General features: G+C 42.9%; 2 protein-coding genes across 2 annotated transcripts in view; one reads left to right on the forward strand and one right to left on the reverse strand.

Moving 5' to 3' along the window:
* Positions 1–15,207: 15,207 nt before the first annotated feature.
* Positions 15,208–104,242, forward strand: cttnbp2 (cortactin binding protein 2). Its single transcript, XM_084060934.1, has 23 exons — positions 15,208–15,494; positions 21,518–21,625; positions 56,577–56,807; positions 68,050–69,544; positions 72,203–72,493; positions 75,245–75,344; positions 78,471–78,621; positions 79,846–80,067; positions 80,415–80,532; positions 81,015–81,317; positions 86,306–86,401; positions 88,371–88,450; positions 89,878–89,964; positions 90,851–90,950; positions 91,153–91,320; positions 91,717–91,889; positions 93,336–93,514; positions 93,687–93,922; positions 94,923–95,123; positions 96,564–96,615; positions 97,759–97,870; positions 100,316–100,426; positions 102,850–104,242. Exons 1-23 carry the CDS (start codon positions 15,411–15,413, stop codon positions 103,219–103,221), a joined length of 5,070 nt encoding a protein of 1,689 aa, XP_083917060.1. The 5' UTR covers positions 15,208–15,410; the 3' UTR covers positions 103,222–104,242.
* A 21,490-nt stretch (positions 104,243–125,732) lies between these two features.
* Positions 125,733–128,071, reverse strand: part of cftr (CF transmembrane conductance regulator) — a 50,087-nt gene continuing 47,748 nt past the window's right edge. Inside the window, exon 27 of the mRNA XM_084059000.1 lies at positions 125,733–128,071. This exon is cut by the window's right edge and continues 1,212 nt beyond it. The gene's annotated coding sequence lies outside the window, so the exon portion shown is untranslated.

The following is a 128,071-nucleotide window of genomic DNA, read 5'->3' on the forward strand; positions in this document are numbered from 1 at the left end:
TAGTGGAGTAGAAGTAAAAGTGCTGAAATGTGGAAATACTCCAGTAGAGCTATTAATATAGCTTAGTTTTTTTGCCATAGGATGATCAGGAAAAAGCACTTCTTCAGTAGCCTCGCGTGGCCAGACAATATAAAGTGCAATGCAATTTTGCAAAGGCAGATTCGTCTGGAACCAGGCTACTTCTTCAGTGCTACTGCATACAAACTTGTTTTTTTCAGGAATGAGCTCTGTTTTTCCTCGACTAATTACCATTGACAATTATAAATTAAGGGCCAAAACCATGTCTTTGTTATGAATTATCCATCCAGATTAAAGCTGTGAAAAACAGTGACATGTTTAGTAGGCTATTGCCTATATTTGCCAGGCCTGCATAGCAACTTCAGGAGTTCATCAGCTCTAATTTATACAACTATGATGAAGTGCTATACTTCATAAAAACTCAAGTGTTTGCACTTGAGGCAACACTATAAAGTGTTATCCATATCAGAGCATTATAACTTGAAGACCACAATATAATACTGGCTGTATACATTTACAGCCTATCTAATTTGTCCATTCTGGCCAGGGCACAACCACACAATGGTGGTGACTGTGATTTTAGGAAGGAGACAACGTTTAATTAAAAGATATTTGGGGTTGAATGGCAAAAAAAATGTAATTAAACTGAGAACTTACCAACCATAGCATCGCCTGGTGTTCATTGCCACAGATATGGTCCAATGATTCTAAGGCAGTCTTTTGCTTTTTAAGATAGTCCATCATAGTAGGCCTATTCTGTGAAACCGTGAGATAGTTGAAAAGGGGATGGCACAGAGGGGGTAATAGAGGGGCCAATCATCCTATAAGTGTGGTAGCCTACATTTTCAATTTCACTTTAATTTCAGTAGTACATTTCATGCAAATACTTATTGACCCTAAAGTAATTTTAGTTGGTGCAATGGTGTCGTACAAAGATGCCTAATAGACAACACAGTGCAGTAGTACAGCAGCAGTAGGTATGTTAACTTTTTTGAAACTGCTTTTTTGCTACCTCAATAGAACAGGACATCACTCACCCACTCAATCACCACCATACCCTACTACAGTGGTTCTCAAAGTGGGGTCCAGGGACCCCCAGTGGTCCTTGAGGGGGTTCCAGGTGGTTCCCAGCAATTAGTAAATATAGCAACAAGATCAGTTTAACTACTTGAACCCTATTTTATACTTTGGCTATTCAAAATAGCTGATCTACAAGCTCACAATGCCTCATGAGCTTGTAGATCTGCTATTTTCGAAAAATCAATACATAATAATTTTTTTAATACTTTTGTACATCTTTAACAACACACATCTTCTCTTCTCAAATGGGGGTCCATTGAAGGGCTGCAGAAGGGCTCGCTTTGGGAAAAGCCTGATCCCCCCACCATGGCAGGCAGGCTAAGGCATAGCTGCCATAGGCATCCTCACTGAACAGGCCTGAGTGTGTACAGTACTGTTGTCTGCCACTGTATGTTGTTATTGTGTGCTGTTGTACAGTATGTACTGTTGTCTGATGTGTACAGTGTTGTGGAAAACAATTTCCCATTGGGGACAATAAAGTAAAAAGAATTAGTAGACAAAGTAAATTAAGGGGGCACCCCTATGGCATGTGGTCTAATGCTTCAGTGATCTCAGGTTTTTAAAGCCAGTGTGAAATTGAATAGCCTTACAGTAGGTAGTACAGTATACCCCACAAACACACTGCGTCTTTGTTGGAAGATTCCCTTTTGCTAAATCTTTCATGGATAAATCATGTCACTCACATAATGTGCTATAATCTATAATCTGATGATTGTGGGCTCAGTATGAGGGTAATTGTGTACTACTAAAGTTGTGGGATGAAAGTGTGGTGTAAGGTTTATTCTCCTTGCTTTCACTGAGGAGTGAAAGCTGGTTTGTTTGCCAGGAAAATACACCAGGCCTCACAGGAAATGACCTTACTTTCACCTGGCTCCCCGACATTACCTCACAGCCTCATGAATGAAAGCATCTCTCTCTCTCTCTCTCTCTCTCTCTCTCTCTCTCTCTCTCTCTCTCTCTCTCTCTCTCTCTCTCTCTCTCTCTCTCTCTCTCTCTCCTATTCTGTACCCCTGCTATACATCTTTATGTTTATGTTTTGCCTGCATCCTTCTCCCCTTGAACAGACGTGCGTGCAGACACAGTTTGACACTCACACACAAACATGTTTTTATGCATGATATGAAACCATGCACCACTCTAGCAGTTTGTCCTTGACAGACAGCATTTTGTCTCTGTGCACAGGGGGGAAATTGGGACTTCCGTCTCCAGAGAACATCAGCTGAGCCGAACAGGATCCCCTGCATTCTTTGATGGTGTGACTGGCAGGTGTATCTGTGAGGTGGGTGTCTGTGTGTCAGCCTTATCGCTAGGTCAGCTCTACCCTGAGGCGGGTTTCCTGTCAGGAGAGCTACAGTATCGTGAGATGAAGTACACACTTTTGGTGTACAGTGGAATACCATGCAATAGAATTATTGTGGTAACCAACTTCTTGTGTGATTGTATTGACAGTACACCTCCTGAATGCCACCAATTTTAGTAGTTTTTGGCAAACGACAGTCATGCAACAGTATAAATTTGGCTTCAATGGCCCTGGCCCTTATATAAACAAATATCATTTTGTGCAAGTAGAGGTGTACTTCAATAACTAATACTCAACATATAATAATAGAAAGTCAAAATAATTTATATTATTGGTAGAGGGCCAGAATTGCGGACTTTCACTACATTGGAAAAATCACTGACTTATTTTATACACAACCTTCAATGCAACAGTGAATAATATATAGTATGCACTCGAGCTAATGAGGTCTGTTGAGGGTCTCTCCGCCCTATTTACCCTATTTAACGTAAGAAAATAAAAACTTGTAATGGAGAGAGTGTTGCGCCTGTTCCCATCCATGGATTTCCATTACTTTTAAGGTCACACAGCATTCAAGACTTTTTATGTTTTATCACCGTAGAGCCAGACTAGCAGACTTTATTTCACTGCATTATAGGAATAATCACTGACATAAATTTTGTACACAACCTTCAATGCAACAGTGAATATTACCACAACGGATACACAATACAAGGTCCCACAATGCCACACATAACATGCACTCAAGCTCATGAGACAAGATACCTGACCTTGGGGGAAGTTTGAAAGAGGATGTTATAATTAAAGCGGTCTGTCTTCCCAAGGACCTGTTTTGCCTGCCAGAGGGTTGGTGTTAGAAGAAATAAATCTTTTCTACTTCTCCCCACAGCTCTTATTTCCTTTCCTAGCACTTCTCTATCACACATGATCCTACTAGGGTCACAGAAATATCTTGTTACATACAGTATAGGGCACTTGACTCTGGCTTGTGCTCTGCTTACGGTTGGTTGCCTGTCTGTGTTGCTGATAATCAAGAGCTTGATTCCTGGCTTAATCTACTATAATTCTTAACCACTAAAACCCAAAAGCCTATATTTGGTTGCCCGGGGTCCCCCAGAGGTCTTTAGCCTACTTGGCACCTCCTTTTTTCCCTCTTCACCAAACCGCTTGGCTGGAAGTAGGCGATCTACAAGATAACAACGCGTCACGTTGTTGGCTTGTAGGTTGACTATTTTCTCTGAATGTTCGCGGAATGATCACCTATTATTATGACATGCTCAGAATAGGGACACTAGGGTTCATGTGGTTAGTAAGCTCTGGATAAGAGCATCATTTTGTGAGTTTGTAATTCATTTCTAAGTTTGATTAATTTCCATTTTCTTTACTTTTTCTTGGTTGTCATAACCTCCAGTTATCTTTTCACTGGTACACATTTTTGAATACTTTCACTGCTGGTAAAATCTAAACAATAACAACACTGGCTCAATTGTTCAGTCATTCAAGTATCAACATATTCTTTATTTGGATAGCTAAGAAGCCAACTTCAAAGCTTGATTCAGATTGTAGTTGAAGAACATACTGTAACGTTATGTGCTTTAAGTGATGACAGCTCTGTGTGTTGCTGAAGACGTCAAGTTTCTAGTCAAGTTTCTAGATGACTCATCTTGGCACGTGGAGTTGAGGCAGGTTCCGAACAAGTGCGTCATTCTCCCTGCTGCTTGGTGCCAAGTATGAGGGTCATGACCCCAAGAGCTCGCAGCTCAGACTGGATGGGAGGGTCATGAACCCCAATCCAGCCTTTGTGCAGATGTAGCATTTCTCCACACTTCTACTCCAATACATACATGCTTCTTCTCTCTCCATCTCATGTACTTGTTTTTTCCTTCAGTCTACTTTTTTTTCTGTCTCTCCTGGGGCTCTTTCTGATTTTTGATTCAGTAAAATGTTAATACGTGTTAGAAAATGAGGGATTTGGGGTGAATGTGTGTGATAAATAAGATTACTATAAGGGACCAGATACAGTAACAGCCAGTGGTTTATTGCAATGTGGCCTTCACAGACAGATAAAGAACAAACATAAATTTTATTTATAATGCACTTTACATTTTTGAAAATCTCAAAGTGCTACAATAGGCAGTTGCATAAAAAGAATCATTCACATCACACCATTAAATACTTATATCTCAGAAACTGAAACAAAACATTTAAAACATGAGGGCATAAAGCCTAGGGGTAAAACCAGTGTAGCTAAATAAAAATCCTTGTTAAAAAGGTCTTAAAAGAGTCAACCGACTATGGTGCTCTCAGGTGGGCAGGGAGGGCATTCCACAGTTCGGGGGCGGCCAAGCAGAAAGCCCGGTCGCCCATGGTACGTAGGTTGGTCTTGGGGGTTTTGAGGAGGTTAGTGTTTGTCATTTAATTTGCCCCAGTAGCTCAAGGCCATAAGTATCTTAGACAACATACATTATTTGGACTATATTCAAAATACACCAGGGGCTTATAAAACATCTCTGTACTAGAGAACAAACAAACAAATTAAAATATGACAAAATTGCCGTGAAAATGCTGCAGCACCAATTTAAATAAATTCTGAAAATACACACTTTTAAGATGTTCAAGATGTTTATTGTCACATGCACGATTGCACGTACCATATAGCTGGTAGCAACGTTGCAGGCAGCAAAATACTCAACAGTGTGGACGTTTCTTTTTTTTAAATGTATGCAGTGGATCCTGTTCGGCTCAGCTGATGTTCTCTGGAGACAGAAGTCCCAATTTCCCCCCTGTGCACAGAGACAAAATGCTGTCTGTCAAGGTCAAGGACAAACTGCTAGAGTGGTGCATGGTTTCATATCATGCATAAAAACATGCTAATGTTAAAAATAGTTGATGAGGCCCGTTCAACTTTATTTTTTTTGTGTACCACCAGCCACGCAGCCACAAGTGCCGTCACTTTGTAGTAGCCGCTGGCTTCCATTGAAAATGACTTTGTCGCCACTAGTGTGAACGCAGTATAAGAATATAAAAGCCTTGCTAGCTACACCCAACCAGGCCAAAGTGGTTTGAATCAACTGCCATTACTGTCCTTAGAGACCCACACATTTAAGAATAAAGCGGGTTTTGCTGAAGGATTATAAACATTTAAACAACAGCAAAAGCTTTAAAGTGAAATAAAATAAAGTACAAAGAAAAAACGTCAAAGTGCCTTTTAGCCTAATGGTTGCACTAGACTCGATGAAAGGCTATGGTCACCAAAATCAGTAGGGTCCCGCGGTTCATCCTCCAGAGAGCATTATTGTACTCAGCAAGTTTCATGGCAATATGCACATTGAATTTTAAGATACCTTGTGTGTAAAGTGGAAACTTTGGCCTAATGGTGGCGCTAGATGAAAGGCAATGGTGTCACCAAAATCATTCTGGTTCCCATCTTGGCAATACAGCCCATAATTTTCAAGAGATATCTTTTTGCGGGACAAAAGTGGTGGACAGACGGATTGACAGATGGACATCGCCATCCTAAAAATTCATTAATAACATCAAAATAGTCAGATTAAAGTCCAAATACAAGTAGGAATACTAAGTGATTTGTTTAATGTGAACTTGCATACATTAGAGCACTTGTCATCTTTGGCTAAGTTCATTGAGTGGGAACTTGAAGTGTGGAGATACTGAATGAGGTTCTGCACTCACTGTGTTTTCAAGACAGCTGCTCAGTCCCCTCCATTGAGATGACTAGAAGCTCGCCCCCGCTACGCGGGGGCTCGCGTCTAGCCCGCGGCCACGCCCACGTAGCGCCCGCGGCCACTTGGCAACTCATATAAGTGGCGTAGCGTCATGAGGGTCAGTGGGGCCGTGGCTCGGTCAGTGAAGACCCTGTAGTGCGGATGATATGTGGCATAGAGGGGCAGATTGTAAATCCCCAGAGGAAACATCCGTGGGCTACCATTGGTTCAGCGATGTGTACGGTCGCGGCCCCTCCTCCTCCACCAATGTGCAGTATTGAGAGCCCTGACGTCACAACAATTGGAGCGATGGGCACTGCACTGTGGTTGGTTAGGGTACACCTAGGGCCCAGGTAGAACCCAGGTAAAGCCTGCATGGGCAAACCCAGGTAGGACCCGCCTTGGTCCCACATAAACATGGGTAGTTGGGGCCCACCTAAGGGCCAGGTAGAAGCTACTTATAGCCTGCATGGGCATCGCAGTTGGGACTGAAGTGGATGCCGCTGACATTGCTGACATGGGGTCCATATGGTTTAGCCCACCTTGAAACCATATGGGAACTACGCTGGCATGCTGGCTGTAATGCAAACGCTGCATCATACCTGCAGTGTGTAGTTTGATGTTGTGTGTGTAGCAGATATACCTGCAGTGTCAATGTCCATATGAAAGTCAATGCCCAGCAGTGTTTTTTTTCCCCAGCAGAGTTTCTAGTGTCTCTGTCTCTCTCTGGAAGAGGTTGCACATGAACTCTGCAGCCGCACTGAGGCGCTCCAACACAAACACTCTGACATTAAGCTGCTTCACACAACAAACATCAGCACGACGCTGCTGTTTGTCCAAAAGACACAATATCTCCTCTCCCACCGACGTCATGTGTTCATTTATCGACAGCCGTACAGACTCCTTTTGACACATTTTACCTCGTTTATCCAGCTCTCACTGACTCATCGGGCTGTTATGCTGCTGCGATCAAGTCAACGATGTGAGAGATTAGCTATCACAGACGGACGGACAGGGGGTGAAACATAGTCTTGCGCCATGCCTTTCGGCCTGGCGGAGACAATAAAAAAAGGAAAGGAAAGGAAATGAGCATTTCTGCAACAAAAGTAGTCAACAAACTATACTATGAAAACATGGGCCACATTGTCAAAGAATGTAAGAAAGAGGCAGTCATGTAGAAAATAGCCGATCTACAAGCTTACAAAGCCTCTCAACGTGAGGCGTTTTGAGCTTGTAGATCGGCTATTTTCACAATATGTACTTGTGGAACGGAGTCAAACAGAATGGGGGGGTCCCCAGATCAAGTACGTTTATTGGGGGGGGGGGGGGGGGGCGGCGTGAAAGGGTTGATAAGCACTGCTGTAATCGGAGCGAAATTATCTGAAATTACTACATGACCATAATGCAGCCTAACATGCGTTGCACGGGGCGGTCCTGCCATTACGTTAGTTACTGTAGTTGCTGTGGAGCTACATAGTTCTCCAGAAGACACACACAAACATACACCATCTACAATGGACTAACTGAGCAGCAATATTGACATTCACCACACGAACGTGCATTGTTGACAAAGTGATTGCACAGCCGCTGCAGGCATGACAACCACGTTAGCGTTAGCGACATGGCAGCTATCACAGCGCCCTGTCCGTCGTGCTGCAACTGCCTGTGATGGCTACAGCAGTAACAGCAAGCTGTCTGCGATGCCATTGTCTGGAGACTGCTCTTAGCGTGACACGACCAATGAGAGTGAGCGCTGTAGTTGTTGCTAAGATACGGTGGCGTCTCTGCCCCATAGCTTGTAGATCTCTCACACATGATTGGCGTAGGCTGCGTTGCCAGGTCTGACTGTTTGTATAAGCGATGTTGGGCTTATTTGGGTGCACTTTTGGGCTCGTTTCCATAGACCACGGCAGCGCTTATTTCTTTCCCGTGACCGATGTGGCAAAAAAAGTGCAAAGCGAACCATCCGGAAGTAAATTGCGAGATGAAATATATAGCACTTTTTGATTATTAGAGAAGGAGACACATGTGAAGGTTGAAAATGAAAGGTAGGAGATTATATAGTTTTTCATGAGGGATTTGTGTAGCAAGTTGTGAGAGAATTGGGCCACTCCTGTGGGCGGGGGGCTGATTAGAACCATTGGGGTTTGAAAGGAGACGCTCTCTGTTTGAGTGGAAAGATAGTGCTGTAAAGACGAGCAGAGTATGTGTGTGTGTGTGTGTGTGTGTGTGTGTGTGTGTGTGTGTGTGTGTGTGTGTGTGTGTGTGTGTGTGTGTGTGTGAGAGTGTGTTTTGGGGGGGGGGGGGTAGATAGAGAGATAGACAGGGAGAGAGAAAGGGGAGGAGATAATAACAGAAGTATAAAGAGACACAGTATTGACAAAATGGGTGCAAAATCAATGAGGACGAGGCACACTGCTCAGTGTTAAAATGGACTTGTCCATTTGGTTGCATTTTTACACTCAGTTAGATTAACATGGACCAAAAAGATCCTTAGGGGAGGTAAGATTTGACTGTGCAGTGTTGACTTGATGGCTGCAGAACTGAACAGAGGTCTGTTTCATCTACTGGCAGCCCCTCAGGCGCAAGCAGACAGCCCCCTCTCCTCTTCCTCTCTGTTCCCTCTTCCTCTGTCTGTGGAGTCGCTATTCCGGATCCTCTGCATGTCCATTTGAAACTCTGGCCAGGATATCAGATCCGGGCCTCTTTTATTTATTTATTTTCTCTCATCTGGCTGTGGAAGCCCACCAGCCTCTCCAGCAGCAACACACTGGACCCAGTGATGGTGGCCCGGCTGCCCCCTCAGTCCACCCTTCCCCTCGGCATCAAAAAAGGGAGGCTTTGTGCCCGTTGCGTGTTCCAACAATGAACGAGTCAATATGAGCCAAGTATTCTCCGGGGGCTGGGAAAGGGGGGGGGGGGGGGTGCAGGACTCCCCAACTCATACCAGCTCTGCCTCATCTGTCACTCTGTGTCCCCATGTCTCCGGTTACACAGATTTCTCTCAGTCCTTCACTGATAGTCATTGCTTCCTCTCTGGACTACTTCTGTACTGTACTGTCCTGCCCTGTCCTCACAGCTTCCATTTGCACCCTCCGTCCACTGTACGCTGTTAATTTGGTTTATGAGTTTTCCAGTGGACTGTTGTCACTCCCAACACATGCAGAATAAACATAGTGAGGGTGCCACCTGCATCCAGTGTAATTTATTGCTGACAGCAGTGGTTTTCAAACTTTTGGGCACACCAATGGGCAAGTCCAAATCTAAAGGCACACCTGTATTCATAGTGAAAATAGCAGATCTATAACCAGCAGTGGGTACAACTTCATTGGATGAGTTGCTATTTATAGTAGTAATCTGGTTGAAAATGTAGTTAGCCGCATGAACCTTAGCATCCCTATTCTGAGCATGGTGTAATAGGCTAACATTCGGCAGAAATAGATCTATAAACTGCTATTTTTGGTGAAGAGATAGGTGTAGAGGGAAAAAGGAGGGGGCCAAGTGTAGATTAACAGCTGCTGTACAGTTAACTTTATGCAGGCACACAGAAACGGTTAACACTTAAATGAAACACACCCTCAAGTTTGTTTCAGTGACATACTGAGATTTTTTAAACCCAGCTGTGTTTTTCCCATCAAAATGAAAAGGGTCTATTGTTTAATTCCAGTCAGGATTCCCCTCCTGTTTTATAATCATATTACGATTATAATAGACTGTGCAAAGGACTAACATGCAGAGCAAGTTAAAGTGTTTTTAAGATGGTTTAAGAGGAATGAATAACACCCGTCATTGGTTCTGGTGACTGATATTGTGTGAGGGGGCCGTGTTTTTTCAATGACTTTTTTCATTTATTTTTTATATATTTTTTGGAAAATTAAAAAAAAATAGATGAAAAAAGTAATTGAAAAAACAACCCCCTCACGTATCAGAAGGACAATATCAGTCACCAGAACCAAGAACGGGTGTTTTTGATGAATTTATCATGGTTAAAATGGAGTTTTAAGTTACACTGGGTTTATAGGAAGGGGGTGTGTATGATTAAATGAATATCAAATATCTAAATACTGAATCAAGCAACTTAAAAACTGTCTGGGGTGCTCACAGAAAGAAAGGTAGACGTGAAAATGTGAAATATCCCTTGTCCTAAGGGTGACATTAATGGACGACTTCACCCATTTTCAACCTATCTTTATATAATAGGGTGTTGAAAACTAATGCTCCTGAAAAAATGGTGCTATTTTTTTCTACTTGGTCTTTATCTCATAGGAGGGCTGTGGACACTTGGAAACCCACCAGTGACAAATGGAAACCCATCAGTGAAAATGGGTGAAGTCGTCCTTTAAGCTATACACCTTAAGATCTTTACTTACTGTACGATCATCCATCTTTTTCTAAGGTGAATTTCCATTTGTTTTCCCATATCACATTTTGGAATGAAACCCTGGTTTGGAGAAAACCTGCATTTGACTTCTTGTCACTACCCATCTGGTTGAAAATCTAATTAAATCATGAACCCTCTCTCAATCATATGCTTAAACTCGACCACAATTTGCATTGCGCAGGATCGCATGTTCATCATGTGGTGGATCTCTCATCATATTAGCATGCCATTCACATGCTCTTATGCATACATGTACGCCGTGCCCTAATACAATTTGAGAGCCTAAATGCAATGCAGGTTGACCCATAGAACCCCCACACATACGCATGCATGCACACATGCACACACACACGCTAGATCAGACCTGTTCTGTATCAGTAGATTCTCCTGTTCGAACATCCTCATACAATCAAGCTGGGCCAATTACGCCAAACATGATTAGCCAAATTTGGCACAGAGTCGGCGTTCAATTAGGCAGACTGAGCAAGCACAATAGTTCTCTTCAGCTTGTAATAACCAGTAGTGTGTGGACTGGCAAGGTCCTGGGGTTACTCACAGTGGCTGTCTGTAACAGACCAGACCAAGAGGTCATAAGGTCACTGTAACACAGACCTCATCTCACAATATAAGGCCTGAATTTACACTGAACATTTTGGAGTGTCTACTAAGGGATCATTTAGGCAAATTAGCATTGTTTTTGGTTTTACGGTTTAAGATTGGATCTAGAAAAGTGCTCCTCAGAGCACAGATTTCAGCCAGGCAGGGTTGCCCAACCAGGGCCTGCAAACTTTGGAAGGCAGCCGTAGCTAATTGGAATGGGATCTGAAAAATCTGACTCTTACATCTTGATCATATGACCCCAGAGATAATGTGTACCAATTTCTGTGAGTTTTGCCAAATGGCATTAATATATAGCTAGAAATTGCCTATTTGGGGAGTTGCCTAATAATCGAAGGAATCCAGGGGGAAAATAATTGTATGACCTAAAAGGTTAAAGGCCAAAACGTGAATTGGCCTATTATAGCACCACCATGTGGTCAATTTGAAAGATGTAGGGTGGTATTTCTTCCTTGGCCTACTGGGAATGTGCTTTCAAAGTTTCATGGCAATCGGACGCTGCGTTCATGATTCGAGGCATTTTGTTCAAAACAGGCCATTCCTGCAAACTTTGGAAGCCAATCTTAGCCAATCAGGATGGAATATATATTTTTTTACAGATCAAATCTTGATCACATGACTATAGAGATAATGTGTACAGATTTGCATGATGTTTGGACAAAATCTGTAGGACTAATATCAAAAGAATTGTTTAGCAAAAATTGGCCTCCTGGTGGTGCTACTGTATAACAGGCCAATGTGAAAACCTTGAGGTTTTTCCTTGGCCTCCAGAGAGTTTCACGCCGATCGGTCCAATGGTGCCGGAGATTTACTGCTCACGGACGGACGGACGGACGGACGGACGGACGGACGGATGGACGGGGGCGAAAACAACATTACAAAACAATATTTTGTGAAACGAGGCAGGAGAGCACATCCTGTATTTTCTTCTTTTAAAAGCTATTCTGCTGATGTTGCTAAATTCAGCATGCATGCCTTTTACAGCAGTGACCTGCTTCACAATCATACATTTCCATCTGGGAACTATAATACAACAAGAGCTCTCTGCTGTGGGCCCCTGCAGCTCCACTGGAGCAATTAGGGGTGTGATACCTTAGGCACCTTGCAAGTAGATACTAATGACAGAGCAAGCGCAACTTGCTCACTTTACTTGCCATCCAGATTGGTGAGCTTTCAGACCATTTATCCCACCTCAGACTTCTGACAACCACATCTCTGGAGGGGGGTCATAAATGATACAATGTACAGTAGCCTTAACTACTTGGTGTAAATTCCCTCTTAAATTAAAGTTAGGGTAAGTGATATTTTTGGGTGAAAATAAAAATATTTTTTGTTAAAAAGCACTATATTCTGATAGTTATCATTGCTCCCTGTCTCACCAGCTCTTTAATCAAAAATACATTTCCCGGTGGGTTGCAAACTTCCAATCTTCCAATCAGGAGAGAGGACCCATTTATCAGCTTAAATGTTGTAGTGTTACCGTTCCAATTTTGTCTGCTCATTTCTTTGTGTCATCACCTCCAATTTTCATCTTATCGTGTATCCTGTGTGAGTTCTCTCTCCTGATTGGATAGAATTGGTATCCTGACCTGAGCATTAGTTTTCTGTTTACCCAAGAGCAGGAGAGACAAGGAGACTTTTACTAAATGTAACAGTAGTGGCTCAGAGCCTCTGCCTGATGACCAAAAGCCTAATATCTCCCCCACCCAAGGGGGACTTCCTCTTTAGGCTAGTGGTTAAGATGTTGGTTTTCCACGCGGGTTAGAATCCCGAGCGTTACATAAACAAACACTCTATAGCAATGACTACAATCAGAATATAGAGCTATTTAAAAACATCACTTACTTTACCTTTTAAAGTACCATAGTATCATCTTCGCTTCATGAATTTAATCTTTTTCAGTGGGCATGTGGGATCAAATATTCAACTCTCATGATCACATGGTGATGTTGTCCAGTGGGCTTACAGTTATAGGGCAGGCCAAGGGCATGTGCTGAATACAATGTGTCTGCCGGTGGCCATTGACCACCAGTTAAACCATTACCTCATCCCAAGAGTCCTCCATTATCACTAGCTAATGACAGGCTTCCCGTCACCACGACAAAGGGGGAGCGATTATCTGTGCATGACAGCTCCAGCTGTCCTGACCTGCCTCAGAATGAGACATGAGTTGAGGATTTGACACATGACAAGACATTCGTAAATGGTTTCGCTAGGGTGGCCAACAGGAATTTGGAGTGGAAGTTCCCTTGAGAAAGAGCTCTCTGTGCACTGTCTTCTGACGTCAGGATTTGAATGTGACTTGTGGATTACAGCAGCGAGGCCTTAGGGTACACATGATGAGACCAGAAGAAGCTTCGGAGTGGACAGTAATTAGCAGTTTAAATGCAGTTCTTTTGAAAACTATGAAAACAAATCCTCAATCATCATTAATCCATGACCTCCCTTTCATCTTCATACAGCCTTCATTACTGATATGCATTTCAAAGGTTGTGCCTTGAGCCCTTTTGCTGGGATGTGCACACTCAAAAAGCTAATTTGTATTCTTCCATTTTCTGCACACCTTAGTGTGTAGTTTTTGCACTGCACTTTGTATTATGTTGTGTCGATGTGTTGTTATAGGCTTGTGTTGTTCCAAACTTAAAACGGGCAACTGTTGAAAATCCTTTTTTGAAAGTGGTCACGACAGAGCCTTGCAGAGGCGTCATTTTATATAAAAAGAACTGGGGTGGCAAAAAGGTGACCACGAAAATAGCGAAAATCTACAAGCTCACAATGCATTGCATCGCAATACGTTGTGAGCTTGTAGAAATAGGGAGGCCAGTCAGTTATTAATGATGGTTGCATAAAAAAAGAAGTGTCTTTAAGTGTCTATCTAAAATCAGATTAATCTGCAAAAAAACATTAAGAGGTGGAGGAAATATGAAAAAGGAAATAAAAATAATACCTGAATTGTGAGTTTAAATGCAAAAGCTATAGGGGTGGCATTTGGCAATTGCCATCCTCATGGAATCCAAAATGTTGGCCCTAGCTGCTGCCTTGCTATCCTTTCTGTTAGTACATCTATCTATCCTCAAATATCTGACCTAAATAGAGACTTAATAACCCCATTCTGCATGACCAAGCCAGGATCAGATTCCACTAATCCTAAATACCACATCTGGGGGGCAAGGATGCTGCAGCCTCGCTCTGCCTTTCTGGAATACACTGCCATGTTTAACCTATTATTAGATGGTTAGTGAGCAAGTTTTTGCTTTGAATTCAGATGTTTTTGCTTGAATTTATAGGTCAGGAAATAATGTCAATTTATTTTTACTTTGGCTATATTTTAAGACGATTTGGTGCGTTCTTACCACAGATGTCTATGAGTGGGTTTGTTTTACACTGACAGTCATTCGATAGGTGAATAGGTGGGTTATGTGTATAAGCAGAAATAGGGCATGGCCTGAGCTGCCCGTCCCCTGGCAGATGCTGTTGTCAGTCAGTCAGTCAGTCACCTCCAGGGGTCATCAATATGTCCGTACACAGACAAATGTGTCCATGGCTAGACTCAGCCTTGTCTGTGGCATTTTTGTTTTGTTTTTACATAACATCAGAACGTTCTTATTTTGATCATAAGACCCAATTACTGAATGTCAGTCTCCAGGTGTTCTTCAGAATGACACTGATTTATTTATGAAACTATGGCACATAGGAGTATAGTACAGTGGTTCTCACACTTTTTTATTTTCAAGGACCCCCATAATAACTCTGAGAGTGTACTAATGGAACCAAATGGACCCTGTTCCATTAGTACACACTCAGAGTTACAGACCTGTAATGGTCATTTAGGGCTAGCTCTTTATGTGTTTCTGGTAATATTATTGTCTGCTCATTTGCATGTCCATGGCAAAAAAAAATATGTTGACAAAGATGTCCACCACAAGCCATCAGACGATGACCCCTGGTCGCCTCCCTCCTCTCAGGTTGAGTCACACATCTGGAACAGTGGAACACCCCCTCGGTTTTAACTCAGCCAACCTGCCGCCGGTCAGCACTCTAGCGGATCACTCTGCTAGTTGTTTTCACATCCATCCAGAGATCCCAGACAGACATACGGACGGAGTCAGACGTTATTATCTTTGCCCCGTCGTCGTCGCGTATTCGTCGCTCGCGTCTAGAATGGACAGAGCTGCATAGTGTGCTCTTTGCCTTTCAGCAGCGCAGCAGTTAATGCTTTCTGAATGTGTTGTAGGTTGAGTAGAGTGTGGATCCCTCGCTCCAGCAGACAGACCGCTACAGTAGTAGGAAGATGGCGTCGGAAGGAGCAAGCGGGGAGCAGCCTCCTCCTCCGATACAAACCCTGGCGACCACGGTCCTCGGGAGTGTCGACGCGGTAAGAGAAAATAACAAAAGCTAACCTGACATGTTTATTATCGGTGTGTTTTTTTTTAGACACGCGGCGGAAAAAAGAGGACGAAAAGCAGTGTGCGCATCTATTACATCCAAAGCGCTGCTCATAAAGCAACGGCGAGGGCAGCGTTATTTTTGTGGTCGATAAATCGAGAGGAACGGTGATTTACGTTTGTTTACAACAAGGGAGTGTAGGGACACATTATGTTGTTATCCAGGCTGTATCCCGAGGGGCACAATAGCTGCTAAACGTTCTTCATTTAGTCTTTCTTTTGTCTCAACGAGGCTATTTTGAACACAGCCTTCAGTTGTAAAGGTTAGACCGTAGGATTGGTATATCGCCGTTGGCTGCATTGATTTGCTGATGATACATTGTTACTATAATAGACCAGTGGTTCTCAACCTTTTCAGGCCGTGACGCGTAAGCCCCCAAAATAATCATATTTGAACTGCGGAGCCCCCAGATAAATATTGTGAAAAATTTGCAACGCGTGGCGTTGTGAGCTTGCAAATCAGCTATTTTCGTTTTTTTGCCTCTTTTCTTATATTATTTGGCCAATGTTTGACCAGTTTTTGTTGTATAATTTCTCGATTACTTATTGATGCAGTGATGGTCTTTTTCATGTCTTTTTTTGTATTAAAAAGGTCTTAAAAGTCCTGAAATTGACACTTCACTGTCATCTGGGCCAGGAGACCCCCCCCCCCCCCAAAAAAAAAATCATGTGGGGATCCCCTGGGGGTCCCGACCCACAGGTTGAGAACCACTGGGTTAGCCCGTAGAATTCGCCGTTGGCTACATTGATTTGCTGATGATACATTGTTACTATTATAGAGCCACACTGACTCACACAGACGTTGTTACGCAGTAGTAGCCCTATATGAGGTTAGGCTACCTAGGCTGTGCACGCAGTTACGTGAGATGTTTTCCCCCCGTCAAGAAAGATAGCGTTATATTCACCTCCTCCAATCTCATTTCCAACTGAGGAAAAACCTCTTTTGGACCACCCCGTTTACAAATCACTATGATTGTTGTGGTTACTGTGGTTGTGAGAGCAAAGCAGCCAAGCAGCTTTCCTATCAAAATGGCCCTCTTTTGTGAGGAGGCCATCACAACAATTATTGTTGTGTGTATTCTCTCTCCTGTCTGGCCTATATCTCAGCTGGTCCTATGATGAAGGATGTCAGCATTTAGATTTTTAATAGGACTAAAGTGGTAGGGGATTTGAGAACCAGAATAGGGTGTTGCTGGAAGGCAGTGAAAGTATGTTTGTATGTTTGTTGTTACTAACTGCTTACTCTGCTAAACTTGTTTACACACAACTAGATGAGATTTCTCACGCTAGCCTTTCACAAGTTGCAACATATGTGCCAGGCCACTGGCCTGCCTTATTCCCTCTGCAAATCAGTATGTTTAGATGCCGAGGGTGGGGGTCCATGGAACATTTCCCTGGTTGGCCTGTGTATTCCTGGCTGGCTCCTGTGCACTGCTCGGCTGTCCATTGATATTATTGACTAGCCAATAATAATGGAAGGCTTGTGGCAGCCTTCCGTTCGCCACTTAACTTTTGTACTGCGTAGCTGAAAGGGTAGGAGGATGGCCCTAATACCGCCAGCGATTGGGGTTTGATTCCCTGTGTAGCTCAAAGGGAACAATACTATACTAATACTGCCAGGGTAAAGGCTTTGATTCCCTCTGGGGCCACCCATGTTAAACATGTAAACACTCGTGGCACTGTAAAGAGTGTTGGATAAAAGTGTCCACCAACTGGCATGTTAATGGAGTTTCTGAAGTCACTCACTTAACAAAAATAAACAAACCATTATGTTTGGGGTTGAAAGGGGTAGGCCAATGGAAATGTGTCTCTGGAATAGAAGATAGGTCCCAAGAGAATGGAGGGGTAGTGACTAGTGAGACTGGCTGTGAGCTGTTGAAATGGAAGGGAAATGTGTGGGAGGAGGGAGAGAGAGTGATAGATGGATGGATGGACAGGGGGAGGGTGGGGGGGGGCAGAGACGGTGAGGGAGGGGGTGCTGTACACCGGAGACCTTTCTAAATTGGTCTTAATTTCAGTGACTCAGCCAGCATAGCTGGGAGTACCGTGTCAGCCAGCCTTCTTCAGAGCGTGCTCAGTGCACTGCCTTGCAGTCTGGGGGGTAGTTTACATTTAGCGTCGAGCCGAACAGGTGCTCCCAAAGACATGGCGGCCAAACCGACCTCCTCAGCTCGCCCATATATCTCTGTCGCACCAGCCAATATGCCAGGACACCCTCTCCTCTCCATCTCTCTGAAAGGAGGGGTCGTGGGCTGTGCCCCCAATTCCTGCCTTGGTATAAATAAAGCACTTTGCTCTTTGCCCACGGCCGTAAGACATCTTTTGTTGGTCCACGGTGGGGCGGTTTCTCTTGTGCAGGGTTCTCAGAGGACCGTCCCACTTGGCTTTCCAGAGAGAGATCAGAGGTCGGCCAATGGTGGCTCATTGACCACTTCCTCCCCATTCAGCCCGAGCTAGTTAGCCTGAGTAGAGCAGGTTTACGACCTGCATTCAGTGCATTGTTTGACTTGGTTGTGTCCACCTACTCAAGTTATTCCTTAGAGTTGGAGTGCTCAACCTCGCTTGTTTAGAATGTGTGTTGATCCACTACAACTGTACAATTCTCTTTTTAGAACTAAGATACTTGCTGTTACATAATGATTCATCATTAGTTACATTTAATGTCATAATGCCATGTCATAATTATAAATTATAATTTAAAAACCTTTGCTTACAAAACACTTCTTCTGATGGTTGAGTCATCTGTTTGTTTTTTTGTTTGTTTTTTATTGATAAGGTACAAGAATTATTTACGTATAACTTTGGAGAAGATACTTGAATTGGGACCCTTGGACAGCAGGTTGGAAACTTTGAAAACTGATGTTTTCCAATCAAGTCTCTTGATGAAAACTGGAGCAGTTCCTCGTCCCCCTGTCGCTCAGCGTCAGTGTGAAGTGACAGTGACACGTCGCTGATTAGAGCAGTGGTTCTCAAAGTGGGGTCCTTGAGGGTGTTCCAGAGGGTCCCCGGCAAAATTAATTCATATGGTTTTACCAATTTAACCCTTTATACAGTACTATGTGAAAAGCTTGAACATTTTTGGAAAAGTTGGCATACTTCTGAAGCATTCTAACAACACAAATCTTGTATAGGGGTCCACTCCCTGGCTGGCACAAAATCTTTTCAGGTGGGGTCGATGGCCAAATACATATTCATTTGGGGGTGCTTGACATGAAAATGTTTGAGAACCACTGAACTAGAGAACGACTGCCCATGAGCCTCTGAATATTGGCCAAGCGGCTGCTGCTTCTGCCCTTTGCACATAGCACACACAGCTCATGGAACAAATTAGCATCAGCTTCCCTCACCTGCTCACTGTGCAGAAATGTGTGCGCGCGTGTGTGTGTGTGTGTGCTTCTATGCTCGCAATGCCAATTGACCAAGGCTGTAGGTCGCATGACATGACAAGCGAGACTCAGGGTGACTGTCCGACTGGCAAGGTTTCCGCAACATCCAATTCTCCAAATGCTTCTTTGCTGAGCAATGAAAAGTCAGCTGTGGGTAGGCTGGGGAAATCAAAATAATGGCTTGGAGGGAAAGGATCAATTGCTTGGAATTTCTTCTTCTTTTATGTGCAGCCATGCCTCGACAAAGTGTTGTTTACCTAAATTGAAATGCATGATTTATGCAAGAGTTTTGTTTTGCTTCTTGGATTAATTGGAGAGAGAGGAATTTGTGTGACAGCAGAATATTGCTTATGCTTTTGTCAGGGAAAAAAGCAAATAACTGACATTTTGTTTTCTTTTTGGTATTTGAATTACACATCGACATATAACCTTTGAAACTCCCCTGGAAAACTAGTGTGTCTGAAAATGGCAATAGGCTACAAGGGATTTAGAAGTTCCAAGATTTAAGATTCAAATATCAGTCCGTGAAAGCTTGTTAATGAAAAGAGCAGCTTGCTGAAATCTCAACCCATAAGTTATGGTTTGCCTGTGATTTAAGAGAGGCCTTTGAAGATGACGGTGCATCCATGATGAAATGGAATAATCTTGGATCCGTTTCAGATGTATGCTAGTAAATCAATAAATGAATGCTTCTTAGCGAGGTGATTGAATGTCGTAGAATATAAAGCAGGTAGCAATGTATCCAACATTCACAGAAGGGAAGGAAGCTCTTTATTTTAGACTTGTTTTAAACCCTTTTGTTTATTCATCATCATCATCATCATCACTCCTCGAGTGCCCTCGAGATCTCAGACACATGCTGCTTCCACTGGTTTCTGTTGCTCATTGACATTGATACAACAAGTTCATTCACAGTTGGTCCTGTATCCCTATTGCATTTTCTATTTGTCCATTTTCATCTTTACATTCCAAAAATGTAAAAAAAAAAAACAGTGCAAAAAAATCTGTTAAGATTGTAGATTGGCTATTTTCACGCAACACTGCCCGTACGGCAAAGTATAAAATAGAGCTTAAGTGGTTAACCTTCATAAAGAACTAATACGTATTAACAATGTCAGAACCTTTGTTCTGCATTTGTTTATTAAGTTGTTAGTTGTACAACGGATAGCCTGCTGAAAATCTCCCAGATATTGGAAATGCAGTTGCATATACGTAATATGTACAGTATATGCATTATGCCTATTCTTCCAGGAGTCAGCAGGTGGAGTGGAATGCCATGGTCACTGTCTCCAAATGTTATCTTTTGGCCTCTGTGCGAGATTGTATGCGTTTCTTCTTACAACCAGCCCGGAAAAAGTTTTTAATTGAGGCTATAGTCACAGCATGAAGTGGTCTGGTCACTCACAATTATAGTCATCGTTTGCACGTTAGTCCTGCAGTCACTACGGGCCAAATTAGGATCTAATGACCTAGCTTTAATGTAATTAGACCTTAATGGCCTCAAGGTAGGATGAGACTCATTTTAAAGCTAGACTTAATGAGACCAGTTTGTGAGTGGGAATAAATAAGTGCAACATCTGTCATACAAGCCCAACTTGTTTGTTTTTCACTGATGTGACTAACCTAGTGCCCTGTTGACTGCACGCTTGGTTCCTCTTTGCTTAATTATCCCCGCCAGGCCGGTATGGCCAAAGGAGAGGGATTATGCTTTCACTCCCGTGAGTCTGTCTGTCAGTATCTGTCTCGGACACCACTGGCATCGGCATAAAGGGTCAAAGAAGAACATGTGCCCCAAAGGTTTCAAATCGGCCTCATGATGGCGCTATAAAAGGCTGACTCACTTGGCCTATAACTCTTGAACTGTCGGTTGTACAGTAAAAAAAAGTTCCTTGGATCTGGATCATGACACAACTCCCCATATAGGCCATGCCCATTTCCTTCCGACAAGATTTTCAGCCATTTTGCGTTTGTTTGCTACTACTCGCACAAATTCTGTCCACAACTCTGCGCTCTGAGGAGTGCATCTTATCTTGTTAAATCCTAATTTATAAACCGTAGTACAATGGTGTCGCTTGCCAAAAGAACAGATTTGCAAGCTAACAATGTTTGCTCTGCAATTGTGTTAGCTTCTAGATCTCTTCTTTTTGGCAAGTGACACACTCATGCAATTAACTGAATGCCTGTGTGTGATCCGTAGCACATATCATATCAGCTTATTTTTCCTCATCAAATGTCTATTTTATGTCCTTGTCCAGGAACTACAGAATATAGACTACAGATGAAATTCAGCTCTGTGGCTACTTCTTCTGGGCCAGTTGTCCATTGTCTCTGCTAAATAAAAAAATAAAAATAAACGTTTCTTTCAGATGTTTTAGTCTTGGTATGTCTTTTAAAATGCATCTGTTCTCCTGAGAATCAAAGAGCCCAGGTACAGCAAAATGCCTGTTATCATTATACTCGTCCCATTTTGGAAATAAGGGGTTCCAACTGTTTGTGTAACATTTACGAATGGTAGAGAGTTAGTGTAAGAGTATATCCTTAATATATGTCTCAATTTTCTGTTGCAGAAATGTGAGTTCAACATGGATAATCTGAGCAAGCCTGAGCTGTTGACCCTCCTCAGTATTATGGAAGGAGAGCTGGAGGCCAGAGACCTGGTTATAGAGGCCCTCAGGGTGAGTCCCCTAACCACTGGCACTCACTCACTCACTCACTCACTCACTCACTCACACACTCACACACTCACACACTCACACACTCACACACTCACACACTCACACACTCACACACTCACACACTCACACACTCACACACACACTCACACACTCACACACTCACACACACACTCACACACTCACACACTCACACACTCACACACTCACACACACACACACACACACACACACACACACACACACACACACACACACACACACACACACACTTTTGCACTTTCTTTTTAAACAGGACTTCAACACACACAGTCCCCTTCCCCCATACTTATATCAGCCAATCAGTGTGCATTTGAGCCATTGTCAGGTTGAATTGAACACAGCCCATTTGAAGCAGATTAGCATCGGGAGATCTTCCGATGGGAAGATTAGCTTCAAATTCAAATCAGAAATGGGTCCTTGTTTTAACTGAATCCCAACTGTCATAAAATATGGATATTGCTTTATTCATTCGATGTGCAGAGTACTTATGTGATCATTTTAGTGATGAAAGATTCTGTACGCACACACACTCGCACACTCGCACACACAGTTTCTGTCTGTCATCTATAATTTCACACAGCTAAGCAACCTCTAAAGGACATTTTTGAAGCAGAGTTTTCTGAACGGGGCCTTAAGATGCTTGCACACTGCACAATTTTGTCTGTCTTACATGACCATTACATATCACACTGTGCAACATAAAAGCGGTAAAATCATGATTATCCACCTTTTCAGACTGTACAAGTTGAATTGAGTCTACCTGTCAGTGCGATGAAACAACAACCTACATATGCCTGGGTAAAAAGAAAAAGTAAAGGAGGATCATTTGACAGCATCGGTCTGCAAATGTCCAAAGGGAGTTAATAATTTCTCCCAACATTTTCCACAAAACTGTCTAGTAATTGTTCTAGCATAAGTAGCAGTTTATATTAACACAAACACTTAACTTCCTTGTATTCTTACGGTTTGGTATCTGTTATATACAGTCATAACACCAACCACACTGCACGAATTTTGGACGTAGCCTATGATGGTGTGGATTGGCCAAGATGCTTACGACGACAAACAATTTTGCCACATTCATGCTGTGGAAGTTTCATCTGGGACGGACGACTAAGATGGCTGTTATCATATAGTGGGTGGAGAAAATGTGACTTCAGACTTCTGTTCTCACATTCACATTCTTAAGCTACTGTAGAACCGTAAAACACTGATCGCGACCCTGATTGTTACTAAGCGACCCCTGAATACAATAATAAATCCCAATGTGCTTATGCTGAAAATCTAAAATATTTGAACTGCTGGCAGTGCTTTGAGCACTGAAAAACAAACGATGCTTCAGTATTGTTCAGAACAGGCAAACTCTCTCCCCTGTTTGTTCTATCAAAGGTGGAAAGGGTGCACACACTCTTTCCTGGGAGAGATTCCCAGGAGACTCACAGCTTTAGAAATGAGGGATACGCTTTAAAATGTAGATATAAAGTTAGAAACCAGCGCCATCCTCCTTCCATAAGGCCATATGCCCACAGCTGACTCTGCTGTTTGAACCTGACTATAAATGTTGTAATGACTGTTGAGCTAAGCAGCTTAAACCCTGCAGGTGGGCTACCTGTTAGTTTGTGCTTACACACAAACACACAGTCAGCATTGAGTTAATCTCCTTTGGAACAAAAGTTATCATTTATTGCAGTGATTTGGGAGCCAACCTTTGCGTTGATGACCCTCATGAACTCAAGACACAGCAAGTTGTTTCCCTGTGTATGACCCTGTCAGAACCTGATTAGAGTTGTGTGTGACATATATGGGTATAAAAGACAAGCAAGACCTGGGACCGTTAAAGTGACCAAAAGTTGTTGTGTTTTCGTAACATTAAACAAGACGACAACAACGCAGAAAGAATGAAATCTACAGCATAGTGTTTATTCTAATGCTCGACTGATCAGTTTGCTGTATGACTGTGCACCAAGACGAATCCCAGTGCATTTTTGGCAGTAAAATGCAGACAGTGTAACATTATGGCGGCAAGGATAAGACCGAGGTTAAACAGATAAACGTATCGATCACAAATTGAATTCACATGATATCCAGGTGACTGTGGCTGGCATGTGCATGGCCAAGGTGAGACTGTTGGTGTCTCACTGTCTGTCTCTCTCTGTGTGTGTCTCTCTGTCTTTCGTGTCCTTGCATTGGAGGTCGCTCGTCCTCCACAGGGGTAGGAATGGCAAGTTATTTCTGAACGAAGCCTTTAAGGACTCTCTCTCTCTCTGTCTCTCTCTCTCTCTCTCTCTCTTTCTCTCTCTCTCTCTCTCTCTCTCGCTCTCTCTCTCTCCCTGTTTCTCTCTAGTTCTGTATTTAGGTCAGGATTGGTGCCATGTTTGGCCCATGCTCCACTTTAGCACTGTCCTCTTAAACTCTTTCTTAAATAGGGTCTTAATATGAATCTACGCCCTGTTGGGATTGAGGGGGTGCAGGCTAGGTAGCAAAATAAGAGACACCCCCATTCACCCTATTTACACCTGGCATTAAAATAGAACCAAATACAGTACCTCGTCCTTTTATTCAAATGTGCCTGCTCAGTTCTCAGTTAGGGATCCCTCAGCCGTGCTGGGTTGGAGGGTTTGTAAGGTAAGGGGAGAAGGCATATTAGAGAGAAGAGATTCTGATAACGCTGCTAGAAAGTACCACTTGCAGACGTTTTCCCCCCCTTTCGGTTGCAGACGCTTTTAATGTGTCACCTTACTGTCTCCGACCTGCCTGGGACCGAACAATGCTTTGTGTTATTCTGTGTCTTGTGCCGTATCGCAGCATCTTTTCCAGACGTATAGGAATGAGTCTGTTTTCTGCTGCACCTCTTGCTGATGCACACCACCATCCTCTTTTTCCAGTCCACCTCTCCTTTCCTTCTATCCTCTCTCTCTTTTTCTCTCTTAACGTCCACTATATGACTTTCTTCTTCAGCTCTCTTGACACTCAATTCTCTCGCTTGTATTTGCCACTCTTGTTTCTTTTTGTTTTTTGTTCTTTCTCCTACACTGTCAAATCCTGAGTTTAAAAGATTGCACCATGCTTTATGTGCAATAGTTCTTTAATCAATTCCTCCCATTTTTCTCCCAACTGTAGTCGTTACGCTAATTTCCAATTGCCCCATGTAGCCCCCCTCCTTGTCTGTGTGTTTTCCCTTGGCTCCCGTCTCCCCTGTGGATGACATCCTATCCAGGCTTTAGCGAGATCAGCTCCCTTCCCTCCCTTGCTGCCGTGATGATGGCTGTCCAATCTACAAAGACACTGTTTGTTCTGTCACTGATAAGCCCATCAGAGAGCGGGGGGGGGGGGGGGGGGGGGGGGGGGGGGGGGGGGGGTAGATAGACAGAGAGAGAGAGAGAGAGAGAGAGTGAAATGGAGGTGAATTTAATAAAAGGAAAGCAAGAAGAATTATTGAGATTTACTGTATAGAATAGATAAATGGTGGTTTTCCACTGCATAGTGCTGGCTCGTGGCTCGGCTATGCTCGACAGTCGGCTCTACTGTCAAATTGATGATGTTTAGGCAACGGTTACATCACAGTACTACTGCCTGGATTATGCCTAAATGTGGATATAGGGCCTACCTCATCATATCTGACTGACATCATCCAATGTTGGGTGTACCAAAACCTGTAACATTCTGTAACAAGTGCAATAACCCTGGCAATGCAAGTAAGCTAATCACGTGGCGCAAAGCACCAAACATTTTCTCCTTTATTAGGCTATATATACTGTACATACTATATGCATTTATCAGACACACTTATCCAGCGATGCACAAGTTCCAGAACAGTATAAGCATGAGCCCTAGACAACAAACAAACATCCCTCAGAGAAACTAGGATATAGCACAAGGGCAGAAATCATACCATATGGCAATAAAAGGCAACACAGTCCAAATGGTTGTTTGCATTGGGACAGTGTAAGGGGGAATGGACTGAGTGTGCCAGACAGAAAGAGAAAGAGAGAGAAACAGGGAGAGCTGATATGATCCCTGGCAAAGCAGGACCGTGAGGATTAAGGCAACATCCCCGCCCCTGCTTTTCTCTGCTCCTCTCTCCCCAAAATGACAGAAAGACAAAGCATCATCTGGATACCAGCTGCACGGCATCTCAGTGTCATAGCACACAGCCTTTCTCCTCTTTCAAGTCAAACAGTGGAGATCATTACATGCAACCAATCAGCCGGCCGCTAAACCCCTCTTCCATCCCACCGTCCTCCACACAGTTCATGAAAAGAAAAGCCCAACCTGACCTAATATCACCGACTGGCACGACATCGCCGATTGTTTGCAGTGGGCATTATTAAGAGGCTTTGGTGGCAGCGATTAATTAGCGTTTGGCTAAAAGCCGGCTGAGCCACCGTATCAGGTTTCATTCTGACGAAAAGAAAGGCAAGGGTGTAGAGGGGGTGTAAGAAGATTAGCCAGACGATGGAGATCACATGATTATTGGAGTCGCCAGCTTTACAAGTCCCCCATTCTTCTGCACTGTGATTTTCACTGAACATTTTGGAACCGCCATCTTTTCACTGGACTATATACATGTAAATGTCATAAGTGAAATAATTAATTATTTGTTCACCATCCACATGCGATGACTGATACATCATTAATATTCAATGGCCAATTTGAACATTACCAGGTCTACATAGTTAGCATAGGGTTTAGGCTGTCTTCTGAAATGGTTGGCTAGCTTCTTGTAGAACAGAAGCAAGTTCTTCTCACTTGCCCAACTGCACTGTTTATGGACATGGAGTCGATAGTGCCAAAAGGTAGGGGTTACAATTCATACCCTGTGTCGCTCAGTGGGTAGAACTAGAACGTGGTACCAATGCTACCAGAGCTGGAGGTTTGATTCCTTGTGCTGATCAGTGGATAGAGTACAGCACTAGTATTCCCAGGGTTAGTTATTCCATTTCATTCCCTATGTACGTAGAATAATGAATATAGCATGACTCTGATTTCTCCCCGGGCGAATGCCTGATAAAAAATGTACACGCTTATGCAACTGTTGAAACACTTTAGATATTATAATAATACGTAATGTCAGCTACGCGCCTGTCTCCAGGAAGAGGAAAGGATGCATACTGACATGTTTGAGATGGCCCAGATGGGATAGAAGCATTTTCCGCCCACCACCGGCATCTGCCATCAGAGCATGCGGGCCTTGGCTGTCACGTGGGCTCGCTTAGTTGGGAGGTCACGTGTCCCTGCATATGACTAAGAGACTGCCATGTCACTGCACCCTGGGGGGGTCCAGAGAGTCAGCATTCAGCTCCCCTCCTACACGCACGCACCCCGAGCTATCAGGCTTTCATCAGCATCCCTCTATCTCCCAGGCATCTTGCTATTTAAGGCGTGCATCCCTCTGCTGGGTTTTTACCGCTTTCCTCTGCCTACATGTTGGTTTGTTGGTTCTCTGTCATCTTCTTGCTGTTTGTTTCTGTTTCACCACTCACCTGCCTCCCTGACTCTGTCTCACCTGTCTCTGTCTCCCTGACTCTGTCTTATGGTTCTCTCTGTTGCTGTCTTTGTCTCTTGACTCTTATTCTATATTATTCTCAGTACTTACTCTCTCTCTCTCTCTCTCTCTCTCTCTCTCAGTAATGAAGCCGTGCTTAAGAATCAATGTTTCATGTATATGAGACTAGTGTATCTATTCTAGAGCCATACAGACGAGGGACAAACACCGAGCAGAAACCTCTTTATAACTAAATAATGAAACCCAATGAGAGAAAAAGATGCGTGCATGGCAGGATGGTTACGGAAAGGATACAGATTCTCTCACTCTCTTTCCCTCTAGGCCTACATCAGGCAGAATCTTGTATCGCTTTTAACCCTGTTACCCTGTTTTAACCCTCCATTCTCTCTCACGTGTGCACGACTACACACACACACACACACACACACACACACACACACACACACACACACACACACACACACACACACACAAACACACACACGTACGTTAGTGAATTAGCATCCCACCCTCCTCTTCTGTCTGCATAGCAACCAGACCCCCCCCCCACCCCCCACCAGCTCTCATAGCAACCTAGCCTTCGTTTGCAGGGCTGTGGGTTCGTATTTCACCACCACCCACTGACAGTCAGCGCTCCAGAATGGTTAAAAAGCCAAGAGTCTTCACCCTTAACCCACTCCCCCTCCTCCTACAGTCCACACCTCCCTGACTGCCCACTCGCTGCCATGTTGGGGGAAAGTGGTACGACCCATCTCTGGCTGACTCTGGGGAAATGGCAGGGATTTGTGCCTTTTCTTTTTTTTTTTAAGTGCTGTCTGTCAAAAGTAAAGGCGAGTCCAGGGGGAAAACACTGTCAGAGAGAGAGAGAAAGGATTACTCACTTTGAAATGGTTGGGAAATGTATGTGAACTAGAGGTTCGGGCATCTAGTAGCCTGGCCCTCACATCTAGTAGCCTGGCCCTCACATCTAGTAGCCTACAACACAGGCTATATATAGCATTATTACAATTATTGTGGGTATGCACATGACTACATATTTAATGACAAACGTGATGCAACAACAGAGGCCGCACAACAGATGAGCGCAGAGTGCACTCACTCGAAATATTTGCGGACTTATAATTATGTGTGGGCAAGGCGAGTGTTCCTATGAGTCGATGCCTGCCTGGTGACAGTTACAACACACACACTCACACACACACACACACACACACACACACACACGGGTTGGCAGCTTCACACAATGTTTTTGTCCGCTGCCGTGAGGCAGGTTGGATACCCAGCGAATGGTTCGCGGGGTCCCGACGCTCTGCTCCATTGTGCTACCCGGGGATGTGCACGCTCTCCCACAGCCATGAGAAGTTGATGTTTAAGCTGTTTGAGCTAAGCTATGTGGGCTAATAACAACACAACCTGGATTCAAACATTGCACATGTGAATCTGCGTGCTAGTGATATGAAGACGATCTCCCTCTCTGTCTGTCTCCCTCTCTGTCTCTCTCTCCCTCTCTGTCTTTCTGGGGGTCTATCAGCCAGCTGATTGGATTGCATGGTTGCCGTTTGATGTGGGTTGAAAGCACTGTGGTGCTGTAACGTGGTGTGAAGACAACACATCTCATCACCGCACGCACGCACGCACACACAGACAGACGGCTGGACCATGAGAGGACGTTGCATGGTTGGGGATGGCTGCTGTGAAACAGGACACTGTGGGACATATACAACGTCTCACCGAAATAGTCCTCCTTCCTCTCCTCCTCTCTTCCTCATTTCCACCCTTTACTCCACTCTTCCTTTATCCACCTTTCCCTGCTCTTGCCTAACCCTATAGACCGACCCATGTGTGTTAGTGAAAGAGACAGAGACAGCGAGGAAGTGAGAGAGAGACAGATGCAGAAAGGTGAGAGAGAGAAACACACAGAGAGCAGCAGATCTCATCTCAGTTGTGCTTAATTTATAGCCGATCTACAAGCTCACACCTCGTCACAGTATGACACGTTGTGAGCTTGTAGATCAGCTATTAGCCACGAGCAACACCATCACACCACAAAGTATAAAGCAGGCTTAAGCATTCAAGTGTTTCATTGCCATTCTCATCTCATCTGAGAGTAAACTGGTTTGATCCTCCAACAACCACTCATGATGAGAGTGCCATAGAAATGTATACAGATGTTCAAAAACATCAAAAACCCACAGTGCCAGTGCTAGGCTAACTGGGCTAATTCTCATCTCCTATTTCCACAGTACAGTGTGAGTGGTTCACTCTCAGCTATGTGCTCATTGGGTCTATTTTTGCTAGAATGGCCCTTGTTGGGTAAAGTACCCAAATTTAGGACACACAATCTCTCTCTCTCTCTCCCCCCCCCTCTCTCTCACATCTTAATCTGTGTTGCTCGCTCAGTGTTGAACTGGATGTTGTGGGCTGTGTTGAGTGCAAGGTTTTCATGGCTCATCCTGCTTGAATAGAATGAGCGGAGCAGCTGTGAGTGCTTGGTCCTACGTCATCAAGAGCCTCTGTCACCATGGTTAACAGGAGAGAGAAAGGGAGAGAGAGAGAGAGAGAGAGAGAGAGAGAGAGAGAGAGAGAGAACAGATTGAGATCTTGTCACCCCCAGTCCCCCAGCCTATCATTATCATCAATGTGTAACCACTTAAGCCCTATTTTTACTTTAAAATAGCCTTTAAACAAATACAAGCTCACAGACTGGAAATACAAGCTCACAGACTGGCTGAGCTTGCTTTCGCTACTTAAAAAATGTGTGCATTTGTTTGGGGAAAGTTTTGAACATTATGGTCTACAATGACAAAATAGTTCCACACTGTTTAATCATTACCATGATTCCGTTATTCGCCCCCCTCTATTTCTCTACCTGTGTTTTTCTCTCCAGGATGTAGTGTAATAGTTGTTGATGATTCTGCCATTCTGTGACTGGTCTGAGATTCCTCTCACTATCCTGGTGTTCAGACAGTGACTCTCTGTTCTGTTTGTTCTCTCCGTCTGTCCATCTGTGTTGGCACGACTTCCCGGAGACGACCAGATCCGCCAGAGCACTGCCATGATGCTCACAAATCAATAACGCTACTGCATGCGCGCATGTGTGTGTGTGTGTGTGTGTGTGTGTGTGTGTGTGTGTGTGTGTGTGTGTGTGTACATGCATGTGTGGGCCACAATTCTGACTTGGTGGTAATTAATGTGTGTTCATGCTGTGTTGGTCTGTGTGTAATGTATGTAGCTGTACTGTACCAAGACCACTGCTTCTGACCAGCGTGTGTGTGTGTGTGTGTGTGTGTGTGTGTGTGTGTGTGTGTGTGTGTGTGTGTGTGTGTGTGTGTGTGTGTGTGTGTGTGTGTGTGTGTGTGTGTGTGTGTGTGTGTGTGTGTGTGTGTGTGTGTGTGTGTGTGTACGTACGTTCTCATTAGTACATGGGCTAGTTTAATTGTGTCTCATTATTACTGTATGTGTGCATATGCTGTGTGCATACACATGGACTCTGTGTGTCAGTATGTATGTGTGTGTGAGTATCATTAGCGACCTGTCATTGTCACCCTAATCGCATGTCCTTCCGTACCGTTAATTATTCTCCTGATCCCCCACCTTACCCTCTGGCACTTGGAGCCCACAGGCAGGAATGCACCGCTCTAACTACAACGACCAGTCTCTACGACAACCAGTCTCTATGACAACAGTCAATGAGGAGGCATCCATTATTTCGCCTCTAGTTAGAGCGATATGTTGATGAGAAAGAATCACTTCTTGATTGGCTTGTCTTTTTTTGTAAGCTCAGTCATTATAGAAATAAAGAGAAGAAATAAAGACACTCAAATGTTTGTGACAAATCAGACGGGACATACTGTAGGGAGCTCATTTATTGTATAGATTCAACAAGTGTTCTTTTTAACCACATGATCCCAGCATCCCTTTTCTGATCATGCCATAATAGGCGAACATTCTGTGAAAATAACAAGCTTTGAGAGGGCATTCATTCCTTGTGCGGATTGTGCAGTGAATGTTCCTTGGTATGCTGTCTCTGCTAACCTGTTCTTTTGGCTCCAGCTGATGAAGCCAGGGGCGGGGTGTTCGTGGGAGCGTGGGAGTTCTCTGACATTCAGCGAAGGGGACTTAGGGACATTTTCATTTGTTTAGTCACTTCAAAGCAGTCCGTTAACAGTCTTTTTTACAACAAACAATCAAATTGAGGCATTTATCTTATCCTTAGTCAGAGCTTTGTATATTACATGAAGCATAATAAACGTATTATACTCAATCAATGTATGTATTGATTCAAAATTGAATAGGGTTCAAGAGGGTTTTATTTGTATATATGTCACGCATACAGGTAGAACTAAGCAGTGACATGTTTTACAAATTGTATTGTGCAAATTCTTAGATCAATTCTTAGATTTACATTTAGCACAGTATGTTGTTGTATGTCTCAGAGGGCAATGTGTAAAAACCCCAAAATACAACCACAAATACTAGGGTTGTCCGATATTGGCTTTTTTACCGATAACCGATATACCGATATTGTCCAACTCTTAATTACCGATACCGATATCAACCGATACCGATATATGCGGGGATTATTGTGATTAGGGTAAGCTCAAATTTCATATCACACACACCATATACAGTAAGAACTCCTGTAACTTATTTATAAAGCAAAAAAAAAAAAAAAAAAAAAAAAATTTTTTTTTTTTTTCAAAAACCGATACCGATATTTTCCCGATATCAATTTTTATGCTAATATCGGCCGATAATATCGGGAGGCCGATAAAATCGGACATCCCTAACAAATACTTGTGTTTAATGTGGCGAGGTTGTCACAAACCTTTGGTCCTGTTGTGTGTGAAGAGCAGCACAGCCTCTAGGGGCGGCTGACTGGGCTTTTTAGACTCTGCCCTGACAGATAGAAAGCATGACACAAGTGGCCTCATCACATGAGGACACTCGTTCACCATAATTGCAAGACCGCAATCTAACTATTAATGCACAAAATCTCTGGGTGCGTATCTGTCTCTGTACGTATCTTTCCGTGTGTCCCTCACATTATCTCAAGAACCGCCCGACCAATTAACTTCAAACTTGCTGTGCGTATCGCTGAGTGGGAATTAGGTCAGATGGGCGGTTGTCCAGTAATCCTATATTAAAATTGCTTAATGGGTGTCTGGGTCAGTCAGGCGGTCGGTCGGTGGACCACGGTATTTGATTAGCCAGTTCACATTCAGTGGCATTGGCAAGTATTGTCAGGTGTAACTCTGGGCTAAATGAAGTTATCCAATGTGTTCAACGGCAGAACACCTGTTTTGACCATTTTTTGACTTTTTATTGCAGTGTATGTATGTTAATGCTTTTAGAAGTTTGACCTCTCTTTTGAGAAAAACAATTCACTATTGTCTTTTTAAATAATAGCTATGTACAGTAGTATGTATATTGTTTCTATATTGTGTCTATAGAAATAAAATGATGAAGGCTGTTTATTTTTCTAGGGCTGTCATCAATCCAAGTAGACCCACCTCAGACATATGGCTCTTGAGGCTAAAATCCCCATGTGAGAAAGGCCGTGTACATACAGGACACATGATGCGATGGGAGACGAGATTGGACAGGGGAATGTCATGTTTAAGTGCAGATAAAACCTCCTCTCTCCTAGCCAGACCCTGTCCTGGAACGCAGCCCCCCCGTCGCCCCCATGTACAGACTGGACATAAACACTTTGACACCAAAAGCCCTTTGGATGAACTGTTAGGGGTGTTTAAGGGATTATGTTAACATTAGGGATCAGCTGCAAGTTTCACATAGACACAAAGACTAAACAGTTTGAGAGATGGATATCAGATTTTGTATCTATCTAGATTGTATCTATCTGTCTGTGTTTCTCAATCCCATATTTATGCATCTATAGGCTAGCTATTTTGTTTGTATATCTTTTATTTAACCTTTATTTAACATGGCGATTTCTTTTCCTGTTAACCACTTAAGCCCTAGTGAAATTAGTTGTGAGCTTGTAGATTTGCTATTTTTCAACATTTTGAAATGTGTAATATTTTAATGGCATGCTCAAAATATGCCAGGATGCCAGGTTGAAAGTGGTTGAATAAAAAGCTAAAATAAAAAGATAAAACTGACTCAATCTGCACAAATATTATTACAGATTATTATTATAACCGATTATTCAATTCTCTGTTGCTGAGCTGGCACAGGTTGATGAGTCTACCTCTGGCCTGGGGGTTTCCGTTGACTCAGCGTGGGAATAGCGACTTCTTACGTCCTTTTCCGCTTCGCCCCATTAATCGATTAGCGCCCCTACTCGCCATACCGTCTTCCTATCGACTTCACAGTAGTGCATTGTAGAGGAGAGGCAATTACATTTCCAAGCATTCAGCAGTGAATACAGTATACTGACTGTGCTCTCTCCTTCTGTCTCTGCTCTCACATTCACCACCTCTTCCCCTCAGGGCGATAAATGTAACAAATGACCCCTCCCCTGATTTATGATGGCACTGACATGACCCAAGTACTCTTCTATTCAGAGTAAACCACATAATCCTGTCCTATGGGGGGAGGGGGTAGAGGGGTGGCGAGGAGATGGCAACTGGTGGTCATGATGAGCGATTTGGGGTGAAGAAAAGGCTGTCCGGGGAACTGTAGTGTTGGTCTGATTATACAACTCTGGCTTTGTCTAGACACTAAGTTACTGATCAACACTGGCTCCGTGGCTGGTCTGTCTGTCTGTCTGGACCCTGACCGAAATGCATGACCAGATTCGAAAGGCAGATCACTGGGTCTACAGGAAGTGATGGGGCACATTCATCTCAGGGTTATTTAAATTCCCTGTCATACTTATGCTGTCAGAGATGGGATACCTGGTGGGGACAGGTGGTCTATTCCTCATGCCAGTTAGGTGTTTTTTCTGTTACCTTTTATATGTTCTGTTTGAGTTTTTCTTTTTCTACTGTCTTGAGATGTTTTTTTTTTTTTTTTGCAATTGATTCACAAGTTTCACACAGCAGTGAGATGGGCATAGTTTAACTTTTGTATGGTACATTATGATGAAATCCACCTCCTATCTGTAGGGGCAGCTCACAAAACGTTTTGGAATCTCAGCACTATGGGGATATTTAGTTAGTGCCCCCGGAAGCAAGAAAAAGAAGTACACTGAGTAGTGATTGGCAGAGTGCGTCAGTTTACCGACCGCAAACTAGAACCCTTAGTCTTGTGCTAGCATAGGTTGTACTGCTCATTAAACAATGTAAGTGCTTTGAACCGATCATAGCTGATGAACAAACTCGAAATTGTGGCCTAAGGGTGGCACTAGAGGAAAGGCCATGGGGTCACCAAAGTGAATAGGGTTCATCCTCCGTGGAGTCTGAAGATACACAGAAAATACCATGCCAATCCAACCTGTAGTTATTGAGATACCTTGTTTAGGACTAAAGTGTTGGGTGAACAGATGGACAGACCAACAAACATTGCCATATACCTATAACACTGCCACTAGCATGGCTAAAGAAAACCGTTTCGACTCCTTATGTACGTTGTCTATTTTTCTTCGTCTATCAGTTTGACTGTAAACATAAGGTTTATGTTGTGGTGAAATAATTAGGCTGGAGGCTTGAAACACAAGGGGTAGATTAATACAGACAGAAGCTGGGTTCAAAGACACCTGTTGACTCTAGTCAACATAACTCTCTTTGGCTGAGTGCTGTATTCAATATTAAATGTGAGAGGTTACATCTAATACACAACACCATTCATCAGTCTGTTGCTGAAATTATTTTTTTAAATAAAAAAAAGAAAGCCTTGATTTGTTTTAGGAATGATTGCTTGCTCACAAAATAAAATGCCACTTTTGATACACATCATGTATTACACTATTACTGATATGACATGTGTATTCAAAAGCCACATGAAAATCCACCATGTATGTTGCATAACGCCTCATTTGATCTTGATGCCCTACTTAAAAGCAAAAATCATCCAGCAACAATACTTACAGTAGCATCTACTTCAAGGTGGCTGGACAAACACTGGAAAAGGCTTTTCAAAACACCTGCGGCAAACTCTCGAACCCTACTTATGTCCTTTATGGGAATGTGATCTCTTTCCTTCGGATAGGAGTTCCAGGACATTAACCATCTGAGCCCTGTTTTCAAAAATAAGCTTGTAGATCTGGCATTTTGACTTTTATTTTTTATAATTTGGTAATCTTCGCCTGCCCAAAATAGGGCATATAATAATTAAATTAAACCTAAGGATCAGATGAAACACTTATTCCATTCCACACTCAAGATGTGGAAAATGCAAAGTTTACCCTATGGGTGACATTTTGACATGGGACAATGTAGCACAGTTTTGTATGTAAACATGTTTAAGGTTTGAATTGTTTATGTCTTTTTATTTAATGATTTTAATTGTCAGTTGAATGCTGCTGTACGTATGGTCAACGTTTAGGTGTTGTGTGCGCATTTTGTTTGTCTTGTAAATTACTGGAGCATTGGTTGCAAAACAAATGTCCATGTATTTACACCAATAAAGTACAGTTGAGTTGAGTTGTGGAAGTTCTATCGCCTCAAAGAGAGCATGCCTGCTTCATCTGCCCTGCCAAAGTCTACCACTGACCCTCTGTTTCACACCAGTGCTGGCTCTCTCTGCTGCCCCATTAACCACACAGTGGGAGTGGGAGTGTGCCAGCACCGTTTTGGGCACCCAAGCACTGGCAATGAGGATGCAATGGAACGCGGCTGTGTGTTGGGCTTTGTCCCCTAGGAATGGTGGCCCTAATCCATTGAAGTAATTTTTTTTTGTGAAAAGGAGAGCAGGCGGTAAACTCTGGTAGAGTTGTTTTTTTTCTTTATTGTGGGAGGTAGGAAACAGTGGCAGGATGTAATCTTAGTGTATGATAAAAAATTAAAAATCGCCATTTCTTGTAAGGTATTTTCTGAAGAAAGCACTTTTACTTTCAACCCATTTGCAGGGTGAATGCCCTCCCCATCCTTACCCTAACCTTAACCACACCAAAACCATGCCCAACTAATTTAGACACCTATTCGTTGTCATACCTTTCAAGCTGGGAACACCTCTGTGTGTCGTTGTTGCATTATACAGTACAGTATATATATAGCAACAATTTGAAGTTTTTCAAAAAACCTGGGTCAGGATTTAGAAGGCGCTTTTAGAATCGGCCTCAGGTCTAAATGGGCTAATTGTTCCTAACATGAACTAAAAAAGATCATTTAGTAAACCCATGCCTAAACTTAACCCTACTGAGTGCCTAACAGAATGTTGGGCACAACTGTTACAATACTGTAACCAACAGAATGTTGGGCACAACTGTTACAATACTGTAACCAACAGAATGTTGGGCACAACTGTTACATACTGTAACCAACAGAATGTTCCCTTAAACAAGAGTTGAAACAAGAACTGTTTCAATACAAACCACTGACTGATACTACACCTCAAGTCCCAAAACTATGTTTGGCATTTAATGTCATATCTAAACAGAAACAGCTGGAATTTATAGCCATTTGATTTGAAAATGGAATGGGTCACCAAGGTGGCCTCAGAAGATAAAGTAAAAGTCCAGCAAACCCAGTTCTAGAAGTAATGCTCCGCACCACATGTTGAAACATACGCACGTGATTCTTAACACTTAGATTTACACTCATGATTTTACTTTGTACCCTGGCTCTGTCACGAATACCAATATTCCCCACATCTTCTACAGGCGTGTTGTTTTCCATTCTACCCACTATGTGAGAAGACATTACAACCAATTGAACCAGTTTATGGCCACGCCAACGGCAACTCCTTTTTATTGCGCTACCACAAGCATGCTCTCATTTAGTTTGGTTTTTGGTTTTTCTCTGGCTGCTTTTAATTCAGTCCCATTGAGATGTTGTTGTTTTTTACCAGAGGCACCGCGCCATTACTGAGAGGGTTCTTTATAGGAACCCCTGGTATGTACATTAGATGAGTGGTTTGGAGAAAGAGGGGGGCAAAGCACTGTGAGAGAGGAGGAAAAAAAAGAGAGCGTGGATGGATGGAGAGAGAGAGAAGAGAAAGAAGTGGCACTCTAGAGACAGAGTAGTATACAGGAAAAGAGAATTATTGCCATCCAGTACAAAGAAGGGAGAGAAAGAGGTGATTTGGGAGGCTGAGCCCTTTGATGGTTTTAGTGGGTCTGATGTTGAGTCACTTGGTAGTCAGCTCCCACTCTGTGTGTGTGTTTGTTCTCTGTGTGTGCGTGTGTGTGGGTGTGTGCGTGCGTGCGAGCGTGCATGACTGTATGTCCATGTGCATGTTTGTTCTTGCGTATTTATTTGGTGTGTGTGTGTGTGTGTGTGTGTGTGTGTGTGTGTGTGTGTGTGTGTGTGTGTGTGTGTGTGTGTGTGTGTGTGTGTGTGTGTGTGTGTGTGTGTGTCTGTGTGGAGGAGGAGGAGGTGATGGGTGCAGCAAGAGTGGTAGACTTGGAGGGTTAAATGTCTCTAGGTCTCTTTACTTATCGCTGCCAAACAAGAGTTTGATTGAGAGGCCAGGGACCACCGCCACAGTGTATCTGCCCACCCAGGACACACACACACACACACACACACACACACACACACACACACACACACACACACACACACACACACACACACACACTCAAACAGTGCAGTCAGAAGTACAACATCCAAATAAAGAAACACACACACACACACACACACACGCATGCATGCATGCATGCATGCACACACACACACACACACACACACACACACACACACACACACACACACACACACACACACACACACACACACACACACACACACACACACACACACACACACACACACACACACACACACACACACACACACACACACACACACACTTAACCATGCAGGGGGATTTATGGATGTTGTCTTAGACCTATGTGTGTATCATACAGTGAGTGAACACAGTGTCTCTGGCTGTCCCAGACATTACTGTAAACCATTTTACTGTCTGTAGGAATCCCCACTTTGCCTGACGCTTTATTGCTACTGCATGGGAATAGAGTGCAGGGAGCAGCAGATATTCATAGTGGTAATGCAAACTCCGGTGCCAATAAAAACTGGTATGAAACAACCTCAGTTTGTCCCGTAGGTGTAACGTCAAATGTTCGAGAGCCGTGTGGCCTGTCAAAGTGCCCTTGAGCAAGATGTCGTCATCGAAGTAACCTGTACCTGCTGACTCACTGAAAGTCACTGGACACAGCTGTCAGGTTAACAGTATGAATAGAAATGCGAAGCACATTCAGCTGACACCTACAAGTGTTATCACTGTGGATTTTGTTTTTTGTTTCTCACCTTTAGAGGCCTCTTATTCCTAATATTATTAGCCAGTGGTAGTGTACCAGATGTCCAGGGCTGTTATACTCTGTAGTACCAGCCCTCTGACCAAACGAAGCTACAGGAAAGAAACACGTAATTTACTGGCAGCATGTCTGTGCTGACCGTGCGGTCATTGTGTGTGGGAAGAGTGTCTGACCAGTCTCCTTTAGTTGCAGACACACAGAGAGACAGCGACACGTGAATAGGAATTCCTGAGTGGTAAACCGACAAAATTGGATGCTCTTGGGGCGGCTGGTTAGCATCATTCTTGGATGTTTTCATTTTCAGAACCATACCTTAAAACCAAAATATTGTATATTTGTTTAAATCAAATGTACAACAGGGAAAGTTATACCTAAGTCATGTATCCTAGATGTATCGTGTATCCGAGACCAAAAACTTAATTTTGTGTTTGCTTTGAATGCTGAAAAGTAGAGGGGGGGGTTTGAGGCTGAGCGGCAACAGTGCATCTCAGTGGTGGAGTTCAATTCCAGGATAGCTCTCAAGAGGTCAGTCGACTGCTCCTGAAATGCTACAGAGGTGGAACTTGTTGAAAGGTAGAAAGTGTTCCAGTGAAGTGTCTACAAACCTAGCCAAGCCTTAGTGTGTGTGTGTGTGTGTGTGTGTGTGTGTGTGTGTGTGCACACACACACACGCACACGCACACGCACACGCACACGCACGTGTGCGTGTGCGTGTGCGTGTGTGTGTGTGCGTGTGCGTGGGCGAACAGATCACAGCGTTGTTGAATATCTGCCACGGCAGACTGTAATTAATTCTCCCGGCAGCGACATTGCTCCTCTTCACTTCCTACAAAATCAGTTGCAATTTTTCCTCTATTTCAAATGTCTTCTCTAATTGGCCCCAGGCGGATTAAAAACTGTGCAAGGGGTCTCACTGCCCATGCTAACAGTTTTACAGTACTGTATAACAATGTTAACAACAGTACTTCAGACTGGAGGGTAGTTTATCTACGGAATATCGGCAAAGACACTGGTGGGAGTGACATTGAAGACTATTGGAACAATCACAGCCTTTCTTCGTATGTCCCTTTTGGTGCAAAATAAATATTCAAAGAATTTCTGTGTGTGAGATACTAATGACTTTGAGGAAGTTCGACCTAAAGCGGCGGGAAGTAACCTGAAGGCAGCGTTTGTCTACAATGTAAGATGTAATGTAATTCATTATTTGTCACTGTATATTTGCACATACGTGCAATTTGTCCTCTGCATTTCACCCTCTTTTAATAATTATTAGGAGCAGTGAGCAGCCACTGTACAGCGCTCGGGGAGCAATTAGGGCTTAAGAGTTGCTCAGGGACACACATCGACACATTGCTGGCCTGGTCTGGAATCGTACTTGGGACAACCAAGGGCTGTGGCTCCCCAGGCGGGCTCACTAACCACTCAGCCATTGGCCGCCCCCACAGCTATGGCCGCTACCTTGGGGAGTGGGCAGGCAAGCAGGCAGGGTTCATTAAGAGTCTGAGGAGCCAATGCCAGGCCCCATCTGTTACCACAGGGGCGTTGTCCTCTCCTCAACTGCTCCCTTCTCCCTCCTTGTTTCCTTCCTCCTTGGCTAACCTCTTTCTCTCGTTCCGTCCTTCCAGCTGTCCTTTCTGTCTCTCTCTCTCTCTCTCCCCTTACCTCAATCTCTTCTCCATACAAAAGAATAAATCAGAGAACCAAATTTATGGGCAGAGTTTCCTCTTTTGTCAACCCTTAGGCCCTCAGGACCTTCTCTGGGGCCCTGATTCAACCACTTTTTGACTATGCTTGCACCTCCTGGTACTCCAACGCCTCAATGTCACTGAAGACTAAGCTTCAAACCTCCCAAAACAAACTGATTCGGCTACTCCTCGGATTGGGGCCCATGACCCACCTTTCTCCCACCCATTTTGCCAGCCTAGGCTGGCTCAGGGTGGAAGACATGGTTAAACAACAAAAAATGGGACTGGCCTTCAAAATTGTAAATGCAAATTTGCCCGATATGCCCCCTATTCCCGCATATCTGAGTAAATACCTCCAAAAGGTTAGCGACACCCACAGTCACAATACCAGAGGGAGCGTTAACAACAATTTGGTACCACCCACCCATAAAACAAACATGGGCAAATTCTCCTTCTACAGCACTGCCACCCAGGATTGGAATAGTCTAACCCCGCGCACACACACACACACACACACACACACACACACACACACACACACACACACACACACACACACACACACACACACACACACACACAGAGGCACATGTACACACTGATCATGTGCAAGCTCTGCTTGATCTACTGTTGCTACTGTTGGCTCGATACAGAGTGAACTATGACACGCACCGATAGAGGAAGCGCTGTGTGTGTGTGTGTGTGTGTGTGTGTGTGTGTGTGTGTGTGTGTGTGTGTGTGTGTGTGTGTGTGTGTGTGTGTGTGGGTGTGGGTGTGTGTGTGTGTGTGTGTGTAATTAGTGAGGTGAGGTGAAATAGGAGTTCAGTGTTTTGATTATGGCCATCATGTGATATTGGGTTAACTCTTGGAATTCAGCCGATTGGTTTTTGTGTGTGTGTGTGTGTGTGTGCGTGCGTGCTTGTGAGGTGCGTGCATGCCTGCGTACATGCTTTTGCATTTGTGTGAGCGCCCGCATGCATGCATGCTTGACTTTTGATATTTACAGCTTAGGGTTAAATCAGCCAAGTATAAAATGCACACACACACACACACACACACACACAAACAGACGCACACGTCCACACACACACCTACTTCTTTCCGATGTTTATTTTCTCTTCAGGGACTGTTGTGTTAAATCAGGCAGAGGTCCATGTTAGTTTGCTGTGGCATTAAGGATAAAAATAGTCTACAAGGAGCTGACTCCACTGGCCTGCAAGTCATACACTGTGTGCGTGCTGTGTGTGTGTGTGTGTGCGCGCGTGTGCATACATCAGTTTTTATTTGTGTGTGTTGCGTTGGGGGGAGGTGTATCATCTGCATTTATTTGTGTGTGAGTATGTGCGTGGCTGTGTGCGTGTAATCTCATGTGTTGTTTCTATGGGTGGTCTTTATGATCGTAACAGTAGTAACTAGTAAGACTATATGTGTGTGTGTGTGTGTGTGTGTGTGTGTGTGTGTGTGTGTGTGTGTGTGTGTGTGTGTGTGTGTGTGTGTGTGTGTGTGTGTGTGTGTGTGTGTGTGTGTGCGTGCGTGCGTGCGTGCGTGCGTGCGTGCGTGCGTGCGTGCGTGCGTGCGTGCGCGCGTGCGCACGTGCGTGTGCGCGTGTGTGTGCACACACGCGCATGCGTGCCGGGTGTGCGTAGATGAGGCTGAGCGGGAGAGACAGGAGACTGAAGGATACTAGGAATCGGACTAGTGCTGCTAAATGCTGGGAATCTTGGGTGAATCTGTGACCAACCATAATGTGTTGGTTGTTGTATGAGAGAAACAGTGACTGAGGCAGCAATAAACAGCACATGACAAAAGAATAGCATATCTCTCTCTCACTCACTCACTCTGCCTCACTGCACATTCACATGGGCATTGCTTATCATTCGATCATAAGCTATTTTTTCCCATAACTCAACCCTGGGCTCTGTGAATGTGGATTTGTGTGTTTTGTCTCCTGCGTGTGTGCGCGACTGTGTGTGTGTGCGTGACTGTGTGTGCTCGTGACTCTGTGTGTGTGTGTGTGCGCGCGTGAGCGTGTGCGCGTGCGTGCGTGCGTGCGTGTATGCGTGTTTGCAGACATGTGGTATCTAGGGCTTTATCAAACTTTCATTGCTGGCCATCAGCTGAGCTCATTACTGTAAACATGAGCAGAGAGCTGCAACAGAGTGGCATTATGGGTAAAAAATAAAATACCTCCAGCCGCCGGTCCCTTTAACGGTTAAAGGGACCGGCTGGTGCTAAGTTTACGGTCCTCCACCTGTACACTGCTTAGTAACACACAAAGGGGAAACAAGTGGGTATTCAGTTTGTGTATGGCTGATAAATCCGTGAAAGTGGCTGGTGAAGTGTATATTGCAGTGTGTGTACGTGTGTGGTCCACAACATAAAAAAATAACGAGCATCATTGTCTAAATATCAGCTAGTTCTCAAGCCCGGCACTTTTCGCTGCAGGGGGACAATGTCACAAGACCCTTCCACTGGTAGTTAACAGCTAGCCGCAAAAGACACTACACATTATGACACAGAATAACAGAAATACTCTACGTGTTACTGGCTTCCATCCTGACCTCTGCCCTGGCCTCAGACTTTGAGGAAATGGATTCCATGTTTGTTCACCACACAATCACCACATAGTTTAGGATTTCCCCTTCCCACAGGCATATGTGCTCTTATACCGGGAATTTGCCACCAACCACCAGCAAAATACTGATGCATTCTCTCACTGTGGCTACGTTATTCCTGTCTGCCATGATTTGAAGGTCAGATTAACCTGAGGAGATCCATCCTGATTTATTGCTATTGTAATAACAGTGTGGTGGTGAGCAAAGGCAAAAATGTGTCTGTGGCGTAGTCAGTAATGATGAGCGTTAGTCTAAATTGAATAGACCTATCACTTTGATGGAGGTTTGATTTGATCCAAAGAATATTTACAAATATTATTAACACAGTCTGACATATTTGTGTGATGAAATAACTGAATTGTTTGTCTTATTTAAAGTAAGTCATTTTAGAATAAAAATGCACTTTCACAGGAACAAGACAAATCCTACATTATTATTGTTTTTCATGCACCTCCACCTATATTTCTGTAAGGGTGCCATTTTTGGAATGGAGATACATTTCCCTATGGCGTTGACAGATAATTGAGTCACAAAATATGATTAAGATATCTAAATATTTACACATAAGACCAGCAGATACAGTATGCACTGTACATGAGGTTAAGCCAGGGATCTTCAACGTTTTTCAGGCCAAGGACCCCTTAGCTGAGAGAGAGATGAAGCAGGGACCCCCACTACATATTGGATTCATGTTAAATGTGTGTTTTAAGACATTTAACCAAACCACTTAAAGCCTCAATACTTTGTAAACCTGACCTTTGACTCCCCTTTTTTCCAAACCTCTTTCCCGAAAATAGCTGATCTACAAGCTCACAACGCGCCACAGACGCGTTGTGAGCTTGTAGATCTGCTAGTTCCGGCTAATGTTCCGCCCAGAATAGGGATGCGAGGGTTCAAGTGGTTAATGTAAAAAAAAAGTTCCTATCACATAAAGATTTGGCGGCCCCCCTGAAGTATCTCTGAGGACTCACTAGGGGTCCCGGACCCCCTGTTGAAGACCCCTGGGTTAAACATAAGGTGCAAATTTGCAAAAGTTACATTACCCCAATGTCAGCTTTATTAGATTCTTCATCAAATCTCCCCCGACGGCTCTGAGAATCCAGATCAGCAGTGTGGTTGGCGGTGGGACTCCCTGCTCTCATTGGCAATCTGAAACATCACAAAGTGGATGTGACAGGAACACATAGCTCTCAGCTTACTCTAATTTAGCAGAGCTCCAAAGACAGAACGCTCACAACACGTACCACCACTTTCATTTTGTACACAGACACACATACTGTGTACATGTAAAGTATGTACTGTATGTTATTTTTCAATGTGGCTTTATTTTTCGTCCGTGTAAACGTCACCTTGTTTTTGATAAACGCTATGCAAATAGAGTTTCTACATCGGCCTAGTCAGAGACGTCAGTGTGCTGTCTGTCCCCAGTGCAGAGCTGGTTATATAACAGTGTCCTGGTTTCTCAGTAATGTCAGAAGGGCCTAATGTGAGTTCTGTGTCTACATCGAGTACACTGACTGCCCACACCCCCCCAGGCAAGACACATTTTACCAGCCCCCGCATGGGCCGACCCTTCATGTAGTCTATGTGAGAGAGAGAGGGAAAGAGAGAGGAGACAGAGGGAGATAAGCTGAGGAAACAAGAAAAGCGGTGAGGTAGGAGAAAATAGAGGGACAGCGTTGGAAGACGGTGGGAGATACAATTTTAAAGAACACATCACACAGAGATAGAGGACAGGTAGAGAAGAACAATCCACAGGGATGCAGAGAGAGGAGGGTTGATAGAGAAATGAGCCAACGTGAAGGTGTTTCCTGTGTAGATTAATACATTGAGCATGGGGCGTGCTGCTAGCTGACTGGATAGTAAGTCAATCAACCACATAATTGCAACGTCCCAGTTCTATTCTAATGGGGGTTACCCATAGTAATGTAATGTGCTGTAAATCAGAAATGACATGTAATGCCGTAATAAAAACAACAACAACAACATTGTTGATTATTTCTATAACTTCAATGTCTAATTTTCCCCTCCAGGTTGTAACATTAGCCACCCAGGCAGAAAATCCACTATAGAGACATATACCTCAGTGGTTTCCATATCCTAATGTGTTTCCTGGAAGAGCACTCAGTCACTGTGGGGGGTTTAGCACCAACATCCTCTCTCCATTGCCAATTACCTGTCCCGAGTGGTTCCTTTTAAATGTTGGTTGAAGCCAGGCAAGGATTTGAGCCATTACTTTTAGTGAGCAGAATAGACTTTTTAGACCATTAGTTTGGGGCCCCCTGGCAAAAATATAATCAGTTTTTCTCCATTAGATAGACAGACACAGAGAGAGAGAGAGAGAGAGAGAGAGAGAGAGAGAGAGAGAGAGAGAGAGAGAGAGAGAGAGAGAGAGAGAGAGAGAGAGAGAGAGAGAGAGAGAGAGAGAGAGAGAGAGAGAGAGAGAGAGAGAGAGAGAGAGAGAGAGAGAGAGAGAGAGATAATGGGGTAACGATAATGTCTTGTTGTTTGTGAAAAAGGCAGTAAAATGTATTCTGATAAGCAACAGCAGCATCTCTATAGACAGTTAATTTAAAATACTCGTACAGTACGAGTTAGGGGTAATTGAGATAGCTGCAATTTTTCTCCACAACATTCTAATGCTTGATTTATGCGCCGTCACATGATGTTCAGGCTTAAAACGGTTTCATCTCGTCGGAAATCTTTGGTCTGAACCAGACTTTTAGTATCTGTGTGTGAGCAACTCTATGATCTCTCTTTCTATTCCCATCACTTCACTTCCATTCTGCCCACTCTTCCTCCTCATTCCCTCCTTCTTTCTCCTGCTGTTTGATGCTCTTTCATTCCCGGCAGCCACTACACTGTCTTCTGTCTACTACATCTTTTCTCTCAATCTAATTTACGGCTGCATCTTCTTCATCCCTCCATCATCCTTCTCTATCTTGCTCTCTCTCACTCCTTGCTTACTCACTCACTCTCTCTCTCTCCCATATGTCCTTGCTCTTTTTCAAATCTAATCTTGCTGTTATTATTGATCCGTCCAGCTAAGTGAAGTCCCTCAAGACTGCCAGTCATACATGCCCCCCTCTCTTTAAGATAGTAGTGTTACTGTAAGAAAAAGCATTCTGATGGTGTAAACTGGAAAGAGACTTGTTTTATCAATGTCCCCATGCTTCCGCTATGTAAATGTGTGTGTGTGTGTGTGTGTGTGTGTGTGTGTGTGTGTGTGTGTGTGTGTGTGTGTGTGTGTGTGTGTGTGTGTGTGTGTGTGTGTGTGTGTGTGTGTGTGTGTGTGTGTGTGTGTACACTGTGCATGTGTGTATGCGTGCGCAGCTGCACGCCTGTTGAGGTGCACCTGACTGCAAGCATCTCGATTGTTTATTAAAGTAAAACATGAAAATAACCGATCTTCAAGCTGAGCTTGAAGATCGGTTATTTTCACTGAAGAGATTTAGTGTAAAGCGATTTATTTTATTTATTTAGCGTTTAATACTGCCAAATTGGGACTGTGTCTGCATTCCGGAGATATCCCCTCCCCATGAGTGAATCCAACTGTTTTTTCGCCAAAGATCAATCTACAAGCATCGGTCTATTTTCAGTGGGTGACATAGTCAGATTAATTCATGAGCATAATGATTGGCCTACTGCATTGATATGACGTTGTTGTTGTCCTCTCCACTCATTGTGGCAGGAGCTCGTAAAAGATTATTTCCAACAGAACAGCTCCAACAAAGGCCCCGTTTAGACTGGCAGCCAAATCCAGCCTAAATCACATCTATGCCTTATCCAGATTGGAATCCAATTTGTTTTATGAATTCTGAACAGAGACAGGTCACATGGAATCAGATTTTTTTGGACAAACTGTCCAAAACGTCACTTGCAGCGCGAGCTGAGCGCCACTTACATCATTACAGAGCGCGAGGCGTGTAATGAAAACAAAACAATAGTGCAGCATAAGTGTTTCAGAAGAAATGGCGAGCACAGCAGCATTCAGTGAACAGATGGAGAAAGTCAATGTCTCCTAGCACTTTGGGGGGATGCCTCAGTACAAGCGAAACTTGTAGGAATATAGGAACAAGGCAATATGAAGACATATCTCGCGGCATGGCAGAAATGATGTCATGATGCCTATGTCGTTACCAAGGCAACCAATACCGACCCAGCGTGGCTTTGGATTGACGTTGTTTAAATCAGTCTGAACACACAGATCTGTGACAGATCCGATCTGGTCGCTTGCATTTGCAGTGTGAACAGTCAGGCCAAAAGAAAATAAATCGGATTTGACTGCAGTCTAAACGGGCCAAAGTAGTCCATGACATGAGATATAGGGAGTCTTCTTGTAAGCGTTGTAAGCACAATATTTTTAAAACCTTATGCAGAGATTAAAAGTCAAAGTCTTATTGCCATAAACTAAAGTGATGTTTTTCTTTGCGACAGTACCTCCCTCTGACGGTGACAAAGTCAGCCTCCATGTGAAGTCAATGAAAATAATTATGAAAGTGAAGTCAGTGACATAAGGTTTGTTGAAATTGTGACCCAAAAACCTGAGGCTTGAACAGAACCGTGGCTAACTGAACCGTTGCATTCCTACTTCCTACATGCAATCACATGTGATATACTAGAGTACCTACATATGATATACTATACATGTGATCTACAGTATATCTCTACATACCATACCAGCATATCATAAAATGCAACTCGCATCTCTGAGCTGCCAGACCCCAGTGAAAGCCAAGCCAATCTTACTGTGACCTACCAGTGTGACTCATAGCTGTCTCTGATCTGTTCTGATCTGATCTGATCCATTCCACGCTGGCAATGACGTTCTGCAAGATCAGGAAGACATCATTGGTATTTTTAGATGCTTGTTAAATGGCTGTGTGTTGAACAGCATACGCGGATGATAGGGAACACAGAATAGAGCACATTGCCCATACAGACTGAAAAACATGGCTGATATGTAGTTATATAATCAGAATCAGAATCCTTTATTGTCACATAATGAAGTGGGTGAAATATGTTTTTCTCCATCATTTTGTTGTTTCAGTGGGAAGGAAGAGGATAGAGTAAGAATAAGTGAAATGGCTGATAGAGACAGCATTAATAACTGCACATAACAGATTGCACACATACAACACCAAATATAATATTTGGGCTATCACAAACCTTCAAAATGGAATTTGCAGGCATTTCGAAAATCCCAGTAGAGCCAGTTGGGAAAAGAAAGTAACTCTGCTTTGATTAATTAGTTTGGGGTGCCTTTGATGCCAGTCTGTACAGAAGTGGAGCTGTTTGATCTGGCTGTGGCTCTGTCACAAAGCACTGGAGTTCATTCTTGTAAGGAGGCGATGTGTGTGGTGCAAGCTTCTTTTGCTTAGTAGTGACCTTTGTCCAGAGGACCTGTGGCGTGAATGGATGTAGCTGCTGACCTTTAGTCGTAGTACCATCCGGGCCGGTCCTGGAACCCTGTCAGCCGTATGTGCTTGATTTGTGCTTTATGGCCTGTGGCTTGTTGGCCCTTGAATGTCATTGTCAATTCACATCGTAATGACTGGTATTTCGAAAGGAGAAGGAAAGGATTTTATGATCATTGATGGGTGAAGAGAGTTATACGAGCAAGAAGACAAGATGGCCATAGTGATTATACTCTAGGCTGGCGGCTGTGAGAAACTTGTACAGTGCTCTGATTAGTTCTGATAAAATTTAGTCAGACAAATCCCGCCTCTTTCCGCTGTGAGCCCCGCGTGTTCAGTGACCCCTAACTACACGGAAACACTTGAGCCTACTAGGATAGCGAATGGTTTCTTGAAATCCAATCAACCCTGCCTGTTTCTTTCCCTATACAGGTTGGGTTGGCTAATTTTTTAGATAGTTAAATGAAGTGTAGAGGTGGGATCTGTGTGAGCCTACACTGCAAAACCTGAGTGATCATTTGTGTGTGTGTGTGTGTGTGTGTGTGTGTGTGTGTGTGTGTGTGTGTGTGTGTGTGTGTGTGTGTGTGTGTGTGTGTGTGTGTGTGTGTGTGAAACTGATGCACACCACCATTTTTATTCTCCCAGGCCTATGGTGCTCGCCTCGGTGGGATATTAACCACCACCTACCCATACACGCTCACAGAGGCACAGAAACACACACACACACGCACGCACGCACGCACGCACGCACGCACGCACGCACGCACGCACGCACGCACGCACGCACGCACGCACGCACGCACGCACGCACGCACGCACGCACGCACGCACGCACGCACGCACGCACGCACGCACGCACGCACGCACGCACGCACGCACGCACGCACGCACGCACGCACGCACGCACGCACACACACACACACACACACACACACACACACACACACACACACACACACACACACACACACACACACACACACACACACACACAGCTCTCTCCAGTATCCCGGAGTGCTCCATATCTCCGGAGAACAGAGAGGGATCCAAAAAGATATCTCTCCACAGGCTGCCCCACATGCCCGCCGCGCCAGCCAATCCTGGGCCGAGCCTCGTCCCTCATGCGGGTGGTTATCTAGTCACTGCTGCGCTGACCTAGAAAACCAGATGAGATGAGTGAATGAAAGAGCATCTCTGGAGTGGAATGCCGGTCATGTGTCTGTGTCATTCATCACGGAGGAGCTCTGAGTCTCAGCCCCATTCCTTACATTCAGAGCCTTGGCTTTTCTGCAAGGTTTGTTTGCAAGGACACAGGCTATTGTGTGTACGTCCCACACGCTTACAGGCTTCCGTACACACACACACACACACACACACACACACACACACACACACACACACACACACACACACACACACACACACACACACACACACACACACACACACACACACACACACCAAACAAAAGCCTCACGCAGTCATTGACCTTTCAATCCTGAATGATTAAATCAATCCCTTGCTGTATCCCATTCAAGCCCTTCATTTACCAAGGGTCCTGTGTTCTGAATCAAGCGCAAACTCCAGAGCTGCCCTCCTTAGTGCCTGCTCAAAACCACTGCTTCCTGTTAGAAATCCTACAGAAAACAAGTTCCTAACCCTTTACAGCTCTTCTTGAGAGCTCATTAGCATTAATATCAGGTGTTGGGGCGGAGTAGCAGATGGAGAGAACATGCTGTAACTGAAAGTTTAATTCCCACAACAGCCAATATATATCAGTCAACTGTCTTGGGACCTGTCAGAAGTGGCCTTGAACAAAGCATGTGTAGGAGAAGAGAATTACTACCTCTATTGCTCTAGAATCGTTGGAGGCATTAGACTTGTCACAAATATTACATAATCGACTAATCACAATTATTTGAGCTAATCTCATCAAATCATTTCCATTTAGATAAAAGTTCATACATTCTTTTTCAATCGTGGAAAGAGCAGATATATGGATCGGCTATTTCCACTAAGATTTTGAAAGTATAAAGTTAGTAAATATGTCATTTCTTTGTACACAATATTTGTGTTTTTTTGTCTTATCTGCCCTGTGCAATTTCTATTTACAAAGCCTTAAAAGCTAACAGAAATAATCATTTTATTCATATTATGTTCCTATGTTCAATGCCAAAAACACAATTAAATCGGTAATCACAATTCATTATATGACAATTAATTGTAAAGTAAATTGTCATGATCGTGACAGCCTTAAGAAGCACTGGCTTTAATCGCTTAAGCCTTATATACTTCATCATACAACAAATATTGAAAATAGCAGATCTGCAAGCTCACAACACGTCGCATCACATCAAGATTTTCACTTGTAAGACCTGCCCAAAATATGGATGCCAGGTTGAAGTGGTTAAAATAGATTCTAAAAATGATTTCATTCATTTTCTATAACCACTTAACCCAATTCAGGGTCACGAGAGGCTGGGCAATATCCCAGCATGCATTATGGATGCGGGAGATGTACAGTAGGGAGACTGGAGCCTGGACAGGTCACAGTCACGACAAGCAAACTTTATAAAGTGCCTGTCTGATCTGGATAGCAATGGCAATGCTCTGAAATGTCATTCATATTGTTGCCATTTATGATATTGAGTCTGGTTGAGGTACTCACAGCAAATCAGAAGGAGCAGAAGTGGAGCTTCTTATTCAGAGGGGTCAGCAAGGGTAGGCATGTTGATGGGGCTACGGATGACAGCCCCACATCGACGTTGAACTCTGAGGTCGTAGTGATCTCTCTGAGGATGCCAGGTCGATATATTGATGGGTCTATCATCCAGGCGAGTCTCATAACCGTCGGCAGTGACGTGGCCGACAGAAAGTGTTGATTAAAAGCGCTATGTAAGGAAACCACTCGTCGTTTACAGAGAGAGGCGCTTGGGAGTCAGCAACCCAGGGCGAGAGTCACTCAAAGGTTGCAGTTTATAACTGGAAGGCCAGTGCCGGTGTCTTATTTCTATAAGACTTAAGTGTAGGAGGTGAACATATCTCTCTACTAAATGTTTTAAGTTTCCTGTCTGAGATCCCGAGGGATGCATTCCAATTGTCCAATTACAAAAAAGGTTCCTTTGCTCGTCCACTGCTGCAATGGAGCTGACCGCTCAGACCAGACTGGGCCTTAAGCCGAAAGCCTGCCTTCTCAGTGAGGACTTAATTCTTGAATTATTTCATCATTTCACGTAATTCCTGTGTTATTACACAGCGGGACATAGGACATTAGGCCATTTGCTGCAGTACATGTACAGTAGAGGTTGAGTAGGGATTGGGTTCTATTGCGGTTTCCATTCTCCCATTTGTTTTTCAGAGTATGAAGGGCTATAGCCGCTAGGTCTACTGATTTATGCATCAAGGCCAGATTGAGAGTTGACCACTGATGTAATATTTACAACATCCCTGAATAGATAATTAAATGCAAGCTTTGAATTAGTGATGCTCTGTTTTGTCCAACATGTACTGCTCAGACTGCCTGCTGTTACTTTTGGCGAAGGGTGCTCTTTTACAGTTTCAAGACTTTCTTCTGCTTCTGGCCTCTTATCCCTCTCTATGCCGCTTTTGTATACTTCACTTATTGGCATTCTTTTTTTGTATGACCATACACTATCACTCTTTCTGGACTCGGTGCTTGATTTATTCCCCCTTTTCTCTCTCTCTCTCTTTCACTGTCGAATGAATTCTGCTTCTCTGCCAAGGAAATGGCATCTTGCTCTCTCTGATCTGACTGTCTCTTCATCTCTTTCCCCGTTTTATCCCTGCCCTCTCCTTGCTTTTCCTCACTTTCTCTGCTCTCCTCTCACACCTCATCCCACTCATATCTCTCTCTCTCTCTCTCTCTCTCTATCTGGCTCCCTGGATGTGTGCCCTCAACCCTCTCACCGGTGAGCATGCTGTAAAGGTTGATGCTAATAATACTGAGGTCTTATTCAGACTCCCCACATTGCTGCCATACTTGTAAATACTATAAAGTTACTGTAGCTTCACTTGTAAATAATATGATTACCCCACGGCTAAGTAAACAGACTATAAAAACCTTATTCAGAGTTGATTCCCTGAATGGTGATAAGGCTAGCAAAGCACAACACAATGTACAATCTTTGGAAAATTATCGTTAAATTCAGGTTAGCCTTTGTTACTTGTTATTCTTGTATTGTTTAATTCAGGCCAAGGTGTCAGAAGTCACTTTGAAGTCAAAGTGTAATTTCGACATCTACAGTACAGGCAACATCTGAAACTTAATGTATGCTCCGTTCCCTGTCACTTGCTGAAATTATGGCTTTCTTTTCGGAAAGCAACACTGTTCTACTATGGAAAATAAATTAGGCTTCAGTCTCGTCTTTGGCGTGAGATAATGTCTCATGTCATCTTGTTACTCATCTGACTTTCTTCCGTACGAGAGTAGTTCACCAGTCTCTTCCAAAATGTTTGCAGCAAGCCAGTTTACAGTAACCGACATACCTACAGTACCAGCCACAGAGTTAGCAACATTTGGCTTGTGATGATTTCAGAGCTGTACTGTATGTTAAAACAGAAGTACCTTGACAATAACCATGAACCAATTGCTCAAATAATACTGAAACGATACTATTCGACCCTGACTGCAAAACCAATTTAAAAGCTAGCATTTGTTGCAGCACTGCATCTATAATGATAGCCCATGCAGGATCAATGGGATCAATAGAGCCCGCAGGGAATTTAGGGGTTGACAACTGATGAGGTCTCATGGGATTTAATTCCACAGGCCCAACCCACAAACTAGAGCCCCGTAATAAGGTGACCTATGACCCTGAGCCGGCACATGAGGGAATATTGACAGACAATTCTTTCCACTTCCTCCCAGGCTTAGCTAGAAGGCACTGCTCCACATAGGAGGAGGCAAGCGTGCAGTGGAGAGTGAGATGTGCCTACTTTTTTTTTTTTACACATTTCAATACATATTTAAAGGTGTGGAACCATGACATTCTCCACTTAACATTCACTAGCTGTGTACATTTGAGGACATGATATTGTGTAAGGATTTTGTAGAGCTTCGGTTGGACATTTGCTGTCCATTACAGCAAAAAAAAGACCTCCCTCATAATGCAAGCTTATTCAAATGCAAAACCAAGCATTAACAGTCAGATACGGTATCTGACCACATGCTAAGCTAACAAGCTAAACAATGACTTGAGCATTACTTCAGGCCGCAGCAGAGGTACAGGTCACTCCTGTGAATATATTTTGTAGAGAATCCTGTGAGATAAATGGCCAGGGAAAAGATGGTGTTGAGGTATTCCAGAGTTCTCTGTGGTAAAAAGAGAGGTTTCCCTGCAGACAGTTAGCATGCCTCATGGTCGTGTGTGAGGCCTCGATGAAATGCCGCTCATTGCCTTTCCTTATAATGGGCTGACGAGACGCCACACTCATTAACCACGTTTAGCGTTCAGTGTTGGTCAGTGTTTGTACAGATAAGTAACAGATAGCATTCATACTGTAGTTTTCTCAAGAAGCGTGTGCGTGCATTTGCATGCATGTTTATGTGATGGGGATCAGCATGGGAGTTCATACTGCTGAGAATTAAAAGTGTTTTTTATTTGTAATGCATTTAATACGTTGTCAGCCGACATCACTGCTATAGGCGTGTTTCTCCATGTGTTTCTTTCCTCACGAATGGCTTCCCTCTCTTTTCACCTTACCTCTTTTAACTGTATCTTCTATTCCCTGCTCCCCCCTCCCCATCCCCTCTCTCTCTCTCTCTCTCTCTCTCTCTCTCTCTCTCTCTCTCTCTTCCACTCTCTCCTAGGGCTGTGTTTATGTTGGCTTACCCTACTTCCAGTCAACATTCAGAGTGATGGGAACTACCTCTGTCTGTTAGGGTTTCACCATTACTCTCCAGACACTGACCTGTGTGTGCGTGTGTGTACGTGTGCGTTTGAATGGCTCGGGAACTGCATCTCCTTCTTTGGCAAAGCATCTCCAAAGAACACAAACGCTGCCATTACTCCTAGTTCCTTCTTACCTCTTAAAGAATTTGATTTCTTATTTCTCCTTGGCTGGCTTTTGTAAGCCAGACCAAACATTGTGGCAGGCCATACTAGAATCATAGAACTCAATACACTAGATTCCAATCGATGCCATATTTTTGGGTCCGGTGACAATCTGGATTTTGGAGAGTACTAGACCACTGACGTTTGACCGTTATTTTCTCAAAAGGTGCTGCATCAGTTGTAACCAGTTTGAAAAACTTGGATTAGATGAAAGTTTCTATTTGAGAACTTATAAGCAAAAAATAAATACAAATAAAGACGAAAAACATTTTCATATATAAAAAATGTAAGTAAATTTCAATTTATGAAAAGATGATTTAACTTAATTATACAATGAACTGCATCGTTTTGAACTTGTAGATCTGCTATTTTTGAGAAGTGTTGAAAATCTTTGAAAGCTACACATGGGCTGCGTAATTGCTGATACCAATGGAAGTCAAATAATGGCCGATATATCAGCCAGATCGATATATCGGCCCTCTGCCTCTAAACTCAATACATAGACACGGTTGAGCCCTGAAGTAATCCAGACTCTATTCTGTGTGGAATGTTGTAGCAGCAGACCTCTGCCCTGCGGACGACCAGTTAGATAACTGTCATTAAACTACTGGTTATTATGGTCAGGGATTTGGTCTCTGAAAAGCGGTTTCACTGTATCCAAGTGTTTTTTTGCGTGCGTGTGTGCTGTATTATTTCCTCATTGGCATACCGCTAGCGGTCATTTGGTGGCAAGACTATGTGATATTCTGGCTAACTGGAAGCCTAATAGCTGTGTTTGCAAGTTTAAGACTGCTTCACTGTGTTAGCAGTGACTTCCTCTGTGAGCGGTGTGGTGTAGTCACGCATCAGGTGTGAAATCAAACTGTACCAAAACACAGACGTTGACTGCTTTTTTATGTATGTTTTATATATTATATCACGTTATATTATTGAGCATATAGCTCAACTATATAGTTATATCCATACAGTATAAGAGAATGATTACAAAGCTAATGTTAACTAATATTTATTTCATGTCTCAGTCTCAGAAAGTTGGAATCGGCCTCAGGTCTTAATGGGTTAAATAATAATCCCGCTCGTGTTTCAGTAGCACAGGCGTAAACATATACAGCCTGTAGTGAGCATGGATGTACTCTCGATGCTCGTTAAAAAGACTAGGATGTGGTGTCACTGTAATGCGACAGAATCTTTGAGATTCAACATTGGCTACGCATATTTGTACAAACCATAAACTAGAAATTCCCGGGCCGCCCCAAGGCCCGGCACCGGTCGTGGGGACTGGGGATTTGGAACCTCTGGTTTAGAGTAATTGACAGGGGTTTAGCATCTTTTTCAAGGACACTTCAGCAGGACATGTATCCACTGGCGGGTTGGATCTGTGACCTCAAAGTGTCATAGAACAGTGTCTGGCAGTCCATCCTGTTGAATCCTACAGTACATGTCCCATATCCATGTTGAATGCTCCATGTCCTAACCCATGCGGAATCCTCTGTGTCCCGACTCCCATACCCATGAGTCTCTCTCAATGGGCCTGTCAGTGCAGCTGACAGTGTAGCAGAGAGAGAGAGGGACAGTGATCACAATCTGTCCTGATAGGCTGGGCTTTCCTGCGGGCAGCAGGGCTGAACAGAGGGCTGGAGCTGTACAATACAGTACAGTACAGTACAGGCAGTCATGAATCAGTAAACAGAAAACTCATTCTCTGTTTACACTAGAACTGGAACACTATAAAATTGTTCATGAAGTACTCACTCACTCCTGGAGTGACAGGAGACTCCTGTTACTGAGCAAACACTCTATAGCAATGATTACTATCAGGATATAGAACTTTTCAGACAAAACTTTTAGTTTTATCAAAAAATATATAACTTACAGTACATTACTTTTAAATTGTGTGATATTAGAAGTGATATCCACTCGACCACCTGTTATTGGTTGACTAGGGTTCATGGCACTCCGTTCTTGCACTTTGAAAGTCACTCTGGATAAGAATGTCTGCTAAATCTCAAAAGGGATCACATTAGTAAAGATTGTGCAACATTGTGCATAATGACGTTATTTTTCATCATCACAGGTGTAGACCGAACGGCATTAATTCATAAGTTCACCATGTCCATGTACACAGTCCCTTAACCCATTAAAACCAGGAAAGCATCTGTCATTTTACATTTGAGTTTTTCAATCATTTCAACCACTTTAACCCTTCTCTCTCTCTCTCTCTCTCTCTCTCTCTCTCTCTCTCTCTCTCTCTCTCTCTGCTTTTGTCTCCAGGCGAGGAGGAAGGAGGTGTTCCTCCAGGAGCGTTACGGCCACTACAACCTGACAGACCCTTTCCTGGCCCTGCAAAGGGACTACGAGTGCGGGGTGCCGGGGGCTGACAAAGACCGGCGGGCCGTGGGTACAAGCCCCATGTCGGTGCTGGAGGCCGTCATGGCTCACTGCAGGAAGATGCAGGAGCGAATGTCAGCTCAGCTGGCAGCTGCTGAGAGCCGCCAGAAGAGGGTAGGTAACAAACCGGCGGGGTGGGGAGTGGTGGGGATGGGTGAAGAGTGATGTGGTGGGGATGGGTGAAGAGTGATGTGGGGTGGGGTGGAAGGTCATAGAGGCAGAGTTTGTTTTAAATGAGATTGAACTGAGTTGAATTGAGTTTACTGTATTGATCCTGTAAGGGCAATTGCATTTGTGTCTGACATCTATTGGTTGTGTGGACAAAAGTTTTGAAAATGTTTATTGTAAGAGTAAGAGAATTATTTGCAAAGAAAATGGAATTAATGAAAAGTTTTACATACAGTAATACAAACATTTTAAATTATGTTTATTTTACAAATAAACATACTGTATTATTGACTTTGAAGAAAGCTCTGTTCAAAGAGTATTTTGTATAAAACATCAGATGTGACCTGTTCACATACTGTAGCAACCAAATGGAACCTGAAGCCAAAAGGCACATTTATTTCTCAGAAATACAGTGTGTGTGTGCAATACAGTATGTTGTATGCAAATGTCTGAATTCCTGCTGTGTATACTGTGTGTGTGTGTGTGTGTGTGTGTGTGTGTGTGTGTGTGTGTGTGTGTGTGTGTGTGTGTGTGTGTGTGTGTGTGTGTGTGTGTGTGTGTGTGTGTGTGTGTGTGTGTGTGTGTGTGTGTGTGTGTGTGTGTGTGCGCTGCTGAAGTGTCTCCACACATGTTCCAGTTGGCAAGCAGCTCCAAATCTGTTATTATTACTGGGTTCAGGGACAGGACAGGGAATACAGTAGCAGCACACACACACACACACACACACACACACACACACACACACACACACACACAATATATATATATATACACTTATCAACCTACATTCACACCACTCTTCAAGCGTCTCATACATACACCTGTGGTTTTTCACACTCACCACTCATCAGGTACATCCCAGAGAGCGCACTGTATGTATGTATGTATGTGCTGCTAGTAACAGATGGAGAGAAAGACAGAGAGAGAGTGAGTGAGTGACTCACTCAGAGAGAGAGAGAGAGAGAGAGAGAGAGAGAGAGAGAGAGAGAGAGAGAGAGAGAGAGAGAGAGAGAGAGAGAGAGAGAGAGAGAGAGAGAGAGAGAGAGAGAGAGAGAGAGAGAGAGAGAGAGAGAGAATAAGTAGGCCACAGCAGACATCTGGCTGCCTGGTAAATCACTGCCCCGTAATCCTACAGAGATGAGGCTCACACACATTTTCTATGACACACACACACACACACACACACACACACACACACACACACACACACACACACACACACACACACACACACACACACACACACACACACACACACACACACACTACAGGGAGGGATAGCAGGAGTAAGAATCAGTTGTTATGACAGTAAATCTTGTGTTGGCAGAGACACATAATCCTACTCTCAGTTGGAGGAATATGTATTGCTGTTTTGATAAGCATGAAAACAGCAAGAAATCAGTAATATCCCTTTGGAAATTAAATGTGTTTTTGCGTGATCTAAAAAAAACATTCTGTGTAAACTGACAGCCCTGATAAACTTTGGTGTGTGAGAGGCATGACAGGTACAACAAAACCTCAGACTGCATATGCAGAGACTGCACTAGTCTCTCAAACCTGACAACTCTTCCCCAATCTTCGAATGCTACAGAGTTTTGTAATTCCACATCGTTAAAGGTCTGCACAGGAAGCTTTCACTTGTTTTTGAGAAAGAAAGTACATTTTAAAATGTCTTTAAAATATCTTTTTGAATTTCCATTTCTGCTAAGCAGCAGCCTAGATAGACTTTGACAAATTTTATATTATTTAAGCGACTGCAAAGGTGAAACACAAGTGGGGGAGGCCGGAAATCTGCTATTATTTTCTGCAGATTTTGTTAGGCGAAAGCATTAGAAAATTGTGAGCCAACAAGTCTGTCTCGAGAGACTATAACATATTAATTAAGAGATTTTAATCCATATGCTCCCGGTCATTCAGTAAATAACACCTGCTATGGAAGCCTCTGGCAACCAATAGCAGGGCAGGGCTACTGCAAACACATCTAATGAAGCACTGAGTACATTCACACATGTACATTAATATTGGATGCATAATATATCACCAGAGCAGGGATGTATCCATCTACACGTGCGTGTGTGTGTGCGCGCGCGTGCATGCGTGTGTGTGTGTGTGTGTGTGTGTGTGTGTGTGTGTGTGTGTGTGTGTGTGTGTGTGTGTGTGTGTGTGTGTGTGTGTAAATACATATACACAGGGGTATATAATGTACTGTGTAGATGAATACAAATTGCTCATTCTCAATACGACTTCAGCCCAGTGTTCTAGTAGCCAGAATATTGTTTGTTTGATTGATTGATTGATTGATTGATTGAAGCACAAATGCATCTACATGAACATGTAATTGTATAGATAGACTTCAAACTTGGCGTGCATATCAGCAAGGACCCGAGGGATGTGTAGGGTAGGAAGTTGGTCAGCTCGGCATTTGTCCAGAAATCTATTTATAAATTCCAGGAACTTGTGTGTGTGTGTGTGTGTGTGTCTATGTGTCTGTGTGTGCCTGTCCCGGGCATAACTTGGGCACCGGTTCACTTCAAACCTGCCGTGTGTACCGCCAATGACCCGGGGATGGTTTTGCCAAGTTGGAATTTGGTCATACCAGTAGCTGTTTATTTTATTTTATTTTATTCTATTCTATTTTATTCAGTACCAGAGAATGCAGGAAAAAAATCAATAATAAATAAAGTCAAACAATTTCAACATACTAGAAACTTACAAATGACAAAAAAAAACAATACAATCTGAAAAGACTAACGTGGAACCATTTAACTACTTAAGCCCTATATACTGAAAATAGCCGATCTACAAGCTAGATTTGAAATTCTTCTACAATGATTAAATCCATCTAATGAACTTGGGTCTTATTATGTCACCACTTCTCTACCTGCTGTTTACTGTCTGTCTCTCTTCTACGTTGTCTAATTAAGGTTTTCAAAATATTCCTGTTGTTGGTAGCACTTTACAATAATGACCCGTTAAAAAGCATTTATAAACGTTTATAAGTAGTTTGTAAACTATTAACAAATCATTAACAACCTGTTTGTTGACATTCGTAAATGATTACTAAAACCTTTATAACTACAGTTACAAATCATTTGTAAAGTATTAGTAAGTAGTGAACTATTCATGAATAAGCCATTTATATACATCTGTAAAAGATTATTAAATCATTTGTAACGACCCATTCTAAAGCATTTATAAACGTTTATAAGCAGTTTGTAGACTATTAACAAATCATTAACAACCTGTTTATTGACATTCGTAAATGATTACTAAAACCTTTATAACTACGGTTACAAATCATCTATAAAGGTATTAGTAACTATTCATGAATAAGCCATGTATAATACATCTGTAAATGATTATTAAATCATTTGTAACTGATGTTACATAATATATACAAGCTATTGGTAGCTTGTTCATGTTTAACATATGCTTTGTTAAACATTCCTAAAGTATCTATAAATCCTTAGTACATGTTATTATGTGCCCTATAGTAAAGTGAAGACAGTTCATCATTTACAACTGTCTGTTAATGTGTTTGTTCATGTTTAACATGCTTTGTAAAACATTCCTAAAATATCTATAAATCCTTTGTACATGTTATTATGTGCCCTACAGTAAAGTGAAGACAGTTCATCATTTATGACTGTCTGTTAATGTGGACTTTCTCCTTACCTGTTGCAAACTACCTGGCTTTCATGAATGCAGACACCAAACAATTACTAGAATTATCATTCATGTTAAGCAAATGATGCGTAAGACATTCGTAAAGAGTATGTAAACCATTTGTGGTGTTAGGGACCAAAAAAGTCACTACAAAGTACTACCAATCAACTCTAAATTGCCTGAAACGTACTCCTAACAGGTTTTTGGGGGGACGATTTTGGCCTCCACACTTAGTGATTATTTCGGATTTAACTTTCGTTTCGGTGGTGACCAACTTTCGTTTCGGTAGTTTGATTACAAAATGTAAGTTGTGTAAAAAATAATCTGACTATACTAAGTTGTTATTTGTTTGTTTAAGTCAGGCTATACTCTACTCAGAGTCATAAGTTTACAAAATGTACTAAAGTACAGTGAACGTCTGTGCGGTTTGTCTTCATCACTGAAAATAACATACATGTAAACTGATGTCATGTGCAGTTGGGGTGAAGAAACACAACCATTTCACTCCTAATAATACCTATTTGATTTGACATCCTGACTTGCTGCTGTAGCTGAGGCTTGAACCTGTTACCTGCGGCTCACTAGTCAGTGACTCTATCCATTCACCTACAGCTGTTTCCTTGGAATCTGCGGTTCTGAAACGTTTTGTTGTCAACCCCTCAAATTGACATGTATTTGGGCAGTGGACCCCAATGTGAAAAGATGTAGTGTCAGGGCCCCCCATGAAAAAGATTTATATTTATGCTGTAACACATTTTTTTAAAGTTATTTGTCTTGCTTGTTGTTCAAGTCAAAGCACCAGGAAGGCTGTACTTGTCAGCCATCTGTTAGCTCAATGGGTTGAGACGCAGTATTCATGATCCAGAGGCCATGAGTTCAAATCCCATTGATGTCTTTCCTATGATTCTTTCCTTTGCAGACTGGCTTCCAGAAGATCAACTGAAAACTACCAGGAAGGCTATATTTGTCATCCAACTGTTAGCTCAATGGGTTGAGACGCAGTATACATGATCCAGAGGCCATGAGTTCAAATCCCATTGATGTCTTTCCTATGATTCTTTCCTTTGCAGACTGGCTTCCAGAAGATCAACTGAAAACTACCAGGAAGGCTGTACTTGTCAGCCATCTGTTAGCTCAATGGGTTGAGACGCAGTATTCATGATCCAGAGGCCATGAGTTCAAATCCCATTGATGTCTTTCCTATGATTCTTTCCTTTGCAGACTGGCTTCCAGAAGATAAACTGAAAACTACCAGGAAGGCTGTACTTGTCAGCCATCTGTTAACTCAATGGGTTGAGACGCAGTATACATGATCCAGAGGCCATGAGTTCAAATCCCACTGGTGTCTTTACTGTGATGCTTCCCTTTGCAGACTAACTTCTAGAAAAACAAGTTAAAACCACCAGAAAACCTGTAACTCTCAGCCAACATTATAGCTCAACTGGTAGAGCGTCTGTCCAATAACATGACTTGACTTGACTTGAGTGGGTTCGATTCCCACTCGAGTCAAGTGTCCCCGGTAACTTGGGGCAACGGATAAATTGACTGATATCTTTAGTGATGCTTCCCTTTGCAGACTAACTTCTAGAAAAACAAGTTAAGGGGACACTTGCCTCGAGTGGGAATTGAACCCACTCAAGTCAAGTCAAGTCATGTTATTGGACAGACGCTCTACCAGTTGAGCTAAGCTGTTGGCTGAGAGTTACAGGTTTCCTGGTGGTTTTAACTTGTTTTTCTAGAAGTTAGTCTGCAAAGGAAAGCATCACAGTAAAGACACCAGTGGGATTTGAACTCATGGCCTCTGGATCATGTATACTGCGTCTCAACCCATTGAGCTAACAGATGGCTGACAAGTACAGCCTTCCTGGTAGTTTTCAGTTGATCTTCTGGAAGCCAGTCTGCAAAGGAAAGAATCATAGGAAAGACATCAATGGGATTTGAACTCATGGCCTCTGGATCATGAATACTGCGTCTCAACCCATTGAGCTAACAGATGGCTGACAAGTACAGCCTTCCTGGTAGTTTTCAGTTGATCTTCTGGAAGCCAGTCTGCAAAGGAAAGAATCATAGGAAAGACATCAATGGGATTTGAACTCATGGCCTCTGGATCATGTATACTGCGTCTCAACCTATTGAGCTAACAGTTGGATGACAAATATAGCCTTCCTGGTAGTTTTCAGTTGATCTTCTGGAAGCCAGTCTGCAAAGGAAAGATTCATAGGAAAGACATCAATGGGATTTGAACTCATGGCCTCTGGATCATGAATACTGCGTCTCAACCCATTGAGCTAACAGATGGCTGACAAGTACAGCCTTCCTGGTGCTTTGACTTGAACAACAAACAAGACAAATAACTTTTAAAAAATGTGTTACAGCATAAATATAAATCTTCTTCATGGGGGCCCTGACACTACATCTTTTCACATTGGGATCCACTGCCCAAATACATGTCAATTTGGGGGGTTGACAACAAAATGTTTCAGAACCACAGATTCCAAGGAAACAGCTGTAGGTGAATGGATAGAGTCACTGACTAGTGAGCCGCAGGTAACAGGTTCAAGCCTCAGCTACAGCAGCAAGTCAGGATGTCAAATCAAATAGGTATTATTAGGAGTGAAATAGTTGTGTTTCTTCACCCCAACTGCACATGACATCAGTTTACATGTACGTTATTTTCAGTGATGAAGACAAACCGCACAGACGTTCACTGTACTTTAGTACATTTTGTAAACTTATGACTCTGAGTAGAGTATAGCCTGACTTAAACAAACAAATAACAACTTAGTATAGTCAGATTATTTTTTACACAACTCACATTTTGTAATCAAACAACCGAAACGAAAGTTGGTCACCACCGAAACGAAAGTTAAATCCGAAATAATCACTAAGTGTGGAGGCCAAAATCGTCCCCCCAAAAACCTGTTAGGAGTACGTTTCAGGCAATTTAGAGTTGATTGGTAGTACTTTGTAGTGACTTTTTTGGTCCCTAACACCACAAATGGTTTACATACTCTTTACGAATGTCTTACGCATCATTTGCTTAACATGAATGATAATTCTAGTAATTGTTTGGTGTCTGCATTCATGAAAGCCAGGTAGTTTGCAACAGGTAAGGAGAAAGTCCACATTAACAGACAGTCATAAATGATGAACTGTATTCACTTTACTGTAGGGCACATAATAACATGTACAAAGAATTTATAGATATTTTAGGAATGTTTTACAAAGCATGTTAAACATGAACAAACACATTAACAGACAGTTGTAAATGATGAACTGTCTTCACTTTACTATAGGGCACATAATAACATGTACTAAGGATTTATAGATACTTTAGGAATGTTTAACAAAGCATATGTTAAACATGAACAAGCTACCAATAGCTTGTATATATTATGTAACATCAGTTACAAATGATTTAATAATCATTTACAGATGTATTATACATGGCTTATTCATGAATAGTTACTAATACCTTTATAGATGATTTGTAACCGTAGTTATAAAGGTTTTAGTAATCATTTACGAATGTCAATAAACAGGTTGTTAATGATTTGTTAATAGTCTACAAACTGCTTATAAACGTTTATAAATGCTTTAGAATGGGTCGTTACAAATGATTTAATAATATTTTACAGATGTATATAAATGGCTTATTCATGAATAGTTCACTACTTACTAATACTTTACAAATAATTTGTAACTGTAGTTATAAAGGTTTTAGTAATCATTTACGAATGTCAACAAACAGATTGTTAATGATTTGTTAATAGTCTACAAACTACTTATAAATGTTTATAAATGCTTTATAACGGGTCATTATTGTAAAGTGCTACCACATTGTTTAACAGGGAACCTCCTGGTTGCTGGGTAGACCCCATTTGAACTGGGTTTCCGTTGCTATCTTTATCCCGTTTTATTTTTCTCCACGTGTCATCTTTGCTGTGAGTAAAGCCACTGAATTATCCATGAGATCTTAGGGAAAGCTGAAAGCAGACTCAGACCCCCCCCCCCCACGCATGCACGCGCGCACGCACGCACCCACCCACCCCATGAATGAGTCATGAAGTTGAAGACAAGAGCCCAATCTGGAACAAAGCAGTCAACACCAGGAGAGAAAACATTGGTTATTGTTGGCTTTGTGGGTAAACATAGGTGTTGTTTTGGGAGACTGCAATTTTTTTCTTTTCAAGTGAGGTCATGACCGCAGGAGCTGAAATACTTCCCTCTCAAAATAGCTTTTGGGGCTCTCTCGCCCTCTCTCTCATTTTCTCTCCTGTTCTTCACAGTAGCTAGCTTGCCGGCTAACTTCCTAGGGAGCTGGCTAGCCCGTAAGCTTACTGTCACCTTACTCTCAGCAGGATTTGAAAAAATGTGTCCATGCACTTATCTTCAGTAGACTGACTCCCTAAAAAATCTATCAGACAGCTGCAGTTGATTCAGAACGCTGCTGCTTAAGTCCTTACTATTACCAAGAAAGTAGATCATATCCCTTCAGTTCTCAGATCATTGTACTGGCCCTGTCTTTCAAAGAATGTATTTCAAAAATACTACTGTTCACTTGGTTTACAAAGCATTGAATGGTTTAGGACCAAAACATGGCTCATCTTGTAATACATCATGAACAACCTACCCATAGTCAAAATTAACATTTGTATCCGCCACATATCTGAAACACACTCCCAGAAAGGGAATTTCACTAGTTTGGGTCCCGGGCAAACGTCTAATTTCTCTTTTGGGTCTCGAGCTAAAAAGTTTGGAAACCACTGCTCTACAGTCCCTCCATTCGATGAACCTAAAGGCTGTGACACAAAAGTGGTGACAGTGCTTTCAACTGTGGCTCTAATCAAAAGCTGTCAGAGGAGATTAGTATTGGATTTGTTTGAAATTGAAAAGTGCTGTAAACTGTTTAACATTTTTAAATATTCAATGTTTTCACATTATGTTTTTCCTTGGAGGTGGTATTGGATTTGGGTGGTGTATGTTGGGGGTTGGGAACAGTTGTTTTATTGAAGCGGTCTGTGATATCAGCTCTATTGTTTGAGGCTTGTTAGTGCGACAGGGAGCAGGCAGTTGGGTGGAAAGGCTGCTAAGCCCTGTTGGCCTCTGTACTGCCAACACAAAACTAACAATAGCTGTCCCACTCCAAATATACTGTCAGGGGGCGGACAAGTCATCAAAATCCAATCATATGTATAGCAAAGCACTGTGAATAGATGAACTGCCGGCCCGTTACGTTACCCAACCCCCCCCCCCTGTGTTGTGTCTTGTCTATCTAATGATCTAAATGATACATTTATCTTTACCCTGTCTGTTCATTTGACTGCCTGTCTGTCCTCCTGTCTATAATTGTTTACTGTGTAAATGAGGACTATTAGCTTTGACTTTTGCTTCACTGTCTAATGTAAGATGGATGAACATGCAAACAGAATGCAAATGTACCCGCTTTCAATTTGATCCTGAGGAGAGATAATGCTCAAAATGGTCTCCTCCTATCTCATCACAATCTGAGTCTGCTTTTCCCTTTCGCATCTGGGTCTGGTGCATGTATGGATTAGTGTGTCTAATGAAGCTGACTGAGAGTGGTAGATATTTTTGTCCTAATGAACAAATGGGCAGAACAGAGAGAGAGTGCACTTTTCTATTCATCAAGAAAGTGTATTGATTTCCTTACCAGTATGTATGGTGAGCTAAGCTCATCTAATGCCCAGAGACGGCAAAGTGGTTTGTTTCTGGAACCACGTCGTTTACCACCTGCTGTCTCCGAATTGCATCCTGCCAGGCCATTCCTCCTGCGTAGCTCCCTTATGATGTCTCCACATGACACTTCCTACTGCCTGTCTCAACAAATAACACAGTCCAAAGTCTGTCTGCTCAACTTTATAGAACAAAAAAATTGAAAAGAATAATCTCACTATAGTGGAGACTCAATCCTTCAGACCAATGGTTCTCCTCAAACATTTTCATGTCAAGATTTTGTGCCAGGAATTTTTAAATAATAAAAAAAAAACAGGGCTCAAATGTTTAAACTGTTCCTCATTTAGCTGGGGACCCCCTCAATGAGGGAGACTGCAAAGTGGGGTCCCCGGACCCCACTTTGAGAACGTGCTGCAGACAATGTGCTGCCCCAACAGACTAAGCTGATCAATGGATATATGGTCTTTGATGCACATGATGCATTACGGGAATTGGTCCAGCAGTATATCACAGATGAGAAAGGGGGGGGGGGGGGGGGTGCTGGGGTGTGTGAGAGATGTGTTCATGTGTGTGAAATATAGGCTCATACTGCACATGATAGCTCACATACTGTACACGTGAAATGAGTGGAGTGTGTGTATCTTTGCTGGTGAGATTGATTGTAGGGGAAGGGTAAATGCTGTGTATTGAAAATGAAAATGCTGATATTTGTGGAAGCTGCACTGTGTGTGTGTGTGTGTGTGTGTGTGTGTGTGTGTGTGTGTGTGTGTGTGTGTGTGTGTGTGTGTGTGTGTGTGTGTGTGTGTGTGTGTGTGTGTGTGTGTGTGTGTGTGTGTGTGTGTGTGTGTGTTGAGTGCGTGTGTGTACAGTATGTGCGCGTGTGCGTCCGTACGTGCGCTCATGTACATTTCAGTGTATTGCTTTAATGCATAGTATTTTCGCTGATTGTGTATGTGTGCAAGATTGTGTAAGCTTGTGCATAGAATCTCACTTTATGTGTGTGTGTGTGTGTGTGTGTGTGTGTGTGTGTGTGTGTGTGTGTGTTTCATGTAATTACATCAAAGCAGAAAAATAGAAGGACCAAATCTGTTTTATTTATAATTATAAATGATATGTTCATAACTGATACACCTTATGGTGCCTGCCTTTGAGGCTGTGTGTTAGGCCTAATACCGCATATCAAGTGTGCGTCAGATACTTGAACCCATATTCAAATCTATTTTTGGCCTGATGGTGTTTATACTTGCATTTATGCATGCCTCTCCACTCTCTCTGGGTGGGAAATTAGCACCAGTCACCAGCCAAACATTGGCCAATTATAACTGTGGCTGGTAAGGTTGTCTCTTCTATTCTTTCTATTCTCATTTTTTGTTGTTACTGAGCAACAGTTAATAGTTAGAGGCAATATTCCTGATCTGCTGAATGTCTGTCTCTGCCTTCCCCCCAACATTGCGATTTGCAGAATAAAAGGTTGTTCAAACTGAATGTTTTTGTATTACTGTTGTATGGTGGCTTTCATAAAAATCGAACAAAACTCCCCCTCCCCCCCACAATAGGAACGTTAGGATTCAGAAAAGAAAATCAGCGAAGTTTCCCTTTAAACACTTAAACCTATATACTTTATTTACTGTAGTCCCCCAGGGATCCTTTTTCCCCTCTACACCAAATACTGTAACTCACTGTTAAAAATCTACAAACGCGTTGCAATGCGTTGTGAGCTTAAGCTCTGCTATTTACGCTGAGTGTTTACCCCAGAATAGGGATGCTAGGGTTCATGTGGTTAATGAAAGTCCTCTCTTCTACCTCCCCCTTTCTCACCCCTCAGCTTGAGATGGAGAAGCTGCAGCTCCAGAGCCTGGAACAGGAGCACCGCAAGCTGACGGCTCAACTGAAGGACGAGCGTGAGAAGAACAAGCACATCGTCATGATGCTGGTGCGCGAGTGCAAGCAGCTGGCCACCCGCGTGGTGGAGGAGTCCCAGCGGTTCGACGAGCTCCAGGCGCGCCTCGACGAGGAGGGCCGGGCCTCTGGCGTCCTGCGGGAAGAGCTTGGTACCGAGCGCCAGCGCAGTCAGCAGATGGAGGCCAAGATGGAGAAACAGCTGTCTGAGTTTGACACAGAGCGCGAGCAGCTGCGTGCCAGGCTGGGCCGCGAGGAGGCCGAGAGCCAAAGCCTCCGCCGGCAGGTGGAGCAGCTCAGGACTGTACGTACCGATGGCAGTGCCGCCGCTGCCGTCCAGCAGCCTGCTAGTTCTGCCGGAGCGGAGCCTAGCACACCGCCCAAACCTACACCTACACCTGCACCCAAATCCCTAGTCTCTGTCGCAGTGGCTACGGAACCTGTCAGCTCTCGGACGACGTCCTGCCAGACGGACTTGCCCCCTGCTGAGGTGGAGGGTCTTACCAAGAAGACCCCTCTCACCATTCCCGTCAAACCCGCCCCGGCCAACTACGTGGGCCTGAGCCTGCCCAAGACGGGTGGCCGGGGCGTCGTCCACAGTGGCTCTGGAGGACTGGCCCCTCAGACGGAGAATGGCTCCGAGGGCCAGCCGCTACACGGCGTGCCCAGCGGGGTCAGCCCGCGCGTCCAGGCCGCCCGCTACAAGTTCCAGGAACAGGACCAAAATGGCACAGCCAACCAGAGCCCACCGGCCCGTGACCTTTCGCCCACCAACCGTGACAACTTTGCCGCCAAGCAGCAGGCTCGCCACACGGTCACGCAGGTCCTCTCGCGCTTCACTAGCCCTCCGGCGGGGGGCGCGGGGTCCCTGCGTCCGGGCCTGCCACACTCTGCCTCGGAAGGAGGCCCCTTCCCCGGCCGCCTGAGCCACCCCATCGGCCTCAAGTCGCCTACCGTGGCCAGGATCGACCGGGGCAACCCGCCCCCCATCCCACCCAAAAAGCCTGGGCTCTCCCAGACCCCCTCCACCCCTCACCCGCCCATCAAAATGGTGGGGGAAGGTGGCCGCTCCCAAGGGGCGGGGCTAAAACCGGCCACGCCCCAGCTGCCTCCCAAACCCACCCTGGACATGGTCCCAGCCCTGACGGCGTCTCAGGTGGGTGCCTGCCCCCTCTCCCCCTCCTCCTCCACAGTGGGAGGGTCCATCGGGGACCCTCAGCAGCACCCGGCAGCAGCAGCATGTGCAGAGTGCCCCCTCCCCATCATCAGCCCCACCATTGTCAGTAGCCCCTCCATAAACCCCTCTCCCTCCCCCTCATTCCCCACCGCATCCTCCTCCTCTTCCCCCTCCTCCTCGGCTAGCGCTCCATCCTCCCGTAGCTCGCGCGCCCCAGCAGACATCCCCCTGGCAACAGCATCAGGTAAAGGGGCATCACGCTCCCTCATTCTCCCTCCCAATTTTCTACCTCCTCTTCTTGGCTACACTTGTTCTTCTTGTAATACTAGGTTCAGGCGAGCCTAGCCCAGCGTAGCCTAGCTCAGTGGCGCTGTCAGGTCACAGGGAACCTCTCCCAACCACAGGAATGCAGAGCAGAGTAACACATGGCTCCATTATGTTTACCTCAGAGACTCTGTCCCCAACCTTAGGCTACCTCTTGAGATACGATCTCCTTCTCTCTCCCTCTCTCTCTCTCTCTCTCTCTCTCTCTTTCTCTCTTTCTCTCCTCTCTCCTCTCTCCTCCTCTCTCTCTTTCTCGCTGTCTCCTTAATAGCTGTCTCCCTCTTGGCGCCTATCATCTCCCATGTTGTCACATTAGTTGCAGTAGCAGTATCAGTATGAACAGCCGTCATATGCAGTAACATGTAAAGTATAGCTAACATGTCAGTGAGAGAAGCTAGGCTAACTTAGCCCACAGGAACGCTCCAAGGTTACATGAGACACACATTATGCCCCCCACCACCCCCTTCTTTCTGTACAGATGGGTGTGTGGTCCTTCCTACCAGTAACCCCTGTCCTCTCTGAAGCTGATGCCAGAGGCTGCTCTCTCCCACCCTTCCCTCTTCCAAATTCCCCACAGCATGCTGCGGCCACTGTTACACTTCCTGCGTGCACGCTTCCTATTTCCTGTTTGTGATTCCATTAACACCTCCAAGTCACCCAAGTCCATTCTTCTTCCTGTGTCATCTCCAATATGACATTCTGTAAGCATTGTACAGTATGTCATGTGCTATCAGTTCTGTTATGATGTGTTCCTGATGCTATAGTATGCTTCGTTAATACTAAGTATGTTAACTACCAATGGAAATGTGTTTGAACTAAAGACATTTGCATTTCATGCTTAAATGTCACATGACTGTCACTGTACATGAGGTCACATGATGGGTTAGGTGAAATGCTCTTGTACAAAGATAGGCCTGGTTTTTCTTCTACCATTGCCGACTACTTTCTCTTTCCTCTCTTTTTTCTCTCTCCCCAATTTAGTTGTTGCCAATCCCCCCACGTGTATAGTCCCTACCTGTTGGTCTTGGGTAGGTTGTAGATACAGATAGCCACATGTCTCCTCCATTTTAATTTACGATTAACTGTCACACAAATTGCGATTAATGATTTACTTTTGGTGCTATTTCCACTATTTCTGAAAATGTATGAACATTTTTCAACATGGAAACGATTATGAAAAATAATTGTGACTATCTGAAATAATCGCTATTAGGCGATTATGTAATAATTGTGATAGGGTTAGGAGTCGCAAGTGCTGTCACAGAGATTGCCCTCCCCTGCCGGCTTCAAACCCACAAACACAGCCAATTGTGTTTGTTGGAACACCCGGCCAAGCCAGGCGTTCCAAGCCTTGGAGGACTCACCTTCAGTCTTCAGCTCTCTATGCCCTAACACAGACAGGCATTTCTGGAAGTGTAATCACCTGCGTCCTTGAGATTCTGAAATGCACCGTCTCCTTCCCTGTACCTTCTGTCCTCTCGTTCTCAGCTCCGCTTTCCGCTTTCGAACCACACACTTTTAACCTCCTCACCTCCAATTAACACCAGAGCCTCCCCTCAGAGTCCCGGGGGCTTAACAAGAGACTTTACCCTGTAGCCCTCTCTACTGTTAGCAAATTGCTTCTCAATAAAGTAGAGTCTGATTTAGTCATTAGCATTAGCTAGGGATCTGGGTGTAGTAATAAGGGTCTATTACTATTACTGTTCTACTCTTCAACTTTTTTGTATTTGTATTTTCTGCCTTCATAAACTGACATTAATTAATAATACTAAATTCAGTGTGCATGGACAGGTTTAATTCACTGGTATTAATATATTGTACTGTATAGAGATTGATGATTGGATAAATGCAAGTGTTGATGTATGAATGGCTGAGCTGTCATCAGTGTTGGACGATGAGCTGAGCCCTGGTCCTCGCTTGGCACCCGAGTTCCACCTGTTATCACCTTAAATGAATGCCAAAGTCACCCAGGTTTGCAGCGTGTGCCAGAACAAATGTGCCACCTTGGTTTGCCAGGCTCCTGGCCTGGTTGACTCTAACTGTTAATCCCTACAAAGTTGAGAGTATTTTTATGTACCCTTTGCAGTAAATTGTTTTGTGTAACAGTTATTTATACGTTTCTAAACAGCTTGCTTAATTGATTTCCTCAGAACAACCATAAAAACTCGTGAATTTGTATATTGTTCCATTCTTACACTCTTAAATTAATGTTCAGGATCACAGTTCTCACATGAAAGCATATATATATTGTATACAGTATAGATATATAGATATGCTGTATATATAGATGCTATAGATATAGATAGTATACCATGTGCTGTAGTGTATAGATAATCCAGTGGATAACCAAATTCTTGTTATGATCCCATTGCTGGGTGGGACAGTGCTATACTGCATGGAACTCAAGTGTGTTCTCTCTTTCGTCCCCTTGTCCGCCAACCATCGCCATCTCGCTTCCCCCGCCTTCAGCGGTTCTAGAAGAATTCCACCGCCTCCTTATTCTCCTTCATCCTCCTTCTCTTTTAATCCTCACCCTCCCTATACCTCTCTCTCTGCTCCCCCTCGCTCCTCCCTCCAGGCTGGTGTACCTCCGTAGTCTCTCCTCTAGCTGGCGGTGGGCCTGCTGCCCTGGACGGCGGGCGCCCCCTGCTCCTCCAAGCTGCTTCCCAGGGAAACGTCACTTTATTGTCAATGCTGCTTAACCAACCTGACCCGACCACCACCAACACAACTATGACTACCAACACCATGGACAACAAGTCCAGTCATCTTGACCAACAACAACAACAACAACAACAACAACAACAACAACAACTTCTCGTCCATCAAACCTCTGCCTTGTTTGCTGCTGCTCAGAACGGATACACAGGTACCTGATGGCAGCAGCTAATGATTATTGTCCCGCAATTGTTTAATTTGTTGTTTAATTATTTTTCTGATTGCCGTATTTGAATAATGTATACCATAAAATTACATTAAAATAAAGTAATAAAGTACTAAATGATGGCCAATGCTCATCTCAAGGTACAGTGTCTGACCCCAAACCAACATCTTGAATTTGCTTGATACATATACCCAGCAATTAAACATTCAAACATTAGATTTCATTGTGTAATATAGAACAAAGACTAGAAAAAGTGCTCCTCGGAGCACAAGTCTCCGCCAGGTCAGGTAGATTATTGTGGCCTCCTGGTGGCGCTATAGTAGGCCAATGTGAAAAGGGTGCCATTTCTTCTTACAGCAGGCCTTGCATGACAATCGGACACTGCATTCATGATTTGAGGCATTTTGTTCCAAAAATGTGGTTTGCTAAATTAGACCTGCTGGTGGCGCTATAACAGGCCAATGTGAAAAGGGTGGCATTTCTTCCTCGGCCTAGTGGGAATGTGCGTGCAAAATTTCACGGAAATCGCCCACTGCGTTCATGATTTGAGGAATTTTGTTCAAAAGGGACCTATCCTGCAAACTTTGGAAGCCAATGTTAGCCAAGTAGGATGGAATAATATGAAATATCGGACACATCCATCTTGATCACATGACTGTAGAGATACTGTGTACCGATTTGCGTGATTTTTGGACAGAATCTGAAGGAGTAAGAGCAAAAAATGTGTTTTACAAAACTCAGCCTCCTGGTGGCGCTTATGTGAAAAATGCAGGGAAAAGGTTTTTAGGGAGTGTGCGTGCAGTTTCACGCAGTTATAGCTAAAAACGTGAATTGGCCTGTTATAGCGCCACCATGAGGCTGATGTGAACGTTTTCAAGTGGCATTTCTTCCTGGGCCAAGTGGGAATCTCTGTGGAAAGTTTTACGGAAATCGCATTCTGCGTTCATGATTTGAGGCATTTTGTTCAAAATGAACCAATCCTGCATACTTTGGAAGCCAATTTTAGACAATCAGGTGGAATATGGAAAATCAGACAGATCCGTGTTGATCACATGGCTATAGAGATACTGTGTACCGATTTGCGTGTTTTTGGACAAAATCTGTAGGAGTAATAGCAAAAAATGTGTTTTGCAAAAGTCGGCCTCATGGTGGCGCTATGACAGGCTGATCTGAAAAATGTGGGGCAGAGGTTCTGCTGTGGCATCCAGGGAGTGTGTGTGCGCACTTTCACAGCGACAGGGCCAACAGCGGCGGAGATTAGCTGGTCGCAGACAGAAGGACGGACACACACACAGACGGACGGACACACGGACGGACGGACAGGGGGCAAAACATACTCTGCCTTTCGGCCTGGCGGAGACAACAAGCGTTCACATTAATACAAGTTGTAAAATTACACATATTAGAAAAATATACATGATACATCACTAAACTGATTATCCGATTACTAAAATGACATTTGAGAAACTTTCTGTCGATCGATTATTCCATCAATTGTCTTAAAGAGCAGAGCTGTCTTGAAAAAGCCTCTCAGGGAATAATTGAATGAATGAACTGGCCTGGGGTCATCAGAAAGAAAGACTGGGGCATTATCGCCTCTTCATCCCACATCTTGTTCCCTTGCCCTCTTGATTTAAAAGATTTAAAGGTCCTAGCGCTGCACAGAAATGAGGCATTGTATAAATGATTTCACAATTCCTGTTTGCTGTCAGCCCTGCAACACCATTGGCATGTCCTTTGTAACCTGCCAATCTCCGATCATTCCATGACATGTTTGATTGCTTGAATGATTGACAAATGTGTGCAAGGATTGCCCAAAGCGATGGATTGACTGACATCTATAGACCAATATTGATTGATACTTTAAATAAAAAGGTACTGCTACTAAATATTTGAAGCTGGATTGACCATTGTGAGAATAAGATCCAGCGCTCACGGCTTAGCTTAGGCACTATTTGACATAAATTGGCACAAAGGTTAAAACAGCCAAATTAGACTAAATTATTAGCAAGTATAATCCATTCCACTAAGGGTCTGTAGTGACATGGGCTGTGTCTTATCCCATCTGTCTGTTCTCTCAAGACTAGGAAACATGGCTGTGTTTTACATAATGCATGTCTTCATTCAATCTCTCTCACACACACACACACACACACACACACACACACACACACACACACACACACACACACACACACACACACACACACACACACCTGATCCCTGCTGAGATGTTTGGTTGTACTGTCAGTCAAGAGGCATTGATCCATGAACAGCCCTAATACATGTGAAGGACAGGCAGAATTCAGAAGCACACGCACCAGGGAAGCAGAAGCACTAAGAGGACTGTGAAGGAGTGTGCACGATGCATACTAATGTATGCACTCATACACACACACACACACACACACACACACACACACACACACACACACACACACACACACACACACACACACACACACACACACACACACACACACACACACACACACACACACACACACACACACACACACAGTACATGCACTTATGCATGGAGACACACATCTAATTGAACTGTGTTTGTCCAGCAGCAATTTCATTCTGTCTCCTGTCTTTCTCTCTCCCTCGCCCTCTCTCTCTCATTCTGTCTTCCCCTATCTGTTACCTTCTGTCCTCCCCTACTGTCTCCCTCTTTTTCCTTCCACTCTTCCCCTCATGTCTCTCCATCCTCTCCCTCCCTCTCTCTGTCAGACTGTGTTAGGCTGCTGTTAAATTCAGGGGTGTCCGCTGATGTTTCGGATGAAAATGGATTCACGCCTTTACACTTTGCCTCCACGCACGGCCACTGTGGGTGAGTTCACGCACCCAGCCACACAACCTCCTTAAAACCACCACAGTGCATTTCTACAGCGCCGGTATCCAAAGCACTTTACAACGCGTGTGTCATTCACCAATTCTCACACCGACAGTGGAGGCCACCATGCAACCAATTTACGGGTTCAATTTCTTGTTCAAGGACACTTTAACACAAAGCCAAGAGGAGCTGGGTATCGAACCAGGAGCATTCCGGTTCCAAAACAACCACAATATCTCCTGAACCACTGCCGCTAGTCCATGCCCTCTACTAGCAGTAGACGAGTAGTATGTTTGGCATCCCCTAGTGGCCACTCTGTGTGCTAAGAGACAGGGTCAGCTGGCATTCCCCCCTGCCTGTGTGAAACACGACCGCTCCACACCGGGGCAAAAGAAAAAAAGCATAAAAAAAACATGATGCCCAGTGCCAACACCCCACCAGACTACTTTGATACCAGTCCGTGTGCCAGCATGTCAGCTTGGCAAAGTCCGCCAAGGCAGCTTCACCCCACTTGCAGGGCTAAGTGACTCGGTGTCATAGAGGCGATCAGGTGGAAAGCAGGCTCAGTGTTATTTGGAGATCAGATGCTGTGCGTTAAAACGGGGGTGATTTCCCATGGCTAAATTAAGCCAAGCTAACATTGGATGCCTCCCATTTCTGCTGCTCTTTGCAGTGTTATTCTGGCCCCAAAACCCACAACCGTGAATGTAACCACTTAAACCCTGTAGTCTTAGTGAAACAGACTTGAGTTACAACTCAACCGCCTTTTTTAAATTTAAATAGCCGATCTACAAGCTCAAAGCGCGTTGCATTACGATGCGCTTAGAGCTTGCAGATTGGCTATTTTTGGCGAATGTTCCCCCCAGAATAGGCATGCTGGGGTTCAAGTGGGGTTCAGCAGCAGTAGATAGTAGTTTTAATATCAGACGAGGGCGATGAATATTAACTATGAACTCTTGCCGACAATTGCGTCAAATCAAGTCCCAAGTCTCTCTCATATCTTAACATAACATAAACATAACCGTACACACCCACAGGCACACACTTAGAGCATTTTGTAGGTTCAAGAGGCTGAGTGACTGTCCCAGACCATATGACAGCATAGAGTTTCAGCTTTCCTCACATGACCCTCTCGTTGCTAGGCAGGGACACACTCTCTTCCCTGCCCTGCTAATGGCCTCTCCTCTTTCTGTGTGTGTGTGTGTGTGTGTGTGTGTGTGTGTGTGTGTGTGTGTGTGTGTGTGTGTGTGTGTGTGTGTGTGTGTGTGTGTGTGTGTGTGTGTGTGTGTGTGTGTGTGTGTGTGTGTGTGTGTGTGTGTGTGCACGCGCGGTGAGTTTGTGATTGATTGCTTCCCTCCTTGTCTCAGGCAACAGGTGCTGCCGTCCACACGTGTTTGTGTGTGTGTATGTGACTGTGTGTGTGTGTGTGTGTGTGTGTGTGTGTGTGTGTGTGTGTGTGTGTGTGTGTGTGTGTGTGTGTGTGTGTGTGTGTGTGTGTGCCTTAATTAGCTTTCTCTCATGTTTTCTCCAGTCCATCTGTAACATTCTTTATTCTTTATTAGGATCCTCATTAGCTTCCACAAAGTGGTTGCTAGTCTTCCTTGGGTCCACACAAAATGAATACAATGAAAACTGACAATAGTTTAAATTGTGCTAGTGTATATAAAACTAAAACAAAAAGGCAAAACAGACAAAATATAGTTATCGCTCTGCATATTAAACAGAGACAACCAATAACCGATACAATCACAAATACAGAGTATTCACAAAATACACTTTTTAAAAGAAACATTTATGGGGAGCATATTCCAAGCCGATGCTCTATGAAGAACATTTCTCTTCATACTATTTGTTTGTGGTCTTGGCACCACCAGATGCAATCATGCTCAAATCACAATAAAGCACACTTAAGCTGTACTCAAATGAAATATGCCTCATCACTGTAAATATCACTCCACCATTAATGCCAACAGAAAAATAGTAGTGCATTTCCATCATAACGGAGACAATAATCTGGCTAGCTAATGGTGCATTGCTTTGCTAGGCTATTGACATTTTCAGTGTGTAAGGACTGGGAGCTAGTAAATCGTCAGATAGGCGGTTGTCCAGAACTGCCGAACTGACCGATATGCCCAAATATAGGCATACATTTAGATCCGGTTGTCCAGAACAGTCGATCTGCCCTTATCGTGGAGATCTGGTTGTCCAGAACCGTCGATCCAATCGATATGCCCATATATGGGCATGGGACTGATCGGCATATCAGTAATAGTGTAAATCCCCATATATGGAGTACCCTGATCTCATCAATATGACGTCATACTGTAGTACTGATGTCATAGACTGGCCTGGACTCCATATTTGAGCATACCTGACAAAAAACTCCATATATGGGTATAAAAGGGACACAGACAGACAGATGGGTACAACAGGTACTCTGACAACCAAGCCCCCAGAACCGCGGTAGAACAATGAAGCTGCCGTCGCCTGGTGGTCAAATCTTTGTTTGCAATATTTCCGCATTTAAAACGTTACTACCAAATGTTGGTGTTCCTTGATTGTGCTCAATCAAGTAAATTGCGGAAGTAGATGTTCTTCTGGGTGCTTCATATAATAGATGTATTATAACTCGGGTACAACGGGTACAACGGGTATAACGGGTATTACATAACCGGGTGGGGTATGGATTTCCAACTTGTATCGTTCCCGACTCCCGAGTAGGCCGGTGAACGATGCAAACAAACTTTGCAAACCTGTTAAAACAAATCAAAATTAAACTGAAATTGAAAACAAAATAGAAATCTAATGAAAAATGCAAAACTAACGAATAACCTCACAGGTACAACAGCTATTGCATAACCGGAGGGGCATGCTTCTCAACGGTCATCGTTCCCAACAGGTATTGTCCCCAACAGGCTTTTTTCCCAACAGGGATAGTTCTCAACGGGCATTGTTCCCAACAGCTATCCCTGACTCAAGACCATAGGCTCCGCCCACTCCACTGCTCAGGCTTAATAACTACCACTTTCAACCTGGTGTCCCTATATTGTTTGTGCATGTCATTATAGGCGAAAATTATAGGTTAACGTCCTGTCTCTTATCTCTCCTCCTGCCCTCCTCTAGCTGTGTGGAGGTCCTGCTTGGTTCGGGGGCCACTGTGGACCGGGGGGCATCCGGTGACCAGACAGCCCTCTACATGGCCAGCGAGGCAGGCAGTCTGGACTGTGTCAGGGCCCTGCTGAACGGCGGGGCAGACAGATCACAGACCACAGCTGTACGTGTGGTTTGTACTGTGCCTGCCTGTCTGTCTGTCTGTCTGTCTGTATCCTTCATTCAACCTTCGTCAGCCTTTCGCTGTGTTTTTCCTCTTCTCTCTCCACTCTCCTCCTGTGTTGTTTATCAGACTCCTGCTTTGTTCAGCCTCCTCTCCATCATGCCATCTCATGCCTCCTCTCACTTTTACTCTCCGCCCATCTTCATTTTTGCCTCCATCTTCTGTTCTCCATCTTTTCACCTCTCTCTTTCATCCCATGGCAGTTGTTATGTCTGTCCTTTATTCTGCCTGCTTGCCAGCTGTCCCATTTTAATAACAAGCCTTCAGTTCTCCTTTGTCTGTCCTAATTCATTTAAGTTATTCAAGCGGTGTGTCCTCCGGTGTCCTGGGTCGCAATGAAGAAATAAATCAAAACGAAGTTGCCTTTTTTAATTAAAGTTATTGTTTTGGCCTTTTCAGAGTACAGTGGGGAGAGACATGGGGGATGGTACACGCCCTACCTAACCATGTGGCTATTATGTCACAACGCACGTTGTGAGCATGTATAGATCGGCTATTTTAGCTATTTTTGAAAACTTGTGAAAGTTGTTAATTTGTCGAGGGTTCTAGAAATATGTAACCAATGAAGAATATTAAGAGCTTGTGACTAAATAACTACATGGAACATAGGTTATTTATTCCATTTGCTGAAAAGTAACGGTTTATTTATAAAATAAAAATAAAAAGCCTTTCCTTCATGTCATGAACAGTTTAACTTTTTCACATAAATCTGACAATGATGAGAGCTTAATATTCCTGTGGATTCATTGACTCACTCTTTGATGTCCCGCTTCCGGCCATGGCGACCACAGGGGGTCCCTGTTGCACGCTGCTTGCATGAGAAGAGAGCTGTGTTTGACTATCCCTTGCTCTACATTTGCAGACCTCAGCCCCTGCAGATCCAATACACCGTCACAGCGCAACCAACACTGCTAATCACTGCAACACATAGCTATTTTTAGATAGCCGTGGAAATGCCGAGGATCTAGGGTGTAATTGTTTTACACAGATGTTAGAGTAGGAATCTGTGTGGTGAAACAGAATATCCTGAGAGTGTACTATATACAGTATATACAGTATGCCTGTATTATTGTCTCCCTGCCTCTTATAAATGCAAATACATAGGTCTGAAAGCATACCTGTGCAGCTGTGCATGTTTACTTATATCTACTGTGCGTTCTACAGGATGGCTGCACAGCGCTCCACGCGGCCGTGCGCGCAGGACACGTGGACACGCTCCGTCTCCTCCTCTGCCACCCTGTCCCCGGTGAGACCAATGTGACCTCTGACCCCGCTCACCCTGCTGAAGGGCGGCCCGTCTCCCTGGCGCTGCCCGCTGCACTGCTCAACCAAGCAAACGCTGAGGGCTGGACGGCCGCACACATGGCTGCTGCTCGCGGCTTCAAGGTACACGGCAGTACCAGTACTCATACAGGAGACCGTGTACAAGACTACACCAGGCACTATTGCATTTCTGGTTTTAACACTATGACATGGAGGGAGGCCATATTCTTTGCGGTGCCATGACATCAGTCCGACAGCCCATTATTCCGAAGTACCGTTGGTCTGACGGCCCCCATTATAACTAACTCTGTTGGAGCCAGTTTTAAGTGTTCTTTGTTTTGTTCACTAATTTTATAATTTTTCGTTTGTATATGTTTAGAATATCATTTTGTAATCTTTGTATATTTATAAATAAAAAGTGTGTGCGTGTGTGTGTGTGTGTGTGTATGTGTGCACATGCGTGTGTGTAGGAGTGTCTGGAGGTGCTTTTCAGCCACAGTGAACAGGATATTGACAGACGGGATAAATGCAACCGCACCATCCATGATGTTGCCACAGACGACTGTAAAGACCTGCTGGAGAATCTCCGTCAGTATACCCTGTGTGTGTGTGTGTGTGTGTGTGTGTGTGTGTGTGTGTGTGTGTGTGTGTGTGTGTTTCTGTGTGTGTGTTTCTGTGTGTGTGTGTGTGTGTGTGTGTGTGTGTGTGTGTGTGTGTGTGTGTGCGTGCGCGTGCGCGTGTGTGTGTGTGTGTGTGTGTGTGTGAGACGCGTGTGTGTGTGTGTGTGTGTGTGTGTGTGTGTGTGTGTGTGTGTGTGTGTGTGTGTGTGTGTGTGTGTGTGTGTGAGAGAGACACGCGTATGCAGTAGCCTTGTGTTATGGTAATTATGGCTTATGTTACGTAACATAGATTATGCTATCTTTCTTTTGCTCTCCCTCACCTGCTCTTTCCCATTTGTTCCATGTCCTTTCCTCCTTTTTCTCTCTCCTTCTCTCTTAATTCATCCCTCACTCTCCCGTCCTCTTTCCCTACTTTCCTTCCCATATTCCTCTCCTCCTCACACCCTCCAGACTCCTACAGGGTGCAGGTGTGCGTGCAGCTGTCCGGCGGAGGAGGTGAAGAAGGAGGCGTGGAGCCCATGTGTCCGTTGGAGGTGTTGCAGGATGAGGAGGGAGGTGCTGGGAGCCGCCGGGCGGTGCTGGGCAGGGTGTGTGTGGAGCGTTCCACGCGCTGGGCCCAGCTGGGCCACGCCCTGGGCCAGGCCTTCACCTCCCACCTCCAGCTGCTGTGCCGAGACTCCCCGCTGGGCCGGGACGACGGCCCACACCCTTTGCTGGGGCTGAGCCCTGGCAGCATCACCTCCGTGCTCATAGGTGAGGAGTTCACTGCTTAGTACGCTTTAGGATTCGTACTTTAAAGGGATAGTTCACCCCCAAAAATACCGGCAGCGGTTCCGGTAGGAGACACACTGTTATCTCCTTTGTGTCTCCTACCGGAACCGCTGCCTACCGGTCCGCTGGTCATCAAATTATTGGCTTAGGAATGTGACAAAAACTAAAATATCTCCATGAATTCAAGTCTCCATGGGGTGACCAATTGATATTTTTGGGTGTACTATCCCTTTAAGATTACGCATTGAGAGGTTAGGGTTGCTAGAGTTATGCCTGATTTATTTATCTTAGTTGCGCTCCAGTGGTGCACACCGAAAGTAGCAGCTCTACAAGGTCACAACGCGCCTCAGAGGTAGAACGGCTATTTTCGGGCTTTGGGATAAAAATGGCATTCAGTAAATTGGCATCCTAAAATGCTGATGTCTTCCTGACGTAGGCCACATTCTGAGACCGATTCTGAACATCAAAGCAGTTGATTGGAGACACATGTCTAGGGTAACGTTTAGGGTTTGGCATGTACAGTATCTGTTAAGGTTAACCGCATTAACCCTGGCATCCCTATTTTGAGCATGTCACTACAGGCGAGATCTTTCAAAAATGTTCAAAATGTCCCAAGACCAAACATTTTCAAGATGTGACATGTTGTGAGCTTGTAGATCTGCTATTTTCACAATTTCTTTATTTTATTTATGACATGCCCAAAATAAGGACCCCAGGTTGAAAGTGGCCACTGTGCTTAATAAGATCGCTTCACCATAGGTGGGTCCATTAATATAATTTGTTGCTGCTGCGATGCTTATTTATATACAGTAGTGATGAGCGGGTCGACCCGTAACCCGCGGGACCCGCGGGTCAACCCGCAGCGCGGGTGGGTCGAGTCAAAATTTCAGAGGCAATTATGCGGGCTGTGGGTGAGCGGGTCAGCCGCTCTCACACGCAAAAAAATAAATAATGATCACATGCTCTTGTTTTGTCTTTATTCCTAATAAGAATAAGAATAATAACAATAAAACAGTTTGAATACACTTGGGGATTATTTTCTAACCATGATTTTACAGAATAAAAACAAAATCGCGGGTCGCGGGGCGGGTTGAGCCATAGATTTATATATGGGTTCGCGGGGCGGGTTGAGGCGGGTTGGGTTCCATCGCGGGGAGGGGCGGGTCATGAAAAAACCCGACCCGCTCATCACTAATATACAGTATTAGATCAACTTTGCATCAGAGCAACAGTAGGGTTGCGCAATTCATTATGCCTTTTACACCAAATGCCTTGCTTCCTGATGCTGTCTAAACAAAGTCCAAACACCTTCCTCCGTGGACCTCCTCAGGATTTTGTCCCTTATCTATAATACACACACACACACACACACACACACACACACACACACACACACACACACACACACACACACACACACACACACACACACACACACACACACACACACACACCCCACTGCCACCCAGCCATCAATAGTCCAGCCAACTCCCGCAAAGAGCTGCAATCTATTTATAAGAAGAGACTCTTGGCTGTCCGTGCAGCTGCCCTCCCTGACACTTTCCCTCCTTCCCTCAGTCACCTCCTCCTCTTCTCCCCTCCCTTGCTTGCCGTCTCCATCCTTCCCGCCTCCTCTTCTTCCCCTTTCTCCCCTTCTACCTCTCCCCCCTCCCTGGTTCCTGTCCTCACCCCCCTCTGTCTCTCTCTTCTTCTCTCTCTCGCTCTCTCCTCCCTCTGGCTCCTATAGCAGTGTCAGGCAGAGTTTCCCCTCTGTCAGCAGGGCAGCCATGTTGAGCCTTGAGTGAGTCCAAAGAGATCAATGTGAATGCCTCAATCAGAATGCCTCAGCCCTATTCTAACAAACACATTGGAGAGAGTGTAGCTTTTGAATATGTTTTTAAAATATTTAATAATAAACATTATGGACAATAAGGGAGAGAGTGGCAAGATGGCAGCAACCCTCCTTATCTCTCTCTACCTTTATCTCTCATCCTTTCTCTCCTCATTTCTCTATCCTATCACTCTCTCACCCCTTCTCTCGCCCTTTCTATCCATCTTTGTCACACTCTCTAGCTTCCTGTTGGACTCTGGTTGTATTACTCCCTCTGGCATTGTTTGTTTTCACATCCTATGCACTCGAGCAAAAACGTTTAAATTTAACACGGTTAAACAGTGAATAGACATGTACAGCATCAGAGCCACCGCTAAAGACATGAGAATGTAATGAGTGCTTGCAATTTGAGCGCAAATTTGAAAGATTGGCTACATAAACTTCTAGATGTACTGTAGTTGTCATATTAGCAGAGATTATCTCTCAGATACTACCAGCGCCTTTCTCCTATACCACAATGTTTCCGTCCTAGTTCTAAACACTTGTACAGCCTACTCTTATTCAGTAAAAAGAGATTTGGCAACCATGGCAACATGTCTGACGTACAGTACATAGTAGGGGGATTAACTACAAGCCCATTGTTTAAGAGCTAATTAGAAGAGTTTCTAGGCAACTGCTAGTGCAGCTGACTTTATAGCAACACTTTATAGCAATGTACACAATATGACCACTGATAGAGAATGCATTCAGATGCATGTCCTGTACACACACACACACACACACACACACACACACACACACACACACACACACACACACACACACACACACACTTGAAATATTTATTTATGTCCACATAAACAGAAGAACAAGATGTACAAAGGACATAAACACTGCCAGTGCAGTCAGATAAAGGGAAAACAGCCAGTTACAAAGTGCATGTAAGGCAGAGTTACATACAAAACAAAAGATGGCATACTTGTCAAACACAGCGGACAACAATCATGGGTAAAGGAAACAACGCCTCCTCCAAATTTAGCGGCTTCCTATAATAGCTGATACTGTATATGAGCTAATTGTTTAGCCCTCCTTTTGGAGAGGCCGGCCATTTGAAGGCCCCTCACAACCAACTTGTGCATGTGTCCTAGACTACCAAAGATAAAAAACAAAAGTGTACATCTGTAGCCTAGCTGAGAGATGGTCTGCTCACACACACACACACACACACACACACACACGGTCCCATTCCTGACCTTGGTCTGTGTCTACAGAGGTGTTGTGTTGGACTGGGCCAGGAGTTTAATTAAAACCGTCTAGACCGCTCTGAACCAAAGCCTCTACAAATAACACTGTCATTCAGACCTGCACACGCACGCACGCACACATGCACACACGGGCCAGCTGAGACGGTGAGGGTGTGTCTGTTTGAGGGTATGCATCTAAAATAATTCCTGTGTGTGTGTGTGTGTGTGTGTATGTGTGCACGCGTGTGCGTGTCAGGCTGACAGTAAGTGATTGTTTGGCTGGCTGTGTGCTTTTAGTGTGTGTGAGCTCCAGACTGATAGTATGAACCCTGTCCTGTCAATCACACATCAAGGACAAACTGTCTCAGTCTGTCTATACGTTAGTGATGCGCGGGTCGGGTTTTTTCATGACCCGCCCCGCCCCGCGACGGAACCCAACCCGCCTCAACCCGCCCCGCGAACCCATATATAAATCTATGGATTAACCCGCCCCGCGACCCGCGATTTTTTTTTTATTCTGTAAAATCATGGTTAGAAAATAATCCCCAAGTGTATTCAAACTGTTTTATTGTTATTATTCTTATTCTTATTAGGAATAAAGACAAAACAAGAGCATGTGATTTTATTTATTTTTTTTGCGTGTGAGAGCGGCTGACCCGCTCACCCGCAGCCCGCATAAAATTCTCCGAAATTCTGACTTGACCCACCCGCGCCGCGGGTTGACCCGCGGGTCCCGCGGGTTACGGGTCAACCCGCGCATCACTACTATACGTACAGTAGTCCCTGCCTTTGTCTCACTCTCTCATAATGTCTCACACACACACACACACACACACACACGTTCTCTCTTTTCTCTCTTTCTGTGTCTTTCTGCCTTAAATGGCTCCGTCCTATGGTGACAAAGCTCTGTTTCACTTTGCGTTTACTTATCTGTCTTATTGATCTAGTGATACTGTCTGCTGCTAAATCATCCTGTCTGTCTGTCTGTCTGTCTGTCTCTCTCTCTCTCTCTTTATTGCTCTCCATCAATTCACTATTCTTTATCAACACAGTAGTGCAGTACCCGTTTGGGGCGTGGCCGCCGTTTGGAATACGTACCTACTAGTTTTTGGAGAACCACTCATCTGATCGACTTCACACTCAACACTTCACTCTCTTGTGTCCTCACAACACACTCGCCAAGTGTGAAGTCGATCTGATGAACGATTCGCAAGATATGCGTAGCTTTCCGTAGCGGGCCGGTTCTGGAGAACCGCTGATCCGATGGACTTCACACTCAAAACTGCCCTTACTTCTCCTCAGCAATGCACTTGCCAAGTGTGAAGTTTATCCACTTCTAATCTTGAGCTATGCGAAGGACAGACATACCAACAATCCTTGAATTTAAAGATACATGTATAGATGAATGCTGTGTCATCTACATTGAAATTAAATTAAGTATTAACATTCTCTCTCTCTCTCTCTCTCTCTCATATTTTCTTTATTTCCTACTGTACTAGGCATGTGTCACTCAACATAAGTTCTTTCTTAGTTTAGCTTATACATTATGGATGAGATATGAGAGAGGGAGGGATGAGAATTTTGTCAGCTTTCTGTCAGCTGGGATCAGCCTACCCAGACGTGTGCACACACGCTGGTGTGTGCCCTGTCTGCAGTATGTGCACATGTGTGCGTGCACAAGTGCATGCGTACATGATGTGTGTGTGTTGCCTGTGGATTATACACTGTATGTATACAGTGTGTGTTTGCGTTATTGTTTTGTGTGTGTGCGTTATTATTTTGTGTGTGTTCAAGCTGTAAATCTCAAAAGGGACACATACACTCACAGATTCAAACTGCAAACATAAATGAATGTGTGCTATATTAAGGTAACGTGTTTGTGTGTCTGATTCCAGGAGACACAGCATGGGTGCCAGGTCAGGAGCTGCCTCTGTCCCCCTGGGATCTGGTCCGAAAGCCCCTCAGTCAGCGCATCATGGTCTGCCTCAAAGGTACAAACCTGGCAACCAGTGCTGCACCATGTATTATGTATTTGTATTGTCATTGCTATATCAATTTCCACAATAGACACATTGCAAATATCAGAATGTTCTTACCACTGACAGCGATGTTAAGAAAAAGCCAACTTGGGACGCTTGTCTGTGATCACTTATTTGGTGTTTCTGTTGGCAGGACAATGGACGACTATAAAAAAAAGTGTTTATCAAGGGTCATCAAACTTTAACAGTAGAGGAATGATGATTAGCATTGATTAGCCAGTTAGCGTTTTGTGACCCTTAAACAAATCACTTTTTATAGTCCAGTTGGACACTATTGTTGAGATGAAAACCATTTATTGAAATGATATTGCATTGTATTTGGCTGTGTGGCTCTGCACCCATGGTGCTCCGGAACAATCTGGCAAAAACTGCATTGTATTGCATCGCATCGCACCGTATCGTTGAATGAAATCGCAGCGTAGCCCATGTATTTAGATACGTATCGTATCATCTTTTAAGGGAGAGATGCATACCCCTACTAAGCATGTAAGAGTGAGTGACGGTCTGCTTAAATAGACAGCATAGAGTCAGTAGATGAACCGTTAGGTTTGTGGCCGTATGTGATTGGAGGTTATATATGTTGGACTGGCTTGACTTCTTTGCCTGCCAGAACTACTGTAATGCTCCATTCGTCTGTTTCAGAAACAGAAAGTTATGTCATTGATAACACCAGTATTATGTTACGCTCCATTGAAACACAATAGAAGTGATCACAGAGACTCAGAAACTGGAGAATTGGCTTCTTAACATTGGAGGCCATGATGAGAACAGATTTATTGGCACGTACAGAGACAGAATGACATTTCTGTTTGATCGCATCTCATATCTATCATCCAATTTATCACACTCACATTGCATATTTTTTCCGCACCGTGCAGCCCTGCCGGCAGCCTGCATCTTATCTATGACAACAATATCCTTCCACAGCAGGAGAAGATTACCATTACTAACAAAGTTGTATTCAATTAATTTGTCAAATTTATTCTCAACAACTTTTAAAAAATTATCAAATTGCTAAATAACTGTTTTTGCACTGCATTAGGCCCTCGCAGTATCACATCCAAACTGGGACAACAACACTGGGACAGACATAAAACAGGCTTACTATATAGTGTAGAGCTATGCACACACATCAGGAAGTATCGTTATTCCTCCCTTGATACTTTGTCCTGGTTTGCTCTGTTTGCACTGTGAATGCATGAAATCCATGAGGAACAGTCTGCCGCCTCCTCCTCATAAACTGCTGCACCCATTTCCTTTCACTCTTTGTCTCCTCTCCTCCACTCTATCCTCTCCTTCACTCTCTCCTCTCCTTCACTCTCTCCACAGTCTCCTCTCCTCCTCTTACCCCCTCCATTCTGTCCTCACATAACAGCAGCTTTATTCTGAAGCAAGTGGGAAAGCAATGTCATTGCTGTGTGTGTGTGTGTGTGTGTGTGTGTGTGTGTGTGTGTGTGTGTGTGTGTGTGTGTGTGTGTGTGTGTGCGTGTGCGTGTGCGTGTGTGTGCGTGTGCGCGTGTGCGTGTGTGCGCGCGTGCGTGAACCTGACTCAGGAGTCTGTATCGACCCGTCCACCCACAATCTTTCTTCAGCCAGTAATTGTCCAGCTTATGTTCAGTGGAGAGAAACATGTCTGCCCCTGTGATGGCTGTGTTAGTAACACTATGCTGCAATGTCATGATGTACTGTATGAAGTGTGTTAGTAACACTATACTGTATGTTGCATTGTTACTATCTACTGTCTGTATGTAATGACTGATATCCTGCAGCTTTGTGACTGTAGGAGCAAAGATATTTTGAGTTTCTGACATTAACACTCAGCGGATTTAAAGCTAAAGCAAGTGTGTGTGTGTGTGTGTGTGTGTGTGTGTGTGTGTGTGTGTGTGTGTGTGTGTGTGTGTGTGTGTGTGTGTTCTGACAGGTCTGTCTGAATCATGCCTGGATGAGTTGGCTCTGGAATCTCTCTTCCCCCTTCCTCTGCTGCACAACTATGTCCGACTGGTAATACGCGTTCACACACACACACACACACACACACACACACACACACACACACACACACACACACACACACACACACACACACACACACACACACACACACACACACACACACTGAACAACGTGAGAGGGCTTAGTTGAGTAAGACATTTGAAACATGGGGGAAAGAGCAAGACAAAGACAGCAGCAGAGATGAGCATATGAAAGAGATGAGGGGGAGATTACATGGACAGATGAAAAGGAGAGAGAGAGAGAGAGAGAGAGAGAGAGAGAGAGAGAGATGCAGGTGCCTGATGATGCTGAGGATTCTCATGACAGAGCACCCTCTACTGGCCATTTTATGAATGGAGTATAATTGTAGATGCTCTCTATCTCTGCTGATAAAAAACATAAAAATCTAATTCCATACTTCTCAGCACATGGACATAGAGTTTGGGTCTCAGGACACAAGATTAAAAAAATATATATTTGTGCACATAGAGTTTTGCACATTTTTTTTGCGCGTCTTGTATTGTACATTTATATAATTGTGCCGTCTTGTGAAAACAACTTAATTAATCATTCAAGGTGTCTGTTCTCCCTTTCTTATATAAATTAATACATGTTATTCTATGTAGTTCTTCAGTGTAATGGACCAAAACTCACCAAGATAAACATGTTTGTATGTTTCAGTGTTATTTTTGTATCTTTGTATCTTTATGTGTACGTGTGTATCTCACTTTTCTGTTATGTGAAGCTGTAACAGAGACCAAGGGTTCCGTTACTTGGGTATTTTTATGGGCAGTAGGAATTTCATGTTTTGTGTTTGTTGCTGATTGGGAAGCCGAGGACCTGCGTAAAAGAAAACCATGTTAATAGGGAATTGTAATTTGTTTGGCCATAAACTGAAATCTAACATACTAGCAACACAGGATATTTTTTAGAGTAAAGAATATGTTAAGATCTTTTTTTTTTTTACAACTCACCTCACCTGTAGCATGCCTGCTATCGTGTTCCAGCAAAAGAGCTCCCTAGGGGGCCTGGCACCTTTTAAAGGTGACTTGTGCGGTTATGTTTAGTAGTGGATGTTATCAGGGAGTGGGTAATTTTGCAGCTATGTAGTTTTGTATGTACTTACTATGGTTTTGGCTTTATGGGCATTTGCATTTCATTTATGTATGTAATTATATCTATGTAGTGTGTAGATCACCCTCAGTGAATGGTATCAGGGGCCTATAAAAGGCAGCCGGTTAGTTTGAATCAGGTCGTTGACCAAGTTGGGTGTATTGTGCTGTGTATAAAACCACTGATGGTGAAGTGAATGCCCTATACCGTTGTACCGGTTAATCCTACTGAAGCACTTTGGAATAGTGTTTAAAAAACAGCTTTATACTGTAAATACAATTGTACTTACTTACTTACATAGTTACTTCTGTGTGTGTGTCCAGGTGGAACAGTATGGGAACCTCATCTTCCATGGGCTGGAGGGAAGCTGTCAGGAATACATAGCCAATCAGATTGCTCGCTGCATTAAGGTAAACACACTATACCACTGATTCTCCAACATGGGTCCAGGAACCCCCGAAGAGTCCTTGAAGGGGTCCCCGCTAAATGTTTGATAGTTAGGAACCAAATGGACTTTTACTGGTCTGTAACTCTGAGTGTACAAATGGAACAAATTGGACCATTATGGGTGTTTTTAGGGTTAGGATTAATCACTGGTGTTCCACTGTGGTTCTGGTGATGTAAAGAGGCAGGTCAGCAAAACACAATCACCATTAGCAAGAAACATCTCACTGTCATGGATGCTGTGCTTCACTATAATGTGATGCAATGATACTGAAACCGCCCCATTATACAGTAGCTACTGTGGGTACTGTCTCAGTCAGTGTTTCCACAACAGGAAATGTTGACACAAGACCTCCACCCCGCCCGAGTCACTCTGTGGGGCTTCAGTGTGTGGAAACAACATGAACATAACACTAACTAAGCAAATGTCAGCCAGGTCGGACATTTTGGGGCCTTCATGTTGTCTCCACCCACATGTTAACCACTTAAAGCCTCTAGACTTAGTAAACTGGACCTGAGTTGGCTCTGTACTTTTTTCCTTCTACACCAAATTTCTTTGCCAAAAATAGCTAGCTAGCAAAATGTTTCCCCAGAATATGGATGCTGGGATTCAAGTGATTGGAGTGGTGGTGAACATTACTCTAATTTCTCTATCTCTGTGCCTTGGCTGGCGGTAACATTTTACTTGTGTTTCCATGACAACCTCTGAATCTCTTCCAACCACCCATCTGATTTCAAATCCCTCCCGTCCCCCCTTTTTTGCTCCCCTCCACCCCCCTGTCCCTCTTCCTCCACCCCAAATCCTCTTCCTCCTCCCCTCCACCCCACCGCTCCTCCTCTCCTCCTTCCCAGGCAAAGAAGGAGGCAGGGGGTGTGTGCTGTGACGTGGTACGGGTGGAGGTGGATGAGAGCCTGACTAAAGAACAGCTGCTGGAGACGTTCATTACCTGTGGTAAAATACATACATACATACATACATACATACAGAATGTACATACATACCTACATACATGTTCAATGCCAAAAACACAATTAAATAGTTAATCGCAATTAATTTGAGTGGCAGTTAATTGTCAAGTAAACTGTCCTAATGGTCCCTATTTGTTGACTCACTAGCTCATCCGCTCCCTTCCTGTTTCCACATTGTGTCCCAGGCTTCCTGGTGCCAGCGGTAGGGGTGGGTGCAGGCGGTGTCAGAGGTCACTGTGTGGTGGTGCTGTTGGAGGGCCTGGAGAAGGCATCCTCCCTGTCCGGCCTGCTGGGGGACCTGTGCCTCAGCTTGGACAACAGGGGCTCAGCCTGCCCGCTGGCCCTGCTTACTGGTATGAGGCCCGTTGATGCTTCTACACAGGAAGTGGGTTATGTTAGGCTACAGTATGTAGATAATGATGTTAAAATGATAGACGTTATATGTTCAATTTGCATTTTGTGTTTAATTTGCTTGAAATATTTAAAAGGAACTGAAATGTATTAGGAACAACAGTATTTAGAAGCAAATAACATGAGCCATGCCTCCTGGCAGCAAAATGCAACAGTTGATTCAATGTTTGTTTTAATTGTAGCTTCCTTGTATAAATCAAAGAAAGTTACAATGAATAATAATGACAACATTTCTGTTTGGAGTCTAGCTTTATTATTTTAAACTGCAGAGCTAAATCAGTCACTTGGAAACAACACCCCCATCCTCCCTCTTGTCAATCTATATGCATCTCTCTCAGGACCCCATCACTTTCGCGAGGGTGGCTTCCTGATTGGTACGCTGTCCAAGACCCGCCTCCAGGGATCCGAGCTCCGCCTCCAGCAACACTTCCGCTGGGTGACCCTGCGCTGGGACCAGGAGCCGCTGCACGGCCTGCTGGGAAGACACCTCCGCAGGAAACTTCTCCACAAGGTCAGACAGTTAGCCACTGACTATATTACATTAACCCATTAAGACCGGGAAAGCATCTATCATTTTAGATTTTAACCACTTTAACCATTATTTTACACTTCTGTCTATTTAATTCCTGAAAGTTTGTGCAAATCTTTGAATATATATTTTTAAAAGTGAACATTTGTGAAATATGTTGTTCCAGGGACCTCCAGAAGCAAAGATTTGAGTTAAAAATGTTGTTTAAAAAAAAGAAAATTATTCAAAGATTTGCACAAATGTTCAAGATTTTTCAAAAATAACAGAGCTACAAGCTCGTAGCAGAGCTTGTAGATCTGCTAATTTTGAATAGCCAAAGAAATCTAAAATGACACACATGCGTCCCGGATTGAATGGGTTAACCCAGTCGTTCTCAAAATTGGTCCTTGAGGGGGTTCCAGGGGTTACCCAGAAAAGTGAGTTATGATGACAGTAGATTGTAGATCTGCTATCTACAATCTACTGTCATGTTTCAAATTTGAAATATATTTGAAACATTTTAACAAGTCAAATCTTATATGGGGGTCCCTGGTGCAAAATATTTTCTGATGGGTGTAAACGGCCAAACTTGAGATTTGGGGGTCCTTGACGTGAAAAGGTTTAAGAACCACATTAACCATAATGCGGTTTTCCAAAAAGTGTACAAAAGGCCATTCAACGTTTACAGCTGGTCCAGAACCAGAGCACTTTGTAACACTGTTCTGAAAGGTGCTATACAAATAAAGCTTATTATTATTATTACTGTATATTCACATGGCGGCCATTTTGCTCTTACATCACATTCGTGGTTTTCATGGCTTACATTAAAGAGGTCTAAATATTAATACAATTTATGTTTTCAGTACTTTCTCTAAAGTATAGCTTATAAAGTGCTTTACAAAAAAGCAATGTGCTGTAGAGAAAAAGATTAATTGGCAATGAAATGATTAAAAGCCTTGTTTACCACTACAAGCCTAAAGATCACAAACCTTGTTAGAGCAACGATTCAAGATAAATTCCACATTACTGGAGCCAGCTTTTTGCTCATAACCTTTACTGTTGAGTTTCTCATTTCAGCTCAGGCTCCATTAGGCCTCTTATGATGAAGTCGATATTCATTTGGCTGCAGAAATAGCCACTGAATATCCAAACTAATTAAAGTGAAGAATCTGGAGGGTAATTAACGAATGACATATAGATGCAGTTCGGTGGCTGGCTGAATCAATACATAATAGATCCATGCAAACTTGTTTCTCTATCATATTCCTCATCTCATTCTCCTCTCTACAAATGTATTTCTTGCCCCCCCCCCCCCTCTCAACGTCCTCATTCCCTCACTCCCTCCCTTTTTCTTTCCCTCTCTCTTTCCAACGTTCCCTGATTCTCTATTCACACCTCTCTCTCTCTCTCTCTCTCACTCTCTCTCTCTCTCTCTCTCTCTGTCTGCAGACAGGAACAGGTGTGTGGTGTCAGGAGGGTGCGTTGGAGCGCAGTGTATTGTGGGTAAGCCAGGTGTGGCAGCAGCTCAACGCCTGTCTGTCTCGTCTGGGGACCCACGAGGCTCTCCTTGGGCCCCGCCTCTTCCTGTCCTGCCCCGTGGTCCCACACAACGCACAAGTCATTGTCAAGTAAGTCCTCTGAGTGTGGAGCCCTGTGGACCTGGATGGCAGTAGTTCTTAAAGTGGGATCCGGGGACCCCCAGGGGTTCTTCTTAACACATTGAGTGCCAAAATCGGAGATCTACGGTTTTGCAAATACACCCGCCGGTTACGGTGGTTAACCTGGTCTCCTCTGTCCCAGGTGGCTGGTGCGGCTGTGGAACGCAGTGGTGGTCCCTCGCGTGGAGGAAGCAATCGTCTCCCGGGTAACGGCCAAACGCTCTTCTGCGTCCTCCTCATCCACTTCACCATCGTCGCCTCGGCGACCGTCTCCTGGCAGCCGTGGGCTGACCTCAGGTCAGCAGGCGGTGGTGAAAGCTGCCCTCAGCATCCTGGTCAACAAGGCTGTGCTGCTGGGCTGTCCTCTACCAAGACACGGTGAGTCTGGTGTGTGTGTGTGTGTGTGTGTGTGTGTGTGTGTGTGTGTGCGTGTGTGTGTGTGTGTGTGTGTGTGTGCACCTGCTAGGGCTGAGCGATATGACTTCAGTATTACTATTATTTCAAACTTTTGCCTAGATTATGATTGATGAACGATTGTGAAAAAAAAGAGTAAACATTTTTGATCTGCAACGCATCACAATGCAAGGCGCTGTGAGGTGGTAGATAGGCTATTTTCTGTTTTGCATGCCACCATTGTACAACAAAGTATAAAACAGGGCTTAAGTGGTTAATCACACTAATCGATTTAGTCGATTTGATAAATTAATTTGAACTTGTGTCAATTTGTTGATACTGTATATAAGACATTTATAATTTGGTTCTTCTAAATATCGGTTTCTATATGTTTTCAGTTAATTACCCAGCCCTAGTACCTGCTCAATAATAATAATAGGGACTGTGCGGAGGAGTGCTTTGGATATCATCGCCAGAGCGCTTCTTACACGGAGCATTTATTGACACCCGCAACGTTCAACTGTTGCTATGCTCAAACGTCATGTCATCTTTGTTATTAGCAGAAATAGCATAGCCGAAATAACGGTAAACATGGACTACTCATGGTGTGGCGCTCCAGTTTAACTGTTGTCTGCTTGAGGTGCCCAGGGTGTTTCGCCAAAAAATGCTTGGCGCTGGGAAGAGGAGCGCTCCAGCATGACTTTACCATAGAAATGCATAGCAGAAAGGCACTGGCAGCTAAAAAAACACTTTCTGTGCACATGACCCCTTACTGGGTTGTCCTCTGGCAAGACGTGGTACAGCAACAATAATAATACGTGAAATATCTAGAACCTACACCAAGGTGTTGTTCTAATCCATTGCAATCCATTCATAACTGCTCAAGATCCTGAAAATAAGCAGACAAACGGACAAACAGACAGATGAAAACATTAACTCGTTGGCGGAGATACAGTATTTATTGTACTTTCCTGGTCCTCCACAGAGATTGACAGACACCTGCTGGAGTTTCGTGGTGGGACCTTCCCCATGTCTGCCATTGGCTCCTGTAAAGGAAGTACCACCACCGGCGGTGGTGGCGGAAGGAAGGGGCGTGACAGCGGCCAGTGGAGACGGGCCAGTACTAGCCCACGAAAGAAGGGAAGCACCGCCTCCAACTGGAGCTGTGGAGGGTCACTCAGAGAAGGTGAGAGAAGTTGCTGTACCACAGTGTTTCTCAAAATGTTTTGAAGTCATGGACCCCATAACTCTGAGAGGGTCTATTTGGTAAAATATTTACACTCTCTGAGTTACAGACCTGTAAGGGTCCATTTGGAACTCCCTCAAGGAACTCTGAGGGTCCATGGAGCCCACTTTGAGAACCACTGATTTAAATGCAGGTGTTCTGCACTGCAATTACACACTCTGTTCTGAGGAGTCGACTTTTCTAGTTCTTCCTTATGTCTACCTTATTTCTACCTAGTTGTATATATCTGGAAAACAGCTACAATCTCAGTCTACAATCTCACAACGCCTCACATTAGTGATGCATTGTGAAGTTGTAGATCACAATTGTCGGCACGGGACACCATCGTACGGCTAAGTATAAACCAGGCTTTTGTCTCACTCCGCTTAACAATACGTCTGGTGAAAATCCAAAGCAGTTGCTAGAACGGTGGCAAGAACGGCTGTTAACAAACTTACACTGCTTTGGAAATCATGTCACCGCCCCAATATGAAGGACCACCCAAAAGACTTTGGTTTGGTTCTACAATGCAGGTGTTGTTGTTGTTGTTTTATTTAACTCTTGTTTCCACCCAGTTTCAGCAACTTAGGCTGGGAGATAATCACTGGTCTCTAGTTGAGTGAAGCATTTAGAGACTGATTTATGAGTCTAATGTTCTTCCTGTTCTTCCTCTAGTCTGGTCAACTCTTCTTTGACTAGACTGGGGAGGTTACCACTTCCCATTGACCAACTACTTTCACTGTAGTTATATCTGGTCTGTGCAATAGATGAAAACATGAACTTGTCTCATGAGATAGATATCCATAATTGCCTGTACTGCTCACAACTGGTCTCAATATTAGTATTCCCATTTTCACAGTGTGGCCCTACTAGAGACTAGCTGTGTATGAGAGTCTGTAACTGTCCGTGTGTTTGTATGCCGTTAATCTCACAAACCACTCAAACGATCAGCGTGCACACTGCCAATAGGCTATCTTTTATTTCTCCATATGTTTTATATTTTAAATATTGTACAGTACTTTATTTTTTATAATGAAAGTCAAAGGTGGCCGGATCAGGCTGAAACCTGTACGTCATAGACTACTGACATCACAGGCTGGTCACATGAAGTCTGAGATCCACTTTGGAGCCACGCCGTTCCCTTACTTACTATACCTTACTGTTACATTTTATACAGTATTTTTCTTTCTTTGTGAGAGCAATGCACCAACTCAATGTTCTCCTAAACAGATTCTGATTCTAATGTACAATCCTCTACCTATTGGAAAATTGAAATGTATTTACAGAACATGGTTGTCAGTGTACCCAGCACTGTATACTCTGTTTAGTATGCATATATACAGTATAGTGCAGGCATACATACACTGTAAATATAAAAGTAACTATTGTTTTTCTTTCCAGGCTCACTGTCCACCACTGATGTCCGCTTTATCACCAACGGCAACAGCCAGAGGTCAGTGTGCTGATAGACAACACATGCTTAAAATGACAGTGTTACATTTAATTATAATTAAATACAATAGATGCAATACTTAGTTTCCAATAGTTGTGATAGTTGCAGTGCCACTTGTAGCCAGTAGAGGGCAGAATAGTATAATTGATAAGTTCATACTTTTTGTGATGAAGCTGCTTGTACTTAAAGGTAGGGTAAGTGATTTTCTTTGGTTAAAATAAGTGTTAAATAGCTCTATATTCTGATAGTACTTATTGCTATAGAGTGTTTGTTCAGTAAAATGAGTCTCCTTGTCTCTCCAGCTCTTTATAAAACAGAAAATGCATTTTCATTTCAATTTCAGTTTAATTTCCAATTTTATCCAATCAGGATAGAGACCTAAATCAGGATATAGATTAAACAAGTGAAATTGGAAGTGATGACGCTAAGAAATGAGCAGGCAAAATTGGAACTGGAACACTATAAAAATGAAGCTTAAAAATGGGTACTTTCTCCTGATTGGCTGAGATTTTGACACCTACCGTAAAATGTATTTTCTGTTTATTAAAGAGCTGGAGAGACATGGAGACTCCTGTTACTGAACAACACTCTATAGCAATGATTACTATGAGAAAATAGCGCTTTAACCTTTTAACAAAATGTTTGTTTTAACCAAAAATATCACTTACCCTACCTTTAACTAACCCTATCCCTAACCCTATCCTCACACCTAATGGTCAGAATAATGGGATGTCGGAATTATGAGCTGAGCCCGTTTTGAAGTTGCTTGATTCAGTATTTAGATGTGATAATCATGGTCAGACATGCCCCCTTCCTATATTAACATTGTAACATTATAGCATTGTAACTTCAAACTCCATTCTAACCATGTTAGATTCATTGAAAATACACATCCTTGGTTCTGTTGACCTTCTAATGCGTTGGTGTTTTGTCAATTACCTTTTTTTTTTTCATTTTCCAAAAAGAAATACAAAACATACAGGAAGGATCAAATATCTCATTGAATCAAGTAACTTAAAAACTGTCTGGGGTGCAAGTTATCCTATGATAAGCTCTTGTGTCTTGTCATAAATTAGTAGGGATGATATTGAGAGACGCTTGACTTTAAATTGCGCCATGTGTGTGCATGTGTGTTTGTTTCAGGCTAGCTGTAGGTGAGCCAGCAGGTCTGTCAGTGTTCTCTGATGATGAGACTGATCTGATCAGAGAACTTCACTCCATGTGTTCCAGCAAGTCAGAGCCGGACATCAGCAAGGTACAACACACACTCACGCACAATGATAGATGTTAGGAATTAAAGTGCTTCATATGCAGTCTCCCACTGACGTACCCATGTAGTACAACAAACCACTATAAGGACTGTAAACCATTATTGTATTTGTGTTTACAATAAGGGTGCAAAGGGGCGTACAGGAGGTGTACATTGTGCTCATCTTAAACGTGCTACTACGATTGGACCTCCGTGGTCATTAGCAAAACATTAAAAAAAATTCAAATGGCAAATCAAAAAATGACAAATCTACACCTTCATTTTCATGAAAGCGAGCCATCCTCAGAGCGAGGCTGGACAAATAACAGTGGTCTGTTTACAAACATGTGTGCAGGGACATTCTGAAATAATTGGGTCATGTCTCATCACATTCCTACGGCAGGAAAGAGGCTTTGTGTTGTCAGTTGTCACAGAAGTTTGAATCATTGAATATTTCCAACTCAAACGCTAATTCAAATTGCCGAATGAATGAACTGTTCCCAGTGATCTCTGTCCAAACAAATCGGAGAGGCTCCTCTCTACTCGACAGGTCGACAATAGAAGCGCCATCAACACACCCACTTGCTCATGTAAATACAGACACCGGGCTATCAAAGCGTCCATTCACACATTGAGCTGTTTGATCTGAGTCAGACATTACACAGACTTAACTCTAGGGAGCCGGCAGCGTAAAGTCAGTGCATGTCAGGTTCATCTGAGTCTGACATTTGCATTCATACATACAGTACAGCCCCATCGTAAAGTCTGGAAAATTTCAATGTCACAGTGCATGTGGGAAAGCCACTATGTCAGCTTTTAAAATGCACACACACACACACACACACACACACACCTACTGTATGTCTCAATTCACTGAATTAACTCATGTGTCATGCTGCATGCAGCAGAATGTCTTTGGAGAGAATGGTTGTCATATAATTTACGTTTAAAAATCAACTCAAACTGCAAATTACATTGATGTCTCCAAACACACCGTTTATACTGCATGTTTCATGTTTTGAATCTCTCTTAACTAGTAATTCATCAACACCAGTCTTCCAAATATAGCGTGTGTGTGAGTGTCCCTAGCAGACATGTGGCGAGGATGATGATGGCAGTTGTCTGTTATGATTACATACTGTAGTCTGTTCACAGTGTGACAAAGCTCACTGTTGTGCCTCATCTATCCTGATATTATACACTTAAACCCTAGGGTTCCTGTGGTTAAAATGCAGATTGATTTGAGATGTCTAGCCGAAGATAGTCTCTTTGTTTACAACCACTATTCATGATACGGTCGATCACTATTGACATGTCAATCTTCAAAGCGGTCACAGTCGATCACAAACAACGTTCATTTCAATTATAGGTGTTGACCTCGTGGCTGGCCGGCAGCCTTTATGAAACTGTGAGCCAATCAGCTCTCAGTAAAAATGTTGATTAGTCCAAAGACGGAGGGGCCGCTCGTATATTATGGATATACCCCCTCAAATTATTGATAGTGGATTGACCCAGGCACGGGCATCACACCCTGGAAAAATCAATTTCCGGGAGGTCCAGCCGGGGGGACAACAGACAGACAGACAGACAGATGGGTATAAAGGGAGACCAGCTACAAGCATAATAAATAGATGTAGTGTGCAGTGTCTACACACTGCCCGACATTTGAAATGGTCAGCGTGTAAACAGATCGTTAAGCATTTCACATTGCACAAGTTTCTCTCTTGAAATCGGGCTATATATATCGTTGTGGTTCTCGCACGATTGATTACCAAGCCAGTAGGCGGGCTCTAGACCGGATCTGAGCACTGAGCAGTAAATAGAAATCGTTCTCCCGCAAATCCACCATTTGATCACCTGGTCTACCGGAACTTCCGGGAGAGGTGGGATGTCTGCAAGCACATAGGCAGCAGTAGGCTACTACCGGCTACTACTACATGGCTCAAGCTCATTCTGTCTGTGTCTGTGTTGTTTGTGTGGAAAGCCTGGTGACGCGAGGTTATTTAGTACCCTAATGGGCCTGTGAAATTTGTTCCAAAACCTGATTGGTTCTGAGATTTTTTTTTAATGATGGACCCGAACCGGAAGGGACCCGTGAAATTGTTTCCGAGTCCGAGTGGAGCCATCATAAAAAAAAAGACGAAATTGGATGGTTATTGGACTTGTGAGGGAAAAATAGCCGACCGACAAGCTCATAGCGCCAAAGTTAAAGTCATGAGCTTGTTGGCATTTTTTTTTAACTTCCCAAATCGTAACAAACCCTCACAGACAAAATTATCCCTAACAATTGATGACAGATAATCTGTCATCATCACAACTGTCAAAATTTGACAAATCTACTAATAAAGCCATTAATGGTGAAGTGGTCTGTGTTTAATGTACGATATGACAATGACATGTTTTGGCAGCCTATTGATCTATTAAGTGTTTGTCCTGTGTTTTTGTCTGTAGATCGTCCAGTCCAAGGATGACTTGGATGTTGTTTTCTCCAGCCCATCCAGAGGACCCGCAGCCCCCCACCGACCCGACCAGGAAGGAAGCCCCCAACCCCGGACACAGACGGTGAGGAGTTCTGCTTAATTTATACGTAGTCATACGATGGTCCATCCATCCAGTAACAGCTCCAGCAGAGAGCTCCAGACTTCCCTTTCCCATGCTCCTCTAGTGGGACATGCCCAAGAGACCTCCCAAGGGAGACGCTCAGGATTGATTGATTGAATACTTTATTAACAAGTTTGGCCGCTTGTATAATCCGCAATCTTATTCTTTCATTCATGACCCACACTTTATGACCATAGGTGAGAGTTAGAACGACGATTGCCAAGAGCTTTGCCTTCTGACTCAGCTCTCTTTTTGTCACAACAGTGCCGTACAGTGATTGCAATACCACTCACTATGGTTATTCAGTTGTGTCTGTCATCACATCCAAATCAAAAGAATGATTTGTACTCCATTGTAGCCGATCTACATTGTAGTCGATCTACAAGCTCACACTGCGTCGTTGTGAGCTTGCAGATCGGCTGTTTGTATTGTACACCGGTGTACAATGGAGTACAAATCATGCTTTTGATTTGGACGTGTTGACAGACACACCTGAATAACCATAGTGCAAAATATATAGCCTACTGGCCAAACTATAAAATAGTTTGGCCAAACTATAAAATAGTTTGTCCAGTAGGGTGTAAATATAGCATATAAAATATATTGTACATACATTTATTTATTTTTTAACCATTGTATAATTTGAAACATAATGTCTTTCTATGTGTGATATGTTTAAAAATAAGAAATACTATACTGAAGGTGTATTCTAAATACAACTTTAGTTAGTTATGTACATAAAGCAATTTATTATGTTGTACATGGAGGCGTTTAATTTTTTTTACCCTTCCATGGATGGGAACTTGAACAAATGAGGGAGCTTGGTGAAATTGTGAAGATTGCAGTCGATTTTAGTCCTTGGTCTTAACAGCTCCAACCTCTGTATTTTGGTGAACTCAAGGTAATAATCTTTCGCCAAAATGGGCATAATATGGCCATTTTGTACTTTGGAATAAAACACCTAACTACTGTTTAAGTCGACCTCAGAGACAAACTCAAACTCTATGATCCAAATGACAATCCTGACGGCAGATGACTGTTTGTTTTAGACCACTTAAACCCTCTATACTTAGCTTGTAGAGCGGCTATTTTTGCCAAATGTTCGCCACAGAACTGGGACGCTAGGATTCAAGTGGGTAATACTGTAGAATACTCCTTCAGGTGGTGTCTCATGATCTCACATGTACAGTTGAATTGCCAGGCTGTGAAGCTCAGTATTGGTCATCATACATCCTGTCATTACAGTAATGCTGGTTGTGTGGTCATTGTTTTGAAAGAGTGAAGGATGTGTCTATGTGAGGTGAGGTATTTAAGAGGTGGAGTTGGAAGGACGGGGCATTTGTCATGCATTCCTTGACCTTGAAACACAAACACACACACACACACACACACACACACACACACACACACACACACACACACACACACACACACACACACACACACACACACACACACACACACACACACACACACACACACACACACACACACACACACACACAGCATGGCAGCAGAGACAGCACAATACTTTGCCAGCCTTTCTGCCTCGTCTTTGGGCATCCCAAGTTGTCGAAACCCTCCAACAAACAGTCCGTGGGTATGTCCTAGGCTGGATCACCAGAGGAAACAAAGTTCTTAGTCTTAGCACTGCTGCTTGGTGTTAAAGCGCTCTCTGTAGTTGTTCTCGTGGGCCTGGAAGTCCACCCATTGCTATTCCGACATTGGACGGACCCACCGCGGGATGGCCGCCGGGTCTATTGCCTCTCTTTCCGGTAGCTGTTCACGGGAGGGGCCGTCGTCACGTAGCGTCGGCTGTTGGTAGAGTCCACCGGTGAATGCCTTCTTGTATGCAAGCTACATAGTCCACAGAAATTGCAAATGCATCCACTGCACCTACTACATTGACGATGGTAGTTACAATGGGGCAGTTTAACGTCATGCCCAGGACACACACACACACACACACACACACACACACACACACACACACACACACACACACACACACACACACACACACACACACACACACACACACACACACACACACACTGTCACTGAAGTTATTATTTAAGAGGACAGAGATATTTATGCGATTAAAGCATTTCAAATGATGGATTCAGACTTTGAAACTGGTCTTGACCAAGGTCCCAGATTGTCTTGGAGCAGCAGAATTAGTTTAATAAGAGTTCTGGTGGTTTTACATGGATTGCTGTTAAGTCCTCACACTGTTATTTCCGTTCCCCAGAGAAACACAGAGCAGTGAAAATCTAATCCAAAGCTAATCTAGTACCAAAAGGAATATTGTAATACTAGAGGTTAGCGGCCCGAACTCTAGATCATATAATAACCTATTATCCTCTCTGTCTTCCACCCTCCAGCCCAGCAGCAGCCGTCCCTCCAGCCGAGGCCCCGCCCACAGCGCCTCAGACCGCCGGCAGGCCCCCCGCCCCGCCAAGTCCCAGCTCCCCGTCCCCAGCAGCAGGGGGCAGCAGCCACGAGCCAGCAGCAGCAGCAGCAGTAGTATTAGTGGTATTAGTGGTAGTAGTAGTCAGACGACGCTCTCCAACAGAACCAGCAGCAGAACTGAGTCCAGCAGCAAAACAAGGCAGGTCCCGTCCAGTAGCAACCATCAACACCACCATCGCAACAACAACAACCACCCCGTCAACGGAAACAGCCAACCGCACGAGGACATCTGGGTCCTACACCGAGACCTGCATGAAAACAGCATCAACAACAACAACAAGTAGACATCTTCCTCACTCCTCCCTCCCTCGTCCTCCTCCTCCCCCCTCCGTCCCAGGACTCCGCTGTGAACCCCCCACCCACCCCGATCCCATGTTGTAAAGATTAGGTTTATGATGACCTTTGAGTATTTGTACTTGTTATGTGTACTTGTTACACTGTACTACAGTTGTGTACTTGGGGACCATAGTTTTATTCTATTACAGTATTGAAGTAATGAACGTTTGAATTATTTTATTTTTCAAGAGGAATTGGCAGGGAATTGTAATAGACAAGAGGAAGGGTTTACACGCTCCAGTGGCTTCATTCTGCTGCGTTAACTTGTGTATTAACTTATTAGAACAGCAGTGCACTCACGCACAAGTATGCTCAGTGAAAATGTCTGTAACGTGTACTGTGCTTGCTAGGGTAAGTACACAACACAATATAAGTACATACATGATGTTATTTGGGAGAGTTTCAGTAAGTACTTACAGTACATAGTGGTACTTGCATAGTGGTATAGTCTACTTACAGTACAGTACTGTACCTTTACTTTGTCTCAGATTAACAGGAATGAACCCACTGTGAAGTGTTACCAAGGAAACTACTTAAGAGTTTGAACTGTTTTGACAAAAAGTGTTTGGAAAACAAAGACAGAACAGGCAAGTTTTCTTTGCTGTTAAGTATTTTAAATATATAAAGTGTTTTATGTTTAAATAGTTGCAAGGTTGGTTTAAATACTGTTGATACTGTTGCTAATTAATCAGGGTTTTACCAAATATTTGTAAATAAGAATTAGTAACTTTAATGGCATATAGATTGGTGTATGTGGTATTACGCTTGTACAGTCAAAGAAACCATAATGGAGAAAAAAGTGATGAAGTATGTTGTACATAGTGTTTGTAAAATGGATGTTCGGTTCTGAATTTTTCACTTGTTTCAAAGTGAACAGAATGTGGCAATAAGTAACAGAATCACAAAACACAAGGACATTTTCTCTCTAAACTGTAAGAAGCCATAAATAAATATTTTAACTACCCATTATCCCTACCTGAGTCATGGTTCCATTCAACTGCAGTTTAGGCCAAAGGAAAGCAATTCATAATAAGATTTTTTTGTTAATTTATTTTTTGTTTGGTAGGTTAGTTTATTTTCTAACTCACACCCCACTATACCCTCACCAAATCTTACTTTTCTTTTCATTGAAGGAAAAGATCAGTGTTCATTTTGATTGAACGTTTATATACATAATAATGTATTGTCACTGTCAGATGGAAACCTTGCATGTCCAAAAATGTTACTTTTCAGGAAATGGAGAAAAGAAGAAAGAACCTGTGTTCCAATGGATCCAATGTACTGTAGTTATTAAGTCACAAGCTGATGTCAATACTTTTCATCGGTTAATAAAACCCACAGACTTAACCACTTAACCTATTTTGGACATGTCATAATTTTTTCAAAAATAGCAAAAATAGCAACGTGTCGCAACGCTTGAAGATAGGCCATTTTTGCTACTTTTGTGTAAGTATAAAATAGGGCATTAGTTTATGATAAGACATAAAAAATATGAAATATGGAGATGCAAGGTTTCTGCCTGACAGAGACGATATACATAAATGTGCAGGATATATTTTAGTCAACCAGTGTGTTGAACTGTATGATAGTTGTCTGAGGATTAAAGAAATGTCCGTGAAACAACCATTAAAATTGCACTGGTAACCTTAAACAGACCCTTCCAAGTCTTCGTTCTTACAGCATCGTTAGGGGTCCTTCTCTCTTGATAGCATTTCCTGCTGTCACTTGGGTTGCGTCCGTCGGAATCACATACTAACGTACTACATACTACTTTAATAATACCTTTTTCCTTGTGTTATTATGGATGTTAAGTCTTCAAAACATGCTAGAGTAGGCCAAACTGGGTGGGATTTGAACCCAGGACCTGGGAAACACGTAGCAAACTTCTTAACACAGTGAGCCACCATGCTCCTTCTTTCATCACACTTTTCCTGTCTGTCTGTTTTCATGTCTTCAAAACATGCTTGGCAGTAATGACTGTCGTGGAATGTTTCCATTATGTTTTCCATCACGTTTGCATCACTGTTTCCCTCCCCTGGGTGGGGATGAGCCGTACCGTAGTGCATTCTGTGAGGCCAGCGATTGGCTGAGGTTTCTCCAGTCAACGTGGGAGGGATCAGATTAGCATTAGGGTGTGTCCCTGTTTGGACCATTTGCATGTCATTTACACATGACATGGTCAAAAGGTCCTGGGTTCGATCCCGGGCTTGTGCAAGGCCTACTTTACTTTAAACATTACACCAAGCAGTACATGTTGTAATTACAAACATCTTAATAGTTTGTTGTACTGTACAGTACATGGTCTGTAGACCATGTACTGTACGACATGGTCCGATCTACAATCTACACTGTATGACATAATGCTCATACCCCATTCATTAACACAGAGATGTTATTAGACACAAAGCTATCCAATGTCAACTCGTCTTATGTTCTAGGAGTCTCAACAGTTATAAGTGACTGCCGTTTAATCTAGCTGAAGAGGCAATTCATTGACCACAGTTTTGCACAACCTTAACATCCCAGATCGATAGAAATATTAATCCACTGTCCTGACTAATACACCATGACATACTGTAGGAGTACAAAAACGTTGCATTGTGAATAAGAACGTTCACATTGTGGTTGCACTGTAATGCAACCATGTGCTATAAAGATGTAATCACAGGGTTATCTGCTTGATGTACGATAATTAAAAGTGCATTCAGGTATTATGAATATGAATTGAGTGCTTTATGTAAACATACAACAGGACAAAGGTGAAACAGTAAGCAGAGCGCTGCAGGGACTCGAACCCTGTTCCCAGCAGAAACCAGGAGTATCTACTACCAGTGCTTTTTTGCCATGTTCACACCATGCCCTTACTTGCATGAAAATGTCTGAAAATATATGAATAACCTGGCTTTACCAACACAGCTTTCCTTTAGAGTTTACTGATTGACCTGTAATCACACTATACAAAAGCACAGTGATTCTCAGATTTGATATAGTATAAAAATCAGCTAGCCACTAATAAACCCTATATACATCATCTATTTGAAACTAGCCGATCTACAAGCTCACAACCCCTCACAGGTGGTTAAATGTCTGAAAATACCCATGAACATGAATGCAATATATCAATAGAAAAAAATCATGTGTAAACAAAAAACATGAATTAAGGAAACACTGATGATAGTGAAAAAGTAGTAGTAAAAAGTAAAAAATAGAGATACTGGCCCTCATTTATCAACGCGGCGCAGACCAAATAATGGGCGTACGGGCGAGATCACCGCAACTTTTGGCATTTATCAATATATCCTGATGTTGGCTTCATCCTACCGTACGCTGAGATCTCACGTCTGGTCGATAGCAGTTGTTGACTTTGGCTGCGCCCGTTTATTCCATTCTAGACCTACGGAGCAGCACTGTCTGACTGTCTGACAGGCATCTGGACACATAATCCACTCCTAAATGTATATCCACACTAATAAATAATCCCTGTGAAAATATAACATTTTATAAAGTCATTTAAACAAACTGCTTTATCAGTCATTCGGTTAAGCTTGCAGATCTGGCTGCATTGGCTATTTGAAAATAGCAGATCTACAAGCTCACAACAGGTCCCATCCCGATGCGTTGTGAGCTTGTAGATCTGCTATTTTCAAAATATATGAGCGCTTCTGCGAGAGCATTTTCGGGAGCCCCGACCATCTTTTCATGTACAGTGAGGTCTACAAACGTACAGTAGCTTGTCCTATGTTATGGAGATATGTCATAGAGAGTTATGTAGGCTACACAACCTGGCTGGGTTAAGGATGTAAACCCGACGATCGAATATCTTATTAACGTGGCAGCACGGGATCACTGCCGCCCGTCCGAGTCTCACGAGGAATATCCTACATGACTGCTTGTGCACTGCTCGGTATGGGTTAAATAAATTAATATACAAACCCCATTCATGGCGATGTGATTGGTATCATAATATGTCATTCATGTAGGCTACAAGCCTACGTGACAAAGATTGTACCGCTACGGATTACATACATGAAAGACACAGTTGGGTGTGTGTGTGTACGTGTGTGTGTGTGAGAGAGAGAGAGGCGTGTGCGTGTGTGACTTGACAGGCAGCGAGGCGGCGAAACTCTTTTGGCTTCCCATGCTTTATTTGGTCATATTCTGGTTCTTCATGTCGTAAAATCAGGGCGTTTCGAGAATATTTAAGGCTGTGTTATTTAAATGACGCTCAGTTTCAGCCGTGACATTTATCAAGGCTCCGAACCAATGTACGCTAGGATTGGCTGTGTAGGATTCGTTGATAAATGTGACTTCAACGTTGGTGTACAGCCGAATATATGGAAAAATATAAGCCGGTTTATACGCTCCGTTGATAAATGAGGGCCACTGTGTACCGATTTACGTGACGTTTGGACAGAATCTGTAGGAGTACTGTCAAAAATGGGTTTTGCAAAAAGCGGCTTCTTGGTGGCGCTATAACAGGCCCATGTGAAAGATTTGGGGCAGAGGTTCTGAACTTGCATCCAGGGAGTGTGTGTGAACAGTTTCGTTGCGATCATGCCAACGGTCCTGGAGATTAGCTGGTCAGACAGGGTGCAAAACATACTCTCTCGCCATGCCTTTCGGCCTGGCGGAGACAATAATATGAACGCATAGTATCCCCTATCACAGTGGTTCTCAAACCTTTTCATTTGAAGAACCCCTATTTGAACATTTTCTACCTCTGGGACAGCAATCTATACTTTAAAATAATTTTTTATGTTATACATTTACTCTAAAGGTCCTTACAGAGTGTATAAATGGAACCAAATGGGCCTGTGAGGGTCCATTTGGTTCCATTTTGTACACCCTCTGTTTGAGAACCACTGCCCTATCATGTACACTAAACAAGAGCATAGGAGCCTAGACATAAATAAATATCTCAGATACAGTAATTTGGTTAGAATCAACATATCTGCAATGCATATTGTCTAAAACAGTCAATCACTTTGATTTCTCACCATTTCCTCTGCTGTAGCATTTGTCCTATAATCCATGTTGCACATTTTAGACACTTTAAACCTTTCATCACCTGGTTGAAAATAGCCAATCTACAAGCTTGTAGATTGGCTATTTTCAAAAAATCTTCAAATGGCCAAAAATATATTAATTTTGAGTCCTTGACATGAAAAGGTTTGAGAACCACTGCAACAGCACACAGGATGAACATGTATTGAACAGCTTTCTGCCTGTCTCTGTCAGTCCAAAGCCAATAGGCCTGCACATAATTTAATATATAAAATAATATGAACACACACCAGGGGATATCACAGTGGTTCTCCAAGAGCTGGATTTCGACTGCAGCTTTAGCACCACACTGCCATGTTAAATAACTGTACTGATGAACTGTACTGGGGTCCCCAGAAAAATGTGTTAATATCTATAGCATCAAAATCAGCAAGCTACTATAGACCCTATATACATCAGCTATTTGAAAATAGCCAATCTACAAGCTTGTGCATTAACAAAGTGAAAAGTGAAAGTGGAATATTAAGGCACTTAATATATTAAGCAACGATATAACTTCTTTTGAGAAACGCCAAACTCAGTAGGCACCAACTGTAACAATGTAACCAATCAACTATAGAGTGCATATAAACCATGGAAATGTAAATGCAACGCAAACCATGAGCAGGGCACCACAGGGATTTTAACCCCGTCTTAGTAAAACCAGGAGAACCAGACCAGTGCCTTTTGTTTTGGTTTGTTGTCTCCGCCAGGCCGAAGGCATGGCCAGAGTATGTTTTACCGTCCGTCCGTGTGTCATTCTGTCATTATGTGTATGCAAAACATACTCTCTCGCCATGCCTTTCGGCCTGGCGGAGACAATAATATGAACGCATAGTATCCCCTATCACAGTGGTTCTCAAACCTTTTAATTTGAAGAACCCCTATTTGAACATTTTCTACCTCTGGGACAGCAATCTATACTTTAAAATAATTTTTGATTTTATACATTTACTCTAAAAGGTCCTTACAGTGTGTATAAATGGACAAATGGGCCTGTGAGGGTCCATTTGGTTCCATTTTGTACACCCTCTGTTTGAGAACCACTGCCCTATCATGTACACTAAACAAGAGCATAGGAGCCTAGACATAAAAAAATATCTCAGATACAGTAATTTGGTTAGAATCAACATATCTGCAATGCATATTGTCTAAAACAGTCAATCACTTTGATTTCTCACCATTTCCTCTGCTGTAGCATTTGTCCTATAATCCATGTTGCACATTTTAGACACTTTAAACCTTTCATCACCTGGTTGAAAATAGCCGATCTACAAGCTTGTAGATTGGCTATTTTCAAAAAAATCTTCAAATGGCCAAAAATATATTCATTTTGAGTCTTTGACATGAAAAGGTTTGAGAACCACTGCAACAGCACACAGGATGAACATGTATTGAACAGCTTTCTGCCCGTCTCTGTCAGTCCAAAGCCAATAGGCCTTCACATCATTTAACATCTAAAATAATATGAACACACACCAGGGGATATCACAGTGGTTCTCCAAGAGCTGGATTTCGACTGCAGCTTTAGCACCACACTGCCATGTTAAATAACTGTACTGATGAACTGTACTGGGGTCCCCAGAAAAATGTGTTAATATCTATAGCATCAAAATCAGCAAGCTACTATAGACCCTATATACATCAGCTATTTGAAAATAGCCAATCTACAAGCTTGTACATTAACAAAGTGAAAAGTGAAAGTGGAATATTAAGGCACTTAATATATTAAGCAACGATATAACTTATTTTGAGAAATTCAAACTCAGTAGGCACCAACTGTAACAATGTAACCAATCAACTATAGAGTGCATATAAACCATGGAAATGTAAATGCAACGCAAACCATGAGCAGGACACCACAGGGATTTGAACCCCATCTTAGTAAAACCAGGAGAACCAGACCAGTGCCTTTTGTTTTGGTTTGTTGTCTCCGCCAGGCCGAAGGCATGGCCAGAGTATGTTTTACCGTCCGTCCGTGTGTCATTCTGTCATTATGTGTATGCAAAACATACTCTCTCTCCATGCCTTTCGGCCTGGCGGAGACAATAATTGCATACATAGTATTTCAGAATTCCACAAACTTACTTGAGTAAAAAATGTGAGTACTTCTTCCATCACTGCTGTCTGATTACAGAGCAGCTCTGAGAGACGAGTATGATTAATGACAAGTGGAAGTAAATGCGTTGACATGCAGTATGTCAGTGGTTCTCAACTTTGGCCCAAATGATTGGGGGGGATGATTAGCTTAATGTGCAACATTGTTTTCTCACTCAACAGTTATCAAACCAACATACAGTATAGGGCAGAGCAGTGGGGGACATGTTGTGTCACAAACCCATTACATTTTCACATAATACAAATATTTACATCAATTATTCTAAGCCTGGAACCAAGCCATCCAGGCTCCTGGTGAATCATGACCATAAAACATTTGATTATAATATTATTATATTTAATTATACACTATATTGAATAAATACCCCTTTTTTGCGTTTTTCAAATATTTTCTGATCAAGACCAAACCTTAGGCTATTCACGGAGAACAGTTGACTAGACTGTGTATTTTATAGAGAGATAGAGAGAGAATATGTATATTTAAAATGTATATTAATCTGTAGTATTGGCAGCACACCTTAAGGTAAGAAATACTAGTAGTGGGCAAAGGTGGATTTAGCATATCTTTGACCTAACCAAATACAGTTTATCATGACATCATCATCAGCACTACAAAAACAAGACAGGGCTCCACATTAACTTTTCTATTTTCATTTGATTTTATTATTATTTTCTTTTGTATTATTTATGCATGTAGAATTTCTTTTTACTATTTATTGTGTAGCAATAAAAGACAATATGTCTCAAAAACACTGGCTTACAGTTGAATTATTGGCAACAAAATAAATAGGAATTCAAGAAAATAAGCCAAATACTGAACATGCCTCTGAACATTGGCTTGCAGTTATTGCATATAGCCAAAATGCAACAATAATATTAGGCTTGTCATTGAGGATGGAAACTAAAGTTGTCCTTTTGAGGAGAAGTGGAACTTAGAAGTCAATTTAGCATGAGGGAGAGGGTCTACCCTCTGCAGGGAATTACTCGACATCTAGGCTACAGAAAACATTCAGTTGGATAGCCCATTTGGTTTCATTTTACGCTCTCAAGAGTTACAGATCTATAAGGGTCCATTTGGTTACCAACTCTCCATCATTTAGCTGGGGACCACCTGGAACCCCCTCAAGAACCACTGGTGGTCCCCGGACCACTGGTTGAGAACCACTGGCCTACACACATACAAACAAGACACAGACAAAACACAAGCGGTTACTGCTGCCATTAATTAGTTGCTGTTGATTGCCTATGCGGTCAAATCAGGGTCAAATGCACAGGCTCAACGAGCCATCGGTAACCTGCTTGTGTTACATAGCTGCAGTGGTGTAAAGTACATTTACTTAAGTACAATGTTGCGGTAGTTTTTACTTGTGGAGTATTTCCAATTTTCAATACTTTTACTTCTACTCCCTACATCTCAGAGGCAAATATTATACTTTTACTCCACTGCACGTATTTGAAAACTTTAGTTACTAGTTACTTTGTAGATTTTGATTATTATTACAAAACATACATTATCCACTTCAGCCCTATTCTGGTGGTGGAAGGAGGTGGTTTGAATTATATATAATTCAAGTGTGTGTGTGTGTGTGTGTGTGTGTGTGTGTGTGTGTGTGTGTGTGTGTGTGTGTGTGTGTGTGTGTGTGTGTGTGTGTGTGTGTGTGTGTGTGTGTGTGTGTGTGTGTGTGTGTGTGTATATGTATATGTATATGTATATATATATATATATATATATATATATATATATATATATATATATATATATATAATCAAAATGACACCGAAGCTCACAATGCGTATTGTGAGCTTGTAGATCGTCTATTTTCAAATGGCCGAAATGTGTATAGGGCTGAAGTGGTTAATGTATGTTTCGTAATGATCAAAATCTACAAAGTAACAAGTATCTAAAGTTTTCAAATAATTGCAGTGGAGTAGAAATATAATATTTACATTTGAGATGTAGTGGAGTAGAAATAAAGGTAGTGAAAATTGTGCTCCAGTAAAAAATACCTAGATTTTACTTAAGTACAGTACTTGAGTAAATGTACTTAAGTTACCTTACAACAGTAGTTTTAAATGGCCTGTCTTGGTTTAAAGCCCACTCACCACGACAAGGTGCAGGCCGAGAGTGGGGGGGGGGGGGATCAACAATTGGGATGAGACAACATGAAATATTTATTACAAACATAAGCAAACAGATATTACATAATACGAGACTTGGGCATCTTCTTCTTTCGTGTATCATCATCAGATGTCCAGCTCAATGACGTGCAGCAACGCCCTCGTCTCAGGTCCCACATCAAAGAGACCGGCCTCCGATGGTGATCTGTAAAGGACACAGAGGTGATTATGTGATCAGCAGTCTGCTCAAGCATACTGTGCTGTCTGCCAGGCCCCATTCTTCATGCAAGTTTTGAAGTGTCGAACCCCAGTACGCAGTGGGTTCAGCTAGGTCAATTGCCGGCGTGGCAGATCTTCCTCCTTTGATGCTGCCAAGATGTCCATGTGGACATGATGGAGGTCATTGGGGTAGAGCGGCTTAGTTGGATTTTACAGACCAGGAGTGTTAGTATAGGGAGAGGCATGGCTGAAGAGCTTTGCACATCACTCACTTCTTGCTGATGCCGAAGTCAAAACATAGTATATACCTCATTGTGATAGCTGTATGTCTGCAGTACACCTCACTGGTGGCAATTGCCTGGTTGTGATGCGTAGATGTGATCAATAAGGGTGTGCTCTTTGGCCGTTGCAGTGGATATAAGCACATTTTTTGTTGCATTTTTTTTGATCTGATTTCAATTTTTAGAGATATTTCACTTTGAATTTCCCCATTGAAATGAAGGGATTTTCCACCCATTCCATCCGTTTTTTGACGGCAAACTAGCCCTTAAGCCCTGTTCCAACTCTACAACGTTTGGCCTACTTAGGACATGTCGGCTACCATTTGAATTTTTGAAGTCATTTGTACTTTTAAACCTTTCAAACCTGTCAAACCTTTAGAACCTTTACATGTTTCAAACCTTTAGAACCTCTTAAACCTTAAACCTTTAGAACCTCTTAAACCTTAAACCTTTAGAACCTCTTAAACCTTTAGAACCTCTTAAACCTTTAGAACCTCTTAAACCTTTAGAACAGGCTCGTCAGGCTCATTTTGGGTTGAGGGCCACATTGGTCCAACGGTGGCTTGAGGTGGGCAGCCACCACGGGCACACATATACCACCTGTTATTTTTATTTTGTATGTGTGTATGTAAGTATTTTGCGGGCCGCCATGGACCTTTCCGCGGGCCGCCAAACGCCCGTGGGCCGGCACCTTGACAAGCCTGCTTTAGAACCTCTTAAACCTTAAACCTTTAGAACCTCTTAAACCTTAAACCTTTAGAACCTCTTAAACCTTAAACCTTTAGAACCTCTTAAACCTTAAACCTTTAGAACCTCTTAAACCTTAAACCTTTAGAACCTCTTAAACCTTAAACCTCTTAAACCTTTAGAACCTCTTAAACCTTAAAAACCTTAAACCTTAAAAACCTTAAACCTTAAACTTTTAAAACCTTAAACCTTTAAAACCTTTCACATCTTTCAAACCTTTAGAACCTTTCAAACGTTTAGTGTGATTTTTAGTGGCGTTCTTAGAAATGTATTGTGACAGTTGAGATATTTGTTTTGATCACATCTACGCATCACAACCAGGCTATTGCCACCAGTCAGGTGTACTGCAGACTTAGAGCTATCACAATGAGGGAAATACTGTGTTTTGACTTGGGCATCAGCAAGAAGTGAGTGATGGGCAAAGCTCTTCGGCCATGCCTCTACCTATACCAACACTCCTGGTCTGTCAAATCCAACTCAGCCGCTCTACCCCAAATGACTTCCATCATGTCCACGTGGACATCTTAGCAGCCAAAGGAGGGAGATCTGCTATACTGGAAATTGACCTAACTGAACAGACTGCGTACTGGGGTTAGACACTTCAAAACATACATGAAGAAGTGGGGCCTGGTAGACAGCACAGTATGCTTGAGCAGACTGCTGATCACTTGTATAGCTATTGGATTGTATAGCTACCTTGCGATGATGTAACTCCAAAGGTGGGCGAGAATTCAAAAATGGTTGCTCCATTGGTTAGACATTTATCATTCAAATTTATCATTCAAAATGTACATCTCGTTGACTCTCTCGTTGTTCAGGTATGTTGGGACACATCGACATGATGTTCTTGATCTTGATCTTGTTCTTCTTCGGGCAAGAAATTAAACTTTTAAATGGAAAAACGTAGATCATCTTGATTAAAAGGTAGCAGCTTCATGTGATTCTTGTTCTTCTTCGGGCAAGAAATTAGACAGTTCCCCCCACCCCGACTTAACACCCCAAAAAAGTCACCTTTGGGTCCTACCAAAAAGTGACATTTCAAATGATCAGGTCTTTTGGACCTTTTCAAATGACCAGGTAGGGGCCCGGATTTACAGAGGCCTATGTCTAAAAACCTGGGGAAAAAGCAGCAGGTTAGGGTTAGGGTTAGAACAGCATACGCCACAAGTAGCATCTAACACAAACTGCAGTATGAAGCAACTGCAGTTTGTGAAAAATTAGGACCATCACAATTATTACATAATCGCAAGTATTTGAGATAATCGCAATACTATTTTGGGGATAATAGTTATAATCGTTTCCATGTTGAAAAACGTACATTTTCAAAATAGTGGAAATAGCCGAACTACACGCTCAAAACGCATCACGACGTGATGCGTTTTGAGCTTGTAGTTGGGCTTTTGTTCACGAATTCAGACAAAAGTTTTATTCAAAATGTTACTACGACGCAATTAAAATCATGAATCGCAACTATTTGACCGACAATTAATCAAGCGTCAAGTTAAACATCATAATCGTGACAGCCCTAAAGAGGTTCCTACTTTGAGCCGTCTTCAGAGGAAGGCTGCCTAGTCATTAGAGGTGGATGTTCTGGGAGGGTGTTATACTGCAGGCGAGAACCTCAGGCTCCTGGTGTCTGGGAGGGTGTTATACTGTAGGTGAGAACCTCAGTCTTCTGGGCATTTATGGCACAAGGACGCAGGCAGCCTGGGTCGGTTCACAGGAGGGTGCAGGCAGCCTGGGTCGGTTCACAGGAGGGTGCAGGCAGCCGGGGTCGGTTCACAGGAGGGTGCAGGCAGCCGGGGTCGGTTCACAGGAGGGTGCAGGCAGCCTGGGTCGGTTCACAGGAGGGTGCAGGCAGCCGGGGTCGGTTCACAGGAGGGTGCAGGCAGCCGGGGTCGGTTCACAGGAGGGTGCAGGTAGCCTGGGTCGGTTCACAGGAGGGTGCAGGCAGCCGGGGTCGGTTCACAGGATGGTGCAGGCAGCCGGGGTCGGTTCAAAGGAGGGTGCAGGCAGCCGGGGTCGGTTCACAGGAGGTGTAGACAGCGGCGACTCTTCGAAAGACTTTGTAGACGGCGACTCTTCGAAAGACTTTGTAGACGGCGACTCTTCGAAAGACTTTGTAGACGGCGACTCTTCGAAAGACTTTGTAGACGGCGACTCTTCGAAAGACTTTGTAGACGGCGACTCTTCGAAAGACTTTGTAGACGGCGACTCTTCGAAAGACTTTGTAGACGGCGACTCTTCGAAAGACTTTGTAGACGGCGACTCTTCGAAAGACTTTGTAGACGGCGACTCTTCGAAAGACTTTGTAGACAGCGACTCTTCGAAAGACTTACCTTAGTGTAGACAGTGGCGGAGGCAGGCTGAGACGAGTCACAGGAGGGTGCAGGCTTGGTAGGGTGAAGAATCTCTGCCAGGATGTATTCTTGAGTATCTGAAAGAAACAAACAAAGAAACAAAGATTTATTCAAGTGACCGAGAGCCACATATAGGATACGTATACTGTATCCTCATACACAGCCTAGTATACGTATACTGCATCCTCATACACAGCCTAGTATACGTATCCTCATACACAGCCTAGTATACGTATACTGTATCCTCATACACAGCCTAGTATACGTATACGGTTTCCTCATACACAGTGTGCCTGAAAGGCATTGTATTATGTTCCAATGTTCAATGCCAAAAACACAATTAATAGTTAATCACAATTATGTGTTATTATTTAAGTTTTGTAACGGTGACACAGCTATAGACATAGCCTTTCCTACACAGCATAGCAGTGGCAATAGCAAGCAGCACATTAATCCATTAAAGGGATAGTTCACCCCAAAAAATATTTTTTCTATCAATTAGTCACCCCATGGAGACTTGAATTCATGGATATCTTTTTGTTTTTGTCACATTCCTAAGATAATAATTTGATGACCAGCGGACCGGTAGGCAGCGGTTCCGGTAGGAGAAACAAAGGAGACTCTTTGTGTCTCCTACCGGAACCGCTTCCGGTCATCGAATTATTGGCTTAGGAATGAGACAAAACAACAAAATATCCACAAATTCAAGTATTCAGGGGTGACTAATCGTTCGAAAATAAGTTATTTTTGGGGTGAACTATCCCTTTAAGACCGGCGTAGGCTATGCCTAGGGCTGTGACAATTAAAACATTTAAGTTGACGGCTGTCATGCAAATACATGTGATTAACCATTTAGTTGTGTTTTTGGCATTGGAAGATATGGACAGTCGTGTAAAGTAACTAAGTACATTTACTCAAGTACTGTACTTAAGTACAGTTGTGAGGTATTTTTACTTTACTGGAGTATTTCCAATTTTCAGTCCTTTTACTATTTCTTTATTGCAGTATTGATACTTTTACGTAAGAAAAACATTTTAATTTTTTTTTCCACCACTGCATATGGATTCAAATGTAATTTCTGTTTGGCTTTCAGGCTTCGTAATAAAACAAATTGCAAATGACAAATAACCGTAAAGGGATATTTCACTTACAAACTTGTTTGAGCTCATTTTAACGTCCACTCTGCTTTTGTGATTCACCCCAGACACTTAAATTGCTTAAGATATTTGATGATATACATTGTATCAGACACGACCCCTTCCTATACAAACCCATTGTAAACTTCAAACTCCATTTTAACCATGTTACATGAATTGAAAACACCTGTACTCGGTTCTGGTGACTGATGTGGACCTTCTAATGTGTGGGACCGTGTTTGTTTATTTATTTACAAAATCTTTTGGCAAAAATAACAAAACGGTTAAAAAAAAGGAAATAAATGAAAAAACGTATTGCAAAAACCCGGTCTCCTCGCACACTACAAGGTCAATATCAGTCAGCAGGACCAAGGACGGGTGTTGTCGATGAATCTATCATGGTTAAAATGGAGTTTGAAGTTACAATGGGTTTGCATAGGAAGGGGGCGTGTCTGATTAAATTAATATCAAAATACTGAATCAAGCACCCCAGAACAGCCCAACTTAACTAACTATTTTCCCTCCACGGCACACATGTAGCCAAAACCCAAATCAGTGACACCGCCCTCGATCAAAGCAACAGGACACACATGTGTAATAGTACCCCAGCGTTACAATATAAACTTTGGGTTTTATCAACTGTCATTTTCTGATTATTCCTTAAGAAGATTAGTTAACATTCTTTGAAAAGTTAAGATTTTTTCACATTCCAAAGTTTGTGGGCCCTGGGTAGACAACCCGGCCTGGCGGAGATTGTCGGAAATCTCTGCTTTGAGGAGGAGCATTCTAGTTAAGGCAGTCCATTAATTCTACACGGCTCAGCCCTTTAGTAACTCTTGCCTTAATTTCTCATACATCGCAGACAACACACTTTTGCTGAAATGCGAACTGCTGCCATGGCCCATTGTAACATTCTAGATACACTGTTTGAATATTCAAATCCAGCGTTCTCCACCACTGAAAAGGTTTGCATGTCAGGGGCCTGCGCTCATTTCGTTATTTCTTGAGTAAGATCCGCGGGTTGAATTATGTGAGAGTTTGGGAAGAAACACACGCTTTCTCTCTCTGAAGGAGGAATGTACAGAAAAAACAACAGTGAGAATAGCAATACGGCTTTCAATTTCAGTACGTATCGAGTATCGTGACACCCTTAAAAAATATATATATATTTATTCACTCACTCAGGGACTCAGAATTTCCTCAGGTAGTGACAAAGATCTCACCTGCACATTGTAGCTTCACCAGATAACCTCTGTGTAGTGAGTCATTAGAGGTGGATGTTCTGGGAGGGTGTTATACTATAGGCGAGAACCTCAGTCTCCTGGTGTCTGGGAGGGTGTTATACTGTAGGTGAGAACCTCAGCCTTCTGGGCATTTATGGCACAAGGACAACCTCGGCACAGTCCGTCTCCACTCTGAGAAAGGAAGAAACAAACAAACACATTAATTCAAGTGACGAGAGCCAGATATATACGTAGATTGTATCGGGTCACAACATACACACCCTAGTATATGGAATCAAACGTTATTTATAGAGCACATTTAATAAACAACAGAAGCTGAGAAAAGTGCCGTACAAGTTTGAGGCAAACACAGCATCAACACACACTTGTGCATAGTTAAAACACATTAGAGCAGGGGTCTTCAACAGGGGGTCCGGGACCCCTAGGGGGTTCTCAGAGTTACTACAGGGGGTCCGCCAAATCTTTGTGATAGGATTTTTGTTTTTACATTAACCACTTGAACCCTAGCATCCCTATTCTGAGGGGAACATTAGCCGAAAATAGCCGATCTTCAAGCTCACAACGCCTCGCACTGCGAGGCGTTATGAGCTTGTACTATCGGCTATTTTCGGCAAAGAGAGGGGGGAAAGAGCAGACTAAGTACAGAGTGAAAGTTTACTTAGTGTTGATGGTTTAAGTGGTTAAATGTCTGAAAATACACATTAACATGAAACCAACATCTATGAAAAGCTTTAATCTGCAACACAAGTTTATGCAATACATAGTGGGGGTCCCTGCTCCATCTCTCTCTCAGAGAGGGGGTCCTTGGCCTGAAAACATTGAAGACCCCTGCAATAGAGGATCCAGTGACATTAAAAGCCAAAGAGAATAGGTGGGAAAGCATCTGTGTCATTTTAGATTTCTTTGGCTATTTAAAAATAGCAGATATACAAGCTCATAGCGTAGCACCAAGTGCGGCCACCCGTGGTCTTTTTGCTAGTTTTTGCAAAGTACCAGTAACGACTGATCGGCAGACCTCAGAGCCCTGGCTAAGGGTGTATGGTTCCAGGAGCTCAGCGAGGTACAGAGGAGCTATACTAGCCCGTTTAAAGATTTAAAAGCAAATACAAAGACCTTAAAATCAATTCTAAATTTGACAGGGAGCCAGTGAAGTGAGGCAATAAATTAAATGTGTCCATTACTGTAAATTATGCCATACTGCTGCCATAACAGTAGAACAGCAGTTACAAAATACAAGGATAATGCCTAGATTGAGCAATAGAACAATGGTTCCCAATCTGAGGGCCAGGACCCCTTGGGGGGGTCCCCCAAATTATGTTGGGGGTCCCCAGACGATTAGCTTAATGTTGCAACATTATTTTCTCACTCAACAGTAAACAAACCAACATACAGTATAAGTGTACACTATACAGGGTATCTGCACATTTATAAAGTTACAATTTAAGGACTTTTAAGACATTATAAATACCTCTAAAATGACAAATAAAAACTAATAAGACCATTACTGCGTCAAAAGTAACCAACTATACTATAAAAAGAAACTGTCCAACATTGGCACGGCAAACATTTTGAAAATAGCCGATCTACAAGCTAGTAGATCGGCTATTTTCACAATATTTATCTGTGGAACCGAGTCAAACTAAACGTAATGCCTCAACTGCATCCTACAATTCCAAGTGCTTGTCAGGGTGAAGGTCACCAGTTCAAATAGGATTATTTTGGGGGGTTACGGCCTGAAAAGTTTGGGAACCCTTGATATAGGCCAGTGGTGGAAAATGTACTCACATTTTTTACTTAAGTAAAAGTATCAATATTGCAATATAGAAATACTCTGTTACAAGTAAAAGTCCGGAATTCTACATTTACTTGAGTAAACGTACAAAAGTCAAGGCATCAAAAGTAAAAAAAATAAAGTACTCATGCAGAATGTCCCAGAACAATGGGTTTGTATAGGAAGGGGGCGTGTCTGATTAAATGCATATCAAATGTCTAAATACTGAATCAAGCAACTTAAAAACTATCTGGGGTGAAACACAAGTAGACGTTAAAATGACCCAAAACATGTTTGAAAGTGAAATATCCCTTATGTTAACACTTCACTCAAGTCATTCCAAACCAAATATGTCTGACCTACCATTTAAATTGGTTCACTGTCAACTCAATGTACATAGCTTGACATAGTAGGCACCCGCCACTATGAAGACCTTTTTAAAGCCAACTTTGCTGTGCTTCTAAAAAAAAAACAAGCAGGACTTTGAACACTGGTCTCCATTACCTCTATCCCTTTCGGGGCGTACAATATAAACTCCATAAAAATGAACTTGCTCCCAAAATGCATTCACTTATTCCAGTCTATTCCAGTTTGCATACCAAAATCCTATTTCAATATGCTAGATCAATGTATTACTTATTTTATGTGGAACAAAAAAAGATCACCACGGCTATGTAAAGCATTTTTACAGACCAAAGAACCTTGGCGGGCTTGCACAACCAAATATACAACTATACTATTGGTCTGCAAACATTAGAAACATGACATACTGGTAACCTCTTATCTCCATATCTTTTTGTAAATTAATGCTGTACTTCAGCATTCTAGTATGTCATACAAAAAAGTAGCAAAAATAACTGATCTACAAGCTCAAAACACGTCGCATCGTGATACGTTTTGAGCTTGTGGATCTGCTATTTTTGCCATTTCCTGAAATTTGTTTGGGTATTTTGTAATTGGAATCCTGAAAAGTAACATTTTTATTTAATTTCAAATGCATTTAGTTATACTTATGTTAACTTTATGAACTTAAATACAAATACATTGGACAAAAACAAAGTCAATAAGCTACTAATATAGACTGAAGTAATTAAAGCGGGTCATGTTTGCATGTTTGGAATTGTAACAGCTGAAATCAATAATATATCAGTATTCCGATATTAATGTATGTTGTAGATCATAGATGGGCAACTGGCGGCCCGGGGGCCACATGCAGTCCTCACCTTCACTTAATGCGGCCCACAGGTTAATATCAGAATACTGATATATTATTGATTTCAGCTGTTACAATTCCAAACACGCACACATGAGCCGCTTTAATTACTTCAGTCTATATTTATAGCTTAATGACTAGTATTAAAATTCTATGTTCTTTTTTATGTCCAATATATTTGTATTTAAGTTCATACAGTTAACATCAGTATAACTAAATGCATTGGAAATTAAATAAAAATGTTACTTTTCAGGATTCCAATTAAAAAATAGCACAAAATCAAATCAGGATTTCAATTCAAAAATAGCAGATCTACAAGCTCAAAACGCATCGCACTGCGACGCGTTTTGAGCTTGTAGATCGGCTGTTTTTGCTACTTTTGTGTGACAATGGCACAGTATATGCAATGTGGCCCTCTGGAGTGAGTGTGGAAATAAAGTGGCTTTCTACATCATTAAAGTTGCATCACCCCTGATCTACAACTAAACAGACAGACATACACACAGACACCAACTTTCAGTGATGGAAAAAGTACTCACATGTTTTAAGTAAAAGTATCAATACCACAATGCAGAAATACAAGTAAAAGTACTGTATTAAAAACATAGCCTACTTGAGTCCAAGTACAAAAGTATTGGCATCGAAAATATACTCAAAGTACCAAAGTATAAGTACTCCTTATGCAGAAATGTCTCTTTTTAAGTTTTCAAAATGTATACAAATATTTTGAAAATAGCAGAGGAGTGGAGTAAAACTACAATATTTCTCTGAGATGTAGTGGAGTAGAAGTAAAAGTATTGAAAATTGGAACTCCAGTTAAGTAAACGTTCCTCAAAATTGTACTCAAGTACAGTACTTGAGTGCATGTACTTAGTTACTTTACACCACTGACTAGGCCTGCATAGCGTCAGCATCACGACCGTCATGGATTAACTTCAACCTGGTGTTTGCACTTCTCTATTTACGGTCCGTACATCTACATAAACGTTCACATTTCAAATATAAAGTTTCTACCTCATGGCCACAGATGTTACAATTCTATACGGGCCCTTAGAGGTACCCGTATCTTCCGTATTGTTCAATAAAAAGCATTTGAATCCGATCGGCGGCCATTTTCCTCATAGAATTATAATCTATCAGAGTGCAATACACCTCCCAACCGATAGGGTAGCGAAGTTTAAGGATATGGCAAAAAGACGGAGAAAATGACCACCGATCGGATTACAATGCTTTTAATTGAAGAATACGGAATATACAGCTACATCTGAGGACCCGTACATAATGATAATAACCGCGGCCATAAAGTAAGAAATTTATATTTAGAATCTGAACGCTTATATAGATGTAGGGGCCGTAAATTGAAAAAGTTCAAACACCAGGTTGAAGTTCATCCATTCATGTTTCAGGACTAAAACAAACACGGTTCATATTCACTTCACACAACAATGCTTCATCCTCATTAGTTGTTGCTTTTTTACCAAATCAAATAAAAGTGAAATTACACGCAATTTCATCAATCCTTAATGCTAAGCAGTTAATTAGCTAAGCTAAGTATCTAACACACCTGTAGCTCACCTGTTTCATACGGATGGAGATAATGTTTCCACAGTCTGGTCACAATGTGTTTTAACAGCTTGTTGTGAACACTGATAACTCTACTCAATGTCAATGTGGAGTAATGTGGAGTAATGAGTTGTTTATTTCACTATAAGAGTCTTTTTCCTTCATTTGTTTGCTGGTAGGTGTGTGTGAGAGGGGGAGGGGCCAACAATTAAAGGACTCAAATAGCCCCGCCCCTCCCTGCTTCTTAGGGCACTCAACCTGTGGGTCGGGACCCCCAGGGGGTCCCCACATGATTTTTTTTTTTGGGGGGGGGGGGCTTTTAAGACATTTTTAATACCTACAAAAAAAGTAAGAAAGAAAAGAAAAACACAATTACTGCATCAAAAGTAATCAACAAACTATACTATAAAAACTGGTCAAACATTGGCCAAAGTGTCACATAATACAAGAAAGAGGCAAAAACAAAACAGCCGATCTACAAGCTCACAACGCCTCGCTTTGTGAGGCGTTGTGAGTTTGTAGATCAGCTATTTTCACAATGTTTATCTGTGGAACCAAGTCAAAATAAATTGAATGCCTCAACTCCTACATTCCAAGTGCATGTCAGGGTGGGGGGTCCCCAGTTCAAAGGTGGTTATTTTAGGCGGTCCCCAGTTCAAATATTATTATTTGGGGGTGTCCACAGTTCAAATATGATTATTTCGGGGGGTCATTCTCACAAGTTTTCCCCGTGACATGCTGTATCTTTGGGGGAAAGACGTATTTACGAAGCATAATATGACATGGATGTATGGTGCTATAAAGCAGGGGTCTTCAACGTTTTCAGGCCAGGGACCCCTAGCTGAGAGAGAGATGAAGCAGGGACTCCCTCTATATTGTATAAAATTGCGTTTCAGATTAAACTTCTTCTGTTTACTTGGTCTGCTCTTTTTTCCCTCTACACCTATATACCTCTTTGCCAAAAATAGCAGATCTACAAGCTCACAACGCCTCGCAGCGCGAGGCGCTGTGAGCTTTTAGATCTGCTAATTTTGGCTAAAGTTCTCCTCAGAAGAGGGATGCTATAGGGTTCAAGTGGTTAATGTAAAAAAAAAACAAATCCTATCACACAAAGATTTGGCGGACCCCCTGTAGTAACTCTGAGGACCCCCTAGGGGTCCCGGACCCGCTGTTGAAGACCCCTGCTATACACTGTTATTCAGGTGGTGCCATGTGGATGAAAAGGTTATTTACAGGATGAAAACGGTACCCTCTCTAAGGACCGTCTGACGTTAAGCAAGCACACATGTCGAGTAATAAATAACGACTGAGAGAAAGACTTTGGTTTTAACTGAACACAGTTTTGTTCAGTTCTAGCAAACAAAGACGATTCAGTCAGTCAAAAGACAAAATATAGCTGCAAGCAGCAACAATACGGGGCCAGAGAGAGAGAGAGAGAGAGAGAGAGAGAAAGACATGGAAACTGGAGAGAGAGAGAGAGAGAGAGAGAGAGAGAGAGAGAGAGAGAGAGAGAGAGAGAGAGAGAGAGAGAGAGAGAGAGACACACAGAGAGACAGAGAGAGAGAGAGAGAGAGAGAGAGAGAGAGAGAGAGAGAGAGAGATGTAAATATAAAGGATGTATTTAAAAACAAAATGTAATAAATTGACAAAAATAATTTAATGTTGTTTTCATGAATTGGAATTTAGGAGTTAGGGGTTGGGACAGCCACCTCCCAATATGAAGTAACATATAAAGTATATTTTTTTATATATTACATTTTGTTCTATCTCAATTAATGTATTGTGATTAAATAGATATTCAATAGTCTTCCTATAGTTCAATGCTAGAGTACTTTGAACATTTCAGGGCTAAATTACAAAAGAACAACTCAAAAGCACCTTCTGAGGGACTTTTACATTTAACTACAGTAGGTCTGAGACTTGAACATGGAAACTCAGTGCTGAGAGTTTGAGCATTAGTCCACTAATCCATTACATATTTGATGTGTAGAAGTTGTCTTCTACTGCTTTTGAAGTGTTCTGTACTTCTGTTGGACTGACCAGCAAAGCCCAGCTTACCAGCTTGGCTTTGCTGGTCGTTCCAGTCAGCCAGCTGGCCAACCAGCTTGACCAGCAGAATCCAGCTTAACCTGACTGGGTGACCAGCTGACCAACTATACTGACAAACCAGCAAGACCAGCCTGACCAGTTTGTCCAGCCTGGTAAACCAGCTAAACCAGCCTAAGTCCAGCTAAGACCAGCTATAACCAGCTAAAACCAGCAACCATCATAAGCTGTTTTTTGCTGGGGGGTTTTCAGCAGGGCAATTACAGTATATTCGGACGCAGCAAGCCCAGTCCAAAATCGCATACTAACATAGTATACAGTATGCCAATTTACATGATTTATTGTCTCCGTGGGTAGAAGGCATGGCCGAGACTATGTTTTCCCCCTGTCCGTCTGTCTGTGAACAGCTTTTCTCCGACACCGCTGGACCGATCAGGAACTGCAGTTTTTTCTTTTGTATGTTTTGTGCATAGTATAATATGGTGCTTTTTAACATGTAGTCTGATCAGGTAGGGTTCCTTTTTCAGCAATGATGGGTAGTAATCTCTGCTACCAACACTCAACATTAACATTCACGAATAATCATACACACACACATAGTTGAATTCTCAAAAACGATTTTTACTGGAAATATAGTGGATTGAACAAACATTTTTTACATTTTTTGGACATGTGAGTCCTTTTCCTATGAGTAACAAATAGCTTGGTTTATAATTTACGCTGTAAAAAATAATCACAGTTAACATATCAATGTGTTTTAGCCACGGTACCTTCATTATCTGCAGCGTGGCTATATAAAACACTCATTCAATGTGAAATGTGCCACAGAAAATATAAATCAAGATTTTCAAACTGATTTCCAGTTTTGGAAGGAAGCACAGAAGGGAACTGGTCAAAAGACAAAAAAAACAACAACAAATCACATCTTGATAAATGCATGTTTTGCTTTTGTACAGCATTTCATTATTACCTTTTTCCTTTTTCCTCGCTAAAATAGCACATGGTGAAGAAAATACCTAAAGAGTACCTCAGGTTTCTATAAAGTGCATATAAATAGAAAAATAATGGTACTTGAGGTCAATCACTTGTTTGTAGCGTTACCCATCATGCTTTAGTTATTGTTGCCATTTGCTCTGACCTTGCCAGTAAAGTTGCCTATAAGCACGGCGTTGTGCTTCATTTATATGCTGTCGTGCGCTGGTGTCACTTGCTGAAAATAGCAGCTTGCAATACCTCCGCGACTCATTGTGAACTTGTACTGTAGATTGGCCATTTTCGGCAAGGGACACCGTAACAAAGTATAATTAAGGCTTTAGGGTCAGCTGACCTATTCAGGGATATTAGGACTAAACGACCCAGGAAAGTTGATCAGAAGGCCCTTCAATCCACAGTATTACTGTACATACAGTTTATTTACAGTCAGTATTAATTAAGTTGACACTCAAATTTACAATCTGATATGAGGATCTCTATAAGGATCTCATGGAAAGGGCATCTCATTTCTTATAATCTGGGAGGAAAACTTTCTCTGTGAATAATGCCTTAAATTAAGTACCAGAGAAAATATTTTTAAATTATTATTATTATTATCATCATTATTATATTATTATCATCATCATTATTATTATTTGAACCAAATTATGAACACTACAATCTAATTAGTTTTGCCTCATCATGGACATTCTGTGATTGAGCCTCTAAAACCAAAAGACACTGAAGATAAGAAACCTTTACTCAGGCTGCCCTTGTTTTATAAAGGCCACCGGGGTCATGATGACTCAACAGCAAACTCCTGAGTGTTGTTTTAACTGTACGTAAAATGGACTTGTTGTCGTTATAAGGGTCCATTCTTACAATAAATAAACAGGATTATGCTGTGTTGGCTTGAGATTTAAACAATGCCTTTGGCAGGACAGATAAAATAAACTCTCAGCTTCACACAAGCCTGTGTTCTCTGGGTCCTTAGGCAGCAAGTTAAAGTCCTTGTATTGTATTTGTACTTGGCCAATACAAATGACCAATACTCAAAAAATATGTGGCTTGATTGTCATAGGTTTTGACATCTCTGTAACAAAGAAATATAAATTATATTGCAGTCATTTGTCTATGACCCTCAACATTCCACATCACAAAGTCTACAAAGGGGTCAGCTTGGTCCTTGGAACCAGGTTGGTATTCAGTTCAAAATGACTAAATCGGTGCCTTTCCAGGCATCAGCATTCTGTCAGGCTCCAAGGCCTAAACGACAGCATGTTAATAAAGGTCATGTCCTTAATTAACAAGTCCCAGGTTAAATTAAGGCAATGTTATTTTTTCCAGGTACAACCATAAAGAAAGTAAATTAGGCTACATCACTTCTTGAAAGGCACGTACAGTACATATCACTTATTTAACAGATACTGAAAAGGAAAATAGATGCACACTGGATAGTTGCCCCATAAGCCTGATCTATACTTATATAGTAGGATGGTGTCCAACGGCAAAAATAAATAGGCTATTTTGGCACAGGAGTATAAATTAGACCGTAGATTTAATTAGAGATATTACACCATTACCATGCCTGATGAAGGCACATGTGTTGTTGTTTACATCGTCAGATGGTTTTAATTTGAAGGTTTAACAGGATGTTCAATGTGTTTTTGTGAGTTAAGATAACTGACCGGCGGGCTCCATCATAGATATAGAAACCTAGATACCTCATTGGCCTCTGCAGTTCATTGGAGCAACTGGTATCGCGGCAGCCATATTATCAGGGGCACGCTGCCACTCATAGTGACTACTGGCCAATCACAGCGCTCACAGCGCGTTGACTACTGGCCAATCACAGTGCGTCTTTTCCGGGACTTTTAATGCAATGGTTCTCAACCAGTGGTCCAGGGACCACCAGTGGTCCTTGAGGGGGTTCCAGGTGGTCCCCAGCTAAATGATGGAGAGTTGAT

This window comes from Gymnoscopelus microlampas (assembly GCF_963454915.1).
Source record: "Gymnoscopelus microlampas genome assembly, chromosome: 6".
Lineage (NCBI taxonomy): Eukaryota > Metazoa > Chordata > Actinopteri > Myctophiformes > Myctophidae > Gymnoscopelus > Gymnoscopelus microlampas.

Coding starts and splice junctions, on each gene's coding strand:
- cttnbp2 (XM_084060934.1), top strand. CDS start 15,411: ATGGCGTCGGAAGGAGCAAGCGGGGAGCAGCCTCCTCCTCCGATACAA. Junction 69,545..72,202: donor CCCCCTGGCAACAGCATCAG/GTAAAGGGGCAT, acceptor TCCTCCCTCCAG/GCTGGTGTACCTCCGTAGTC. Junction 91,890..93,335: donor GCAGGAAACTTCTCCACAAG/GTCAGACAGTTA, acceptor CTCTGTCTGCAG/ACAGGAACAGGTGTGTGGTG.